Here is a 144,179-nt window from a genome sequence, read left to right on the forward strand (position 1 = left end):
TTTTCCTTTCCGAATTCAGACTTTTTAAAGTTAACTGTGACATTGTATTCATCAAATTTTTGAAAAACCTTTTCCAAAATACTTACATGTTCATCCCATGATTGAGTTGCAATTAATAGATCATCAACGTAGAGTGTAACCTAGATAAGCAGTTCCGGTCCAAGTACCCTGTCTAATGCTTCAATAAATACACCAGCGCTCACATTTAATCCGAAAGGCAGCACCCAAAATTGGTAGCTCCTCCCGGCATTTATGAAAGCTGTATACTTTCTACTCTCTTCATGTAATAAAATTTGCCAGTACGAAGCTTTCAAATCAAGGGATGTTAAATACTTAACGCCATGAAACTTTAATAACTGCTCGTCTACATTCTCTGGCCTTGTTCTTATAGGAACGATGATTTTGTTTATTTCCTTCGCGTCTAACACTAACGTCAGTTTTACCAACTGCGAGAATCGGACTGCAGTAAGATGAGTGCGATGTTTCAATAACCCTCCACCTAGTCATACGCTCTATTTCTTGCCTTACTGCCTATTTCTTAGCCCAAGGGGTGCCATATGACGTTCTACAATATGTTTCATGCGGGTACACTTCCATTTTATACTCATATCCCTTAATAACACTAGGTTGTTTCCGAAAAATGTTATGATATTTGAAGAGTAATTTTGTCAGTTCACCTCGCTGTTTATTGTTAAGACAAGTGGATTTACTTATTTTACTGTCCACTATTTGCTCATCGAGGATCTCCCTACCAGCGTCTTCAAGTTCTATCTCCTTTGCCATTAAGGATTGAGGGTACACAAGTTTAACATTCATGTCGGCTATCGACCTACTCTGATTTGTCATTGTAGTTCTTATTAAGTCCACAGTCAGTGTGCGCTCTCCTACATGAAACTGACATTCATCGCTGCCGAGATCTATTTTTATCCCATATCTTCTGAACACCTCCATACCAAGTATACAGTTCACTATAAGTTTGTCTACCAACAAGAAAGTACATTGCAAAATTACACCTCATATGCTAATGGGTATGCTGGCCTGTAATTTTATAACTTTAGATTTACTTCCCATCGCCCTTACGATCTTACAGTTCTCACAGGTAGCGTGGGTACATTTACTTCCATCGATATCTCTTTGAACAAACTAGTAGACATTAGGCTCGTCGACGCGCCAGTATCCAAAACAACTAGTACATCTATGTTTCCCACCTTCACCTTTATTATTGCTTGAATAATTTCACTTACCTTGCGTGTTGTTTCTTTCTCTTCAGTGAACAAGTCTTCTTTCATTTCTGCGTCCTTATCATACCTTCAAAATAGATTCCGGATATGCTGTATGTGTAAGGTTGTTTCAGTGTCTACTCCCTCCTTTCCGTTCCTGTTCGTGTTAGTGTTAAAGTCGTTCATATTAGTACTTTGGCACATTGATTGTTCATTACCTTCTTCCTCTAGTCACGCTCGATTACTATTTCCTGGGGGCGGTAAAGGTATGGATTCATTTTCTACCGTCACTTCTACTATGTTTACTGTTATGTTCGCGTGCTCGCCAGTTCGTGTCCCGGTTGTTTGGATTTGGCTGTACGGGCTGCCTTTTCCCTCTCGGATCCCTGTGTTGCAATTCAGATCCTGGTAATTTGCATTTCCTTGTCGCCTTTTGTCAAAGTTTTCCCTCGAATTTCTAATGTCTCGGCCATTGCCGTACCTATGGGGCTGATATTTATTTTCGTATCCTCTGTCACCCTGTGGCTGATGGGTAGACCGATTGTACGGATTTCCGTTGTGGCGCGGCGGTGCATACGGATGCCATTCATTCATACGCACACGACCGTTATAATTTCCAAAGCCGTTGCCGTTACCGTAGTTGTTCTTCCCGTTTGGGTTGTGTTCATTACCGTTACGATAACTAGGCGTGGCTTGCCCATCCTCATGAATCAGATCTATTGAGTCGAGCACTGAAAGAAAATATTCGAGATCATATTCGGGAACGGTTATTAATTTTTTCCTAACATTTGCAGGTAACTTGCTCTTTAAGATTTTCAGTACATCGACATGAGATATCGGATTATTCCAGTAACGGGTCTTGTTTAGGTATTTTTCAAAATAGCTTCTTAGCCCCCCCGAATTTTGAATGATATGGTACTGGGTTAAATACCTCTCGTCTTAACCTCTCCTGGATAGCTGTTGACCAGTATTTATCTAAAAATGCATTCTCAAACTGATCATATGTCTCGCAAAGTTCTGACATCTCCGTAGCCCACAAAAGGGCATCACCCTCGGTGTGTCCTACTACATATTTAATCTTTTGAACTTCTGTCCAAGTCCTGGGCAGTATATTTGTAAAGGCTCGGACAAACACTACCTGGTGCGTTCGCTTTTTCTCATTTGAGAATACGGGAAACTGTCGATGTTTTATTAAGCTCTCATCCATTAACAACGCTGTCCAGCACGGCGGAACAACATTTCCCTGCGGTGATGGTATATTTGTTTCAGCAAAGTTTTGCCCGTTGCTCGCTTCGTGCGTCGACATGCGGTCACGCGACGTGGGTTGGGCATTGTTGTCCGCGCCACTATTTTCCCCCACTAGCGGATGGCTGTTTATCGCTCCGCTTACCGCCCCCGGCGATGATATTACCGTACTTTGTTTATTTTTTTATTTGGCCTTTGAGTGTGTACTCAATTTAGCCATCGGCAACACATAGTGACAATGTACACATAATTGAATAAACAAATACAGAAATGCATATTTACAAGAATAAAAAGCTTAACTGTTACAGTTTTGTACATAGTGTTTTAAAAATTGAATTGAATTGAATTGGAAAATAATTAAAAGTGTCTTGGCTTACAATTCACACCAGTTCTGAAATATCTTCATCAGAAAGACATATTTATAATTTACGTACACCATTAAAACCTACAGATAGCAACCAGTACTCTTGATGAAGTTAACTATCACTTTATATAGACACAAAAGAGAAGAAGCTGATTGAGGAAGATGGTAGCCCATACTCAGCAATGTCTTCAGAAAGACCAACCGTTCACGGTCAAATTTGGAGCACATAAATAAGATGTGGTTGACATCAGCTTCCGACTCAGGATCACACTCACATGCTGATGAACTGTAAACGTTGATCCGATGTAGATGTGGGAAAGAGGCATGATTGAAGCGGAGTCTTATGATGGTAGAAATCATGGATCGGTCCAGATGTGTCCTCATGAACCACGGCTGTGAAGGAATCCTAGGTTGTAGCACTGCGTAATAGCCGCCTTTTGTCTGTTGAGAAACGTTCCACATTTCCTGCCATTGTTGTCTTGCGTGATCTTTGACTTCACGTAAGTAGTCTGTATAAGTAAGGTGCAGATCCAGGACGGTGCCTAAGGTTGCCGCTTGTTTGGCTAATGCATCAACTTCATCATTATAGATGATTCCAGAGTGGGAAGGTACCCACAACAAATGGATCGTCCGGCCTGTGCGTGTGCTGCAAATATATTCAGATATCACATCCAAGATATAACTGTTGGTTGTTTTGTTCCATCGACTGTACTGAATGTTTTTAAGACCGCTTTGCGAGTCAGATGCTATCAATATCTTGGGGAAGGAAGTGCTAGAAACAAACTTAAGTGCTTCCAAAACTGCCACTGTCTCCGCCGTAAAAATAGAAGTGCTCGTAGGCAGTTTGAAGGTTTTGTGGATTTGGATCTGAGGGCAGAAAAAAGCGCATCCTGTACACTCTTCTTGCGGAATTTTGGAGCCAAAACCCGGCCATTGTGCTTGAACGAGACGATTGAAGCCAACGTTGACATTAGTACTGTCCAGCCAGGTCGTACTTAAATAATGGACTGGGATCTGGGAGCAGAGCGTTTGAAGATTATATTCAAAAACAGTTAGATGCGCTGAACGCCGTATAGAATGTATGACAGGTGACTTAGTGTCAAAACTGGCACAAACGGCTGGCACTTTATTCCTTCCGTGGGATGCAATCCACAGTCGATAAATGCAGTCTCTACTTTGCAGACGGAACTGTCCATAATGGCCATGCCTTGAATGTAGAATTTGTCCGATAACATTTGGCGCCTAATGCTCAAGGGCATCTCCCCTGCTTCTATTAAAAGGGCGTTGGTGGGCGTCGATCGCATGGCTCCAAGACAGGTACGAATGGCTCTATATTGAAGAGTATCTAATTTGGAGAGATGAATCTTTGACGCAGTGGGGCAGAATTGACAGCCATAGTCTAATCGAGATCGAATTATCCCTCGGTACATGGTGAGTAAAACACTATGGTGCGCTCCCCACCAGACACGAGTGAGTGATCTGATTACATTTAAACCTTCTTCACACTTGGTAACGGTGGATCAGATGTCGGGCGCCCAGCTTAACCGAGAGTCAAAAATCATCCCCAGAAATCGAACGTGAGATTTTATTTGGAAGGTGTTCAAAAATGGTTCAAATGGCTCTGAGCACTATGGGACTCAACTGCTGAGGTCATTAGTCCCATAGAACTTAGAACTAGTTAAACCTAACTAACCTAAGGACATCACAAACATCCATGCCCGAGGCAGGATTCGAACCTGCGACCGTAGCGGTCTTGCGGTTCCAGACTGCAGCGCCTTGAACCGCACGGCCACGTCGGCCGGCATTTGGAAGGTGTACTTGCCACAGGTAATGTGATCTTCAGTGCGAGCTGTCGTCGACTTGGAGAAGGGAACGACTGCTGATTTCTCAGCCGAGATCTCCAGCCCATTGATAGAGAGCCACTCATCGATGTATGCGATGGTTTTGGCCTGAAGATATGAAGCAGCAGTAGAATAAACACATGTATCATCAGCATACTGTAGGATTTTTGTGGGGGGAGTAATTATGCGTTCTAGGTCGTGCGTATATAGAGTATACAGGAGAGGACTTAAAACTGCACCTTGCGGCAAGCCCTGGGAGACATAAAAAGGTCCGATCATGGTACCTTTGAAACGGACGTAGATCGTTCTTTGAGTAATCAGGGTACTGATACCGTAGATCGTCCGTGAAGGAATTCCGAATCCTGCCAGCTTGTCCAAGAGTATCGGTGTTTGTACGTGATCATATGCACCCTTAACGTCAAGAAAAGTTGCCACTACTGTCTCTTTCGTTTGAAAGGCTGACGTGATATCCACATTAAGCAATAACAGGTTATCCATGGTCCCTTCGCCTTTTCTGAAGCCGTATTGACTCCGAGGCGACAAATTACTTTTTTCAAGCCACCATTCTAGTCTCCTTTTTACCATTCGTTCCAGTGTTTTTGCAACACACGACGACAAGGCAATAGGTCTATAATTAGTACCGACATTTGGATCTTTACCACTTTTGAGAATTGAAATTATTACTTGCGTCTTACATGTTGATATGAGGTCTGTCTTCATCCAGTACTGATTAAAAATGTTCAAGAGAAAGTCTTTCGCTTCTATAGGCAGGTGTGCAAGCATAGAGTGGTGTATATGATCAATGCCAGGGCAACTGTCGCTCGATACTTTAATAGCATCGTTGAGTGCTTCTCTAGAGAAAGGACGAAGGAGAACATGATAGCGGTCTTCTTCAGCAGGGAACGGATGGTTTAAAAATGGCACCGTGGGAGGAGCGATTGTATCTATGAATTCCTCTAACCAGGCCATGGTAGCAGGAGGGGAGGAAGGCAGTCTTCTTGTTCTAAAAGCTTTTATTTTATGCCAGATGCTTGCAATACTGGTTTCATTATTTAGGGACAGGCAAAATTGTTTCCAACTGTCCTTCTTGGTTTTCTTCAGGAATTTGTTAACTCGCGCATTCACATTTTGCACGGCCAAGAAGTCGTCCAATGAAGGATTCTGACGCTAGGTTTTCAAGGCGAGCCGTCGCTTCGCAACTTCCCGAGAGCATTCAGAATTCCACCAAGGAGGAAAACGGTGCTTCATTACTGTAAACTCTTTTTTTCTTAGGGATGCTGATGCCAGCTGCGACGTTCATAGCATTGAGTAAAATGGGTAGGCATCTTCGTCCCGTAAGTCACGTCTCGTATTTACGATTGCCCGCCGAACAGTTTCCTTATAAGAGGCCCAATTGGCTTCCTTGATTTTCCACGTAGTATAGAGTAACAGATGTGCGTAGTATCGACGTTGATGTTAATGTGAAACTCTATTGGGAGATGATCGGATCCCACTGAATCCTTTTTAACGCACCAATTAGATATTTCAGTAAAGCAGGGGATGCAAAGAGTTACATTAACTGCGGAGTGTCTACGGAGAGGTGAAGTTATCATAGTAGGAGAGCCATCGTTGAGTATCACTAGATTATTATCTTCGATAACGCTTATCAAGGTCCTGCCGTTCCTGTCTGTCACGTCTCCTCCCCACGCTACATGGTGGGCATTCACGTCTCAAGCTACGATAAAGGGAGGACGAAGCTGACTTATTAATTGTCTCCAGTCATCTTCCACGATACTGTGGTGGGGAGTGTTCTACAACGACACAACTATAAAGGTTTTGTGGGCAGTTCGTATCTCCACAGCAACTAATTCAAGGTTGGTGACAGGTACGTGTAACGGGTGTGGTCGATGCGGCAGCGAAGTTTTTACCAGTATAGCTACGCCGCCCCACCCATCGAGACGGTCTTCCCTTACTATAGAATAATTTTGAAAGCGAACAGTTCGTTCGAATTTGAACCAAGTTTCACATAACAGAACGCTATCAGGCTGACTTACGAACAGTTCTCGTTGCAAGCTTTCTCTATTAGAATTAGCCGATCTCGCATTCCACTGCAATACTTTTAAAGGGAGAGAGAGATTGAAATATGCCCGTAACGAAGTGACGGATATCGGAATTGTTCATAGCACTATTTTGTCTCATGTTTTGCATGACAATATCAATCACATTTATTATCTTATCTATAAGTTCAGCATGACCTTGAGGCTGTCGTTGATTCGGCGCTTGTGGGGTTGCTAATCTGTGAGCAGCAGGCTGGTATGGATTTTGGCTGATAGGAGTGAATGAATGTTGCATGGGATATAACAGGCTGCTTTACTGAGACCACTCACGAACGTTACTTTGGTTGTTTACTTGCGCCTGCCGCCGGGGAGGCCGGTAAGCGACAGTTGCACATCGAGTTGCGTCCCCACTTCCGCGTTGTTGACTCTGTATGCTTGCGGCGGGCAGGGAAGAGTTGTGGGTTTTGAAAGTCCGGAGAGCTCAAATTTGTTGGAGCAGGAATGATCGGAGCCGGCAAGTGATGTTGTTGAACCCCGGTGACGGATGCATAGGTTGGCATACGAGCAATAGACAGCGCATCCCTGAAGTCAATGTTGTTGAACGTAGCTAATTCTTGAGCTCGTCGCCGTATATGGTATTCCGGGCAGGAACGGTCCGTGGATGCGTGTTGTCCCCCGCAATGAGCGGAAATAGTGATAGGTGAGACACAGGATTCAACATTAGTGGACCACTACATTTAATGCATCTCATCTGAGATCGACATTGTTTGCTGATGTGCCCGTAACGAAGACAATTAAACCACTGCCTGACAATTGGTACATAAAGGTCGACGGGACATCTTGTTCCGTGAATAGACACGGCTTCCAGTAAGGTTTGAGAGTCGAAGGTTAACAAACAGGTCTGCAATTGAACGATTTGGCCTTTACCATATCTCTTCGTAAACCTCCGAACGCCTAAAACAGGGAAGGGAGATTGTACGACTTCCAAAATCTCCGCTTCATCAAGGTTGGTGTCTACTTTCCTGATTACTCCCAGCTTATGGACAACAAAGGAAGGAATGTAAGCTTCTATATTTTTTGACTTTAATACCTCACTGGTAACTAGGAAATTAGCCTTATCTGGGGTTTTCAGTTCCACCTTAACTTTTGTTTTTGCTGCTGAAGAGATGTTAAGTATAGAATTCTTCACTTCTGGCAAAGAAATATGCAATAATTTCCCTAGTGCCATAGGGTGCAAGCGGCCTAAGTTTTTGTCCAAACATTCCATGTAAACTGCGAATGGTCCCCTATCTGTACGTTTGTAAAAGTTGAGAGACCTCGGAGTAGGTGCAGGTCTCACAGGAGGGGTGTTAGTTGCAGCATGTTGGTTAGGAGTGAGCCCAGAAGCAGTTGCTACAGGGGGGTCAGCTACATTTGAAACGCCAGTTACAGGTAAGAGTTGATTACTGTCTGCTATGAAGGGTTTGGAATTTCTTAAATCCAGACTGACCTCTCTTTGTCGCTTGTTTCTCGTGGCGGAGAAGCTGGAGGAATCCTGTTCCGATAAATCCATATGCTCTTCTGCCGGCTGTATCCCAGATTCTCCCCGAACAGCTGCTAACGAGTGATGATCACAGCCGTCGTGTTGTCCAATGTAGTACCTGGAGGAGCTGGTAAGGATGCTGCATCTGGATGTAGCAGCTGGGCAGGTGGTTGTTGCTGATGTTGTACCATAGGGCCGTCGAAGTCATCATCCCCTTCCCCATACACCCCACCATACACGGCGGGGCTTGCCGTCACCGATAGCAATGTCAGGTTTTGTGCTTGTCAGCACGCGGCCGGCCGCAGCGAGCACGTAAACAAGGCCCGTCCGCGCAGCTCGCCCACTGAAGCACGACTTGGCGCTGCTCAGGGATGCGTTGACACCGCAAAAACACACGGCAACACTAATTTGTAGGTGAACAGACACTAAATTATGTATATTTCTCAATATTTCTCGAGAACCACACGAAAACTGATGGTTGTTGACGTTGCTAACCAGAGATAATGACCCTACTTTGTTTGCTAACTATTTCGTCTCTTAACCTTTGTTCTAACTGTCTGATATCATGTCCTTCGCGTTTTAAGATTTCTTCTTCCTTGTCCCCCATTACTTCCTTTACCGCTTCCACATACGTACGCTGTTCACGTACGCATTTTTCTGCGAACGTTGTATTTTCGTCCTTTGCATTGCTCTTTACCGATTCATAAAGCTACACAATGTCTGAGTTGATTCTCTTGTGTTCTATCTTGAGTAATCCTATCTCCAATGTGATTTTTTCTACATTTTCTGGCAAGTCGTCACAGAAAGAATGTAATTTCGCTACTTCTGATTGTACATTGTCTAAGTTGACCTGCGTCTTCTTTTGCATTGCCTGTAAATTCTCTTGCGTTTCTCTAATTCCGGATAGCTCTTGTCGATATGTGTGTGTTAGGGTTTCAAATTTTTATCCGATTATGCCTTTTAATTTCTCACCCATATCGTGAACCGAAATTTGTACTTGTTCATTAATTTTCCTATCCACCTCCGTGGAGATTTGCGAAATCTGCTGTGTGAATTTCGTGTCAAGACTATTGAGTTTTGTGCGCAAATTTTTTACCTCGTCTGAAATGTGTGTCATGTTTGTATTAACCTTCCCGATCTCGGACTTTACTGTGGCCATGTCTGCTTTCATATTAGTCATATCTGTTTTCATATTAGTCATGTCTGCTTGTATCGTTTCTAAACTTGACATTTTAGTCTCTAAACCTGACATTTTTTAATTTATGTCTGCTTTCATTGCATTCATGCTTATTTGTAAGGTTTCTGTTAAGGCTCGAAATAAGGCTTGCATATCTTCCCTATTCACTTCCGGTCTACTCCTGTCGGCATCTGCGTCCGTACTACGCGTACTACTCTCATTTAAAATATTCTCTTGCCTCGAGGTGCCATTAGTTACGTATACTGTAATTAGCGTATTGCTTGTAATTAAATGTTCTGTATTCACGGGCGTCGAATGCAACAATGGCATGTCGCGCCCAGCATACAAATAATCACCGCTAAACGGTTCCAAACCACACATTGTTGCATTTTGCAAATGAACATCCACTACATTGGCATTCTGATTTTCGAATGACATTTCCTTATTGTTTTGACCCTCCATTATAGAAATCTTTATGCCACTGCAGTTATCAAAATCAAAATTTTCTCTTTTAAGATTTTACTTCCGCGCTACTTGTCACGTGAAAAATGCATATACAGTTGTATGTAATTGTAGTCTCAACTGTTGTTCAATCAATATATATTCCGTACTAATAAAGAAATGTCATTGTCCCTACTAGACTACAATAGCGTTAATCTTTGAAGCTTTAGGTTCTGGATTTTAGGAAGTAGGTGGTTGTATTTTCTAATAGGTCTACTGGAACGCATTCTCCATATGCATTGCGCGGTCCTACCTGATTGTTGTCTTGTAAATGGTACTTCCTCTATTGTGCTTTGTTCTGCGCTCTTGGTATTGTCGACTTCTTCCTTCTAATTTACTTATTATTTCCTTTTGATAGTATTTCTTCAGTATCACATCACCGTCTCCGTCACATCATCAGCATACATGGAACACAAAGAAATTGTTAACATACATGTATATTCATTTTCTTAACAATACTAGTACTCACAGTTTTGCCCACTACGTATCGTGCCTGTCACTTGTCGCCACTTTATAATATAATAAAATAATGGTTTAGATGATAATAAAATTTTGAAATGCGTGGCTTTTTAAAATGTACTGAAAATGAGATAATTTTTAGGCATGAATGACAAGCACAATAAGCTGAGCTATGCCTGGAAATAAGTTCGTATTATTTTGCAGGGCGAAGTAGTTTCTTTCTCCGCTGTAGATTTGTGCTTACCATTCTTTATAATGCAACGTTTGGTCGCCGTGTTCACCTTTGAAGTCTTGACCGTATTCCCATTGAGCTTATCGGATCTTCGTAATTTTCCAAAGTACACAGGTCGGCTTCAGTTCTTGTAATTATCGTACTATTTGAAATAACAACTCACACGACCTTTCTGTTAATAAAACAATACTGTATTTTTCCAAACGGTGCACATATGAAATACATACTCCTCACTTATTCATAGCGACCCCAAAATGGCGGTCTACAATTACTCGCTAAAAATGGCATGCTTCTCACTCGTTCACTAGCTGAACGCGAAAGCTCCGTTCCTCATACTGGTACAAGAAAATCTCCTCCGTTTTTTAACAACTGAAAATCAAAAATACCTGACGGTAGGCATAGGCTCTATGATGGGTTACCGCTTCATCTTTTCTCTTTCTCTTTGCCTTTAAAGAAGACGAAAACATAAAAGAAATGCAAAACGTTTATCACAATTCCTCGGACATAACGCGTATACCCAGTACGTGATGCTTCGCCTGCGGATGTCCTCTGTGATTTTATAGGTGTCGGGCGCATATTTTATATAGCAGTTTCAAGCAGAAAGATAAGTGATATCTATTATTTACCCTCATGAAGATCTAATCACAAGTTAAGGTTCGTAGTTCGCACTTGGTAGTTCATACTGGAAGCAATCTGATATAAACAGATGAGCTAAAACATTATGACCACCTGTTTATCAGCGCGTTGTTTCACTTTTCAAACACAGTACAACAGAGATTCTGTTTGGCATGGATTCCACAAGTCCTTGAAAGGACCAGATGTCTACGCACAGTTCAAGCAGTTCCCGCAAATTGCGGGGCACGCAGCTGGCGCCCGATACGTGTTCCAGTGGGTGTAGATCAGACACATTTGCTGGCCAACACATGAATGCGAGTTCACTGTAATGCCCGTCAAACCATTGTAACACGATTCTGACCTTGCAATACAGGCAGTTATCCTCGCCTTTGGAAGGGGGGGGGGGGGGGGGGACTTCAGGCATGAAGCAATTCAGGTGGTCCGCGGTAATGTTCAAGTAGTTCACTGCTGTCACGTAGCCTCCGATTACCTCCTCATGTCACATAGAAGCCCAACTCAATGTAACCCATAGCATCATAATTCTGCCCTCACCGCCCTGCATGTGTGGCGCGGTGCATGTTTCGTGTAGCCATTCGCCTAGATTACAGCGCGTACGGACTCAAGCATCGACTCGGTGTAACAAAAATGCGCTTCATTCGATAGGCGACACGTTTCTATTGATCTACGGTGAAAACTCGTGATGCTGTGCCCACTGCAGTCATAACTGACGATGTAGTTGGGGCAACACAGGAATACGTGGGGGTCGTGTGATGTAGAGCTCCATGTTCAACAATGGCCTCTGAACGGTGTACTCTGAAACACTTGTGCCTCCGCCAGCATTACACTCTGCCGTCAGATCTGCCACAGGTCACTGCCTATCCTGGGGGTCATCCGACCTGTAAGTTTTGTGATGAGACGTGGTCGTCCAATAACTTTTCCTGAAGTGGTCACGATAGCAGTGCGCCAACAGGTGACCAGATTCGCCGTTTCAGAGATTCTCGCTTCCAGCCGCAGGGCGATGACAATGTGCCCTATGTGAAAACCGCTGATATCAATGGATTTCCCCATTTGCGGCCCTTATCTTTGCTATAATGTCTGCCCATTCGTCTCTCTTCTGCTTACACTCTTTGCTTACTACTTCAAGTTCCCGCTACACCACCAGGTGGCATTCAGCCTCGCGGTGGCCAGTGGTCATAATGTTTTGGCTCATCAGTGTAATGAAACTGAGTTTAGTTCTGATTGTAAACTTTGTATCTTCTTCTCGACAAAACTGAGCTACGTTATTTGCCAACACTTTTCCATTTGAGCGTATGCTCCGATAACGAACATTTGAGCAAAATTTATCCATTTCAGCAAACGCTAAGAATATGCAGAAGTAGTAATGAACTACAACTATAACGTGACTTTACAATGCCGAACCGCTGGCGACAGTCGTGTGCGCCGACTACTGTCGGAGGGCTTTGGTCCTATCTGTACATAAACAAAGTTCAGTTCTGCGTTCTGCCGTCGGCAACTGTAAAATGGACAAGTTACAGTCAACTTGAAAACTACCAATTCAAAAACGAGATGAGGTAGCAACTAAACAAGTAAACACAGAGAAATCAACAGCGCGACTGGTGCTGAGTTATGCGCTTTATGTTCCCTGCAACTGGGGGTTCCAGACACACGCTCCTCGGTCCATCTCCGTGGGAAAGGCACCTCTTCTTACTTCTATGCTCTGTGCCGGCTGTCTCCCTATCGACACGGGTCTTCTGCTAGCCACCCCACAGATGCGAAAGCAGCGACTCGTTTCTGCAATGCCCCTGGCACTGTACCTGCACATAACTTCTGAACAGTATGCGTTTAGGACATTCAAACTGCACGGTTGGCTGCAGGGTAAGGTGGGAACTAGTATGCGGTTTCGCATGACTTGTTTTAGCGACGAAGCCCACTTTCATAAGCAAAATCGGCTCATTTGGGAGACAGAGAATCTGCATTTCGTGGTCGAAAAGTCTCTTCGCCCTCAACTGGTGACTGTTTGGCGTGGAATGTCCAGTCACGGAATGATTGGAGTGATATTCCTTGCTGGCACGGTGACTACCGAACGGTACGTGAAGGTTATGGAAATTGATTTCAACCTCATTATCCAAAGTGACCCTGATTTCGATAAGACGTGGTTCGTGCAAGACGGAGCTCCACCCTATCAAAGCAGGAGAGTGTTTGATCTTCTGAAGGAGCACTTTGGGGACCACATTCTGGCTCTGGCGTACCAAGAGGCCACTGGCATTGACCTAGATTGGCCGCCATATTCTCCGGATCTGAGCACATGCGATTTCTATTTGTGTGTTGATATTAAAGACAACGCGTACAGCAATAACCCCAAAACCGTTGCTGAGCTGAAAAGTCACTCAGGAGGTCATCGACAGCAACGATGTTCCTACACTTCAGCGGGTCATGCAGAATTTTGCTATTTGTCTGCGCATCATGGCCAATGACGGCAGGGATATTGAACACGACATACCCTAAATCCGAATATCTTTAGTGAAGCTTACGTGTTGAATAAGGTGTGTGCACGCCATAGTTTGCAACTAATCTACATTTTTTTCATATAGTTCAATAATTGTCACCCTGAAGATATTCGTACATTCAATGCGTACGAACTGTTGACAGAATTCCATAAAAAGGAAAGGAGGGAAGCCTTTATGACTTGCTGTATTTCAGCCTTCCCTGGTTTCGGCTGTTGAGGAAGAATGGGCTGCCATTCCTGCACAGACATTCAGACGCCACACTGAAAGTGATCCCAGCTGAGCTGAAGCCGTCATAAAGGCGTAGGGTGTTCACTAATAGGGGCATGGATACCTTTGATCTGATAGCATACATACAGGTTTCTGCAAGTTCCAAAGGTTATATCCGCCATAACTCGCTATGATGCTAAATGTATTGGTAGGTTTACAATTAAGGTACCTTACACATGCTGACCATTTATAAGTATTATCCAACAACACCACGCATACTGAAATTTTCACACTGCAGCGCTGTGTCTGCTGATATGAATCTTCCTGACAGATTAAAACTGGGTGCCGGATCGAGACTCGAACTCGGGACCTTTGCCCTTCGCGGGCAAGTGCTCTACCAGCTGAGCTACCCAAGCACGACTCACGCACCGTCCTCACAGCCTTACTTCCGCCAGTAGATTGTCTCCTGCCTTCCCTAGCCAAAGGCCAAGGTCCCGATTTCGATTCTGGGTCCGGCGCACAGTTTTAATTTGCCACGGAGTTTCACCACGCAGATTAATTACGCAATGCAGTCACTATTATCTTTCTCTTTCAACTTCGAACCTTCATACCACACACAGTCCTCTATAGGCACCGAGGGAGGTAGCGCAATGGTTAACACACTGGGTTCGCATTCGGGAGGACGACGTTTCAATACCGGGTCCGGCAATCCTGATATACACTCCTGGAAATGGAAAAAAGAACACATTGACACCGGTGTGTCAGACCCACCATACTTGCTCCGGACACTGCGAGAGGGCTGTACAAACAATGATCACACGCACGGCACTGCGGACACACCAGGAACCGCGGTGTTGGCCGTCGAATGGCGCTAGCTGCGCAGCATTTGTGCACCGCCGCCGTCAGTGTCAGCCAGTTTGCCGTAGCATACGGAGCTCCATCGCAGTCTTTAACACTGGTAGCATGCCGCGACAGCGTGGACGTGAACCGTATGTGCAGTTGACGGATTTTGAGTGAGGGCGTATAGTGGGCATGCGGGAGGCCGGGTGGACGTACCGCCGAATTGCTCAACACGTGGGGCGTGAGGTTCCACAGTACATCGATGTCGCCAGTGGTCGGCGGAAGGTGCACGTGCCCATCGACCTGGGACCGGACCGCAGCGACGCACGGATGCACGCCAAGACCGTAGGATCCTACGCAGTGCCGTAGGGGACCGCACCGCCACTTCCCAGCAAATTAGGGACACTGTTGCTCCTGGGGTATCGGCGAGGACCATTCGCAACCGTCTCCATGAAGCTGGGCTACGGTCCCGCACACCGTCAGGCCGTCTTCCGCTCACGCCCCAACATCGTGCAGCCCGCCTCCAGTGGTGTCGCGACAGGCGTGAATGGAGGGACGAATGGAGACGTGTCGTCTTCAGCGATGAGAGTCGCTTCTGCCTTGGTGCCAATGATGGTCGTATGCGTGTTTGGCGCCGTGCAGGTGAGCGCCACAATCAGGACTGCATACGACCGAGGCACACAGGGCCAACACCCGGCATCATGGTGTGGGGAGCGATCTCCTACACTGGCCGTACACCACTGGTGATCGTCGAGGGGACACTGAATAGTGCACGGTACATCCAAACCGTCATCGAAGCCATCGTTCTACCATTCCTAGACCGGCAAGGGAACTTGCTGTTCCAACAGGACAATGCACGTCCGCATGTATCTCGTGCCACCCAACGTGCTCTAGAAGGTGTAAGTCAACTACCCTGGCCAGCAAGATCTCCGGATCTGTCCCCCATTGAGCATGTTTGGTACTGGATGAAGCGTCGTCTCACGCGGTCTGCACGTCCAGCACGAACGCTGGTCCAACTGAGGCGCCAGGTGGAAATGGCATGGCAAGCCGTTCCACAGGACTACATCCAGCATCTCTACGATCGTCTCCATGGGAGAATAGCAGCCTGCATTGCTGCGAAAGGTGGATATACACTGTACTAGTGCCGACATTGTGCATGCTCTGTTGCCTGTGTCTATGTGCCTGTGGTTCTGTCAGTGTGATCATGTGATGTATCTGACCCCATGAATGTGTCAATAAAGTTTTCCCTTCCTGGGACAATGAATTCACGGTGTTCTTATTTCAATTTCCAGGAGTGTAGGTATCCCGTGATTTCACTAAGTCGCTTCAGGCAAATGGCGGGAAGGTTCTTTTGAAAGGGCATGGCCGACATCCTTCCCAATCCTTCACTAATCCGACGAGACCGATGACCTCGCTCTTTGGTCTCCTCCACAAACAACCCAACCCAACCACTCTAGATGCTTTCTGATGGCGGTAGCGTCCCCTCGCAATCTATATTTTGGAGCAAAAAAAAAAGAAAAAAAATGGCTACAGGGAAGGGATATGTGAAGAAATAAAATAGGTTGTTGTGACGATTTATTCAGTATGTTCAGCCGCTCGTGGTAGCCGCGCGGGCTGAGGCGCATTACCACGGTCCCCACGGCTCACCCCGTCTGAGGTTCGAGTCCCCCCTCGGACATGGATGTGTGTGTTGTCCTTCGTGTGAGTTAGTTTAAGTTAGATTAAGTAGTGTGTAAGCCTAGGGACCGACGATCTCAGCAGTTTGGTGCCACAGGAACTTACCACAAATTTCTAAATTTCCAGTATGTTGATTACCTGTGACAGATAATGATTACAGTCAGAATTTGAGACATTGTTGGTTAGATAAATTTAAAAATGTATTACAGTGAAAGTAAAAACGTAATTAAATGAATAAAGAAGCTCAGCTTGAAATTCTAGTAAATCACAACTGTTAAGCAAACTACATAACCCCATTTGACAATGAATTAATTTCATTTTGATATGATATTTAGCTTATGCCTAAATACGAAACAAGACAAGTGTGTGTAGTTCTGAGAAATAATACGACTGGAAAGCCTGTTACTATTTGGACAGTTTATTTTGGTAAATGATAGATGATACCCTTACACTCTCAACTTAAAAATTACTTTTGTTTTGTTGTTGTTGTGGTCTTCAGTCCTGAGACTGGTTTGATTTAGCTCTCCATGATACTCGATCCTGTGCAAGTTTCTTCATCTCCCAGTACCTACTGCAACCTACATCCTTCTGTATCTGTTTAGTGTATTCATCCCTTGGTTTCCCTCTACGATTTTTACCCTCCACGCTACCATCCAGTACTAAATTGGTGATCCCTTGATGCCTCAGAACATGTCCTACCAACCGATCCCTTCTTCTATTCACGTTTTGCCACAAACTTCTCTTCTCCCCAATTCTATTCAATACCTCCTCATTAGTTATGTGATCTACCCATCTAATCTTCAGAATTCTTCTGTAGCACCACATTTCGAAAGCTTCTATTCTCTTCTTGTGCAAACTAGTTATCGTCCTTGTTTCACTTCCATACAAGGCTACACTCCATACAAATACTTTCAGAAACGACTTCCTGATACTTAAATCTATACTCAATGTTAACAAATTTCTCTTCTTCAGAAACGCTTTCCTTGCCATTGCCAGTCTGCATTTTATATCCTCTCTACTTCGACCATCATCAGTTATTTTGCTCCCCAAATAGCAAAATTCCTTTACTACTTTAAGTGTCTCATTTCCTAATCTAATTCCCTCAGCAACACCCGACTTCATTCGACTACATTCCATTATCCTCGTTTTGCTTTTGTTGATATTCATCCTATATCCTTCTTTCAAGACACTGTCCATTCTGTTCAACTGCTCTTCCAAGTCCCTTGCTGTCTCTGACAGAATTACAATGTCATCAGCGAACCTCAAAGTTTTTATTTCTTCTCCATGGATTTTAATACCTACTCCGAATTTTTCTTTCGTTTCCTTTACTGCTTGTTCAATATACAAATTAAATAACATCAGGGAAAGGCTACAACCCTGTCTCACTCCCTTTCCAACCACTGCTTCCCTTTCATGTCCCTCGACTCTTATAACCGCCATCTGGTTTCTGTACAAATTGTAAATAGCCTTTCGCCCCCTGTATTTTACCCCTGCCACCTTTAGAATTTGAAAGAGAGTATTCCAGTCAACATTGTCAAAAGCTTTCTCTAGGTCTACAAATGCTAGAAACGTAGGTTTGCCTTTCCTTAATCTAGCTTCTAAGATAAGTCGTAGGGTCAGTATTGCCTCACGTGTTCCCATCTTTCTATGGAATCCAAACTGATCTTCCCCGAGGTCGGCTTCTACTAGTTTTTCCATTCGTCTGTAAAGAATTCGTGTTGCTACTTTGCATCCGTGACTTATTAAATTGATTGTTCGGTAATTTTCACATCTGTCAGCACCTGCTTTCTTTGGGATTGGAATTTTTATTATCTTCTTGAAGTCTGAGGGTATTTCGCCTGTCTGATACATCTTGCTCACCAGATGGTAGAGTTTTGTCAGGACTGGCTCTACCAAGGCCGTCAGTAGTTCTAATGGAATGTTGTCTACTCCCAGGGCCTTGTTTCGACTCAGGTCTTTCAGTGCTCTGTCAAACTCTTCACGCAGTATCATATCTCCCATTTCACCTTCATCTACATCCTCTTCCATGTCCGTAATATTGTCCTCAAGTATATCGCCCTTGTATAGACCCTCTATATACTCCTTCCACCTTTCTGCTTTCCCTTCTTTGCTTAGAACTGGGTTTCCATCTGAGCTCTTGATATTCATACAAGTCGTTCTCTTATCTCCAAAGGTCTCTTTAATTTTCCTGTAGGCGGTATCTATCTTACCCCTAGTGAGATAGGCCTCTACATCCTTACATTTGTCCTCTAGCCATCCCTGCTTAGCCATTTTGCACTTCCTGTTGATCTCATTTTTGATACATTTGTATCCCTTGTTGCCTGCTTCTTTACTGCATGTTTAATTTTTTTTTTCATCAATTAAATTCAATATTTCTTCTGTTACCCAAGGGTTTCTACTAGCCCTCGTCTTTTTACCTACTTGATCCTCTGCTGCCTTCAGTCCTTAATCCCTCAGAGCTACCCACTCTTCTTCTACTGTATTTCTTTCCCCCATTCCTGTCAATTGTTCCCTTGCCCTCTCCCTGAAACTCTGTACAACCTCTAGTTTAGTCAGTTTATCCAGGTCCGATTTCCTTAAATTCCCACCTTTTTGCAGTTTCTTCAGTTTTAATCTACACTTCATAACCAATAGATTGTGGTCAGAGTCCACATCTGCCGCTGGAAATGTCTTACAATTTAAAAGCTGGTTTCTAAATCTCTGTCTTACCATTATATAATGTGAAACCTATCAGCATCTCCAGGCTTCTTTCATGTATACAACCTTCTTTTATGATTCTTGAACCAAGTGTTTGCTATGATTAAGTTATACTCTGTGTAAAATCCTACCAGGCGGCTTCCTCTTTCATTTCTTAGCCCCAATAAATATTCACCTACTACGTTTCCTTCTCTCCCTTTTCCTACTACCAAATTCCAGCCACCCATGACTATTACATTTTCATATCCCTTCACTATCTGAATAATTTCTTTTGTTTTATAATATCTTTCACGCTCAGTAGCAAAAATGGCTTATGGTACCTATATCAGTTTCGTAGCACTAATGTTAACGTGTTGTTGTTGATGCACCATTTGTTCTCAACGACAGGTTATAATATGAAGAGATTTTTTTTTTAGTTGTAGGATTCCCCAAAGTAATATTTCCGCACATCAGTTGCGACTGTTCACTGCCACCGTACATTTTAACCAGTGACGAGCAGCTTGTACTTTCAATGATATTTCTAACACCATACCTAAGTTTATTGAGCTTTCCACCTGGATTGTTAAGCTGCATCTCCCACTGCAAATTGTGTTAAATTATATGCACTCACATATGAGGCAATTTCTTCCTCAACGATAACAGGATCTGCAGGATGGAGGTTTTGTGTGGTGCAGAAGTTAAGTGTCATAATTTTTTTCAAAATTTGTGCTGAGCCCGTTGGTTCTGAGCTAAACTATGCTTTACCGATGCTGAAATTTCTTGCAGATTTCCTTCACTGTTTGATCTAATTTGATAATTAATGTCATATGCAAATAGTACCTTGGTTCCGTCAGTTAGATTTTCGCACAACTATTTTACACATAGTAAAAATGGCAGACATCAGAAGTGACACTTATGGACCGCCACACTTTTTTTTCTCATTATTGTATATCTAGAAATTCTGTGTTTCACTGTCTTTGCATTTTACTATTGTGACCTGTTGGCGCCTCTCAAGGTATGACCGGGTCAACCCTTTTCGTTGGCCTCTATTCCATATTTATTTAACTTACGCAAGTAAACGTCATGATAAATAAGCCCGAAGGCTTTACTAACATCGGGAGTACATATACTGGTCCATCAATCCGTGCTGCTTGAAATCTGTGCTAGACAGTCAATGTCTCATGGTGACTGGCGAGTGGTGGCATGCCGCTCTGTCGGCGATGTACACTGAGGCGACAGAAGTCGTGGGATAGCGATACGCGCTTGTACAGATGGCGGCGGTATCGCGTACACAAGGTAGAAAAGGGCAGCATTGGTGGAGCTGTTATTTGTACACAGGTGATTCACGTGAAAAGGTTTCCGACGTGATTATACACGTACGACAGGAATTAACTGACTTTAACCGCGGAATGGTAGTTGGAGCTAGACGCATTTGGGAATTCAATATTCCGAGATCCACAACCTCAAGAGTGTGCCGAGAATACCAAATTTCAGACATTACCTCTCACCTCGGACAATCCAGTGGCCGACGGCCATCAATTAACGACCGAGAGCAGCGGTGTTTGCGTAGAGTTATCAGAGCTATCAGACAAGGAAAACGGTATGAAATAACCACAAAAATTAATGTTGCACGCAAGAGGAACCTATCCTTTAGGGCAGAGCGGCGAAATTTGCGATAATGGACTATGGCAGCAGACGACCGGCGCGAGGGCCTTTGCTAACAGCACGACATCGAATGCAGCGTATCTCTTGGGCTCGTCACGATATTGGTTTGACCCTACACCACTGGGAAACCGTGGTGTGATCAGATGAGTCCCAATTTCAATTGGTAAGAGTTGATGGTAGGGTATGAGTGTGGTGCAAACCCCTCAAAGCTATGGACCCAAGTTGTCAACAAGGAAATGTGCAAGCTGGTGGTGGTGGCTCCATAATCGTGTGGGCTGTGCTTGCGTGGAATGGAATGGGTCTTCTGGTCCAACCGAACCGATCATTGACTGGAAGAGATTATGTTTGACTACTTGGAAGCCATTTGCAGCCAAACAACGATGGAATATTTATGAATGACAATACGCCATGTCACCGGGTCACAATTGTTCGCCGTTTGTTTGAAGAACATTCTGGGTAGTTCTAGTGAATGATCTGGTCACCTGGATCGACCGACATGTCTCCCATCGAACATTCACGGGACATAATTGAGAGGTCAGTTTGTGCCGAAAACCATGCACTGGCGACACATATGCAATTGTGGAAGGATACAGAGTCAGCATGGCTCATTATTTCCGTAGGGGACTTGTCGAGTCCACGCCACGTCGATTTGTTGCACTACGCCAGCAAAAGAAGGTCCGACACGATACTGCGAGGTATCCCACGACTTTCATCACCTCAGTGTATGACATGATGTTTCCAATCGATGAGAGGTGTTGCAGCCTCCCTTCGCCTATGGATTTTACTCTTGCTTCATTTCAGCAGTTGTTTGTGGCGATCGGACATGAGTAATGGATTATGGGGAAGTGCGTCATAACTAAATGATCATTACTTCATTATGTTGTAATGAAAAGATTGTGTAAGCTTTCCACCAAACTTCGCCATCTACAAGAGCCTTAGACTATTTTTGCTGCAGCTAGAAAGCGATGGAGAACATACTGAAAATAATTTCCACTCTTGTATTCCACTTCATTCTGTGTGCTCAACGAAAGAAAATGTTCCTAGTAGCTATTTGCTATGCAGGATCAAGAATCATGACTATAAATAAAAGTTTAGATTTAACTTATTAATGTATATAATCTGCAAAAGTTCACACGCACAAAAAATATGTCGCAGTATTATAACTAATATCCCTATCAGAAACAGTATTATTAACAATTCAGAGGTGACCTCTCCAGATAAAATGGTCTATCGCAATAACTTCTAATCGCCAAAAGTTTAACGCTCGCCGTACAAACGAAAAACAATCTCGCCACTTGCCACTCGGTTTTTTCAACATTACGGACGGCACACTGACAATTACTTCCGTGAAATCTAAGCGATCCAGGACGGTGTACAGTCCTCATGAGTTCACTTCCGGCTTTTTTACACAAAACACATTCAAATCTACCCAGCTCTGACGTCATCTGACGCAACTTTCACACAGGCGTTCGATTGATTCGGACAGCTTGATATATTTTAGTGCCAACTGTGTCTTTCTACTGCCTCTCTGGCTTGTTTACATAGGGGTGCAGCGGACCGCCAAATGGAACATCTGCTGTTAACCACCCTAGACACAGGCAGCATTATCTAAATGGCCCCTTTCTCGGACTCATTAGTTAATAGCTCTATCATTTAACAATTTACAATCTTCTTAATTTTTATGTAAATAGAGCTACGTTTGCCCTAGTTACTGAAAAAGTTTTTGCTCGACAGCATTGCCGGCTAGAATTTTTAGGATGGAAACTGTTCTGTCCTAGCCAGTAATGCCACCCGAGCCCGCTGCCAAAAGGTTGGCAGCATCAAAGTCCGGACGCCGTCCGCATAAGCAGCGCCAGCGAGACAGGAAATCGCCGCAAGTCTGCGCGCGCCACCGCTGGCTTCTGGGTTCTTAAGCGCTGGAGTCGCGAGCGCTAGGACAGTTCTGTATTCGCCGCTCAGTTGTATACTCGCCACCGAATTGTGTGCTTGCTAGTCAGTTGTGTGTTCATCGCAGCAGGGTTGTTGTTTGTCGTCAGCCGACGCTGACCTAGCCTCTCCGACTCGAACTAGACAGATTTCTGTAGACACGGAGTTCACTACTGTGTTGCTGTATCTTCGTTAATAAAGATAAGTACCGACTTTTATTTAATCAGAGTGTTTGGGTTTTCATCTTTCTGTTCACTGTTCCAGCGGACCGGTCGGCCCGCTATTAAAAGTGTGGCGGTGACTTCGTAAGCCGTTTCTACAGCGAATTGTTTGTCGCTACGAACGCCGCCACAAAACTGGCGACGAGGACTGCCGAACTCGTGTGCAGGGCTGGTTCAACTTGTTTCTGGTTATACTAATTATAGCGATAAAATTTTGGGGGCTGGTTTAATTTGTGTTCACTATGTCTGCCGACTTACAACAGTTGATCTTGTTACAGAGTCAGCAAATACAAAATCTGGTGGAAGCAATCGTCAAACAAGCGGCTAATCCTCCAACACAAAAGGAACAAGCACAGGCAGCATCACCTTTCCGTGCTTTTGATGCATCACAAGAAGAATGGCGAGAATATTTCGCGCAGTTGCAGGCGCACGTGACAGTCTACGAAATCACAGGTACTGAGCGGCAGCTTTATTTAATTTCCACTGCAGGCGTGGAAGTCTATCGACTACTTTGTAAGTTGTTCCCGGAATCCCAGCCAGAAGCTTTAGACTATGACGTTGTTGTTAACAAGCTTGCTGAGTATTTCGAGTCGCGAGTTCATGTGGCAGCAGCCAGATTCAAGTTCTTCAGATTAAAGAAACTGCCACATCAATCTAATAAACAGTGGTTAACAGATTTACGGGGCCTCACCCGTCAGTGCCGATTTAATTGTGTGTGTGGAGCTTCCTACAGTGATGTCATGTTACGAGACGCTATTACTCAAAACATTGCAGATTCTCGTATTCGTGCTGCTATCTTAAAGTTGCCTGACCCGTCATTAGAGACTGTGATGAACATCATTGAAGCCCAAGATACTTTTGACTATGCTGAGTGTGAGTTAGATCAGCCATGTATTTCTCAAATTGCCTGTGCTAAGCAAGTTATGTCACGCCCGCGGCCCCACCGGCAGAGTCAGACTGTAAACACTAGCCGGCCGCGTCATGTTAAACACATTCGTCAGCCGCGTGTGCAAAATGATAGAGTTAAGTCTTGCCCTAAGTGTGTTCTTGCTCATCCTCGTGAACGTTGCCCGTTGAGAAACGCGGTTTGTCACTTTTGTCAAAGGAAAGGACACATCCAGACTGTTTGTTTGCGTAAACGCAAGAACAATTCTAGTGCTGCCCAGCCCATGGATATTCATGTTCTTCAAAGCCAGCCCGCCCAGAAGGTCGCGTTTAAAGACTCTTCCACGGTTCGTGTGGGTAATAAACTTGTTCGCAATAAGCCACCCACCCAGCCCTCTGCTATGCGACCCAGGCGTAATTCAAACGCTGTAAAAAGTAATGTACAGACTGCAAGTGAAGCGGGAGTTGTTGTTCCACCCGCCCAACCCACGAGTTGTCGTAAGCAGCGAACACGCGCTAAACGCGCTGATTTTGTGTCTTCCGCCTCCACTGCACCGATCCAGAGACAGTGTAATGAACTATTTGTGAAGCTACGCATCCAGGATAAGACCTTCAATTTTCAATTAGACACTGGTGCGTCTGTGACTCTCATAAATAGTGCTACGTATGCGGCTATCGGCCGCCCTAAACTTTCAGCGGCAAAACATTCTTTGGCTACTTATAGTGGAGAACAAATTCCTGTGTTAGGTGTATGTAGCGTGCCAGCCACATTCCGTGGCAATACAAAAACAGTTTCATTCACAGTGCTCCGCGCTACAGACAATGTAAACATTTTCGGATTAGACTGTTTTGACTTGTTTGGCCTGTCTATCCAAGACAATGTGTTGCAAATTAATTCTGTTGTTGTTCCTCAAGACAGCATAACCGATTTGTGTAAACGATACAGTGACATATTTAAAGACGAACTAGGTTGTGCTGCGAACTTTGCCGCTCATATTACGTTAAAAGATAATGCTCAGCCTCGATTTTGTCGTGCTCGTCCAGTGCCTCACGCCCTCCGGGCACCTGTAGAAGATGAACTTCGTCGTTGGCAAAACAACGGTGTTATTCAACCCGTTTCAGCGAGCCAGTGGCCTTCTCCCTTAGTTATTATAAAGAAACCGTCTGGCAAGTTACGTTTGTGTGCTGATTTTAAGTCGACAGTTAATCCTTGATTCTTTTCCTTTGCCTAGACCGGACGAGCTGATGGATAAGTTAGGGGAAGCTCGTTTCTTTTCCAAAATTGATCTCCGTGAAGCATATTTGCAATTGCCCCTCGACGGGCAATCACAACAGTATTTTGTCATAAACACGTCGTTGGGGTTGTTCCGTTTTCTGCGTTTGCCTTTTGGTTGTGCGTCAGCTCCAGCTGTTTTTCAGCGTTTTTTTGTCACAACTTCTGGCTAATGTGCCATCGTGTTGCAACTATTTAGACGATATTGTTGTGTCCGGTCGGACGCCTGCTGAACATTTCCGTAATTTGGAGTGTTTGTTTAAAGTGTTGTCTCAGGCAGGCCTACGTTGCAACATCGATAAATGTTCATTTTTCCTTACGGAGATGGAGTATCTGGGACATGTTATTAATGCTCAAGGCATTCATCCCTCCCAGTCACATTTAGCAGCTATTCGTGATTTGCCCGCCCCTCGCAATCTGCATGAATTGCAAGCAGTTCTTGGCAAATTGACATATTATATTAGGTTTATACCTAATGCATCACAGATTGCTGCACCGTTGCATCGTCTCCGCCGTAAGAATGTCCCGTTTGTGTGGTCAGCTGATTGCCAATCAGCCTTTCAGCAGCTTAAAGAGGCTTTATTGAATGATCGTTGTCTGGTCGATTACGACCCTAACAAGCCTCTGGTGTTAGCTTGTGATGCCTCTTCTTTCGGCCTCGGTGCTGTGTTGTCTCACCGAGTCGGTAACACCGAACGTCCTATTGCGTTCGCATCTAAATTGCTAAACAAAGCTCAGTGTAATTATAGCCAATTGGACAAGGAAGCTTTGGCTATTGTGTTCGGTGTCACAAAATTCCATCACTACCTCTATGGTAGACCATTCTATTTAGTAACAGATCACAAGCCCCTGACGTCACTGTTTCATCCGTCTAAACCAGTTCCTCAGCGGACAGCTCAGAGACTACAACGTTGGGCTCTTTTGTTATCACAATACCAGTATGAGATACTGTATTGCCCTACAGCTCAGCATGCAAACGCTGACGCGCTTTCTAGATTGCCGATTGCTGCGGATGATGTCTTCGATTCCTCTGACGACGCTTGCCATCAGATTGACGCCGATGAGCATCAATCCCTCCGGGATTTTCCGGTTGATTATCGTCAGGTGGCACGTGAGACAGCTACGGATCCTCATCTGAGTTTACTATTACGTTTTGTTCAACGTGGTTGGCCGTCCAAGGCAAAGGACATATCGGATCCTGTGGTTCGTCGCTATTATCCGCAACGTCATCTGTTGTCTGTTTCGCACGGAGTTTTGCTGTTACGCACCGAGAATGACCAGCTTCGTGTAGTGGTTCCCCAAGTGCTCCAATCCAAGGTCCTCGACTTGTTGCATCAAGGTCATTGGGGAGTGGTCCGCACCAAGCAGCTTGCCCGCCGTCATTGTACGTGGATCGGCATTGATAAGCACATTACGCAGATGTCTACAGATTGTTCGACGTGTGCCGAACACCAAGCTGCTCCGTCTCAACGCTATTTTGAGTGGGCACGCCCTGCCGGTCCCTGGCAACGAGTACATATTGATTTCGCTGGTCCATATTGGCATTCTCGTTGGCTCATCGTGATAGATGCATTTAGTAATTTTCCGTTTGTTGTGCCCATGCAGTCTACAACGTCTGCACAAACTATACAGGCGTTGACTTCAATTTTTTGTATTGAGGGTCTTCCAGAAGTTTTCGTGTCTGACAATGGTCCACAATCTACCTCTGCTGAATTTGAAAGTTTTTGTTCTGCCAATGGCATTCGCCATGTTCTTACTCCGCCGTTCCACCCTCAATCGAATGGTGCAGCGGAACGTTTTGTACGCACATTCAAGGATCATATGGACCGCCTTCGTGCTACGCACTCTCGTCAGCAGGCCCTCATCACGTTCCTGTCGTCGTACCGGACCACGCCACGCGACGGCCCTTCGCCGGCGGAGGTTCTCCACGGCCGTCGTCATCGCACCCTACTACGGTTGTTGCACCCCCCGGATCGACCAGCCGCTTCTGAGCATCGCACGCGTTTTCAGCGCAACGACGCCGTTTTTTTCAGAGTTTATCACGGACGCCGTCGTTGGGAACGTGGTACCGTGATAAGTGTCCAGGGTCGCGGTTTTTATACTGTTCAAGGTGCTACTGGGGTGCACAGGAGGCATCAGAATCAGTTGCGCCGCGCTGGCCGCCCGGATTCTGCCGCTCGTTCTTTGTCCACAGATTTGGTCCGCGGCGGGTTCCAGCCGCGCCTTCCGACTTCGCTGCCGCCCCCAGGGCAGCAGCAGCAGCCGTCGCCGCTACCACGCCGACAGCCCGTCCCGTTGATGCCTCCCGCGCAGCTTCATTCGGGAGCGCCCCAGGTGGTCGCCCCGGCGCCTGCGGTCCCTCTTCAGTGGCCACCGCCTTCGGAGCTGATGGACGTCGACCCCTCAGCCGGGCCGCCTTCCCAAGCGGTGGCTGTGCAGCCTGTCCTGCAGCCGCTTTCCTTGGGCACCCCCAAGGAGTCTGACACCGCAGCGCCTTGTCCGGCGCCCACTCAGCAGCCGTCGACGCAGCGTCAGGAGACGCTGCCTCTCTTCGTAGGTCCCGACGCCCCGTCGCGTCCAGTACCAGAAGCTGCGCCCGTGGTCAGAGGCGTGCACCCTGACCTCGGTTTTCAGTCGGTGTTTCCCGAGGCCCCGCGCAGCCAATGCTGGGGTGCGGACAGGGGACTGCCACCGACAACAGTCTCCGCCCCGGTCTCTTCTGCTACGCCTGCGGTCAGACCCCTCCCCCGCCGTCGACGCTCGCCACGTCATTATTCAACGACGGTGCGGCGATTTGGGGGGAGGAGTGTTCTATCCTAGCCAGTAATCCCACCCGAGCCCGCTGCCAAAAGGTTGGCAGCATCAAAGTCCGGACGCCGTCCGCATAAGCAGCGCCAGCGAGACAGGAAATCGCCGCAAGTCTGCGCGCGCCACCGCTGGCTTCTGGGTTCTTAAGCGCTGGAGTCGCGAGCGCTAGGACAGTTCTGTATTCGCCGCTCAGTTGTATACTCGCCACCGAATTGTGTGCTTGCTAGTCAGTTGTGTGTTCGTCGCAGCAGAGTTGTTGTTTGTCGTCAGCCGACGCTGACCTAGCCGCTCCGACTCGAACTAGACAGATTTCTGTAGACACGGAGTTCACTACTGTGTTGCTGTATCTTCGTTAATAAAGATAAGTACCGACTTTTATTTAATCAGAGTGTTTGGGTTTTCATCTTTCTGTTCACTGTTCCAGCGGACCGGTCGGCCCGCTATTAAAAGTGTGGCGGTGACTTCGTAAGCCGTTTCTACAGCGAATTGTTTGTCGCTACGAACGCCGCCACAAAAGAAACGGCAATAGAACATGACCTCTGAACTGCCCGTTTAACGTTTCTTGTAACCATTGTTATTTACAATACAGTCTTCAACCTTGGTACGGCTGTATTATTGCATCAAAGTAATCGACTGCTGTACTTAGAACTTTCTATTACAAATGCAAATGGTAACTAATCTACCCATCACCAACCCCTTTTTCATTCCAAATTTGGTTTTTAGTAAATAACTTGAAAATTTTAATGTCTTTACATGAAACTGATGCTACAAACCAATTTTCAGCTTTACAAGTCTATTATACAGGTTGATTTTTTCTACAAACTCTAGGGGTTGATCGATGAAAGGTTACGGAACAAAAAACGTCTAATGAACTTATGACTGGGAACGCATAGTTTCCATGCTAGAGACCATTTATTCAATCATACTTTGTTACACAGACTGCGGTCTTCTACACGCTGTGCCATGCACCCGCAGTTATAGTATGCAGCAGGCAGCAAGATTGTATCAGGAGATCTATCCCCGCCGACAACAACGAAAGCCTTCCTGTTCGCACTAGTGTTTCGCCGTTCGTCTGAGATAGGGTCGTTTCAGGAAGCAGGAAATCATGAAGGACGTACCCCAAAAGTTCGGCCACCAGACTTCTAGGAAAATGGATTAACATTGTGGACGTGCGACCGCCTTGTCAATACCAGGCAGTTGGTCCACCTGTACAGGGCAATCCAGACGACCGTGTGGAACACTGTTCGTGATAGTTGTTACTACCCTTATCAGTTACAGCGTGTACAGAGTTTACTAGCGACAGAATTTCCACATGGGAAGCAGTTTCGTCACTGGTTTCTTCACTAGGCAACAACGATTCCTGGATTGGTGTCATCCAACCTAGTCACACATGAGGCCTCCTTTACGCGGAGAGGTATCTTCAACTTTCATAACAGTCATGGGTGGGATAGTATGCAGAACTCTCATGGTATGGTGATAGTGAATCATCAGCTTCGGTGCAGCCGGAATGTGTGGACCGGGATGACTGGCGATCGTATTTTGGGACCAGACTTTCTTCCAAGTCTCCTAACAGGCCGGAACTATCGGTGTTCCTAGCGGGTGACTTTGCCTCTCCTGCTGAAAGAAGTGCCATTCATGATTCGAAGGGATGTGGAACTGCTGCATGGTGGTGTTCCAACCCACTTCGCCGTTAACGCCTGGACGCATCTCAGTCATGTCTTCCCTGGCCGATGAATAGGGCGAGGGGGTCCAGGCATGGCCTGCTCATCCACCGTATCACAACCCATGCGATTTCTGGTTATCGGGCCATCTCAAAAGTATTCTGTATGCAGAGCCCATTTCAGATGTGGATACAATGGAGTAGCGTATTCATGCTGCCTGTGACACTGTTCAGATGCAGCCTGGCCGATGTGAACCTGTCAGACAGAACGTGCTACGGCACGTACACGCATCCGTTGAGGCACATGGAAACCATTTTCAGCACAAAGAAATGGTTCAAATGGCTCTGAACACTATGGGACTTAACTTCTGAGGTCATCAGTCCCCTAGAACTTAGAACTACTTAAACCTAACTAACCTAAGGACATCACGCGCATCCATGCCCGAGGCAGGATTCGAACCTGCGACCGTAGCGGTCGCGCGGTTCCAGACTGTAGCGCCTAGAACCGCTCGGCCACCCCGGGCGGCTTTTCAGCACATACTGTAACTGTGGCTGCGCATGTTAGACCGCAGTCTCTGTAACAATGTATGGTTGAATAAATTGTCTCCAGCTTGGAAACTATGCATTTCCAGTCATAAGTTCGTTAGACCTTTTTTTTGTTCCGTATACTTTCATCGATCAATCCCTAGAGTTTGTACAAGGTGGAAAAAATCACACTGTGTAGCGGCTTCAATTATTCGTAAATACGCCGATTTTAACCAAAATATTGCTCAAATCAAGTTGAGATTTGTAAGTTTTAATTGTAACATACATTTGCATATTTCGAAGAGTTTTTAGCTTTGCTATTCTGTTGTTCAGCACCATTCATTATTTTTCAGATAGTGCATTTTGCCAAACATATTCGTTTTATTATTCTGCGACTTTACAATGTTAACTTCCATAGATCGATCAACCAGAACATTATGACCACCTACCTAATAGCCGGTACGTCCAGCATTGGCACGGATAACAGCGGCGGCGCGTCGTGACAAGTAAACGGTGTTGCCTTAGTGGTCACCATGTCCGCCCACGTGAGACACACAATTGCCTAAACTCTGGAAAGGGGAGCATTGAGTCCCGACGCCACGTTCAATCACTTCCCAGATGTGTTCGATCGTATTCAGACCTGGCCTTGTGACAGTAGGCATTATCTCGAAAAATGCCACTGCCGCCGGGATACACGATTATCGTTAAGGGGTGTACGTGGTCCGCAACCAGCGCACGATGCTCCTTGGTCGTCATGGTGACCTTCACGAAATCTACTGGAACAGTGGGTGCCCACATTAATGTTCTCCAGAGCCTAATGGACCCGCCGCCAGCTGGTCTCCGTCCCGCCGTGCAGGTGTGAAGGAGCTGTTGCCTCGGCAGGCGACGGATTCGAGCCCTCCGACAGGCACGGTGAAGAGGTTCTCGGGAATCATCAGACTTTGCAACGCTCTGCCACTGCGCCAACGTGCTGTGCCGGTGGTCACGTACGCATGTTCTGGTTGATCAGTGTATACAATGACGAAGTTTGGAAAAGTTCTTTAATCTTTAATTTCACTTTTAAATTATGGTGCAATTATTTGCGTGTTAAGCACGTGCGCGTTACGATGTGGAGCTGGTAGTAGTGAACTAGGATAAGTCCAGGCATACTCTCTCGTCTGTACCTTTTACAATGATGCAGCGCTTTTTTCGTCTCGGGATGGTTAACACAGACAACACGTTTCGTTGAGAAATCTGTGCCGCCTAAACGAAAATGTGTTTCTTTACTTTTACTTTATTCAAAGTAAAGTGCAAGAATAATGCTTTCAGAGGATAACAGTACATACCATTTTCCTTCATTTATTGGTTTCGCAAATAACACATTTCCTAAGTTTGTGTGAAGGCAACGAAGTTCGAATTAATATTTGAAGTTAGTGCACGTTCGCAATGAGTTTTGTCACCGCTGGATTGCTTTTGCAGATTTATGTTCGCACTCTATGACAGTCCACGATAACGTTTCTAACCATATAAATACAGGGTGTCCTTAAAAGTGTAACCTGATTTTAACTTGTATTAATATTGTGGCAAATGCCACAAGTTAACTGAAATAGCACTAGATGTAATCGGCATGCTCTATAGTTTAAGAAAAAATCCGGTGGATGTCGCTACGAGCACTGACCTAGAGCGTGCAGCCAGTCTCGCGCAAAGTAAATGTTTTTTGCCCTGTTTCGCAAAGCAAGGTTTATGGACCCTACTTTTTTGAGGAAGAAATCGTAACAGGACTATCATATCTTGCAATGCTACGGAACTGGTTGTTCCCACAACTTGACTCTGACAATTTCATCCATCAGCAAGATGGAGCACCACCGCAGTGGGACAATAACGTGCGTAGTCTCCTCAAAGTTTTTTTTTTTATGTGTGGTGGTGGTACTGAAGTCTGATCAACTTCGTTGATTTTTACTTCTGTAGGGAGTGGAAAGGGTAAAAATTTTCTCTTTATTTATTTATTCTTCTTTCAGCTTTAGTTTGGGCACACAGAAGGGTCCTTTGACTCGCTGCTTTTGGTGTGTGTTTGAAAACATGTGTGTAGAAGTGCTAAAGGACTTTATGTCCTAAAATTATGGAGAATTACGTAGGGATATCATTTGCGGAGGCTCAAATACTACCGCCTTCGGTACTTTATATTTGTGGTTGCGTAAGGGTTCTACCGTACCTACTGTGGTGAGTTGTGGTGTACTGTCGCGTATCATGTCCAACTTCCGAAATAAGGTTCGTGCCTTCTCCTTGACCTTGTATGAGAGGTGAGATTCGCTTAAGGCTCGATGAATATCATTATTCCGGATCCACCATTGGGCTCCAGTGATCCATCGTAGGCATCTGCTTTGTACAACCTGTAACTTTTTGTAGTTAGTGGCACACGTAGTACCCCAAGAGGTCGATCCATACAAAATAGATGGTTCGCCTGTGGCGTGGTACAACTGGAGTTTCGTGCGTTGGCTGAGGTACGAACTCTTCAGAAATGGGAGGAGAGCTCCCAACATTTTGAGGCCAGACGTCTTCTTCTCCATAATGTGATGACTACACAGCAGTTTGGCGTCCAGATAGACTCCAAGGTATTTTACAGTTGTTGTCCAGGGGAGTGGCTGCTCTGATATCCGTAGGCGTTCATTGACGATGGGTCTCCGACGTGTGAAGACAATAACTTTAGTTTTCTCTGCATTGACCGTTATTTTGTTCCTGTGGGTCCAGTGGTCCACTAAATCTAGTTGGCGCTGCATCCGTGTGACGAGGTGGTCCATTCTGGAGCCTGCAGTCAGGAGCGCTGTGTCGTCGGCATAGAAACTGGCAGTAACATGTGGCACCGTCGGGAGGTCGTTAATGTATAAATTAAACAGCAGTGGAGATATGACCGATCCATGTGGAAGTCCTTCAAGGACAGGCCGTGTTGTTGAATTCTTGTCATCAATGCGAACATATAATCCGCGATCCTGAAGAAAACTGTCGAGAAGTTTTCAATAGCAGTCTCGTAGGGGAGTGGTACGTCGGAGCTTGACGATCAAGTTGCGTCGCCATACTTTATCGTAAGCCTTCTCTATATCGAGAAAGACTCCAAGGGTATGTTTTTTCTTGTTGAAATTGTCTTGGATAGATTCCGTGATGCGCAGTAGTTGTAACTCAGCCGATAGCTTCGCCTGGAAGCCAAACTGCTCCGGTCGGATGATGTTGTGTGCCACAAGGATGTCCAGCATGCGTTTCAGTAGGACACGTTCCAGTACCTTTCCCAGCGTCGGCAGTAAACTTATGGGTCTGTAGCTGTCAGGGTGTGAGAGATCCTTGCTCGGTTTTGGTATTGGCACTATTCTGGCAATCTTCCATGCCTCTGGGAAGTATCCAGTCCTGATGCAGCTGTTCACTATCTGGGTGAGAAGCACGATAGGCTTTCTAGGTAGGTGTTTCAATTCCGTATTACTGATTCTAATTGTTCCAGGTGAGGTGTGTTTTCTATACTTGATAATCCTCTGAATTTCCTCCGGCGTTGTCAGCCAGGGCATAGTGTTAGTCGGGGCGTCCCGAATAGCTTCCCATTCCGCCGCTGTGTCCTCCTCTGCACGGTGGAATGCATCATCTCCATCCTCCGTGGGGGGCGCAGTCATCTGTTGTTGGTATGTATCCGCATACAGCTCCGCCTGCGCCAGTGAGTCGTACAAGAGGCCATGGGGTCCTCGAATTGCCCTTTTGGGGGCTGTTGCTGTCTGAGACTTTTAACTATGCGCCATTCATCTTTGGTGCGTAATAGAAAGTTGTCCATTCGGAGTTCCCACGTGTGTTGCTTCCAGTCCTAAACCTTCCGCCGGAGTTCTAGGGTAAGTCTGTGAGTCTCCCGTCTATCATCCGGATGGCGGTAAGGGACCCATCGTTTCCGAAATACGATTGCGCCTTGTCTTAAGTTCCTGCAGTGGTGGTGAAAACTCGTCATAATTGACATCTGGTTGCAGGCGCTCCGTGAGTGCTCGCTGTTTCGCACTGTTAACCTTCTTCGTGAGTACTGCGACTGCCACATCAATCGCTTCTCTGGTAGTAACAACCTGGGTTGGTCGCACATTGTTGTTGAGGTACGTTTGGAACTGCTGCCAGTCGTAAGTTCTTGTCGTCGGCAGTGGGAGTTGCAAAGTAGCCCTCTCTATGAGTCCTGACACCGGTCTGTTTTCTGACGAAAGATCATCCAGCGTCTGCAGATGGAGATTCGGGTTGATGTTCTTGATTATGGCGATGTCTAGAACATCAGGGTCTTGTGTCTGGACGTAAAGTATCCTCGTCGGTTCCCGTGGGCCATGGACGGAAACATGTAAACTCTCAGCCAGTGCAAACAACATATGTCCTTTTGGGTTAGTCTTACTGGAATTCCAGGGAACATGTTTACTATTAAGATCCCCTCCAAGGAGGATCTTGTCGTAACCCTCTGTAACGGCGTAAAGATCTTCTGCGTGGAGAGGCTTCTTTGGGCTAAGGTAAGCCGCAATACAGGTAACGTTTCCGAGCGTCGTGTGGATTGTTGCTGCCGTGGCCTCTAAAGTCTGGAGTTGGGGTAAACGTTCTTGGTGGTGACGAATGCTTTTTTTGATCAGAACTGCGGTCCCTCCACCCCGTTGGTCCCGTCTGTCGGTCCGGTAGATGTGCATGTTCCTCAAGCGGAGGTCGGTTGACTCGCGGTGACGTGTTTCGGAGACAAATGCTATGTCTATCATGTGGCGATGTAAGAAGTCCGTGAATTCTATTTTCTTCAGTTTCAGACCGTTGGCATTCCAAATGCAGAAGTTAAGATTCCTCGTGTGATGCCGTCTATCCATTTAGGGTGTTTAAAAAGCTGTCAGTACGCTTTCTACAAGCGAGAGGATATACGTCTGCTTCTGCTGGAGGGCGGTGAGTAGTTGAGGAATATCTGTTAACGCTGGTGTAAAGGTGGTCGACCAGGCAGATGATGTCTCCGCTGGTGTTGGCGTCGGTGAATGGGCATGTATTGCTTCGGAGTAAGAGCGCTGTTGTCTTGTCTGTCGTAGAGTCACTCTGGGTGCCGGTTGTGGTCGAGAGGCGATTGTTTCCACAGGGAGAGGTGCCGCTTGTTGTTGGGTGGCCCGAATTGCTGCCATGGCCGAGTTCCTCACAATTATAGGCCGTTGTGGGATCGACTTCTTTGGTGTCTTTCTAGTATATTTCCGTAGGAGTTCTTGAAATTTGGGGCAGCCACAGAAGGTCGCTGGATGTTCTTGTTCACAATTGGCGCACTTTGGGGGCAACGTCCTAGGATGGGTACAATTCGATGATTTATGGGAGCCACCGCAGCGGACGCAGCGGGCTGGCATGCTGCAGTAGTTCGCTGTATGCTCGAAACGTTGGCAATGTCGGCACTGGACTGGTCCTTCTTTACTATTGTAGGTTTCTATTATCACTCGTGTGTAGAGCAGGTATTTGACATCATACAGGGTGTTTCAAAAATGACCGGTATATTTGAAACGGCAATAAAAACTAAACGAGCAGCGATATGCTTGGGACAACAGTACATTTTCAGGCAGACAAACTTTCGAAATTACAGTAGTTACAATTTTCAACAACAGATGGCGCTGCGGTCTGGGAAACACTATAGTACGATATTTTCCACATATCCACCAAGCGTAGCAATAATATGGCGTAGTCTCTGAATGAAATTACCCGAAACCTTTGACAACGTGTCTGGCGGAATGGCTTCACATGCAAATGAGATGTACTGCTTCAGCTGTTCAATTGTCTCTGGATTCTGGCGGTACACCTGGTCTTTCAAGTGCCCCCACAGAAAGAAGTCACAGGGGTTCATGTCTGGCGAATAGGGAGGCCAATCCACGCCGCCTCCTGTATGTTTCGGATAGCCCAAAGCATTCACACGATCATCGAAATATTCATTCAGGAAATTAAAGACGTCGGCCGTGCGATGTGGCCGGGCACCATCTTGCATAAACCACGAGGTGTTCGCAGTGTCGTCTAAGGCAGTTTGTACCGCCACAAATTCACGAAGAATGTCCAGATAGCGTAATGCAGTAATCGTTTCGGATCTGAAAAATGGGCCAATGATTCCTTTGGAAGAAATGGCGGCCCAGACCAGTACTTTTTGAGGATGCAGGGACGATGGGACTGCTACATGGGGCTTTTCGGTTCCTCATATGTGCCAGTTCTGTTTATTGACGAAGCCGTCCAGGTAAAAATAAGCTTCGTCAGTAAACCAAATGCTGCCCACATGCATATCGCCGTCATCAATCCTGTGCACTATATCGTTAGCGAATGTCTCTCATGCAGCAATGGTAGCGGCGCTGAGGGGTTTGAATTTTGTATGGATAGAGGTGTAAACTCTGGCGCATGAGACGATACATGGACGTTGGCGTCATTTGGACCGCAGCTGCAACATGGCGAACGGAAACCCGAGGCCGCTGTTGGATCACCTGCTGCACTAGCTGCGCGTTGCCCTCTGTGGTTGCCGTACGCGGTCGCCCTACCTTTCCAACACGTTCATCCGTCACGTTCCCAGTCCGTTGAAATTTTTCAAACAGATCCTTTATTGTATCGCTTTTCGGTCCTTTGGTTACATTAAACCTCCGTTGAAAACTTCATCTTGTTGCAACAACACTGTGTTCTAGGCGGTGGAATTCCAACACCTGAAAAATCCTCTGTTGTAAGGAATAAACCATGTTGTCTACAGCACACTTGCACGTTGTGAACAGCACACGCTTACAGCAGAAAGACGACGTGCAGAATGGCGCACCCACAGACTGCGTTGCCTTCTATATCTTTCACATCACTTGCAGCGCCATCTGTTGTTGAAAATTGTAACTACTGTAATTTCGAAAGTTTGTCCGCTTGAAAATGTACTGTTGTCCCAAGCATATTGCAACAAACGGTGTATTTCTATCGCTGCTCGTTTAGTTTTTATTGCCGTTTCAAATTTACCGGTCATTTTTTAAACACCCTGTATATCTTGTCACTGTCTTTTCCGGATGGGAGGGTGACTCGGTACACAGGTTGCGGTATCAGTTGTTTCGTCTTCTCGTCGCGTTCCTTAAATTGGTAGACTTGTAGCACTTTAAAGCCATTTTCCTTGAGGGCATTGTAAAGTTGTTCTTCGGTAACTTCCGCCGGAAGGCGTTTGACAACTACTTTCACTTCCCTGTCGTCTGGTGCTTGATGCGTAAAATAGGAGAAGCTGTGGTTCGTGAAGAATTTTATTGCACGTCTTTCGTCTTCGAAAGACTCAAAGTGGTATTTGATGCGGTCCTTTTGGTATACGGCTTTAAGGTTGCCCACTAGAAGTCCGTTGAGCGTTTCATTGAGGTGAACGTAATCATTTGTGTAGTAAATAGTGACTGGGGGCACTTTGCGAAGCACATTCTTGTCTCTGTCCACGGCTTCTGCGGCATTAGAAGTTTGTGCCTGTGACTTGTTGGTGGGTGATGGAGGCGCAGCGTGAGGCGTCAGTGGGGCGAATCGGTTCGTCGTGGGGATGGTCTCTGTTCGTCTTTTAGCCGGGTTGGCTAGGTCCTTGGCTAATGCGTTGCTTCTGCACCGTTTGTTGTGTACGAGCGTAAAGTCCCCCTCTGCGTGTGGGGAGTCGTTGTCGTTTTCTGCCCGCATCTCGTGGTCGTGCGGTAGCGTTCTCGCTTCCCACGCCCGGGTTCCCGGGTTCGATTCCCGGCGGGGTCAGGGATTTTCTCTGCCTCGTGATGGCTGGGTGTTGTGTGCTGTCCTTAGGTTAGTTAGGCTTAAGTAGTTCTAAGTTCTAAGGGACTGATGACCATAGATGTTAAGTCCCATAGTGCTCAGAGCCATTTTTTTTGTCGTTTTCTGCTGGAAAGGCCGCTGCCATCTCCGCGTCGTCGACCGTTTGGTGGGAGTGCTGTGATTCGATATCTGAGTCCATAGATGGAGATGCCAGACAGGTGTCGTTATCCTGCTCTTGCGTTTCCCGTGAATAGCGGATTAGGCGTTGTATGTCCTTCAGCGTTTCTTTGTCCTCCTCCCGACATATATCGAGTCTTCTGGCGTAGTCCTGGCGGTCGTCTTCATTGCTGCGTCCGTCGTGATATGACGTATGGCCGACGTCCGAATACGGTTTCGTCGTGTGGTGTGTAGTCTTCTGCTGTCGAATAGCGCCTGTCGATCGTCGTTCTTGACGTTCTATCCTGTCATGAACCGGTGCCGTAGCCTAGGTCGTCAACCTGGGATCCGTCCTGTGTGGAGTGGCCGCTGGGGCGTCCGGCGGGCCAGGCCCTACCGACCAACCAGCGGCCGTCTCCGGCTGCCCCGGCCGCGCGCGCATCGTCCTCGGTCGTCGGCATCGCGAACTCCCGTCTCCTCAATGCCAGTGTGCAACATTGGATAGGGCTTACAGGACCGCGTGGCTAGGCTTTACACTCTTCGCCTCCTAGGTCCCATGGCTTAACACCATGTGATTTCTTCTTGTGGGGATATGTTAAACAATGTGTTTACGTTCCTCCCCTACCTCGTGACATTGATGAACTAAAAACCAGAATATCAGCTGCTATAGCATCAGTGACAGAAGACACCTTCGGCTATCGACTAGCTGCCAATGGAGGACATATTGAACATTTTTGATGGATTTTTATTAACTTCTGTCTTTTATGAGTATTTTAGTATGCAATTTGTTGGTGTTAAGCCCATCTTCCCAATAAATAATTTTATTTAAAATTGAGTCATTCTTTTTGGGGTACCCTGTAGTAATGTTTCTCACGAACGGATACTTCTGATAGAATTACGATACTGATTTGTCCGCTGATTTCATATCTAATTAATTATGCACACGAATAAACGGAATAATTACTCATTACTGATCTATTAATCGACGAAAACACTTGCAAACTCATATATCATAACATCTGCAAACCAGTTCTCCTGCCACTCAGCTGCACGCAACCTTTCCTACCGAAACCCGAATAGCGACACTTAGTTCGTTTCCTGGCGCTCGATCGGTAGCATTTAGGCATTGTTGAACGAAGACAGCAAGCCATTATCCAAAATCTCCATCTACATATATATCAACACTCTGCAAACCAATGTGAAGTTCATGGGAGAGGGCAAGTTTCATTGTAACATTTATTAGGGTTCTTTCCATTCCGTTCAAGTATGGAGTGCGGGAAGGATGATTGTTTAAATGCCTCCTTGCGTGCTGTATTAATCTAATCTTGTCCTCATGATCCCTATGTGAGCGATACAAAGGGGTTTATAATATATTCTTAGACCCATCATTCAAAAATCGTACCTGAAAATTTGTGAGCAGGCATTCTAGGGAAAATTTACATTTGTCTTAAAGCGTCTACTTGTCCAATTTCTTCAGCATTTCCGTGACACTCTCCCACGCGCCAAACAGACCTGTAACCATTCGTGCTGCCCTTCTCTGTACACGTTCGACATTCCCTGTTAGTCGTATTTAGTATGGGTGTGACTCACCTGTGCAGTGTACTAGAATGGGTCGGACGAGTGATCTTTAAGCAATTATGTTTGTAGATTGATTGCTTTTCCTGAGTATTCTATCAATAAAACGAAGTCTACCACCTACTTTATCCACGGCTGAGCCTATGTGATCGCTCCATTTCACATCCCTACAAAGTGTTACAACCAGGTATTTGTATGAGTTGACTGATTCCAAAAGTGACTCCTTGAAGTTTTTCTCGTTTTTTGAAGTCTGCAGCTACTCATTTCAGAACGTTACAGCAAGTTGCCAATCTTTGCACAACTTTTAAATCTTATGAATATGCGATTGAATATCTACGCAGACTCTGTGGTATAGTACTTCATTACAGATAGCTGCATCATCTCCAAAAACTCTGACGTTACCATTAATATTGTGCGCACGGTCATTATTATATAACATGAACATCAAGGACACCAACACACTTCGCCGGGCCACACGAAGTTACTTCTGCATCTGATGATGACTCTCGACTGAAGGTAATCTCCTGCGTCATCCCTACCAAAAAATCTTCATGTCAGCCATAAATTTTGCTTGATCCACCGAATGATCGTACTTTTGACAAAAACATAAATGTGCTACTGAGTCAACTTGTTTTCGGAATTCAAGAAATACTGTATTTACCGGAGTGCCTGAGTCAACTTGTTTTCGGAAATCAAGAAATACTGCATTTACCGGACTACCTGATCCAAAGCTTTCATTGTGTGAAGTGAGAAAAGGTTTGGATTTCACATGATCGATGTTTTCGGAATCCACGCTACCCGTTGGCATGGAGGAGGTCATTCTGTTCAAGATACCTCATTATGTTTGAGCTCAGAACATATTCTAAGATTTTACAACATACGGATATGAAGGACACTGGGTGATAATTTAGTGGATCACTTCTACTACCCTTCTTGTAAACGGGAATCATGTGTGCATTATTCGTACTACTGGGCGCGCTTTTTTGTTTGAGAGATCTGCGATAGATTATAGTGAGAAGAGGAGCTAACTCAGCGTCAGTGTAGAATCTACTAGGGATTTTGAAAACATTCCTGCAACCACATTTATAGCTTTACATAATGCTAGAACAAGTTTAACCTTTAACCCTAAACAATGACCTCTAAGACTCATAATTCATTTGAACATTGAGTGTGGCAGCACTGCAAAAAACCACCCTCTCTCTTTTTCAGTGTCATTGCTTAAATGCTTGCTGCGTCTAAAGCAAAATTCAGCAATCAGCTTAAGTTTGTCAGTGTAACGATAAAGTATATTTCTTAGAACCGAGTGCGGAATAGGTTGCCTGTCTGACCGCACGTTTCGCATCACTTGTAATAATTAGATAAGTCTAATAGTGCACATGTTTCTAATTAATGCTTATTTTCATTTCAATTGATTTTTCAGAATTTTTGTTTCACAGCTTTTTATTTTATGTGTGAATTAATTAATTTTTAGCTATAGCATGGAGCGATTTTCGAAGAGCTGATGCTGATATCTTTTTGTGGTAGCTGGTGGTCACCATGAAACAGTGTGTGATACTAGTGAAGAAAATGCTTCACTGGAAGCGGAGCCAGTTGTGCCCTGTACCACAGAAATTATTCACAGCAAACACAGTCTTTTCATCACAAAGACAAACTCAAGTGGGTACGTTAAAAGTCCATTAGAGCAACAACAACGCCTCAAGACAACATTTTTAAAGGAGGAATGCTTGGACTAAAAGCAAAAATCGAATTTTGGTGCAAGCGCCTACCAAATTTCGAATACAGGAGAATTATTTGATGACGACATGTTAGAGGTACACCAACTGACGGAATGGAAAAGAGCAAGACGTGTATGAAGTGTCCTGCGTCAGAAAGAATGGAAAGGGGTATAAGCAGTGGCGTAAGTGCAGCAAATGTGGTCAGCCAATTTGCCTGAAACGTGGTAGGGATATGTGCGTCGAGCGTGCAAACATTCTACGAACTAATATTCTCAGTTCATTTTATTACTGCGTTTGTTTACTTTTCTACAACCTTTTTAATTTATACTCAGACACTCATAAGCATCGTGAGTGGTGTTCATTTTAAATATCGTAATCAACGAAGTCTGCAGAAGCGCTGAATAGTATTTCATATGCTTATAGTATGAAATAGTTCACTATTCACTTCACTTTTATCAGCTGATGTCGAATCATGTGCTAAAAAATATTAAGAGGTTTACAAGACCTCACGTTTCTAGTTACACATACACTATGTGATCAAAAGTATCCAGACACTCTCCAAAACATACGTTTTTCATATTAGGTGCATTGTACTGCCACCTACTGCCAGGTAATCCATATCAGCGACTTCGGTAGTCATTAGACATCGTGAGAGAGAGCAGAGTGGGGCGCTCCGCGGAACTCAGGAACTTCGAACGTGGTCAGGTGACTGGGTGTCACTTGTGTCATAGGGCTGTACGTGAAATTTCCACACTCCTAAACATCCCTAAGGCCACTGTTTCCGACTGTTTATTTAACCAATATGCTTACGTAAAAACACAGGGTATTTTAATAAAAGCATTTTGGATATTTATGCTTTCAAATTTTGATTTTTAATTTTACATAGAATATTTATTCTGTTTGTTTCTTGTGTTGGCCGGCCGCGGTGGTCTAGCGGTTCAGGCGCTCAGTCCGGAACCGCGGGACTGCTACGGTCGCAGGTTCGAATCCTGCCTCGGGCATGGATGTGTGTGGTGTCTTTAGGTTAGTTAGGTTTAAGTAGTTCTAAGTTCTAGGGGACTGATGACCACAGATGTTAAGTCCCATAGTGCTCAGAGCTATTTGAACCATTTTTTTCTTGTGTTGACTGTAAGACAAGCACTGCGACGTCAGACACTGAAGCGCTCTACACTGCACTGTATAGAACTCCATAGGATAACATATTTAGCACACAGTCTTAAGTTTTCCAATCAATTTTGGTAAAAGTTATTTGCAATACAATTATACAGTTTCAGACGGATTTGACGACTCCTTTTATCAAAAAGCGTTTACATAAACATTGTTCAGGTTTACCTTAAAACAAAGACACACACGAAAGTTAAGGAACAGGGAAACAGTTTACATATACAACAGCAACCAACAAAACAATTACACAGTACGTACATCATTTGCGAAACTAGCAGGGAAGTATTCCATCGAGTTGCTTCTGCCTGTTTCCAAGATTAGCTGTGTGTGATTAGTAATGACGAATAGCGTAAGGACTTTTTTTGGCGTAATTTGCGGCTTCAAAACAGCATGGCTGCCTTCTTAAGTGCCGTTGTCTATATGTTTCGTACATGGAACTGAAATTATGGAACTCATAAAGAAGTTTCCAGATGAACTGTGTGTGTAATTGACGCATTCATACTCTGGCTAATTAACGAGCAATAAATTAATAAATAAGACACTTCATATACTGAATTATTTATTTGGGGCTCTGTATTGTTCACAGTTTCTTCTCTCGAGGAATCTGGAAATAGCCGGTGATGAATGTGCTGCCTTTACGGAATGGTGATGCCGGCTGTACTTGCGATCCAGTCGAGGACGTAGGTGACCCTGGTGAAGCCGGATGGGTCTCCGCTCGCACAGCCATTGCCCGAACTCCAGCTGACGATCCCGATCTGCGTGTAGCTTCCCTGTGAGCCGACCACCAGCGCGCCGCCGCTGTCGCCCTGAAACGTGACCACAGTATTATCTCTGGCTGGTGGGAGCCCCAATCAGGTATTCCCCAACACAGTAAAGTGTCACTCACTCAAGATGTAGCGCTGAAGGTAAACACATACATTCTAAAGTAGCACCTCCATAAGTTCTTGAAATAGTTTCCCTGGAATGCAACTGCCATTGTGGCGGATATTCACTATCTGTCCAAACGTACCCGTGCGTGTCCGCCATGTGCCTTTACTGTGCTGGGTCACTTTCAGTCAGGTGTCTGACCGTATGTGGAGGAATGCTAGCCCAAAACTAGAGGAGGTTGTGCTGTATGACGCTGCAGTTTGAAGTAATGGAAGTCGACCAAAAAGTGTTCCATTGTGTTCAGGTCGGGACTCTGCAGGCTAATCCATTTCAGGAATGTTATTGTGCACAATCTATTGCCCTACTGCAGCACCTGTATTATAAGGTGCATTGTCGTGCTGAGACATTCATCGTCTGCTAACTGTTCTTCTACTCTATGAAGTACACGATGCTATAAAATACACTGACGAAAAAATACTGCAACACCAAGGCGTCCTGCGACATGCACGAAAACTGGTAGTCGTGTTTCTACATCGGAAAAACGATGTCTACTCAAATTTCGAGCTATTCGCATAAGAGTGCCGCTAGTAGCGTCACTGTGAGCATGCAATTCAGTTTTGCTTTAATTACACGCTGTAAAGGTCGTGAGACTTAGTTACCTTTGAGATTGAATGTGAGTTGATTGCAGTCAGGGATGCCTTTAAGGCGATAAAGACGCCAATATCATCACCTCACTGAAATTGAACGGGGTCGTGTAATAGGGCTGCGATAAGCTGAATGTTGCTTCTGCGATACTGTAGAAAGACTTGGTAAGAGTGTAGCCACTGTGCATGATTACTGCCAGCGGTGATCAGGAGAATGTACAGTCGCGAGAAGAGCGGACTTGGGACGGCCACGTGGCACTACCGGGAGGGAAGACCATCGTCTTCGGGGTATGGCTCTGGCGCATCGTACTGCACCTACTGCAGCAAACTGAGCAGCAGTTGGCACCACAGTGACACATTAATTACTTCAATAACATTCGTCTGTCATTGCTTCTCTACTGACAAAACACAGAAGAGGATATTTAAGAATATTCGCTTCTTTGTACAACAAAATGACGTGTGCACAGAATCTGGGAGAGCCCAAATTTTTATTATCGTCAGCAGACCATGATTGGCAAAATGAAATTTGGCATTTATACTTACGCCTTTTTCGTTACTTGTTTCCGTACCAAAGTCCAATACCTGAAATTAATACATTTCCCTTTCTGTACCACGGCTAACAGTATGCATCCTCATCACAGAAATACCCTGTAGAGAACCTTCCCTATCGTCAACCCTAGATGAACTTATTTTCGTGGTTCGTTCACATTATGGAAGATCTGCAGTACGTTTAGCTTCACACACAGTGTAGCCCATAAGGCAGGGTAAACTCCTACTGGGAGTAACATCAGCTCGGCATCGTGCGAACAAAGGTATATCAGATTCGGAAATGTTTTTCATATCTTTGGACACCGAGGTTGCAGCATCAGCTTTTCATGATCGATGAATGTTGTGAAGTATTTCGAGGATCTTTAGTAATTCGGTATTGTGAATCATTCGGTGGAGAGGAACGATCTTCATGATTTCAGACCATGAATATAATACAGATACGCAGTGCACTGTCTCCACTACTGTTCATCACTTTTATGGGCGATGGAATAAAAAACAACCAGAAAAGTTTTATTGAAATTAATGCAATTGGATTTGCATATGATATGATCTGAGGCAAATCAGAGGAAGGAGTTCAGAACAGATTCAACGTGTGGAAATCAGCTCCTAGAATACCTTCATATCAGCGATACCAAGGCAGAGGCGACGGCATTCAATATAGACGAGCATCACGCAATTGTGAGACTAGGACATCATCAGCTACAGTTCTACAGTTTGTGGACTGTTTTTCGCACCTCTATAGCATAATCTCCAGGGATAATTCGATGGATGGAAGACAACGAACAAAGTTAAAAACGGTGCTGAGTTTTACCAACAATAAATATTTTGACATTGAAGCATGCGCCCTCACAAAGAGAGGCATCGAGGTTCCTGGCATCACAAATGAAACTCCTGAAATCCACCAACCTGAAGACCAAGATGGACAAGAAATGAGACGAAGAAAGGCAAGGTCAAGATATCCCTTTTAGACCGTATCAGCACATCGAGACTACGGTTGTACAGGATGTAATGAGAGTGGAGCCAGCACGAATAGCTGGAATAAATTCGGGCAGACAAGTGGACGGGGAACATCCTGTAGGAAGAAGCAGAACTCATTGGTTGACCATGATCAAGCATGACAGGTGTCAGAGGAAGGTCAGAGGATGATATTCTCCGCTACAGGTCTTATAGGGACAGAAGGAAGCAGAAGTGGCTCATTAACAGCACTCGATAAACGGGTATTGAGCTTTGATGATGACGATGACGACGACGACGATGATATAGCAGAACAAACTGAGAAGTACTAAGAGTCCACGATGATGGATAAGTGTCAACTGGCGAGACGCAGTTGAGCTTTTCCTAATGCGGCTGTCTCGTGTGTTTCCAAATCGACAATTAAAACCAGTGACCTCAAAGGTTCATCGAAAAAAGAGACAGCAGTGTGGGCATGCGAGACACCTCAGCGTCACTGAATAATGACAGGGTATCTTACCAGACTAATATCGAGCTGTGCTGCAACGAGCCGACCGGTGGTATCTAATGAGCAGCACAGCTTGCAACTTCACCAGACTTAAACAAGGTTTAAAGGAACACTGGCACTATTACAGTATGGCGGCGACTGATGCCAATATAAAAGCATCAGCCTTCATTTTGGATACTCAGCGATCCCGACATCTAACAATTTTCTCAAATTTTTTTCTAACTATAGTGGCGTACTATGGAAATTAAAATTACTACAGGGTACCCATAAAAATAAGTGGAAGACAGCAAGAATGTTATCGAAAGGCTGAAGATCAGCAAATGATAGGTTTGTACAAGAAGTGGCAACCGTCAATGAGCCTTGTTACTATGGTATCACAGCCAGCTGACACTACACAAGGGGCAATCACGCTGTGTTCAAGGACTGGCACCAGAGATCGCGCTGTTGCCCGACTGCGACAGCGACGCAACCTTCGCCGCCCAGCCACCGGACGCACGAGTGCCACGCACCCTGAGCTTAGGCGCCACCGTCGCCAAAGATCACCTTGGTAATAGACTGCCCGACCGTAGCTCTCATGGAGGTATAAGGAGGGGAGATGCCATGACGTCACAAACTTGAAGCCGACAGACACCGAGCTCCGCCATTGCAGTTTGGTCAGAGGACTCGTTTCCGATTGTGCTACTGTGTAGAGCTGCGGAAGTTTTTTCATTTTATAATGCCGGTTTGTGTTGTTTACGGGTGTACTAACCGTTGGAATAGTGATACCAAGTTAAAAGGAATCACGTTCCATGCGTAAGTGGCCCCGTTCGTAAAATATTTGTCGTTTATATTCGTAAGATGTGCGGCCTTTTTACGTTTCGTGAAACTGTTTCCTTCTTATTTTATTTCAGATTTCCGATCAATGAAGCTCGTAGAGCTCTGTGGGTTCATATGGTAAGAAGGAAAGACTGGATACCTAACAAATGGAGCAAAATATGTTCCCAGCATTTTCGAGAAGAAGATATTGACCGAACTTCAGTTTCTAGTGTTCGGATCAGGGAAAATGCTGTACCATCAATTTTTCCTGCCTTTCCACCTCACTTACAAAAGGTAGTCTACGTGAAACCAGCATATTGATTCTGAATTCCTGTAAAACTAGGAAATAAACGTACAATGCCAGAAAGTATGAATGTTTTAATTAGGCCTCTAATTTCAGTTGTGTTTTTGCCTATAACCAGTAACATGTGCGGATTACAGTGGAGTTAATCCATGTAACAAATTTTCATAGTTTTATCACATTTTCGGGCGTAAATTTCAATTTTTTCATGAGAGTTTGTGTGTTTTGTGTAATTTTATTTCTGTGTAATAAGACTTCAGGCATTAAGTCAAATTATAATTGTCATAATCTGCTCTTCCTCTTTGTCATATTTAATTTTACTTCTTTCGGTCGTTAATTACTTAGTCATCCATTTTGGAAAATTCAACAAGTTGAATCAGTATTCTTTGATAATAGTTTCACACCTGTAAGCACTGGTGTCTGTAGTGGAAGAACACTACTTAAATACCCCAGTAACAGCATTGCATTTACTCTTGCTATGTGCAGTGACAAATTATCATATTGGAAAAAAGTGCTGAATTGTGTAAGATAATTTGTCTACTATATCATATGTTCAAGTGTATATTGTTACAATTTCAAAACATACAGTGGACCCAAAACCACCTAATTGGCACTTTCTTACTGCACTGAGAATACATCAACCCCCCCCCCCCCATGCAGCTTTTCATAAAGACAGGTTTCTTACCCCCTCACATCCACAGGTGTTTCTGTACTGTCATTGTAGTGCAAATAAATGGTAACAAGTCCAATCAGAATCTACAAATATTGTAAATGCATTATGGAATGCAAATAATTATAAGTAGGCTGTAAGATGTAATTGAACAGTTTTGTTTTCAATCTTTGTTTTCTGTAGGAACAGAAGAAGAGACGACCACCAACACAAAGGCAGCAGACATCAAAATTTACAGTTAATTTAACTTCTACATGCAGAACTCAAGATGAAGCCACTACCAGTGGCTTTCAGGCTGAAGCTTCTCATCCTGCTAATCCCACCACACCATTGGATGTAAATCCTGAAGAAACACCAATAGTGAGGAACCTTAAGATGGATGTGTCTGTGCTGCTGACAAAAAATGAAAATTATAGGAAGAAAGTCAAAGTTCTTCAGCAATCCAAGCGCCGTTTAATAAAAAAGTGGCATGTTTGAGTACAGTGATGGAAGAACTGAGAAAAAAACATTTTGTGGATGAAGACAGTCTAAGTGTTTTTGCAAGCATACCTGGAATGCACAAGCAGCTGTTGCAACGACAGGCAGCAAAGACAAACTGTAAGAGTGTTCCTACAACTTACAGCCCTGAGCTACGTTCGTTTGCTCTTACATTAAACTTTTATTGCCCACAAGCATATAAATATGTTAGACGCTGCTACGACACGTGTCTGCCACATCCAAGAACATTAGCAAGGTGGTACCAGGGTGTGGATGGTGCTCCTGGCTTTACCACGGAGGCATTTGCCATTATTAAAGCAAAAGCTTCTCATCAGGACCAGACTAATAAAATTCTATGCAGTTTGTTAATGGGTGAAATTGCAGTCAGGCAACACATAGAATTTGATGGAACATAGTATTATGGGTACATAGATATGGGGGCCCTGTTGCTATGGATAGTTTACCTGTAGCTAAAGAGGCCTTTGTATTAATGTTAGTCGCAATTAATGGGTCATGGAAGTTACCAGTAGGGTATTTTTTGACATGTGGATTGACTGGGGAGCAGAAAGCTCATTTAGTTAAACAATGCATTAGCCTTGCCAGTGCCAGTGGCATTCAAGTAGTGTCTCTCTCGTGTGACGGTTGTGCCTCCAATATGTCTATGGCCAAATGCTTGGGGTGCAATACTGACGTTGACGGATTAAAGACCACCTTTTTTGTTCAGGGTAACAATTTTGAAGTTGCATTTCTGTTAGATCCACCCCATATGCTAAAACTTGTAAGAAATGCATTAGGGGAGAGAAAACATTTTTGGGATGGACAAGGTAATGTAATTTCATGGTACCTATTTGAACTACTGCATAAGTTACAAGTGAAAGAAGGTCTCCACTTAGGCAACATCATTATGAGTAGCCACATCAATTTTGTGAATAACAAAATGAAAGTTAGGTTAGCAGCCCAGCTGCTCAGCACTTCCGTGGCAGACGCAATGCAGTACTGCTGCGATATGAAGATACCAGGCTTTGAAGATGCTTCTGCTACAATAAAATTTATGAGGATATTCAAGTGCCTGTTTGATATATTAAATTCCAGAAGCCTTCTGCAGAATAAGTGGAAGCAGCCTTTGAACGTTCATAATTTCAAGGTTGTTGAAGAATTTTTAATGGAGGCTCAGACATACTTCAAAACACTTACTGTGTGCCAGGGACAAAGAGTTGTGGACAGGAAAACCGGTTTCATTGGCTTCCTAGTGTGTATTTCTAGTGTCTTGCACCTCTATACAAAGCTTGGACCACAATCCTCTGCACCTTCGTTGAAGTTCCTCCCCATTTATAAGTGCTCCCAAGATCATTTGGAGATGTTTTTTAGTGCAATCCGTAGTCGTGGTGGGTGGAATAACAATCCAACAGCTCGACAGTTCATATCTGCCTATAAGAGATTCCTGATTCACAATGAAATTCGTGAATCAGACAGAGGCAATTGTATAGCCGTGGAAGAGATCCCTATTTTGACGTACAGTGGTCAGACTATAGAACAACAAATCAGTTTCACCACTGAACGTAGGCAATTATTAGATATGGAAACCCATTTGGTGAGCCATGATCATGATTACGTTGAAGCTGAAATGATTCTCTCTGAACTGGCAACCCATATTGTTGTTTATATTTCAGGATTTGTGGTTCGTCACTTAGAGAGAACTTTACAGTGTGAAACATGCTTGTCAGTGTTGCGAGGGGAAGGGAGTCATACTGCCTATTCTCTTATACACAGAAAGAGTAGAGGTGGTTTGATTTCACCATCTGACGATGTTGTGGACATTTGTATGTGTTCTGAAAAAGTATTTAGAAAATACAGTGCTGGAAATAGGAGGGTTCCTTTGAAGAATCTTAATACTAAATGTGTGTCAGAGGTACTTGGCACTTTTCTGTTCAAGCCTGTGTTTGAGGAATTGGGAGAGCACATGAAGGATTAGCACCCATTAGATAATCACTTGGTACTGCTGATCAAAGCTATTGCGAAAAGGTACCTGCTGACATGTCAGAAACATGCTGCAAAATGTGTAACAGATTCACTCCATGAAAAAAAATTGAGAACAGCATACACCAAATTAGTTCTTTTTAAAGGTCAATGAATTTGTGAACTTTGCTTTCCACACATCTTTCCTATGTTATTTAATTTTCCCTTTTAAAGCTGTGTTTGAGGGTACATATGAAAGCTTTACCCCCTTTTGGAAACGTTTATGAAGTATTTTAATGAGGTAGTGTGTGCTTCTGGTGGCAGTGCATTAAACAGCTTCTTCTCCAGGGTATATATAGCCATTGTGAATTTTGTAAAGGGCTGGCCAATTTTTATTCGTGTTTTTTTTATGATGAAATGATTACCTTAATTTGTAGCTACATGTAGTTTAAAGAGTACTGCATTTAGTAACGGAGTTCATTGTAATGAGAGTTTACTGGTTTCAGAAGGAAAATTGTGTTTCTTGACTTACACCACTAAGGCTTTCAAGGGCTCATTTGTAGATTGATCCAGGAAATTGGACCACTCCTATGATACACAGCTGTGATCTGAAAGTGTTTTTTTCACATTGTTCTGTGGGATTTTTTATCACCAATTCTAGCCATACTACTTCATGTTCTGATAGATACATAATATTAAAAAGCCCATTCCATACTTACTTATTTTTACATTTGTTATAACACTGTCCAGATATAATTGTCTTGTTGGCTTGTTATTGGCACAAAACATATTGTGTAACCTGAGGACATTGAACACATGTAAGTGCTTTGTTGTAACCCAAATGTCAATATTAATATTGTACTATATCGCAAGAGATTAAAATGTTTCTCAAAACTACATTGTTTATAACTTTCCCTAAAATTTTGTTAGTCCCACACTTCACATATGATTATATGGAATGTTAGTGGATAAGCTATAATGAGATTGAAACACTGACGATTCGATAATGCAAGAACAGAGCTTGATAATTTGTACTTTAAAATGTGTTTTAGTGAGATGAAATGTACAAAACATCATAGTATGCCATGGAAGTCTGTGGTATGTTACAGTAATTGTAAACAGTAAGTGATAAAACATTATTGTGTAAATGTAATGCTAGTTTAAATGCTATGTGCAAGAAATGGTTCCAAGTGTAGCACTGGTTTAAGATATTTTGCTTGATCCAACATTGAAGCAAATAGAAAAAGAGGTAGGTTAAAACAGTCAAGGTGCCTCACTCTTTTCCATTATGTTTTATACATTGCAGTGAAATTTCAGACTATTGCACATAAGTACCTATCATCAGCAAGTGTTTAGCTTGACTTGCAGGTTGAAATTTAAGCAAGCATGTTTGCAGGGCATCATAATTTAACTATTGGTGATTTTAATAGCAGTGTTGTCCTTTACACAAATTTGTGTAATTGAGATTTGTTTAACAGTTCATGATTAGCATCAAAACTGCTACTTAATGACATGTATTGACTTATACACTAAAGGAAGGTTTCCTAATTATCATCTGACATGTAGGCCTATTGTGCTGTTAATAATCACACAGAGGAACAGTTGTGATTTCATAGTGTTCAGATGTTTAAACTACAATGGTACTGAAAATCCCATTGTGTGTACTTGTACAAGTTTGCTGTGTTAAATTCACAAAAGCACTATCATATGCTTATTTTTCTTGCCAAAACACAAACGATGTTTGTATTTACAAATGAAATTTTCTATAAGTGTGTAAAAGAGTAAGAAATATCATCCGGTATGTAAACTAGCGTAGCTTTCGGGTTCTGCTTTCAGTTTACATCGACACAAATACCGTGAAAGGTGATCTGAGTTTGAAAAGAGCTTTGTACACTATTATTTTTCATCATTCGAAGTTCGTATCCAAAATAAATACTTAAGTTAACGAGACCAAATCAGTTGTATTGCTGGGGCAAAAACGCATTAAAAACAAAACGAAAACGCCTGGAAAAGCTATTCTGACGTTGTGTTACGCATGTAAACATTGTAACACTCAACATCATCTGAAATTATTTCGCAGAAATAACGTTAAATATGAAGAACACGCAATTCTAACAAGAGCCCTGTCACTGTTTTGACCAATCAAACATGGCGGCCGACCACGCCCACCGCCTTCAAACAGACGTACAGCACACGGCCGTAGTGTCATCTCCCCTCCTTATACCTCCATGGTAGCTCTAGCCAGTTCCTGCTGAGTTGTAGTCCAGTTCTGGCATAGTTGTTACCCAGTTGTCGAATAGCTCGGGTTAGCAGCAGTCGAGGATAGTTACAGTGCAGTCGTAACTTGCTCCACGAAAGTAGTCCATCAAACTGGCATCAAGACTTTAAGTACGTATATTTCTATGTAGTCAACTATTAACGTGATAACTTGTCCCTGTTTTGCTAAAGACTTTTATATGGATTTCAACAAGGAAACTTTGTACCAAAGTGTCATACGATATTACGCTGAGTGATGGTGTTCACCAGTTCTTTTGACTTCTATCCCAGAATCCACGTACCGTCCCGACTGGACATGGTACTCTTGGTGGTCAGACTACTCCGGCACTTCAGTTACCGTGTGGAATCAATATCCGTTGCAGTGAAAATGACGGTAGGTACTTACGCCGCAGATGCTCTGTCCGCTGGAACCGACGGCGCAGAGTGTGAAGTCGTAGATGGGACCGCCGAAGTGTTGGCTGCACTGCGTGTTGGACATGACGTTCAGTGTCGTGTACTGCAGCGTGTCTGGGATGACACCGTCTGAAAGCAAACAACACGGCCTCGTGTACTCCTAAATGCTTCCATGAGTGACAGCTTCACTAGATGTGCTGATGTTCAGTTTCCAAGAATGTTCTTTATCATGTAACGTTACGGAATTACACAGATAATGTGTAATGGAACTAGTAGGCCAAACATTAAACATATTCTATGTATTTTGTATTACATGTTTCTCTTCACATACATAACTTCATTGTAAACTTTTATTAGGGTAACAAGTGCCACATTATATGTGCTTTTATTGAGGCATGTACAGGGTGACAATTATTGAACTATGTGAGAAGAAACCATGAAACATTGACCTTCCCATTGGTAGGGTGGCTTGCGTGCCTCAGTGATATAGATACCTGTACAGTAGGTGCAACCACAACGGAGGGTTATTCGTTGAGAGTCCATACAAACGTGTGGTTCCTGAAGAGGGGCAGCAACTTTTTCAGTAGTTGCGCGGGCAAGAGTCCGGAAGATTGACTGATCTGGCCTTGTAACACTAACCAAAACGGCCTTGCTGTACTGGTACTGCGAACGGATGAAAGCAAGGAGAAAGTACAGCCGTAATTTTTCCCGAGGGCATGCAGCTTTACTGCGTGGTTAAATGATGATGGCGTCCTCTTAGGTAAAATATTCCGGAGTTAAAATAGTCCCCTATACGGAACTCCGGGCGGGGACGACTCGGGAGGACGTTGTTATCAGGAAAAGGAAAGTGGCGTTCTACGGATCGGAGCGTGGAATGTCAGATCCCTTAATCGGGCAGGTAGGTTAGAAAATTAAAAAAGGGAAATGGATAGGTTAAAGTTAGATATAGTGGGAATTAGTGAAGATCGGTGGCAGGAGGAACAAGACTTCTGGTCAGGTGAACACAGGGTTATAAACAGAAAATGAAATATGGGAAATGCAGGAGTATGTTTAATAATGAATAGGAAAATAGGTATGCGGGTAAACTACTACTGACAGCAAGGTGAATGCACTAATTGTGCCCAAGATAGATACGAAGCCCACGCCTGCCACAGTAGTACAAGTTTATACGCCACCTAGTTCCGCAAATGACGAAGAGATTGATGAAATGTATGATGAAATAAAGGAACTTATTCAGATAGTGAAGGAAAACGAAAGTTTAATAGTCATGGGTGACTGGAACTAGATAGTAGGAAATGGAAGAGAAGGAAACGTAGTAGGTGAATATGGAATGGGATTAAGGAATGAAAAAGAAATCCGCCTGGTAGAATTTTGCACAGAGCGTAACTTAATCATAGCTAACACTTGGTTCAAGAATCATATAGAAGGTTGTATACAAGGAAGAAGCCTGCATATGCTAGAAGGTGTCAGATAGATTATACAGGGTGAGTCACTTAAAATTACCGCTGGATATATTTCGTAAACCACATCAAATACTGACGAATCGATTCCAGGAGAGGGGCTAGTGTAATTGGTTAATACAAACCATAAAATGCACGGAAGTGTGTTTTTTAACACAAACCTACATTTTTTTAAAAATGGAACCCCGTTAGTTTTGTTAGGACATCTGAACTTATAAACAAATACGTAATCAGTGCCGTTTGTTGCATTGTAAAATGTTAATTACTTCCGGAGATATTGTAATCTAAAGTTGACGCTTGAGTACCACTCCTCCGCTGTTCGATCGTGTGTGTCGGAGAGCACCGAATTACGTAGGGACCCACAGGAAACGGTGATGGACCTTAGGTACGGAAGAGACTGGAACAGCACATTACGTCCACGTGCTAACACCTATTTATTGGACTTTTTCACTGACGCACATGTACATTACCATGAGGGGTGAGGTACACGTACACACGGGGTTTCCGTTTTCAATTACGGAGTGGAATATAGTGTGTCCCGACATGTCAGGCCAATAGATGTTCAATGTGGTGGCCATCATTTGCTGCACACAATTGCAATCTCTGGCGTAATCGATGTCGTACACGCCGCAGTACATCTGGTGTAATGTCGCCGCAGGCTGCCACAATACGTTGTTTCATATCCTCTGGGGTTGTAGGCACATCACGGTACACATTCTCCTTTAACGTACCCCACAGAAAGAAGTCCAGAGGTGTAAGATCAGGAGAACGGGCTGGCCAACATCCGTCGAACATCCTGTCAAGGGTCAGCCTAGTGTTAATTTCGGAATGTGCAGGTGCATCATCATGCTGATACCACATGCGTCGACGCCTTTCCAGTGGTGGTGGTGGTGGTGGTGGTGGTGGTGGGTAGTGTTTAACGTCCCGTCGACAACGAGGTCATTAGAGACGGAGCGGAAGCTCGGGTTAGGGAAGGATTTTGAAGGAAATCGGCCGTGCCCTTTCAAAGGAACCATCCCGGCATTTGCCTGAAACGATTTAGGGAAATCACGGAAAACCTAAATCAGGATGGCCGGAGACGGGATTGAACCGTCGTCCTCCCGAATGCGAGTCCAGTGTGCTAACCACTGCGCCACCTCGCTCGGTCGTTTCCAGTGGGACATTTTTGAGCAACGTTGGCAGATCATTCTTTAGAAACGCGACGTATGTTGCAGCTGTTTGGGCCCCTGCATTGAAGTGAGGACCAATGAGGTGGTCGCCAATGATTCCGCACCGTACATTTACAGTCCACGGTCGCTGCCGCTCTACCTGTCTGAGCCAGCGAGGATTGTCCACGGACCAGTAATGCATGTTCCGTTGATTCACTGCCCCGTGGTTTGTGAAACCCGCTTCATCGGTAAACAGATAGAACTGCAACGCATTCTCTGTTAATGCCCATTGGCAGAATTGCACTTGATGATTAAAGTCATCACCATGTAATTGCTGACGTAGCGACACATGAAACGGGTGAAAGCGGTGACGATGCAGTAAGCGCATGACACTACTTTGACTCAGTCCACCGGCTCTCGCAATGTCCCGTGTACTCATGTGTGGATTCATGGCAACAGCAGCTAACACACCAATTGCACCCGCTTCTCCTGTGACGGGCCTGTTACGGACCCGTTCGCGTGCTACGACCATACCTGTTGCATACAGTTGGCGGTAGATGTTTTGCAATATGCGGCACGTTGGATGCTCTCTGTCCGGGTACCGTTCTGCATACACCCTGCAGGCTTCAGCTGCATTTCGTCGACACTCGCCATAGACGAGTATCATCTCCGCCTTTTCAGAGTTCGAATACACCATGATCACAGTTCCTACAGCACTACACTATCACAGACGTCTGGTAACACGGTGTACTACAGTTGGTCTGCGTGCGGAGACGAATGCAGAATAACAACAGCAGCAAGCGCTACATGCGGACACTACGACAGCTAGACCAAACCACAACAGTGCACTACAGCCATACTCGTAAACACGGTCGTCATCGTAAACATGTCCCTGCAGATGCTGCTCGCCGACCGTGGTCCGTGTTTGTTACAACACGCAACTGAACGTCGGAGGTTTCAAGCGTCAACTTTAGGTTACAATATCTCCGGATGTAATTAACATTTTACAATTCAACAACCGCACTGATTACGTATTTGTTTATATGTTCAGATGTGCTAACAAAACTAACGTGGTTCCATTTAAAAAAACGTAGGTTTGTGTTAAGAAACATACTTCCGTGCATTTTTGTATGGTTTGTATTAAACAATTACACTAGCCCCTCTCCTCACGTTCGGTCTGTGGAATCGATTCGTCAGTATTTGATGTGGTTTACGAAATATATCCAGCGGTAACGTTAGGTGACTCACCCTGTATAATGGTAAGACAGAGATTCAGGAACGAGATAAAAATTGTAAGACATTTCCAGGGGCAGATGTGGACTCTGACCACAATCTACTGGTTGTGAACTGTAGATTAAATTGAAGAAACTGCAAAGCGGTGGTAAGTTAAGGTTATGGGACCTGGATAAACTGAAAGAACCAGAGGTTGCAGAGAGCTTCAGGGAGAGCATAAGGGAACGATTGACAGGAATGGGGGCAAAAAATACAGCAGAAGAAGAATGGGTAGCTTTGAGACATGAAATAGTGAAGGTAGCAGAGGACCAAGTTGGTAAAAAGACGAGGGCTAATAGAAATCCTTGGGTAACAGATAAGATAATGAATTTAATTGATGAAAGGAAAAAATATAAAAATGCAGTAAATGAAGCAGGCAAAAAGGAATACAAACGTCTAAAAAATGAGATCGACAGGAAGTGCAAAATGGCTAAGCAGGGATGGCTAGATGACAAATGTAAGGATGTAGAGGGGCATATCACTTGGGTAAGATAGATACTGCCTGCAGGAAAATTAAAGAGACCTTTGGAGAAAACCACTTGCATGAATATCAGGAGCTCAGGTGGAAGACCAGTTGTAAGCAAACAAAGGAAAGCAGAGAGGTGGAAGGAGTATGTAGTGGGTCTATACAACGGCGATGTTCTTGAGGACAATATTATAGAAATTGAAGAGAATGTGGATGAAGATGAAATAGGAGATATGATACTGCATGTAGAGTTTGACAGAACACTGAAAGACCTAAATCGAAACAAGGCCCCGGGAGTAGACAACATTCCATGAGAACTAATGACAGCCTTGGGAGAGCCAGGCCTAACAAAACTCTACCATCTAATGAACAAAATGTATGAGACATGCGAAATACCCTCAGATTTCAAGAAGAATATAATAATTCCAATACCAAAGAAAGCAGGTGTTGACAGATGTGAAAATTACCGAACTATCAGTTTAGTAAGCCACAACTGCAAAATACTAGCAGGAATTCTTTACAGACGAATGTAAAACTGGTAGAAGCCGACCTCGGGGTAGATCAGTTTGGATTCCGTAGAAATGTTGGGACACGTGAGGCAATACTGACCCTACGACTTATCTTAGAAAACAGATTAAGGAAAGGTAAACCTACGTTTTTAGCTTATGCAGACTTCGAGGAAGCTTTTGACAATGTTGACTGGAATACTCTCTTTCAAATTCAGAAGGTGTCAGGGGTAAAATACATGGAGCGAAAGGCTATTTACAATTTCAACAGAAACCAGTTAGCAGTTATAAAAATCGAGGGGCATGAAACGGAAGCGGTGATTGGGAAGGGAGTGAGACAGGTTTGTAGTCTATCCCCGATGTTATTCAATCTGTATATTGAGCAAGCGGTAAAGGAAACAAGAGAAAAATTCGGACTTGGGATTAAAATCCAGGGAGAAGAAATAAAAACTTTGAGGTTCGCCGATAGCATTGAAATTCTGTCAGACAGCAAGGGACTTAGAAGAGCAGTTGAACGGAATGGACAGTGTCTTGAAAGGAGGATAATGGAAACGCGGATAATGGAATGTAGTCGAATTAAATCTGGTGATGCTGCGGGAATTAGATTAGGAAATGAGGCTTAAAGTAGTAAATGAGTTTTTCAATTTGGTTAGCAAAATAATTGATGATGGTCGAAGCAGAGAGGATATAAAATGTAGACTGGCAATGGCAAGGAAAGCGTTTCTGAAGAAGAGCAATTTGTTAACATCGAGCATAGATTTGAGAGCCAGAAAGTCGTTTCTGGAAGTATTTGTGTGGAGTGTAGCCATGTATGGCAGTGAAACATGGACAATAAATAGTGTAGACAAGAAGAGAATAGAAGCTTTCGAAATGTGGTCCTACAGAAGAATGTTTGAGATTAGATGGGTAGAGGAGCTACTGAGCAGGATAGGGAAGAAGAGGAATTTGTGGAAAACTTGACTAGAAAAAGGAATCGGTTGATAGGACATGTTGTGAGGCATCACGGGATCACCAATTTAGACCTGGAAGGAAATGTGGAGGATGAGAATCGTAGAAAGTCGTCAAGAGATGAATACAGTAACCAGATGAAGAAAGATGTAGCTTGCGGTAGTCATTCGGAGATGAAAAGGCTTTCAAAGAATAGAGTAGCATGGAGAGCTGCATCAAACCAGTCTCTGGATGGAAGACCACAATAACAACAACAGACTGCAGCTCCGCTTCTGACAGACACTCAACTCTACATCCAAACGTGCGAACAGAAGGTACAGATTGCTCAGTGATCACGCACTGGTAAACGAAGAGAACCAAAGAAACCCTTAAAGCGTGGATTTGCTTTGGAACCAGCTAGAGGGTGAAATACAAGGGACCTCAACTCGCAGTTTTAGTTTCAACACGCAAACTGGGAAGGAACGACAGTTTCGGAATATGACTGGCTACTATCCTGTTCACAATAGAACAAATTTAAATGTCAGAAAACTTACTGACGGTTGTGATGCGTTTGGCCTTATACTTGTGTCTACTGTTTTCAAAAGACATTCCCAAAAAAAGGAAAATTTGGCGCTCTCCACAAAAATATTTTGGTGAATTTCAACTGGACTACGTCGCAATATCTAAATGCGATGTTAAGGAAATAGAGAATGTAGAAGTGAGGAAATGTGGCATTTTTAACCTATCACTTTCTGCCGCGCGGTGTAGCCGGGTGGTCTAAAGCACCTTGCCAGTGTTTGCGCGCCTCCCCCCAATGGAGGTTCGAGTTCTCCCTCGGGCATGAGTGTGTGTGTTGTTCTTAGCGTAAGTTACTCGAAGTTAGATTAAGTAGTGTGTATGCCTAGGGACCGATGACCTTAGTTTGGTCCCAAAGGAACTTCAAATTTAGAATTTAGCACTTCCTGACCCGTGTAAGGTTAGACTTCTATCATTAAATAAGAAAACACTGCCTGAGAATAAAGTTATAAGAAACGACGCTGAAAATCTCAGGCATAGCTAATTTTGAAAAGCTGCTACAGCAAAGGAAAACAGGGATCTAGCATGATACGTGAAAAAAATACGTACCTACAGAAAAGGAAATAACAGCATTACAAAGCAGATGTAAACATGCTTGGTGGACTGAAGACAGTGATAAGGCAGTCTGCCGAATAAAAGTAGCTTGTAAAACGATGTACATTGACAAAACAAGAGATAAGCTCTCAGAATATGAAGAAGTGCTGAAGCAGACAGCAAAAATCCTCCGTAAAGCCCAAAGTTCAAGAGGGCAATGTTAATGTGGCAGTGAAGAATTAAGAAAAGTGAAAGACGTTGGCTGTGGAGTGATCTTGTGGATGTTGCAGTTCTTATTTGGGTGCTGGAAGAAAAACTCGAGACGAATTCCGCGTTATTCAAGACACTGCTTTATAGTTTTCTTACCCAAAAATGTTTCAGCACTTTTGTGCTATCTTCAGTGGATTATTGTTTATTTTCTTTCTGAAAAACTGTTGTTTCATATTAACCTCTCAGGTGGATTATTTGAACTTCTGGTACAAATGTATTTGGATTTGTAAAAGGAACGATTGTTAAGTGTCAATTGTTTTTCATTAGTTTACATACAGCACAGAGTTGAGACATACACACATCAAAATAAGTTTTTCATCGACCCGGTTCCTAGATCTCCTGAAGACAGACGTTAACTGTGGATGTTGTATCACAGACACAGTCCCTTGAACTATTCAGAGACGTCTCTAAACCCGCCCAAATATGTAAACAACCATGCATGAGCAGCACCTATTAGACGGAGGAGGTTCGACAGCCGATAAGTTCCAGTCATTCCAACAGGAAGGAGGTACACGGCTCGTATTGTCTGTAGTTCAACCACGCCTAGACAGTCAATACCGTGCGTGGTTCGATCACGTCCGCATAGTTGCTTTGTGCTAGGAAGGGGTCTCAATAAGCGAAGTGTCCAGGCGTCTCGGGGCGAACCAAAGCGATGTTGTTCGGACATGGAGGAGATACAGAGAGACAGGAACTGTTGATGACATGCCTCGCTCAGGTCGCCCAAGGCCTACTACTGCAGTGGATGACCGCTACCTACGGATTATGGCTTTCAGAAACCCTGACAGCAACGCCACCTAGTTGAATTATGCTTTTTGTGCAGCCACAGGACGTAATGTTAGACTCAAACTTTGCGCAATAGGCTGCATGATGCACACCTTCACTTCCGACGTCCATGGTGAGGTCCATCTTTGTAACCACGACACCATACAGCGCGGTACAGATGGGCTCAGCAACATGCCGAATGGACCGCTCAGGATGGGCATCACGTTCTCTTCATCGATGACTGTCGCATATGCCTTCAGCCAGACAATCGTTGGAGACGCGTTTGGAGACAACGCGGTCAGGCTGAATGCCTTAGACACACTGTCTAGCGAGTGCAGCAAGGTGGAATTTCGCTGCTGTTTTGGGGTGGCTTTATGTGGGGTGGACGTACGCCGCTGGTGGCCATGGAAGGTGCTGTAACGGTTTGTACGTTACGTGAATGCCATCCTCAAAGAGTGCAACCACATCGGCAGCATACTGGCAAGGCATTTGTCTTCATGGACGACAACTGGCGCCCGCATCACGCACATCTTGTGAATAACTTCCTTCGCGATAACGACATCGCTCGAGTAGAGTGACCAGCATGTTCTCCAGGTATGAAACCTATCGAACGTGCCAGGTATAGATTGAAAATGGCTTTTTATGGACGACGTGACCACCAACCGCTCTAAGGGATCTACGCCGAATCGCCGTTGAGGAGTGGGACAATCTGGACCAACAGTGCCTTGATGAACATGTCGATAGTATGCCATAACGAATACAGGCACGCATCAACGCAAGTGGTCGTGATACTGGGTATTGTAGGTGCTAGTGTGTACAGGAATCTGGACCACCACTTCTGGAGGTCGCGCTGCACGGTGGTACAACATGCACTGTGTGGTTTTCATGAGCAAAAACAAGAGCGGAAATGTTGTTTATGTTGAGCTCTATTCCAATTTTCCGTACAGGTTCTGGAACTCTCGGAACCGAGGTGGTGCAAAACTTTTTTTGATGTGTGTATATCACAGAGTTGAGACTTTAGGAGTAGTTCATTTACCGTATGCCTAAAGATTTTAGTTTTATAGTAAATTTGGAAATGACATAAATATGTACATGTGTTCACATACCTCACGCGAAGCTGTTAATTGCGTATGGTGGTAGCTTCAAATCTACTATACAATCTACAACTTTCATCTGCAAACATGTGAGCACGCGCATGCGAAACAGAGAGCGAGCGAGTGGGACAGAGACAGACAGATAGAGAGAGATAGAGAAGGGAGAGAGAGAGAGAGATGGAGGAGGGGGGAGAGACAGATAGAGGAGGGGGGGGGGAGGGAGAGATAGAGGAGGGGAGAGAGATAGATTAGGGGAGAGAGAGAGATAGAGGAGGGTGGAGAGGAAGAGATAGAGGAGGGGGAGAGGGAGAGATAGGGGAGGGGGGAGAGGGAGAGATAGAGGAGGGGGAAGGGGAGAGATAGAGGAGGGGGAAGGGAGAGATAGAAGAGGAGGGGAGAGGGAGAGGGAGAGATAGAGAAGGGGGAGAGGCAAAGATAGAGAGGGAGAAATAGAGGGGGAGAGGGAGAGATAGAGGGGGAGAGGGAGAGATAGAGGAGGAGAGGGAGAGATAGAGGGGGAGAGGGAGAGATAGAGAGAGAGAAAGAGAGAGAGAGAGGTGGAAGTGAAAGAGTTATGGGTAGCTAGTAGAGTGAATGGTGTTGAGTATAGGGAAGAGAATTTATTTTTACAGGGTGAGCGTATATATATGATATAATTTGCCTAAAAGATGGGTCACACTTTCGTATGAAAGAACTTTAGAATAACTTAAACACTACCCACCCACAAATACGAATCACCATTGAAAGATAAACAAATCAAATGCTTAATGTCTTAAACCTCTCCATACACAAGAGAAACAGTAAGGCTGAGGTCGAAATTTATATGATATCTATAAGCAGCAGCGCAAGCCTTCAAAACCAATCCAATCACTCCATAAGTTACAAAGAAGCCAGTTTCAAATATTTATTACACAGACTGAACAGTACATCTATGAACAAACGTGACTACACAGATGAACTGAACGTGATAAAATGAACTGCACAGGAGAGTCGGTACGATGCAAAGCCAGCAGACAAAATAAACAAGAAAATACAAAAACGGCGAACACGTAACACAATAGACAGAAACATACACACACACACACACACACACACACACACACACACACACACAGGAAGAGATGGAGAGAGAGAGAGTGAGAGAGAGAGAGAGAGAGAGATGGTGTGGGGGGAGGGAGTGAAGGAGATAGGCGACATTACTCACATACTGTCAGCAGATAGTAAGTAACAAAAGGCACTTAATGACTTGCAGTAACTGAGTAGGCAATATGCTAAAGATACCGAAAAAACAACACAATACAGAGGAGACTTGGAAGGCATAATACCGACGCTGATAAATATAGTCGGTCTGGTATGTATCGATTAACATGCAATTACAATCAATCTGCACATGTTGGTCAAACGTGCAGGAAGTTTGGAACCAGATATACAGAACATGATTGCATTTGCAATTGTAGTGATGTTTTGGTGCCCTTTGGTTATTGATTACACCTTCTCTCCCATCGCCCACAAGCGCAATGACCATTTGGCATCCGTGCACGGCTTGTGCTGCAGTCAATAAGTATGGAGCATGTACAACCAAAAATCCAGGGTTTAATGCGATTGCCACCACGTTTACTGCAGAGGCCCACAACAATATTAGATTTAGTGCCATACAGGACCGTTTGCATTACTGCGTATGTTTTTAACCACATTATTTTATGACATTGCAACTGGGCAACACAACTCTACAGCTGTCTTTGCGGATTCGTCGAAACAGGACTCCGTTGGTTGCCCTGTTGATCGAGTTCTCTAGGTCCGGCAGCCTCGGGACTTAACTGCCTTCGACGGGGAATTTCATACGTTCTTGCGGGCACTGGAGCAGATAAGATGCTGCTTCAAGTGCAAAATTCCTTGTCTATTCAGTTTCTCTGAGCGACCGTCATTCTATATAATGCTTGTACCCAGAAGTGAAAGTGGGACAGAATATACAAGACACCTCCATTAAGTACAATGGCTGTGGAGGGAGGTCTTTTCTCTTGGTACCAAGGCACATGAATATTGCGGGGAACGAAAGCGCAGATGTAGCAGCGAAGGAGGCATGTCGTGATCCTCAGTTATTTCACTGCGCCGTCCCCTTGCACACTGTCGCCTCGCTGTTGAGGTACAGAGCAATGCCGCGATGGGAGTAACTGGATGTGACAGCTAATATGATTCATCTAGTAAAGCGCACTACGCGGCGGTGTTTCAGCTACGAAGATGGGGTGAGCTTCCCCTTGTTCGTCTTCGCGTAGGCCACAGTCCTTTCGCGCCTGGCTTCTTGCCCCAGCACGGCGACCCTCCAGTGTGTGGTACTTACGGTGCACAGATCACTGTACGCCACATTCTGTTAGACTGTGTTTTATCTTTGGGCCAGAGGGCGACGGAAAATTTACCAGCAGTTCTGCCCTCCGTTTTAAGTGACAATGAAACGAATGTGGTTAGAGTTGTAACGTTTTCTGATCTGTTCACCTTGTGTCCCAAATTTTAGAGAGATGTTCTTAATGTGTTAACAGTTTGGTACTTTATTGTGGCGCTGTTCGTATTGAGAAGTTTTCATTTACGTTCGTGCACTAGAGACACACTTGTGTTCCTGGCCAGTGTAGGCAAGCAGACTGCAGAGTCTCGTAAACGTCTGCGATAACTGAGTATCTTCAATCATAGGAGTTTTCCGACTCAATAATACGCCTATAGTGTAGCCGTATCTATTTTCTGGACATCACACTGAATCTCCACGGCGCCGCCAGTCTTCTACGACGGGGAAGATCGACACTTTTCTGATCACTTGGGTGATATATGCTAATCGAAGAAATATAGGGAAGAGTAAATTCACATAAGTGCAGTCTCACTAATTTGTATCTGAGTTTTTCGTTGTCTACTCCAGCTTAGGTGGTGGTCAGAGCTTACAAAAGGGTTACAACATCAACCTTTGCAGTGTTCTTAACGAACTTAAGAGGGGAAGCATTTTGACCGCTAGGTGTTGTGCCAGTCTTGGATAGGGTGTATACTAGGATTTATGATTGTATATTTGTTAGGATTCCATGTTGTGTGTTTTGCACTTTCATTCTTCTTTTATAGTTAAATATTCATTAATAGAATTCTCTTTTCTCGTTTAACTATGTTTTGTCCCTATTCTCACTCTGAATACATTAGATAAGGATTAGAAATAGAAGGAAGGATCAGAGCAAGGAATGTCAGAGCGCTGAATCGGACAGGTATGTTAGATAATTTACAAAGGAAAATGGATTGGTTGAAGTTAGATATACCGGGAATGAGTGAAGTACGGTGACAGGAGGCACAAGAATTCTGGTGCATTGAATACGGGGCTATAAATAAAAAAGTGAAATAAGGGTAATGCAGGAGTGTGTGTCACAGTGAATAAGATAGTATTAATTCGGGTAAGTTACTATGAGCAGCATAGTGGACGCATTATTGTATCCAAGATACAATGGTTCAAATGGCTCTGAGCGCTGTGGGACTTAACGTCTGAGGTCATCAGTCCTCTAGAACTTACAATTACTTAAGCCTAACTAACCTAAGGACATCACACACATCCATGCCCGAGGCAGGATTCGAACCTGCGACTGTAGCGGTCGCGCGGTTCCAGACTGTAGGGCCTAGAAACGCTCGGCGGGTATACAAAATAGACACGAAGTCCACACCCACCATTGTAGAACTTGTTTACATATCAACTAGCTCAGCAGAAGATGGAGAAATTGAAGAAGTGTATGACGACATAAAAGAAGTTATTCAGACGAACATTTAATACTGATGGGGTACTTGAATTCGTAAGCAGGAAGAGTAGGAAAAACATCAGGTGACTATGGACTGGGGAAAAGGAATGAAAGAGGAAGCCGTTTGGTAGAGTTTTGTACAGACCATAATTTAATCGTCGCTAACACTTGGTTTAAGAATCACAAACGAAGATTATTTACGTTGAAGAGACCTGGAGACACCGGAAGTTTTCAGATTGAGTATGTAATGACAAGACAGAGTTAGGAATCAGGTTTTAATCTGTAAAGCATTTCCAGGTGCAGACGCAGACTCTTACCACAATTTATTGGCTACGAACTGTAGATTAAAACTGAAGGTATTGGAAAAAGGTAGGAAATTAAGGAGATGGGACCTGTAGAAGTTGAAAAAACCAAAGGTTGCTGAGAGTTTCAGAGGGAGTATTAGGCGAGGGGTAACTAGATCATGGGGAAAGGAATACAGTAGAAGACGAATGGATAACTTTAAGACGTGAAATAGCAGCAGAGAATCAAATACGTAAAAAAACAATCCCTAGTGAAATCCATGAATAACACAAGAGATATTGAATATAATTGATGAAGAAGAAAATATAAAAATTCAGCAAATGAAGAAGGCGCAAGGGAATACAAAACACTAAAATATCAGATTGTCAGGAAGTGCAACAAGGCTAAGCAGGAATGGCTAGAGGACAGATGTAAGTATTTAGAAGCGTATTTTATTACGGGAAAAATAGATACCGTCTACAGGAAAGTTAAAGAGGCCAATACAGATAAAAAGAAGCAGCTGTTCGAATATCAAGAGCTTCGATGGGAAACCAGTGGTAAGCATAAAAGGGAAAGCTGGAAGATTGGTGGGGTACATAGAAGGTCTGTACAAGGGAGATAAACGTGAAGGCAATGTTACAGAAATGGAAGTGGACGTAGTTGAAGATGAGATGTGAGATATGATACTGCGAGAACTTGACACAGCTCTGAAAGCCCTAAAACGAAACAAGACCCCGGGAGTAGACGATATTCCGTCAGAACTTCTGATAGCCTTGGGATAGTCATTCATTAAAAAACTCTTCCATCTAGTGTTAAAGACGCATGAGACAGATGAAATACCTTCAGACTTCAAGAAGAATGTAATAATTAGAGAGAAAGCAGCTACTGACAGGTGTGAAAATAACCGACCTATCAGTTTCATGTCATGGATGCAAAATACTAACACAAATTCTTTACACAATAATGGAAAAACTAGTAGAAGCCGACCTTGGGAAAGATCAGTTTGGATCCCGGAGAATGTAGGACCACGCGAGGCAATACTGACCCCATGACTTACAAGAAAGATTAAGGAAAGACGTACCTACGATTATAGTATTTGTAGACTGAGACAAAGCTTTTGACAACACTGACTGTAATACTCTCTTTGAAATTCTGAAGGTAGCAGGGATAAAATACTGGGAGCGAAAGGCTATTTACAAAAGAAAACAGAAGGCAGTAATAAGAGTCGAGGGGCATGAAAGGGTAGCAGTGGTTGAGAAGGAAGTGAGACAGTTTTTTAGCCTATTCCCGACGGTATTCAATCAGTATACTGAGAAAGCAGTAAAGGAAATAAAAGAAAAATTTGGAGTAGTAATTAATATCCAGGCAGATGAAATACAAACCTTAAAGATTGCCAGTAACATTGTAATTCTATCAGAGACAGCAAATTACTTGACCAGTTGAACGGAGTGGACATTGTCTTGAAAGGAGAATATGAAATGTACATCAAGAAAAGCAAAACAAGGTTAATGAAATGTTGTCGAATTAAACCATTTGATGCTAAGGAAATTAGACTAGTAGATGAGTTTTGCTATTTGGGAAGCAAAATAACTGAGGAATGCGGAAGTAGAGAGGATACAAAATATAGACTGGAAATTCCAAGGACAGGATTTCTGAAGAAGAGAAGTTTATTAACATCGAGTATAGATTTAAACATCAGGAAGCCTTTTCTGAAAGTATTTGCCTTGAGTGTTACCATGTGTGGAAGTGGATCATGGACGATAAGCAGTTTAGACAAAGAAAGAATAGAAGTTTTCTAAATGTGGCGCTACAGAAAATTATTGGATATTGGATGGGTAGATAACGTAACTAATGAGTGGGTACTGAATATAATTGGGGAGACAAGAAATATTTGACTTAACTTGACCAAAAGACGAGATCGGTTGAGAGTACAGGTTCTGAGACATCAAGGGATCACCAGTTTAGTATTGCAGGGGAGTGTGGAGGATAAAAATCGTAGAGGGAGACCAAATGATAAATAGAGTAAGTAGATTCAGAAGGATGTAGGTTGCAGTAGTTATTCGGAGAAGAAGATTCTTGCAGAGTATGGAGCAGCATGGAGAGCTGCATCAAAGCAGTGTTGCCACTGAAGATTACAACAACAATAAGTGGAATTTTCTCGAAGCGTTTCGAAGTTAAGCATTACATGTCAATTTTGCCTAGTGCCACCCCTAGCTCTAGGAGTCAACTGTCACTGGAAGTGTCACCATTCGGAAATCCCGGAAACTATGGACGAGATACTAATATAGATCATTTTCGGGCTTTTTTAATGTCCTTCGCTTAACCACCTACGGCTCTGCCCTAGATTAGATTAGATTAGATTAGATTAATACTAGTTCCATGGATCATGAATACGATATTTCGTAATGATGTGGAACGAGTCGAATTTTCCAATACATGACATAATTAGGTTAATTTAACAACATACTTAAGTTAATAAAACAATTTTTTTGTGTTTTTTGTTTTTATTTATTTTTTGTTTTTATTTTTTTTATTTTTTTTATTTTTTTTAATATTTTGTTTTTTTATTTTTTTCTTAATTTATATCTAAAAATTCCTCTATGGAGTAGAAGGAGTTGTCATTCAGAAATTCTTTTCATTTCTTCTTAAATACTTGTTGGTTATCTGTCAGACTTTTGATACTATTTGGTAAGTGACCAAAGACTTTAGTGCCAGTATAATTCACCCCTTTCTGTGCCAAAGTTAGATTTAATCTTGAATAGTGAAGATCGTCCTTTCTCCTAGTATTGTAGTTATGCACACTGCTATTACTTTTGAATTGGGTTTGGTTGTTAATAACAAATTTCATAAGGGAGTATATATACTGAGAAGCTACTGTGAATATCCCTAGATCCTTAAATAAATGTCTGCAGGATGATCTTGGGTGGACTCCAGCTATTATTCTGATTACACGCTTTTGTGCAATAAATACTTTATTCCTCAGTGATGAATTACCCCAAAATATGATGCCATATGAAAGCAATGAGTGAAAATAGGCGTAGTAAGCTATTTTACTAAGATGTTTATCACCAAAATTTGCAATTACCCTTATTGCATAAGTAGCTGAACTCAAACGTTTCAGCAGATCATCAATGTGTTTCTTCCAATTTAATCTCTCATCAATGGACATACCTAAAAATTTGGAATATTCTACCTTAGCTATATGCTTCTGATTAAGGTCTATATTTATTAATGGCGTCATACCATTCACTGTACGGAACTGTATGTACTGTGTCTTATCAAAATTCAGTGAGAGTCCGTTTACAAGGAACCACTTAGTAACTTTCTGAAAGACAGTATTGACAATTTCATCAGTTAATTCTTGTTTCTCAGGTGTGATTACTATACTTGTATCATCAGTGAAGAGAACTAACTTTGCCTCTTCATGAATATAGAATGGCAAGTCATTAATATATAATAAGAACAACAAAGGACCCAAGACTGACCCTTGTGGAACCCCATTCTTGATAGTTCCCCAATTTGAGGAATGTGCTGATCTTTGCATGTTACGAGAACTACTTATTTCAACTTTCTGCACTCTTCCAGTTAGGTACGAATTAAACCATTTGTGCACTGTCCCACTCATGCCACAATACTTGAGCTTGTCTAGCAGAATTTCATGAATTACACAATCAAAAGCCTTTGAGAGATCACAAAAAATCCCAATGGGTGGTGTTCGGTTATTCAGATCATTCAAAATTTGACTGGTGAAAGCATATATGGCATTTTCTGTTGAAAAACCTTTCTGGAAACCAAACTGACATTTTGTTAGTACTTCATTTTTACAGATATGTGAAGCTACTCTTGAATACATTACTTTCTCAAAAATTTTGGATAAAGCTGTTAGAAGGGAGACTGGACGGTAATTGTTGACATCAGATCTATCCCCCTTTTTACGCAAAGGTATAACAATAGCATATTTCAGTCTATCAGGGAAAAATGCACTGTTCCAGAGAGCTACTACACAGGTGGCTGAGAATCTTACTTATCTGTTGAGAACAAGCTTTTAGTATTTTGCTGGAAATGCCATCAATTCCATGTGAGTTTTTGCTTTTAAGCAAGTTTATTATTTTCCTAATTTCAGAGGGAGAAGTGGGTGAGATTTCAATTGTATCAAATTGCATAGGTATGGCCTCTTCCATTAACAGCCTAGCATCTTCTAATGAACACCTGGATCCTACTATATCCACAACATTTAGAAAATGATTATTAAAAATATTTTCAACTTCTAACTTTTTGTTCGTAAAGTTTTCATTCAATTTGATGGTAATACTGTCTTCCTCTGCTCTTGGTTGACCTGTTTCTCTTTTAATAATATTCCAAATTGTTTTAATTTTATTATCAGAGTTGCTGATTTCAGACATGATACACATACTCCTGGATTTTTTAATAACTTTTCTTAATATAACACAGTAGTTTTTATAATTTTTGATAGTTTCTGGGTCACCACTCTTTCTTGCTGTCAGATACATTTCCCTTTTCCGGTTACAAGATATTTTTATACCCTTAGTAAGCCATGGTTTGTTACAAGGTTTCTTACGAGTATATTTAACTTTTTTCTTGGGGAAGCAGTTTTCAAATGCATTTACAAAAATATCATGAAATAAATTATATTTTAAATTGGTATCAGGTTCACGGTACACCTCATCCCAGTCTAACTGCTGTAGGCTTTCCCTGAAATTTGCAATTGTTAAATCGTTGACTGAACATACTACTTTGGAGGACTGTTTAGTATTGCTGAATGGAGCTATGTCATATATTGTAACTAGCTGTGCACCATGATCAGAAAGACCATTTTCAACAGGCTGAGCATTTATCTGGTTAAACTTATCTTGGTCTATAAAGAAGTTATCTATCAGTGAGCTGCTATCCTTTACCACCCGAGTAGGAAAATCAATAACGAGTGTCAAATTGAAAGAACCGAGTAATACTTCAAGGTCATTTTCCTATTACCCTCTTTCAGAGAATCTACATTGAAGTCCCCACAAATAATAATTTGCTTCCCCCTGTCTGACAGATAGCACAACAAGGAGTCCAAATTTTTCAGAAATAGATGAAAATTTCCTGATGGGGACCTATATACAGTTACAATTATAAATGTGCCTTTATTTAATTTAAGCTCACAGGCACATGCTTCTATATGTTTCTCTACACAAAACTTTTTTGTTTCTATACTTTTTGCACAATGATAACTTTTGACATATATGGCAACTCCTCCTTTCTCCATATTTTCTCTCATTTCATGTGCAGAGAGCTTATAACCACTTACATTTACCTTATTCATATCAGTAAAAATGTGATGCTCAGACAGGCATAGTATATCTATTTCATTCTCAGCTTCTAAATCTTCTAAACAAACCAGAAGCTCATCTACTTTATTCTTTAAACTCCCAATATTTTGATGAAATATACTTACATTATTTTTAATTATACTTTTATGAGAACCTTTCCTTATTCTAACATTTGCAGCACTCTCCTGTCTGAGTTTCTTATTGTGCTTAGGCCTAGTTCCTATACCAGTGGTCACATGGTGTTCAGAGAGGCAGATTATGTCAATTGGGTTGGGTGACTTTAATTCATCAATGCAATTACCTAGGACTGAGATACAACTTGGTGGAAAAAATTTCTCGTGATTGGTGAAAATTTATGATTGATAGCTGTGATTGGTGATCCAATGTGCTAGAATTGTGCTGTTTAATTTCTTTCCTAAACTGAAGATTTGTTTCAATCCTGACCTCTCGTAGAACTTGACATCTTTCTGTCTTACCTGTCCTAAAAAAGGTGCTGCTCCAACACCTGTAACCACTGGTATTTTACCATTCATGGCAGTGCCTCCACTCCTTAAATTTCCTGCTATTACCCCAGCCAGTTTCCCCTTCCCTTTCCTGTTGAGATGTAGGCCGTGCCTGATATAGTCCCACCTACTGAGATAATCAACAGGAACCACACCAATATGAGCCCCCGCACCCGACCCAAGCAGCCGTTCCAACTCCAAATTAACTCTCCCAACAGAAGAGTTCAAATGAGGCCGGTCATGGCGTCTCAGGACAGATACAAATTCAACATTGGTGTGTCTTACCCCACAGCAAACTCTTCTAAATGATAAATCACATTTAGCCAATCTGGTTCGAACTTTTTGCAGACGATCCAGTGCTAAGCATGTGTATTCATATTCAGACGGTAGTTGTCACGTTGTACTAACTCATATGTATCATGTGTTTATAAAGCACTGCAGGCCTTCCAGAGCTATGCTCGAACAGGACACATACGCAGTACGTAAAATATCTCGTAGGACAAGACTGTCATCCACGAACCTCATAAATGACACCTATATATTCTTAATTGGAACTTGCATTGAGGTTCGTCTTTCCCTTATCCACAAAAAATTTATGCTGCAATGTTAATGAGCTGTAGCACTCTTTTACAAACTAACTTCAGTTAGCTTTATGCGATTTCGATAGATATTACACTAAAGCGTCTCTCCTGTATTACATTTGGTTATCTACATTATTCTGAATATCTTATTCAAGCTGACACATATGACGATTTTTTAAAGATAGATATTCAAATGTAAATTTCGAATAGCTCGTGATTTTCTATCAGTACCTGATAGATATTCTTTTCTATTCTTCTCTGGATGCATCCAGTCAGCAACTTATGAAATTGCCATGCCTTGTTGATCATGTGGTAGGTATTAGCGTTATCTGCTTTTAATTTCTGCCGCAGTATGAGTACATTGCTTTGCTGGAGGCCTGACGGCGCGTTTAATATCGCATACGCCACTGATTTTAGTGATCCAGAAGATACTTCCATGAAACTTGTTGCGTTGAGAACATTACTCAGTTTGCATTAAATTTACTCAGATCGTGCAAAATTTGACGTATTGTATGACATGAGACAACCTATACAATAAATGCAGACTCACATTTTCAAACGTATTACCACTAACAACATTCGATTCCCTTACACCAACTTTCAGGATGAGACGGAATCAATAAAAAGCATAAAAAGTAGTCACCACCTACGTAGAACGCGTGTACTTACTGTCGGTATTGAGGCCCCAGCCGCTGACTGTAGCGGTCTGGCCCTCGAAGCTGTTGCTCGCCTGTGAGCGAGAAGGCAGGTTCACCAGTCCGATGTAAGCTGTAAAAATAGAAACATATTTTTATATTTCTCGTTATACCCCTGGAACAATCAAGACGTAGGACTCTCGAAGAATGAAGTCACAGAAGCAATGAAAATACTCTCTGAACTACGATTCTAGTAATCAAGATACATACGGACGCATTTAGTACGTAAATGAACGGACGTCTCTATAACGTGGTTGATCGGGATAATTACGATGACTTCGAAAATATGAGCACTCGACCTACGGTTTCTGAGAAACCAAGTGTACTTGGCGATAAAATTAAGACAGTTATGTGCGAACCACCGTGTGCGGTCCCTATCTTATTGTGGAGAACTGCTTTTGCCGAAAATTTACCATGGCATTTACTCAGATATCAGTGAATCACAGAATATTATCAACATAGACAAAAGAATGCCCCCAACAGACATTCGTTTTGGTATTCCTTGTGACCGATCTTACTGCTCAAAAAAGATCGTGAATATTCTGTTCTAACAAGTAGCTTCATGTTTAGAGATATTTTGTATAATTGACTTGGCTCAGTCAAATAATTCAGAAATCTATGCATAGAAAAGCATTCCAATAAGCAAGATATTATGCTAAAAATGGCCGTGGAAGAAGTTCTCAAGTGCGGAAGTCGAATCTAATCGTACTGTTAAATTATACTAAAACGAGCCATTAGAATCGACTGAAATGTACATTATGATCTCTGTAACTGTAGGTAATAATTATCAGAATACGATGAATGAGAAATCCACGACATTGGTGTAATATTCCACAAGATTGTACTGAAATCTATTTTCGGCTGTTACTCTATCGCCAGGAACACGCGTAAATACATGTGGTTGTGGAATTACTGCGCGGTCAAATATGTGAAGCTTGGTGTATCTAGCGAGTATCTAAGTTTGTTTTCAAAGCTGCCAGTTGGTAGTATGTGCTTTAGCACTAAAAAAAGAGGAGTTTTTCAGTAAAATGCGATGTAAAACTATTTAACTTAGGTAAAATATGTGACAAATGAAATGACAAAGTACATAACAAATTATAACAATTGTTTTAAGAAAAAAATTAGTTGCAGAAAATATATTTTCCGTAATTGCTTTATACTTCATAATACGACCGACCGACGACCAACCAAAGTCGTCCCCACTCCAATCATGTGTGTTGGCAAATGTCGGTCGAGTCCTGGCGGTCCGGACCTCGCTGCTGCCGCGCCCCGACTGAACTTGTGCCGCGTGCCAACTCAAACACTGCCATGTCCGAACTAACTCCAAACACACGACGACCGGGAAGTAATAGCAGTCCAGCAAAGATAATACGGCAGGGCCTATATCGATAAGTGCTGCTGATGCCGCACACGGGCAAGCAAGACAGCACCTCGTTGACACCAGTAATTGGAAATTAACATAACGAGGTGGCTGTACGGAAAAAACAAGATGTAAAATAAGAAACGGCACGAACACCAGCTACGCACGGCTCAGTGCCTTTTCGTGGCGATCTGCTACAGTGGCGCCTTACGGCAGCGTCTAGGTCGTGGATGAAGTTACCTCTTAATTCTCTGAAGTGAAACTTCTCACCTGAAACGGTTGCAATTTGCCATAGTGTTACTATTTATCTTCGAAACCTAAATGCTACCACTTTTGCTTGCTCTCCACTTTGTGTCTCTGATTTCCTATCTTAGAATGCTCTTGATTGCTCCAAATAGCCTTAAGCTTAACAGCGTAGATGTCATTATGTCGTCAATATATGACAAAATAGTCTACCAAGAACAATGAACGGCCAGTTAATGCAATTTCTCAGAAACTATAAATGTATTTCAAGTCAATGCATTATCAGACCATCAAAAATAAAAGGATTATACCTCAAACGTTGCATTTCACTGGTTATACAGAACGACGGGAACAGAGATGCCAGAATTTTTCTTCAAAAAAGTGCTTTTGGAATTTTTACACAGTAAAAACACAATAACCTCTGTCTTTAACAATCTTCACGTTTTAAACACTGGGAAATTATAGACGAAAGTTATATGTCCTGTTGCTACTTACAAAACGGAAATGGGAGTACGCTGAAGTTTCATCCAACTATGCACCCTGCCAGTTGTGTTAACGTTCGAGAAAGGGAGACGTGGATGTGTAAATCATATGTGCTCCGGTACAGGCAAACGATGAGCTCCGAAAAGCGCGAATCGAGAAGTGAGCGCCGATGTGACTGCCTGACTGCTGTAAAAATTCAAAATAGCCTTTTCTTCTCTTTGCTGCTCACTTAGTAGCCATTTTCTGTAAGATGTCACGCTTTTAGTCATCTTGAGATATATATCTGTTTGCAGTCAATCGAGCACCAATTACTTTTGTGATTATCTTTCAGACATGAGCCACTTTTTGTTCATGAAATCGTTGTTTTGTCAGAGTTTGCATTATCCAGCAACAGTCTCACAATAATAAAATTTGTCGCTATAGACTTGACACATCGCCATTAAAAGCACACTGCGTCGCTGGTAGTGTTGTGACTATGAAAAATTATTTGGAAGACTGCAAATACGATCAGCTGCATTTCGCAATAGTGTGACTGTATTTGAAGAGTTCAGATACAATGATGCGAAAATGCTTAAACCGGAAAATCAGCTTAGTTAGCACAATTTGATACTGAGTTGGCGTCAAAGTGCGAAATAATTTCATACATTCTCTTAACTAGAAAAGTTAAATTTTTATGATATGCTGACAGACTGTCTTCCTGCAATCATGAGACCCAAATTAATTGACTCTTAAAATAAAGATGGGGCTGCTTAAGGCAGTTGATGAAGAACGGAATTCGAAAATGTCTTGTTAAGGCAGTTATCAGCTTGTAAAAACTTAATAAAATGCATGACACACAAATGTTGGCTTTATTTATATTTTACTCCAACGGCTTCGGACATAAATTACGTTCACAGTCGTCGAAAAATTAATCTGCAGTTTTTATATGTAATATTGAGTACAGATTAATTTTTCGACGACCATGAACTTGGTTTTTTTCCGGTTGAGCGCACAATTTCGAGTCAGAGACATGTATGAAGTGTAGACTTCGTTGCTTGTTGGTTCAAATAAGCTAGGTCGCAAGAATGCTCCTGTACCAGGAGCTTTTTGCGTGGAAAAACTGTTGAACTGGCGAAAAACAAATCGATATCGAATTTTCCGCCTATAAAGGCTGATTATAACGTTCATGAAAACGAACAGCATAGAGTTGAAAATTTCTGGAGTGATGCTAACCAAGGTTTATCGACTACGACTACAGATATGACGTGGCAGATGTTTTCAACGCCAACGAAACTACGTCAATTTGCGCCTGCATACCCAATAAAACTGTATCGCTTAGGGGCAAATCGTTTTCAGGGAGGCTAACCTCTAAGGAAAGATTTACGTCATTGGTAACATACATGTCAGATGGATCTCACAAACGACCCTTATTTGTGATCCGGACAAGTTTAAAGCCATTATGTTTCAAAAATATACGGCCACGAAATAAACGTGGGTGCTGACTGATATGTTTACCGACTGGATTCTCAAATTCGGTTTACGAGAAAAGCATTATGCGTAGTTGTTCTTGATAATTTTCTGCAACCCCGCAATACTAAATTAAAATCTATAAAGCATACAAATTTCCCTACGAACACCACAAATGTATTGCAGTCGTGAGATTAACGTATCGTACAGACCTTGAAATTTCACTATCAAAAGAACTTACTTGCAATCGAAGCAAATAGATGCACACAGGGATTTCTCCCCAGTCTTTTAGATGCATTACATATGTTGAGATTACGGACGTTGCGATCTGTACGGAAGTCAGTGACGCCAGTGCCATTTAATGAAATGTTTGGGAAAGTTTTTACATTATTGGGTGGTTTTAAGCCATCACTATTACACTCACCTACACTCTATAAATACACGACACATCTCCCACATTTCCGCAAGAGAAGGGGGCAAAGTGCGCCAAAGAACAACACCCTTTCCGACAGCCAAAAATGCCACACGATACTTATTTTACCGGGCGAATTTGTTGCAGTTCATGAGGACCTTGTTTTCCTACTTTTAGTCGCGGAAATACGACGCTAGTCATGCATACATCCCCAGCCCTCTCACTCCTAATACTAACCAGCGTTACATTAGAACCGACATAATGTAAGAAACTTGACCTCGGCAGTCTCATGACATCTTCATAAATTTCAACACATTGAAATACCCACCGCTCAGCTAAATCATTCTACGCCCTAAGAAAGAACGCTACCATGCCACCAAAACAATTCTTATTTTAGTATTCTTTAAGTATTTTATAATACAACGCGGCAGTACAACAAAATGGATTTTAAATGGACGACGACGAATATGACCATTGAATAAACACTGCAGTTTCTGTCCCTAGTACATAAAGATGCGGAACACCACTCAAAACACTCGCAGCTATTGAAATGCTCATTCGAGTTGTGACGTGAATAAAATGATGGACGATATCGAGCAGTTTGTCGAAAATTATTTATATAGAGAGACATTTTAAATTACAACAACAGATTTTTTCCGAAAAAAAGGAAACATATTGCTTACGGACTTCCGGTCTTCAGTTTTTGCGTGCAAGGGTAAATGTCGGCAGGAGATCGAATTCTCTAACAAAATTTGACGAGATCGAAACTACAGCATTATTGGACTCTTCAGCGTACACCATTAACACGGAATTCTACTAACACAAAAACAATTTCGGTCCCCTCAGTTTCGTGGTATGAATTTTTCATCATACTCTTCTTAGAAAATGTCCTTGTCCTTTCTAAAATGCACAGAACTAGCTACATTTATCATACGTTGCCTGGCACAAGTAAATAATTTTACTTTACCGACACTCATTCAGCGCATAATGTGTATTGTGTGAATGCATTTTTGGTTTGAAGTTTAATTTTTTGTTTTATTCGTAAAAGTTCAATTTATCAGTTACTTTCTGTTTTCAGCACTTGGTCACAACTCTATTTTCGCACCATTTAAAACATTAGCTCACTGGGAAAATAATTTTTGTGTGTATTATTGAGGGCGCAAGCTTGCATTGTGATGGCAAGTGCGAAAATAAAACTTTTTTTTCTTTTTTCTCAGTCATCAGTCTTCTGTTTGGTAGCATGTAAGATCTGACTATTCTCAATTAGTTTCAGCGTACATCACACGAACTGAACAGTTGCTTCTATTTGCCAGACCATAACAAAACATTGTGTCTGCCATTCCCTGTGTGTAGTAATTAGCTTACATTGTGATGGCAAGTGCGGAAATAATACTTTTTTTTCTTTTTTCTTAGTCATCAGTGTTTTAACTGGTTTGATGCTGCCCGCAACGAATTCCTCTCCTGTCCCAAACTATTCATCTCAGCGTAGCACCTGCAACCTACGTTCTCAATGATTTGCTGCGTGTTTCCAATCTCTGTCTTCCTCTGCAGTTTTTGCCCTCTGTAGCTTCCTCTAGTACCATGGAAGTCATTCCCAGATGTCTTAACAGATGTCCTATCATCCTACCCCTTCTCCTTGCCAGTATTTTCCACATATTCCTTTCCTCTCCGATTCTGCGCAGAATCTCTTCATTCCTCATTTCATCGGTCCACCTAATTACCAACATTCGTCGGTAGCATCACATCTCAAATGCTTCGATTTTCTTCTGTTCCAGTTTTCCTATAGCCCATGTTTCACTACCACACAATGCTGTGCTCCAAATGTACATTCTCACAAATTTCTTCCTAAAAGTAAGGCTAATGTTAGATACTAGCAGACTTCTGTTGGCCAGGAATGCTCTTTTCGTCATTGTAACTCTGCTTTGATGTTCTCCTTGCTCCGTCCGTCATGGGCTGTTTTGCTGCCTAGGTAGCAGAATTCCTTTACCTCATCTACTTCGTGACCATCAATCCTAATGTTTAGTTTCTTGCAGTTCTTATTTTTGCTACTTACTTCGATTTACTCACAATCCATATTCTGTACTCATTAGACTGTCATTCCATTCAGCAGATCATGTAATTCTTCTTCACTTTCATATAGGATTACAATGTCATCAGCGAATCGTATCATCATATCCTTTCACCTTGAATTTCGATTCCACTCTTGAAACTATCTTTTCTTTCCATCACTGCTTCTTCGATGTATAGATTGAACAGTAGGGGGAAAGACTAGATCCCTAGGATACACCCTTTTTAATCCGAGCACTTAGTTCTTGGTCCTCAATTCTAATTATACTTTCTTGGATGTTGTACAAGTTGTATATTACTCGTTTTTCTCTATAGCTTATCCCTATATTTTTCATAATTTCGAACATCTTGCACCATCTGATATTGTCGAAAGCTTTTTAGAGATCAACAAATCCTATGAACGTTTATTGATTTTTCTTTAGTCTTGCTTTCATGATCAACCGCAACGACAGAACTGCTTCTCTCATGCCTTTATCTTTCCTATAGCCAAACTGATCGTCATCCAACACATCCTCGCCGGCCGCGGTGGTCTCGCGGTTCTAGGTGCGCAGTCCGGAACCGTGCGACTGCTACGGTCGCAGGTTCGAATCCTGCCTCGGTCATGGATGTGTGTGATGTCCTTAGGTTAGTTAGGTTTAAGTAGTTCTAAGTCCTAGGGGACTAATGACCACAGCAGTTGAGTCCCATAGTGCTCAGAGCCATTTGAACCATTTTTAACACATCTTCAGGTTTCATCACTGACACGTAAGTCGTCCCATATGATAATATTCAGAACGATTGAAAAGAAAATTAAAGGTAAAACTGCAATGTAATAAAAATATTTGACAGTCTAATCACAACACAGCCTGGTTCCAGCAGAACTAATGTATGCTCTGCACTTACCCAGAACTGTGAATACTGTTTACAGTAACAATACTAACAAATCTCCTTATTTGCTCACTGCATTCCATACGTTATTCGTAGTAACAAAGAGCTTGTAGAGAAGTGTTTCACACTAGCGAAGATAAACAAACATTCATAGCTCTGAAGGTACGTATTTTGGAGCCTGTATTTAGTGGACGTTTTGTCTTGTTTTTGGTTCTTATACCTCCTCTCATTTATACTATATTCCAATGACACACAATTAGCGCACAATGCGTTATTTTGGCAATGTCATACAGTCCAGGGTGTAAAGTTACGTTCTGATGTGTTAATTTGTAAATATTCCCTATTCAAACCCCCCAACCCCTAACCCCCCCACAATTCCTCCTCGTATGATGACGTTAGTCGGAACACAAGCTCCGATATGTCAGAAAACCTGCAATGGCTTTGTCAATGATTCATAACATTCCCAAGTTAGCGTTTAATGATTTAAGGATTATGCTTTGATCCTCGCTCCTCTCGAATCCCAGACCATTGCCTTCATAGGAGGAACTTGCTCGTCCATTGCCTCCATAAGAGAAACTTCCTCGCTGAAAGATGTGTGCACAAATCAACATTCTTTGATTCCATTAGTGAAGTAAAAGAACCGCCAATAGCTTCTTCACATCAGTAACCGTAAGTTTTTTGACTGGAATGCGTTAAAGTTTTTCGAATGTTATATTTATTGTAGCTTTTCTGGTCCTCAGTCCAAAGATTACAATCAAGAACAGCTGCCAAGATGAGAAACATAGAAGAAAATATCCTCGGTGTAGAAAAACAGCTTAAATCACTTAATAAAGGCACGGCCTCCGGTCCAAATTGTATACCAGTCAGGTTCCTTTCAGAGTATGCTGATGCAATAGCTCCATATTTAGGAATTATGTACAACCGCTGGCTCACGGAAGAATCCGTATCTAAAGACTGGAAAATTTCTCAAGTCACACCAATACGAAAAAAGGACCATATCACTAACGTCGATTCGCAGTAGGGTTTTAGAACATATACTGTGTTCGAACGTCATGAAGTATCTCGAAGAAAACGATTTATTGACACAATGCACGGATTCAGAAAATGTCGTTCTTGTGAAACACAACTAGCTCTTCATACTCATGAGGTAATGAGTGCTATCGACAGGGGATGTCAAATTGATTATATATTTTTAGATTTCCATAAGGCTTTAGACACCGTTCCTCACAAGCGTCTTCTAACCAAACTGCGTGCCTATGGAATAATGCCTCTTGTGCGACTGGATTCGTGGTTTCCTGTCAGGAAGGTCACAGTTCGTAGTAATAGACGAAAAGTCATCAAGTAAAAGAGACGTAATATCCGGCTTTCATCACGGAAGTGTTATAGGCGCTCTGTTGTTCCTGATCTATGTTAACGACATAGGAAACAACCAGAGTAGCTGTCTTATATTGTTTACACATGTTGCTGTCATTTACCGTCTTGTAAAGTCATCAGATGAACAAAACGATTTAGATAAGATATTTTTATGGTGCGAAGAGTACCAAAAGAAATCAGCTAATTTCGATTACGCGATAAGCCACACAAATCTGAAGGCTGTAAATTCAGTTAAAGCCTTAGGGATTACAATTACAAATAACCTAAATTGGAACGATCACATAGATAATGTTGTGGGTAGAGCAAACCAAAGACTGCGATTCAATGCCAGAACACTTAGAAGGTGCAACAGGTCTACTAAAGAGACTGTTTACACCATGCTTGTTCGCCTTATTCTGGAGTATGCTGTACGGTGTGGGATCCGCATCAGGTGGGACTGACGGATGACATCGAAAAACCTCAAAGAACGGCAGCTCGTTTTGTATTATCGCGAAATAGGGGAGGCACAGACATGATTCGTGAATTTGAGTGGCAGTCACTATTTTTATCGTCCATCTTCCATACATGGATGCACTCCATACAAGTACTTGCACAAAAGACCTCCTCACACTTAAATCTCTACTCGATGTTTACAAATTTCTCTTCTTCAGAAACGCTTAACTTGCCATCACCAGTCTACGTTTTGTACCCTCTCTACTTCGACCATCATTAATTATTTTGCTGCCCAAATAGCAACACTCATCTACTATTTTAAATGTGTCTCATTTCTTAATCTAATTCCCTCAGCATCACCTGATTTAATTCGACCACTTTCCATTATCCTCGTCTTGCTTTTGTTGATCTTCATCTTGTATCCTACTTTCAAGACACTGTCCATTCTGTTCAACTGCTCTTCCAGGTCCTTTGCTGTCTCTGACAGAATTACAGTGTCGTCAGCAAATCTCAAAATTTTTATTTATTCTGCCTGGATTTTAATTCCCACTTTGTTTCCTTTACTGCTTGCTCAGTATGTAACGCCGGAAATGCATATCCTCCTATTTCCATCTATTGTACTATAAATTTTTTCCTTATTTTGTTACCTGAAGATTTGACATTTCTGCGTCTTTACATATTGTAATTGTTTTACAATTTGTATATATATATATATATATATATATATATATATATATATATATATATATATATATATATACACTAAATTAACTTTCAATTTATTAATTCTTTTGCTAAATTAAGTCAGAGTGTAGCGAAATTTATTACTTCTGAGAAACATTCAGTTTTCACACAACACGTGTCAACCTTCAGTTGCCACACTTTTAGTGCTAATTATGTGTGCCGTAACCTTTCTTTTTCAGTTATTATAGTAGTTGTCCATAGGACTGGCGACAGTAATTTTCCCCAAATCTCAAATATCTCATTAACGACAGTTAATTGTTAACGTAACGACCTCAAATTTACTTTCTTTATTAACTTTACCCTTTTTCAAAATTAATTTCCACCAATTTCATTCGCATTTTTCCTTTCATTTAGATGTAACCCTTCCTTCCTCTTTACCGACAGATTAACTTTGGTGACGATTGCTTTTCCCAAATTTCCTTAAGGTACACACAGTTTAATTTTTCACTGTCGTTAAGGTCGATAAGTGACGTGGGAGGTTACAAGTATACAGACTGAGTAACATCAGGGATAGGCTACAACCCTGTCTCACTCCCTTCTCAGCCACTGCTTCCCTTTCGTGCCCCTCAACTCTTATAACAGCCATAAGGTTCCTGTACAAATAGTAAATAGCCTTTCACACCCTATATTTTACCCCAGTCACCTTCAGAATTTGAAAGGGAGTATTCTGGGCAACATTGTCAAAAATGTTCCGTAAGTCTACAAATGCTAGAAACGTAGGTTACCTTTCCTTAATCTATCTTCTAAGATAAGTCGTAGGGTAAGTATTGTCTCACATGTTTCAGCATTTCTACAGAATCCAAACTGATTTTCCCTTCTACCAATTTTACCATTGTTCTGTAAAGAATTCGTGTTAGTATTTTGCAACCGTGACTTATTAAACTAATACTTCGGTAATTTCACATCCGTCAGCACCTCCTTTCTTTGGAATTGGAATTATTATATTTTTGTTGACTTATGATGGTATTTTGCCTGTCTCATACATCTTGCTCACCATATGGAAGAGTTTTCTCTTGCTCTCCTGACGCTTTCAGTAGTTCTAACAGAATGTTGTCTGCTCCCATGGCTTTCTTTTGACTCAGGTTTTTCAGTGCTATATCAAATTCTTCGTGGAGTGTCATATGTCCCATCTCATCAATATCTACATCCTCTTCTATTTCTATATTATTGCCATCACTTACAGGGAGCCGGTACAATGCATCTCCTCCATGTTAAATTTAGCAAATAGAAGGAACATTTTTTCTAAAACCATTAAACATATTGCTCTGAAATTTGGACTACATGTTCAGTGACTATTTCTCTACAAAGTTATAATGCCATGTTAAGAAATATTTATTGGTTTTTGTTTTACAATTTTTTAAGCAGATGCTTATTTTTTTCTGTAAAATTTTACACTTTCTCTTCTATAACTCTTGAATTATACAATATTCTTTTACAATTTGATATAAAAATGAAGGAAAGGAAGCAAACAGTATTGTTACAAATTTCATTGATATACTGTTTGCATTTTTTGAGAAAATGTTCCTCAAAGATGAAAATTTTAAAGTTACAGGAAATGGCTTCCAAAGTTTTTTTAATACATTCCAGGCCCATAGAATGGATTATTAGTATCCTCGTCTTTTTCCAGTGTTAATTTCCTTTCACTGGTCTTTTCTTCCCTTTTGCTTCATGTTGTAGGCTTTTGTCTCTTCTTCCTGCACCTCTTAGCCTTTCTTCATCAATTAGGCGCATTGTGGAAATGGTGTTGTGTCCTGGTTGGAAATCTTAACGTTTCAGCACATCACATTTGACAATGTTTCCTTCATTGTATGTTGCCACTGCATCATACACTCCAAAAGGCAATGATTTTATCTGAACAAACATTTTTTTGGGAGTCCAAATAGAAATTAAATTACTTACACTTTCATTTGGATTTTGTGTTTTCCCTTGCAAACACTTTTCCAATAAACTTTGCTGTGATAAATTGCTGAATATCGGCTTAATTACATCAATTACAGCATTTGTCAAACTGTTTTTATTGGCATATTCCTTTCCTGATTGGTACTTACACCATGAGTCATCACCTGTGGGGCACAGGGCATGTTGTGGATGCTCATTTGTTGATGCAATATGAAAAAACAGTGCCCATACTGTTCTCCTCATATGCTCAACGCTTCTTGTATTTTGCCTAATAGCACACTCATACTACCTCTGCAATCTATTAATTGCTTCATCTGTCAATCTTCCTCTTCCTCCAAGGGTCTTACTATCACTATGCTTTTGGGATCCTAATGTCTGCTTTAGTTAGCACAAGCAAACCCGCATGCGCTTCTGCACATGTCCAGTGCACTCCTGTTTTTTAATGCGAATTTCATTGCCATAATGTTTGAGTTCCTCTACAGCTTTATATCCCTTAGAATCACCATCTCCTAGATAGTTAAGTGTATCATACATTATACCACTCCTGTGATCTGGAAAAAATCGCTTTCACTCTCTCTACTTCCATTGCACCACTTGTGCCGTGAAAATTTGCTTCACAACTTTCACTCTGTTCGGCCTTGGTATTGCCCTTACATCTACAATGTTTTGAGAGAACAGCAACATCTATTAGTTTGCAACTGTCTCCACTGGTAGCTGTCACAACTCCATTTAGAAATTTATGACCTCTACGTTGCCATGAACGATCTAAACAGTTAAATCTCTACAATTCCCATTATATGTCACAGCTTCTTCAACTGCTTTCTTCATTGTTGCTTGAGAAATATCTTCAGCAGAAGATCCCATCAGTTCATTATAAAATCCAAACTTGGTTGGTGATTTTGGCAAGTTCATAACTCCACATAACATTGTACCTGCAGCTCTGCCCTTGCCAATGCAACGCAAGGCATGCACTAGCTTAACATTTATATCATACACCTTCTTTCCACTGTGAAATTATTTTCAATTCCAGTCCTCTTTCTTTGCAAACTTGTCATAATATGTTATGTTTAAAAAAATTAGAGAGCAAGAAACTGTAAATTATTTCATTTACATCATTACTGTCACTTTCATAGTTTTCCAATTTTTCTTTGCAGTCACAATGTTTCTTGCTGGAAGAAGTTATATCACATTCATTTGGAGTAGTCGGTGAAGCAGTCTGAGCAGCATCTCCCTTCGAAACAACAAAATATTTCTTCTTCCACTCATTTTCTTAAACACTCGATTGCTCAAACGGGGCATATTGATATCCACAAACCAAATACGTAAAACAGGTAAGAGCAAAATTCGTCCAATACGCAAAATTGATCAGCTAAATAGCTCGAAGCAAACTCCACAAGTCAACGCACACTGTATAGCGTTTATGCTTAGCGATATGAACAGTCACTTGTCACAGAGATAAAGCCATACAACGTTGGAAAACGAAACACTGTCCAATTCCGCAAAGACACCCAGATTGCAGCCAGCGGGCGGCGCTGTCAGAGGTGACCCACCAAGTCGCTACATCAGTTTACGCGGCGGGTGAAACTTGATTGTTTTATTCAGAAAACTCCAAATCATTTTTAATGAAAAAACCAAGAAGCGTCGATTTTGTCATTTTCATCGTTCCGGCTCCACTTACGTCTCTCTTGTGTAGGCCTTCTACATACTCCTTCCACCTTTCTGCTTTCCCTTCTTTACTTAGGACTTGTTTTCCATCTGATCTCTAGATATTCATATAGGTGGTTCTCTTTTCTCGAAAGGTCTCTTTAATTTCCCCGTATGCAGTATCTACCTTATCCCTATGATATATGCTCCTATATTCTTAAATTTGTCCTCTAAGCATTGCTGCATATCCATTTTGCACTTCATGTCGATCTCATTTTTTAGGCGTTTGTGTTTCTTTTCGCCTGTTCATTTACTGAATTTTTATATTTTCTCCTTTCGTCAATTAAATTCAATACCTCTTCTGTTACCGAAGGTTTTCTACTAGCTTTCGTCTTTTTACCTACTTCATCCTGTGTTGTCTTCACTATTTAATCTCTCAGAGCTACCCATTCTTCTTTTACTGTATTTCTTTCCCCTGTTCTTGTCGACCATTCCCTCATGCTTCCTCTGAACCTCCTTACAACCTCTGCTTCTTTCAGTTTATCTAGGTCCGATCTCCTTGAATTCCTACCTTTTTGCAGTTTCTTCATTTTTAATCAACAGTTGATGACCAATAAATTGTGGTCAGAATGCACATCTGTCCCTGGGAATGTCTTACAATTGAAAACCTGCTTCCTAAATCTCTGTCTTACCATTATATTTCTATCTGAAACCTTCCGTTGTCTACAGGTCTCTTCCACGTATACAGCCTTCTTTCATGATTATCAAACCAATTGTTAGCTATGATTCAGTTATGCTCTGCGCAAAATTCTACCAGGTGGCTTCCTGTTTCATTCCTTACCTCCAGTCCATATACACCTACTATTTTTCCTTGTCTTCCTATTCCCAATGACGAATTCAAGTCCGCCACGACTATTCTATTTATACAGTGTATACAGTGGTAAATTTTTAAGTAGTGTTGGAAACTGTTTGTCTATATGATAATGTATCCACATATGTGTTGGACTTACTGTTTAGCGGGACGTTGGTACCCAGGAAGAGGACGGCGACGTCGTTTTCAGGGTGCACCGTCGCCGACGTGGTGTAGATGGTCACACGGCTAGGCTCAATAATGCTGAGACTGGTAAGTCCAAGCCTCACCTCCCACGTGCTATACCTGTCGCAGCAAAAGAAGGTTACAGCACAGGTTAGCGTGACGAAGTAAGAATATGCTGACTTAATAGTATTCAGGAGAATTTTCTTCCTTCTTCTTCTTTTAGACAGCGTTAATCTATGCTATTATAGGCTCTGCTGTACTCAAACTTCGGCAACTTTATGTCTGTTTTACTTTTGTGGCCAGATACTCTTCCTGTCGCCGAAGTTGTTTATTACATCAGGGAGGGAAGACGTGTGCCCAACTTGTCTGTGTATCATGTATTTTGTATCTGCACAGGGCGTAAAAACGCAGCGAACCGTCACTGTCGGCACAAATGTAGACTGTGCTAGCTGGCGGTGGCTCGACTACATATCCGGGGAGCTGAACCTCGGAAGAGGGAAAGGAAACTCGACATTCGAGTCGATCTATCGGGGATGCAAAGAGTCTGAACAATACGTAGAGATAAGCGTAGAGAAAAACACAAAACGTGACCAGTGCAAGGAACTGAACAACCAAGCACCAGAAATAAAGCACGGTGCAAGGTGAACGCCCCAGCCGAGGAAGTGTAATTCAGCTTAAAAACGCAGCACCCGTCTATCGCTGCCGACAGGTAAACTCCTGGGTCAGTGACTCTCCCTACAAAATGCTTTGAGCGCGCCTTCAGTGGCAGCGTGGTCCACTATTCTGCAGTGAAACCTATGCCGTATCTGCGTCCACATCGATGTCCACAGGCGGGAACGCTAATTCTGTCACCCCTAAAAAGGCCACGGAGCGGCAGGGGAAGGTGCAGGTTGGAGTAACGGATGGTCCGTCTGCATCAGTGGGGATGAGAACAAGTCCACGGGCGAGCGGGAAAAGGAAGGAGCTGGTTCCAATTCCATGTAGTCCGAAGTGGGAGTCGCGGGATCAACACCACACTACCCTATTCTGTGGGTGAAAGGATACACACTGTATCAATTTAGTCCACGGGTAGAAATATGCCATGACCGACACCGTCGCCCTGCTGACACGTAAACCCATTTATGCGAAGCAAGAGCTGTTGAGGGCTCTGTGGAAGGGGCGGGCACGGGTGGAGTGGAGGCTTCTCTCTAGGCACTTGGCCCACCTTCAGAGCAGAGTGTGAGAGCATAGTTACTCCGCATTCTGTTTGGGCAGTTTCTGCATCTGCTCGTGCTGCAGCTTTTGCTGCCGTTCCTGGAGGCGCAACTGTTCCTACTAGCACTGCAAAAATGCCATCTCCGTGATGGTCACCAATTAAAACTACAAAAGAAAGAAAAGGAAAAGCGTCACACGCATAACAATATCCTACCTCGCTACTTTTCCACCAGCACAGAGGTGACACCTCCGCAAAACCGCCACACTCGGCACAAATTGTTGCAAACTTTACTAGCCGACTACTAATCCCGTGACCCGAACCCTCAGAAGAAGGAATGAAAATTCGATATTTGAGCTGATCTATCGGGGGAACAGAGTCTGAACTCTGCGTATAGACAAGCGTGGAGGAAAACACAAAACGCGCGATGTAAATAGCACTGAACATACAAGTAAACGGAAATAATGGAGGACACGTCCGAGGTAGTTTAAATCACTGTAAGAACTGACGGACGTGACTTATCGCCACCGACAGGAAAACACATAGGTCAGTGGATCTGTAAAATTGTGAACTTTGGATGATGTGTATCGCTGAAGCGCAATTTCATCTTACAGGCGGCAGGGGTAGTGAACATGAGACATTTCGATACCAGGACATAAAGTCTTTGTGAATTTCAGTCCGTGTACTCAATTGGACCGTAAAGACGACTCGCACACAGACACGAGAACATCATATCCACATGTCAGCATTTGAGAAAGGGCGTGTAGATGGGCTCAAAGAAGACGGTTGGAGTAATCGAAGCATTCATCAGGTTGCCCTCCATGGGGTGGGTGCACGCAACGACTGTGGTTATATTGGGTTAGATAGAGCAGCAATCAGTCGTGGAATTAGGTTGTTTTAATATGACATTTATAGTCACAACGCAGATCAGATTTCGACCTGTGTCAGGTCACTATCAATGCAGTGCGGAATTGCAGCAATTGTTCGTGCTCAAGTGAATGCTTACGCAGTTCAACCATGTGTTCAACTGTGTAAGAATTCACTTGAGCACGAACAACTGCAACAATTCCGCGCTGCATAGATAATGACCTGACATAGGTCGAAATCTGATCTGCGTTCTGACTATAAATGTCATATTAAAACAACTTAATTCCACGACTGGTTACTGCTCTATCTAACCCAATCGAAGCATTGTTCGACATTTGAGTAGGAGCGATGCTATTATTCGATTATGGTAACAGGAATTGGTGAACCAAGGTTGAACTGCATGCTGGGTGGGTAACCTTAAGTCTGTAAGTTGTCTTAGTGTCATGTGGTTAAGTACAGAAACTATAAAACTATAGTGCCGTGTATTGTAATTATTATTGTGTCTCCCAGATTAATTTATGTTTGTTTGTGTCGAAATCATTTAATTGTTAATTTCTTGTTTGAGCTCTGCTTGTAGAACTAAATTGGGGTAAAAACTAAGTTCTGTTTAACTGTTCTTGACCTATTGCAAGAAATTTTATGTATATTTGTTAAGCTGAACTCACGAATGCACAACCCCCAGTCCTAATCCAATGACACTGAAATGCTATGTATCCATATATAAATAGTGGCAACTAGAATAGCAACACCGGGAAGGATAGAAAATAATGAAACTTCCGACAGGTTTTTGAGTATAAGATAGTAGGGGACTGGATGTAGAGCTGTGGGCTGGTAGTCCAAGAAGCCTGCTGCCATCGCCGCTCTGTCGAGGCAGTTCTTGCCGAATGACTGTGGGAAACCTGGATGAAAACTGTTGTCTCGCTTGACAAGAGCATTCTAGTTGTTGTGGTCTTCAGTCCTGAGACTGGTTTGATGCAGCTCTCCATGCTACTCTATCCTGTGAAAGCTTCTTCATCTCCCAGTACCTACTGCAACCTACATCCTTCTGAATCTGCTTAGTGTATTCATGTCTTGGTCTGCCTCTAAAATTTTTACCCCCTACGCTGCCCTCCAATACTAAATTCGTGATTATCTGTCGTTATTTCCACCGCCTCTTTGATCACAGACTCTCAGATCCCTTTGGCACTGTACTGCACTATGACCTGTTCAAAGTTTTCGTCAGGTGTGTCCGTAATTGTTTCTCTGTTGTGCAAATTTCATTTAAAGGAACTCTTTTTGTACGTTGCACCCAGTGCCGCATGATAATGCAGAGTGTCTGGTCTATCTACAACTAACACTGCAACGCCTAGTCGGTTTTAATGGACGGCACCGTAATTTTAATTCTGCTATTATTCGGAAAAACACGGTTCATTTACCCCTCTAGATAGCCTTTTTTTCCGGAGGTATCGAGCAGGAGCTATAGTTCGGTAGTTCAATAGATAGGCTGTTTCTCTCAGATACTCGACATGTACATCAGGATGGGTAGCACGAAGCTTTAATTTGGCAAAGTCCTACAGCTCCAGAATTACTCTGTGGTGTGATAATTTGGAAATAAACGTTATATACGTTACCTCAAGTTCCACCCCTCCCAAAAAGCGAGATACATAGAAACAAATACGAAGTAGGTAGACTAGACATCTCGTCTATGGCGATGTCGTCAGAGTCTGAACACAAGCTTTGATGAGACAGTAAATGTGTAATGGCATTGTCAAGGAACGATTTAGTTCCAGAATTCACATGTAATGACTTAAGGATAAAGACCAGACCCTTACTACCGCCAAATTGCTGTCTACTCTCTCCGTTTGAGGTACTTTCTCGTTCAGGGATGTGTGTAGCGCACAACATTCCTCGACTTCAGCAGTGGAGTAAAACATCTACCAGAAGCTTGTTCAGAATAGTAATGTGTTGATTTCATTGGAGAGTTCTAGGAATTTGGTACAGTTTCTCGCACGTTCTTATACGGTGTCGAAAACGATTTGTTTTTATAAATGAACTAGCGACACATCCCGGCTTCATACGGTTATTTACGACGGACGAGTTGTCGGGGTTAGCGCTAATGCCGCCACCGCGCGTGACAATGAATAAAAATCAGAGAACAACTTTGACAATTTAAGCAGTGCACGCCAGGGAAGTTCTGAGGAGGCCTGAATGTTGTCTGTTCCGTAGTTAATGGCGTTTGGAGTGATTTCTCAGGGAAATGAAGGGAGAACATCATGGTTTGTTTGAAATGTTTATAACCAATGTAATAGGATCTACCTCAAAGAGAGAGAGAGAGAGAGATCGTCAGAGACTTACATCTCTTTTTCTTTCTCTTATTGCGTTAATTCACATCCACATTAAGCATTCTGCGCTAATCTCTCCGCATGGTGGTACATCAAAGAGAGGGGAACGCATGCACTCTGTTTGAGTGCAGTGCTTCGCACTTTGCAGAACTGTGCTTCCAAAGAGTTCTTCCGTTCACCACTAGATGTCAATGACATTCAACATGCTTTTCACAGCAGCGGCGGTATTTCATTCATCGTAGTTGAATGAAGTATTTAAAAATTATATACGCATTCCTTCCTCATAAGTCAGTCTATCTATCAGTGAAAACCATATCAATATCCCCCCTCCCCTACAGTAGATCCTGATAGAACAGCGACTAAGCACTTCATTCTGTATGTCGATAGATAGATGATAGAAGAGAGAGAGAAGATAGAACGCAGAAGACGGATAAATGATAAGTAGGCTAATACAGTAGATCGTGTTGCGCTGTGTCAGATGAGGACAACTGCCGGTCCCTCAAGGCAGGAAGAGTGCAATTAATAGTATATTGAAGATGACTTCATACAGGATACCAGTCCCTGTCCTGAAGTTGATAAGTAGGAAGCTTGTCGAAACATTGCTTCAAGGCAGTATTGTTTTTTAGATAATAACACAGGAATATTTCGTCAGTGCAATTCGACTTCAAGTCTTACAATAGCAAATAAACGTAGTCTTTTTTCGAATAAGCATGAGACCACTTTCTGGATCTTGGCGTTGGTACTTTGGTTTTACTCACCCGGAGGCGCAGTGCCCTGCTGTTAGGACGACAGAGGTGGAGATCAGCGACCCACCACACATGGCGCCGTAGTTAATGATCAAGGACGCCTGGTGTGGGAACTGGCCGAGTGAGGCTGGGGCGCCATTTACAATGCGGCCAGCAGCCTTTTCAGCCTTTGGGTGTCCAGCTGAAACAGGCGGAAACTGGTCATGGGTTGGCAGTTTAGTTACACACTGAAGGAGGGGTTTGGGAATATGACAAGTTTTTGTTCTGGTTGTATCTATATAATCAGATAAAACTTGCACAAGTCACACAAAATGTACACTGCCCAACTTACAAAATGAAATATGACGAAGAGGTGCTGGGATGACAATATAGCTTCATACACATAGAAACTATCGGCATGTATGTAAATGACAAGTGGAATGGCCACCAAAGTGAATTAGTGTTCTTCGTGTTTGGTATTGTTGGTAGGGTATACAAGAATCGGGATCAGCATCAGATGCTGAGTGATCACTAAGAAGAACACTGAGATGCTGTGTACTCGCATGAGACACCGTTATGAACAACTGAAAGAGTTTGAAAGGGGCCTCATTGTTGGTCTCCATTTGGCCGGCTGGTCTAATCGTGTAATGTCTAAATTTGTGGGGCATTGAGGTATGACAGTGACCCGAAAATGGCCTGCAAAGGAAATTTAAGGGTAGGCATACTTGTCTTCAATCCTCTGGTCGACGACTTCTGACCATCTCAAGCGAGGACCAACTTGTGAACCGAGCTGATTGTAACGCCTTCGCCCGCCTCTCGTGGTCGTGCGGTAGCGTTCTCGCTTCCCACGCCCGGGTTCCCGGGTTCGATTCCCGGCGGGGTCAGGGATTTTCTCTGCCTCGTGATGGCTGGGTGTTGTGTGCTGTCCTTAGGTTAGTTAGGTTTACGTAGTTCTAAGTTCTAGGGGACTGATGACCGTAGCTGTTAAGTCCCATAGTGCTCAGATCCATTTCCATTTGTAGCGCCTTCATATCAGCGCCTGCCATCCGAGCACAGGTAATAGACCCCCTCCAACATTCTGTGTCATCCCAGAGGTTTGGTCAGTGACCAGCGATGACCACAACATAGTCATTTGCGCCTGGAGGGGAACCATGCCCAGGAACACCACATCGTTCAAAATGGTTCAAATGGCTCTGAGCACTATGGGACTTAAATTCTGAGGTTATCAGTCCCCTAGAACTTAGAACTACTTAAACCTAACTAACCTAAGGACATCACACACATCCATGCCCGAGGCAGGATTCGAACCTGCGAGCGTAGTGGTCGCGCGGTTCAAGACTGTAGCGCCTAGAACCGCTCGGCCACTCCGGCCACACCACTTCGTCGTCATGGGTTATCCCTTAGGCGACAGTTGCTTGGTGCCAGCTTTCAACAAGACAATGCTCGTTTACATATGTCATGTGTCACTGTGAACTGTCAGCCTGATGTTGACGTACTACCGTGGCCAGCAGGACCCCCGGATCTGCCCCTGACAGGACATTTGTGGGATTTGCGTGGATGTGCGGACCAGCTTGTCTCTCGGAGGGGATGCAATGGCTTTATGACAACCTTCCTAACAGACTCACTGCTTGCATGCAGGCGAGAGGGGGTGCAACCTCACACTGATACGCGGGCCATACTGACAAGTTCTTTATAAATCGCTCCAACAACATCACAGACCCTCTCAACACATGAAGTTTGAGCTTCTGTCATTTTTTCACGCAGTGTAATTCACTGTTACCGACTTTAGGATCAATGTTTTTCGTGGGTCCAGGACTTATGTGCGGTACATTTTTGTTTGATGTTTTCCCACCGTGCCTAATTGGTTGTAATTTCCAGTGTTAACCTGTTTTTCCAATGAATAATTTATTCTCAGTCTGTAAAACAGAAATAGAGACAGTTCGTTATTCATTATAAAATGTAGCAAAAGTAAAAGGTACTTATTCCTTTTTTATTGGTACCTGCAGAAGAATCTCTCTTCCTTTATTTTGTTCTCATTTTCCGTCTCTTATATTCTATGTAATGGATTTTCATCTTCATCGTCTTCTTCCTCATTTGGGGAAAAATAGGGATCCTCATGACTGTAATCGGAATCCCAATGTTTTACAACCCCGTCTTGCTTTTCTTCTTGTACTTCCCTCATTCTCAAATACTCTAACACGAATTCATTGACAATCTGACGCATACTGTCTTCTTCATCATTGGATGGTCCTTTCCATCATTCTGAAAATACGATAACGCTTAGGCCACTGGTACTCAAGGCTTACAAAAATAGTTTGCCACGTTCATAGAGCAAACGTATACAGTGAAATGTTTCGCATATATTTTCAGTGCATGAAACTGCTAAAGCACCTAAGCAATGCATATAATCTCTAACACCCGTTGATACTGATGATGCATATTCTTTGCGTAGACAGATTTCTTTAAACTCTAACCATATGCTTATTTGGAGCAGTTCCCTTGCTTTCAACTGCGTTGTTGACACTCCAACGAGTATCCACGTCCGTTCCCTCTGGATTCCACTTCCTTGCTGCAATCTTGAAGCTCTTTGTGCGACCCTAACATTCAGTGCCGCCGGATATGGAACAATAATTTGCAACTTACCACTACAGTATATATTACATATCATTAGTGTTCTAGTTACCAGCCATCAATGTTTTTGTTAATCATCCTTTCGCTACGTAGCTTTTATTTAAGAAAACGTCTACGGTCGCCGTGCACCTAAACGCCACTTCGATTGTCGAGCTGTTAACACGTACTGTGGAAATGGCTGACGCCGCTTCCCGCTCCCTAACGAGAAACTAGTTGTTCTCCCCATTTTTCACAACATTACAGAAAAAAAATCGGCTATTAAGTTTCTGGAGAACTTGTATTTACTGACATTAATGGCTTGAGATAAGTGAGATGTTTGGTTTAATCGGTGGCGCGGGGCAACGGTAACTGGATATTGTGTAGACCTTTGGTTCCAGTTGCGGTGGAGTCTCCTTTTCTTTTTCTTTCTTTTTTGTTTAGTTCGAATATCTACATCTGTTAAATATAAAATGCGTCAAATGTATACTACCTACAACATATCTAATCATCATTTTTTATAAGTAATGCAAGTATTCTTCTTTCTAATTACCTATCACACGCAAAATTCCAGTTTTCATTGCAAATGTAATTTCTTAACCATCGACATTTTATAAAGAATTGTTAAAAAATAAATTTTTGCGAAAACCGTAAATACACTCTTTATCTAGACTACCTTCATTGTTTTATATCACAAATGTGGTCTCACATGAGCCATTAGCTCTAGTACGCCTAGCAGCTTAACTGCATTGTTATTTCTCGCAACAAATCCCTTAATTAGGTTTCAGATCCATTCTATCTGGCTTAAACTGCAGTTGTACGACAGAAACTGTAAAAAAGCAGCATTTGTACGGTGTGCTCGATGCCACGAAAAATATTTTCCATGTTTCTGGTGGAAACTAGAACGATATATCATAAAAGACCAGGAGAAAATGTGGCACTTGGGTGGCTTTGAGGATTTTGTTGTTGTTCGCCTCGTGATCAACGTAGCAGATGTCCGTTCCAGCACTGAAATGTATACGACCGATCATAAATAATACCGTCTGCGGCTTCAATATTCAACGTTTCTGTGAAATCCCTGCGATTTGCTTTTACGTCACAGATCACTCAGTAAGACTGCTCGTAGTTTAGATTAGCAATTTTCATCACTCTTGTTTTTAATTACAGTACTATGCCAGTTCAAAACGAGGTCATGTTATGTTTTCAGTCTGCAACTGTTCAAATCACATTAGGTTTGTGGGACCAACTGGCTAGCCAGTGCTGTAGAAGTTAAATGTACAGGCTAAACTTTCGTCCCCTATTATCGCTGAGTCGATGTGCGCATAATGTACAGCATAAAACGTACATATCCTTATTATCGTGTCTGACTGCAGACAGCTTGGCTTCCCCTCCACGTGAAATGAAATCTAATGAGGTGCCAGCAAACTCGGAAGAATACATATTGTAATGTTTGCATCGGGTTCAATCAAGGTGAACGCATTATAGGCGTGAGCACAACAGACATTACTGTCGGTTACAAATGTCCTATTTATTGGCTTCGCGAGGGGAATCTTTCCAAGGCGGGAGACATTACTGGACGATAAATAACAACCAGCTAGTGCTAAAATTAGGTAAAGTGCATGAGCGGCAAAGAGAGTGGGACAGTACCACAACACGTCCCAGATTATATGATGTATTTTCAGAAATAGAGGAATGGATGCTCGTAACTCATACATAATCTTTTTTTAAGTTCCGTCTATTGACCCGCCTTTTAAATTAGTTTATAGTGGCGTACGCCATAATTTTTAAAATACAGTAAAATTTAAAATATCCTCCAGCATCTTGTTGTAATTATAAATATTGTCATTGCCATATTTTGTATTACTTGTATTCAGCCGCTTTTGGTAAACATCCGACGTTCTTTTTATCCGAGGTTGTCACTTCCCGGATTATTTCACGGTTTCTTTATATTCAGGACTTCACCTGATGATGTAACTAACGTTACGAAACCTGTCGTGCATTTGAAATAAGGCAACCATGCAACTGCAGATGTGCTTTTATTCGTCAAACAAATCCAATACAGACATGATTCTCTATCCGACACAACTAACAAATGGTTCAAATTGCTCTGAGCACTATGGGACTTAACTTCTAAGGTCATCAGTCCACTATAACTTAGAACTACTTAAACCTAACTAACCTAAGGACATCACACACATCCATGCCCGAGGCAGGATTCGAACCTGCGACCGTAGCGGCCACGACGCAACTAACAGGCATTCGTACATTAAGTGACATTGTTAGAGAAAAACACAAATGGAACCTGGTGAATTAAGTAGCGATTAAAGTATCCTGGAGGGAACTTAGGTAATATTTAGGTAGTGCAAAAATTCAAATGGCTCCAAGCACTATGGGACTTAACATCTGAGGTCATCAGTCCCCTAGACTTAGAACTACTTAAACCTAACTAACCTAAGGACAACACACACATCCATGCCAGAGGCAGGATTCGAACCCGCGACCGTAGCAGCAGCGCGGTTCTGCATTGAAGCGCTTACAACCGCTCGGCCATTAGGAAGTGCAGCGAGGTGATACAAGTCATGCGACAGCGATGTGCACATATATACAGATGGTGGTAGTACAGCGTGCAGAAGGTATTGGGGGAGATGTCATTTACACTCAAGCGATTCATGCGAAAAGGCTTCCGACGTGATTATGGCCGCATGACAGAAGTAACAAACTTCGAAAGAGGAATGTTAGTTGCAGCTAGACGCATCGGACTTTCCATTCCTGAAATCGTCAGGGAAGTAAATATTCCGAGATCCACAGTGTTAAAGTGTGACGAGAATACCAAACTTCAGGCATTGGCTCTCACCATGGACAGCGCAGTGGCTGACGGCCTTCACTTAAGGACCGACAGCAGTAGTATTTGCATAGAGTGGTCAGTGTTAGCAGACAAGCAACAATGTGTGAAATAAGCGCAGAAATCAATGTGGGACGTACGACGAACGTGTCTGTTAGTACAGTGCGGCGAAATATGGCGTTATTGGGTTATGGCAGCAGTCGACCGATTCGAGTGCCTTCTCCAACAGTGTGACATCGCCTGCAGCGCCTCTCCTGGGCTCGTCATCATATAGGTTGGTGCGGTTCGAGTATGGTAGAGACTGGACGAAACCATGGACACAGGTTGTCAATAAGGCAGAGTGGAAGCGATGGTGGTTCCACAGTGGTATAGGCTGTGTTTGCATGGAGTGGATTGCGTCCTCTGCCGCAACTCAATCTATCATTGACTATAAATGGTTATATTCCCCTACTTGGAGACCACTTGCAGCCATACATATACTTCACGTTCCGAAAGAACGATGGAATTTTCATGGATGACAATGCCCTACGTCACCGGGCCACAGTTGTTTGCGACTGGTGTGAAGAACATTCTGGACAACTCGGGCGAATGATTTGGCCACTTAGAATTCCCGACATGAACCCCATAGAATATTTATAGCATAATAGAGAGATCAGTACGTGGACAAAATCCTGCACTGTCAACTCTTTCGCAGTTGTGAATGGCTATGGAGGCAGTATAGCTCAATATTTATTCATTGGACTTACAACGACTTGTTGCTTCACTACGCTGGGCAACACGATATTAGGAGGCAGCGAATGAGTCACCTCACTTTAGAGACACATTAAGAGAATGTCCAAGTGTTGTACGTGCAAGTGCTGATTCATCGACGCAATAATTAATTCCTGCTCAGAAGACAACCAGAAACCGTCGATATGTAGTAACAACGTGGCATCTATGGCAGAACCAGCAGAATGAATGATAGCTTTGAGAACAATGCGAGTCTCCCACCGAGAGCAAGCTGTGGGACTGGGCTGGCGGATCCGTTAAATCCCACTGGTTAATCTCAGAGGGGCTGCTGATGATGGCGCTAGCTCGCCCGTCATCCATTCTAATGGCTGACGCATGTGGATGCGGAATAGTTAGGGGCTACTATGGGTTGCCTAGAACTCCGGTCCTAGAGAAGTGGCGGTGTCGCAGTTCACTACCGTAGGTCATAGACATATAATTCTGCGACAGGGCCAGCCAGGAGTACATAACTTCCTTAACCCTGAGCTGCCCTAGTGGTAAAGATCAAAAACTGCCAGTAAGTCATCTGTTGCGAGACTAGTGTAGATGATCAACAAATGAAGGACCATCCTGTAAGAGTTTTGAGTGTTTTTCTTTCTTATATGACATTTAATTTAAGCAGTTATTGAAAATACTTGAAATGCCTTACATATCTTGAGGCCAATACTTAGTTCCAGTTGAATACAGCTTCCTGTTGCTTTGTGGAAATACGACCCGCAGAGCATTCCAAGTGACAGAAACTCCTTCTCAATCCTATGTGATATTGGTCCGACACACATGATTGATATCGCAGGTTGGGTTGCATTACGAGTGTTCTGCAAGTACTATACTTCGTGGGCTAATTGCAGTTTCCCTATATTCTATCAATGAAGTGAAGTCTGATACCTGTTTTACTTACAACTGAGCCCATACGATGATTCTGTTTAGCAACTCGCAAACTGTTACGCCCACATATTTGTATGAGTTTATTGGTTCCGATCATGAGTCATTGATATTGCACAGGATCTGGTAAAAACTCCTCCCGTGTTTCAAAAGGTGGATACAAACAAAGATAGAAAGATACGGAGTTTTATTTGTGAACAACAAATACAATGCCATTTTAAGTTAGTACGTGTCGTCTTCCATTGCTGACACATTAAGGAAGCCTTAAGGAGCTGTCCATTTTCGTGTCATTTCCTGTGTAATGGCAGCTACTTCCTGGGTGATTGCCTCCTTCCGTGCTTGCAGAGTTGTGGGTATATGTTTGTGCACTTCAGCCTCCAAGTGTCCACAAAGGAAAAAAAGAATCAGAAAATAATAAATCAGGTGACGTAGGGGGCAGGCGATTTCTCCTCAAGAGGAGAGAAGGCGCCTGCTGAAAATGGCATGTACGCTACTGATCGATACCTCGTCCACATCAGTAACCCCATGACAACTCACACAGTGGCCTCTGCAAAAACAGGAGGTCTTTTTGCCGGACCCAATATTTATACTACCTGTTCCCATTTTGTAAAATTCCCAATTTCAACGTTCTGAACATTTAAGGTTCCGATTTTAGCACAGCTTTGAAGTCTTATTAATATCTGACATGATTCTGTGTGGCATTTTACACACTATACTTCATTAAAGGTAGTATATCATCTACATAAATCTGAGATAACTATTAAATTTGACTGCCAGGTAATTAACATAACAATATTAACAGTAATGGTTTCCAAGCACTTCCCTGCGGCATGCTTGGAGTTCTACGTCTATAGATGACTGTCCTGTTAAGGTAACATGATGTGCCCTCCATACTAACAAATTCTCAAAAAATGTTCAAATGTGTGTGAAATCTTATGGGACTTAACTGATAACGTCATTAGTCCCTACGCTTACACACTACTTAACCTACATTATCCTAAGGACAAACACACACACCCATGCCCCAGGGAGGACTCGAACCTCCGCCGTGACCAGCCGCACAGTCCATGACTGCCGCGCCTGAGACCAACAAATTCTCAAACAAGATACGAGTTTCACTTTATATCCTATACAATCGCAATTTCGTGATTAAATGTTTGTGTAATAATGAGAAATAAGGATTTCTGAAGTCAAGAAACACTACATTTGCCTCCATACATGGCTATCAGTATGTTGCGTAAGAAGGGCGCATTCCGAGTTGACGAAGATGCCACCTGTATTAATCGGTAACTAAAAGAAACATTTAACCTAACAGCCAAATAAGCACAGAGTTTTCACTTGATGGTGGACAAGAGATCAATCGTCTCGGAGGGATCTTACGATGTAGTTCCTGAAGGAGATGAATTTTTTTCCGTTCTCAATGACCGAACTCGCTTACCACGTCATACCGCAGCGTCAAGTACGTAGCAAAACAATAGTACGATTTATCCATTCCCCACACTTCTTATATTATCATTTTGTTAGCGTTGTCCAGAGTTTGTTTGTTTTTTGTCAGTTTCTTCTTACATATGTCGCAGAAAATCCTTGCTCCACATTGAGTTCACTGTTGTACTTTTGTTTCTATCAAGGGCATGTCATCATAGCACATGTCTCTACTTGTGAGGATAGAGCCCCCAGCTTTTACTTATGGTACTATAGGCACCAGGATACTACACACGTACCGCAGAGGCATGACACACTGTGTTTTCCGCTCAGAGGACCTGGCGGAAATAACAACTGATCGATAATGTAGGGAGGCAGGTAGCAGCGTGCGAAGATTCTACAGTTATTTTATGGGTACTTTGTATAAGACCTTGGACATGAATAACACGTATGCAAAGAACGTTTGCTAGAATGACCAGGCAGAAAAGACTTAAAGGAGATTTTATGTACTGAACTAGTGTATGTGCAGATAATTTTAAAATTTATGTTAGTTTCAACAAATATGATTTAGAACATCGTATCATTTCAGAACAGATAGATGTACAACAGCTAAATAGTGATAGGTACAATATGGTGTTAAGCAATGACGCACAATTTGCGACGTATGACTCTGCTGCTACGAGAAATACGTATTCTATAATACGCGGATTTAAAGGCCGCCAATAAGTAAGCAACCAGTTATAAAATGTCACGGATTCGAGGATTAAGTAAGAGTGAATTAAATACTGCTGTGAAACATAATTTTTCTCTGGTACTCGTACATTATAGAAATACTTACGCACAAGTGGCTTTGTCTTCACCATTGGTGTAAGATTGCGCTGTAGCGTCGCATACTGGGGCAGCGCCTGTCAACAAAGGAATGTTATACATTTTTGTTGATATCGTGTTCAGCAAAACCATACGTCGAAAATACGTCGTCTTCTATATCTGTATCTATACTAATAATGATGCTGTAAAAAAAGTTATGGCTGTCTCTCTATTTTAAAGACGAATTTTAGTGGGGTTTTCACAGGTAACTTGAGCGTAGACTGCGACAACATATAGGCTATGATCTGTCAAATCGGGTCAATAAAAAATATCGTAATTTAATATCTGTAACTATACTAATAATGATGCTGTAAAACTGTTGTGGCTGTCTCTCTATTTTAAAGACGAATTTTAGTGGGGTTTTCACGGGTAACTTGAGCGTGGACTGCGGCTACATACAGAAAAAATATCGTAATTTAAGGTTCTGTAAATGCGAAAGGGTGTGTGTCTGTTACTTTTCCACGACTTAATCGCTGATTCGATTTTGATTATATTTGGTACAGAGATAGCTTGAACGCTATGGAAGAACGCAGGATACTATAAAAAAGTGTGTAATTTAAGAAATTTATTGATTTGAGGAATATTAAGTGAATTAGGAGAAAATATTTGCTCTTTGAGAAAGCTGTTTAATCTTTGACTTGTGAACTTTATCGTACTTGAGAAAATGCATTTTTTGCTTGGTATGTTTTACGAAATACGATTCAATGTAACGTAGCCAATGCTTGCACAATCCTCAATGTTTTTAATTCATGCTGTACCATAATATGCGCGAAAGTATCTGAGTTATGGTTTCACGACTAAACTGCTGAACCATAAAATGTGATATAGAGACAGCTTTAATCTCGAGGAAGAACACAGGATATTTTAGAAAATAAAAAAAGCCTGCACCTAAAATGATGAAATAACGGATGGAACACGCCTGCACCGCTCAGCAACAACGCTGTTTGCGTGCAGCCTTGTTGTGAACTGGAGTAGGGGATGTGATGGAGGGAGGGGGAGGGTGTGCGGCGTGTATGGTACACATCCTGAGCTAAACTTACCCAAACAAGCAGACACGTGAGGGCAGCTGAGGTTATTTCATGTACAGTAGCTTACTCACCATCACTCATCCTAACAAAACTACTGACCTGCAAGCACAGGTAGAGGAAACAGCTAGTTTTAAAGTAATCAACTAAGGCAGCAAATTCTTTCATGTATTAATACTGAACTAGAATCGAGCAAGATCGCGTCTGTGGTGACAAATTATTTTACAATTTGTTGGGAGTTACATGCATTACCAATGTACATGCCCATAAACAACCAGAATTAATGAAGTTAAAACAGTAATCAATATGAGTAAATTGTCCACACAAAATCATTAAAATTGATGTGGTTGGTTCTTCACTTTGTATTACCAGATAAATCTTCAAAGGATGTGAAGCTCCACACAAACATGAGGGAGCCTAAAGTAACTGAAATTAATACGGTACTGAAGCTGTCATGATGTAATAATAGCAGATCTAATGTACAAAACGTATTAACAAGTGCGCAATGGCAGTGATTGTGGATACCCAGTCGAAACTTTGTCTTACTAGGGGGGCAAAGGGCCTGCAATGCTCAGAACATTTCCTTCAGGCTTTTGATTGATGGCGGTCGTGAAATGTAACTAAACAGAATTACTCAGTTATAAAATGGGAGAGCGGGGATTGCACCTTTGCCTGCATGAAGGATGCAATATGATTAGTTAGGACATATGCTTAAAAACATTCAATAGAAACAAAGCATTCATTAAATAGGTGTTATGTTGTGAAAATTATGACAACATATGAAATGGTTTACATTACAAATGTTGTTAGTGTGCATATAAAGTCTGTAAGCTTTCATTCAGTTCTCTTAGCAGTGATGTGCTACTAAAGTTATTCAACTACCTGAATCACTACATTCTAACAAATTATTTGCGATAGAATACATAGTTTATTCACACAATTTGCTGCTAAGAAACAGTGAAATTTATTGGAGAAGTTTGAAAAATTAAAATAATAATAGCAATAAAATTTTCGGAAATTATTGAACATGTTAAAAATTGTACCACGTTCAGAAATACTCGATAATTACATACTACATTGTTGCTGTAGATTCACGCATGTTTCCATTCTTTATCATAGACATTGATTCTGGACTTTGTACACAACAAAGTCTGCTCTCTTCATATGATGTGGTATTTTAATATTTAGAATGTGAATTACTTCAGGAACTTGGAGAAAAAAGATAAAAAAATTACATTATATGTGACCTAACCAGAAAAAGGATAATACTTCCGTAAGCTAAGCTACATTTTCTCTTACTTAAGACTTTTAAATTAAATTCGTAAAGTATAGATCAGCATTTGTAGTTCTGGCTTAGATGAACAAAATTCTATAGTCATAGATGTTTCCTAGCAAGCACATTAGCTCTTTGAGAAATTTATATCATTTGATGCACTGTGTATCTTTGAACTCTGTGTTTTTATGGAACTGCGTATTTTGCATATTTTGACAGATTCTTATTATTATGATTATCACGTAAGTATGATTTATGTGACATTAACCAATGAATCTCAATGTAGTTCATTTAAAATTCCTCGAATCTTATTGCGAAGTTACATTGATTATGAGATTATCAGTTAGGATAGCTACTAAATAACTTGGGAGTATAAATCAAACCCTGTTATAAAAAATATACCAGGTATAACCTTAATCATTGTCAAATCGACGTATTTCAGCACAGCTGATCAGTACACAACTGGCTTTCCGACTGCAGTGTAATGTTCTATTGTCTAAATGTTTGAACCAGTCTACATAAGCTCTGATGTAAGTTTGGTGGTAAGATTGCCTAAAAGCAGTAAATACATTGACGGTAGCCTCAGAATAATCTACACAATGTTCAAAATCTCCATTGAATGACTCAGTCTGTTTGCTGCACTTATAGTATATGTGCTAAAGTGACTGCAACACATTTTACCTGAACAGCAGCGGCCACGGCAAAAAGCAATATAGCCAACACGTTCATTGTGGTCTTCCACCCGCACATATGGGTATCAGACGCATCGCTCCGTTTTATACTCGATATTGTGCAGACTTGTCGACAAATGAGTTATCAAATTCAGATTCAGATTTCAAGATAAAGCTAACAAAACGGACTTTGAAACTCTCAGAGGACTCTGATATCTGTAAAACTGGAAAGATAACAGTGATTTCCAAATAACAGGTCGTGGTACAGGATCGAAAGAACGAGAAGTGATTTACTGGCTTAGCACACAGTCGACAGCATTGTTATTTAATATGCATTTGCTATGATTGAGAGAAACCGTGGAGCATCCTGATTGGGGCAGCCCAACGGGGATTTGAAACCGGCTCCTCCCTAATAAGAAAACAATGCATTAAGCAGCCTAATGTAGGTGTAGAAACAATTTATATTAGCTAACAAAAAAGTGAAGCAACCAGAGTGGCAGGAGCATTGGAATAAGGGCATGTGACAGAGTGTGTGATGTTATGTTGTAAGAAGTGTGTATTTCTATTGTCTATTGTCAAACCACAATTAATGAAAGATGTTTATATTTTTATTAATAGGATTAAGTAGGAATAATTAATATTTGTCATGTTGGAAATAATTGTGGTTGCAGGGAATGTCTGCACCAAAGTATTGACATAGGACGGAGAAACCGCGTATGGATACATTTTAAGAAAAGAGCGGGAAAGACCGCGCATTGATACATTTTGCAATGGTAGCAGGGATTGTCTGCACCAGAAAGCATTGTTGGCAGGTGACACCGCACTTTAGCGTTCGTAGGAAGTCAGTAGTAAGCGAGAAGTGAAGCGAGTTGGTAGCAGGTCTGAAGCGAGAGGTTGAGAGGAGCAGTGTGGCTGCCAGCCACTAGCTATGATTTACAAGAGGTTGTAAACGGATGTACAGAGACATCAGCTAACTATTATAATAAGAGGAACTAATATTATTGAATTAATTTTTTGAGAAACTCAAGACTACTGAAGGTATGTTTGCGCATTGCTAGTTGTAAGATTATTGTAAAAAGTAAGTCCCATTTGAACGTTTGTAAAATCATTTCATGCGGAATATAATTAACTTTTGCTAGCAATATGGCATTTCTAATTATAATCCATCCCAAAAACCATCAACGTAGGACTTTGCAAAATTTTATTGTTGTCAAGAAAAAGTTTAACTATGAATTATGTAACTTCAGTCAAATTAATTAAAGAATAACGTCAGCTTTGCTATTAAAGAATAACATCAGCTTTGGTGGTAAATATAGCCACTTCTTATGAAAGCCCACCAGCAGCTAATGGAGTATAGTAAGACGGAGTAAGTATATTCATGTCGCAGTTCGATGTAGCGATCAGATGGCGGTCCAGTAACAGTAAAAAAGGTAAGGAACAGTTTTGGGTTATTGCAGATAACGACTGAAGGCCACACGACGACGACACATTCTATGTTTTGTCGAAATAATCCGAAAACCACTTTTAAAAAGCAGCAATTAAATTTGTATGCGAAGATTGAGAAAGAGAATAAATTTCAAAGGGAAGATTTAATTTGTTATTATTAAGCAAGAGATAGAAATCCTAAGGAAAGGTTTCATAGTATATTGTAAAAGGGAAGGTAATCAATAACAAAAGAGATATAGAGGAGGCTAGAAGGTTTCACTTAGCGACATCCGATCGGTAAGACTCTTTAATTCACAGCCCATCAGCAATTCTGATTGTTCTATTGATTCTTCGTTGAAAAGTGTTTGTTCAGTGTTGAATCCGCTTTAAACAGTGATATATTTTGTTGCGTGTGCTAATTATAGACCACGTCTCACAGAATAATTACTCGTTCTCCAAATGATAAAAGTGTAGAAATTACTGACGAGAATTTCTTTTCAGGAATAGACAGAAATAATACGTGTGAAAAACCCGATAGTGAAACGTTAGGTGACCAGACATTCGAGAGTAGTAATAATATGGAATCTTTTGATGAACAATCAACTTCAGATATGCCAACTGATAATGAGACATTAGTGCAAAAAATTTCTTTTTAAATACAACAGACGCTACACAGCCACAAATTACGCGTAGCAGACATAATAGTTTCAGTAACGAAACCACTATAATGCAGTCAGTGTGACTCCATTACGTGCCGAAACAGATTCAAACGGTACACAGCTACACAATCTGCGTAACAGATACCACAGTTTTATCGACAAAAATTCCGAAACCACAGAAGAGGTGACACGATTACAATCGTCTGAGGATGTTCAAATGAACACAGATGTACAACCTTTAACAACGAATACAAATACACACAGAAGTCAATCCGAAACGGATCCAATAATGGCATTTTTGCTACAAATGAGACAAGACATGAATTAAAACTTTAACGGAATGGCACAAGAATCAGCAGACCTAAAAAACGAAATCAAGGCAGAACGCACACACACAAATCAGAAATTAGACAAAATGTACCAAAATCTAAAACACGAAATCAAAGCAGAATTTCAAGCAGTCGCTGAAACATCAAACCAAGAATTACACGTCAAGATTCAAGAAATACCAGATAAACAAGAAGCATTCGCGGTAAGCATACGAGAAACAATGACAGAGAACTTTTATAAACAAAACGCTCACATTGATGAACGTTTTAACAATCACACAGAAAACTGTTTGACACGTCACCGCAAACTGGTGCGATCGCAGAATAAAGAACGAAAAGAACTATCACAAACAATTAATAAACAGCGACAGGATGACAAAAAGAAAGTGTTTGCTCAGGGAAAGACTTACGTGGACAATCACAAACACTCGATTTCGGAAGAAATCTAAAAGGTTAAAGAGACAAATATTCAAATACAAGAGAGGCTGACGGAAATCCAATCGCATACAATTGAGGCGAAAATTTCTACACACACTGAAATCCAGAATATTAGGGATAAATTAACAGAAGAAGTTCCTACACTAACTGACAAAATGGAACACATAGAAATCAATCAAGACTCAGAAAATTTGAAAGCAGATTTTAAGAAAGTAACCAAAAGTAATCGTAAATTACGAAACGAATTGACAGAAATGATCAACGAACTCAGTACAAGAATAGACCTGTTAGATACTACCAATGACAGTAAATCAGATGACACTACACCAGTCTCAGGTCAACAGATTTCTGATAGTAAAGATACGCAAATTATAAATGTGCAACAAACAATCGCAAACCTAGAATCACGTAATAGTTTGTTACATCCGAAAATCAATTCATTACAGCAAAGGATAGCTGACACACAAGAAACAACTGCAAACAATCAATTCCAACAGAACACACACCATTACGACATGCCTCAGATGCGCAATACATATGATGTCGGTAGACTTCAGAGAGTAAGAGATCTTAACCAGGCAGAAAGACACACAAATTCATATTCACAACATTATGAAAATAATTACACACGAAGACATGACGGTTTCGACCACAAGCATTTCCTTTCAGTGAGAAAGTTTAAAACATTTAAAAACGACAGGACGCAAATACATCCACTGGACTGGATCCAACAATTCAATACGGCACTCTCACCATCATGGCCAGTTCAACATAAGCTAGAATTTATTATTAGTTTTCTTGAAGGGGCATCAGCGAGAAGAATGCGACCAATTGCTAGACTGGGCTTTTCAGTAGAAGCATTTCAGGAAGCATTTCTAGCAGCATATTGGTCAGATATCACACAGAGTAGCATTAAAGATCTACTAATTAGTCTGCCAAATTTCGAGAATTCTACTTTCCCAAGAATCACACAATTTTTCGAGTGTATGGTTTAACAAAACCAATACCTCAATGAGCCATATAGTCAAGCCACATTAATACAGCTGTGTATTTCAAAACTCCCCAGAGCATTAAAAGTGTCATTATTAACAGGCCAGCAAAAGGACAGCGTGTACATATTTAGAGACATCCTGCAATTGCTAGAGGTACACCAGACAGATTATGCGTTTGTTTATAAGAACTTTTCATGACATAACGCAAACCAGACAAACAATACTAATTTTGAGCAAACACGATTTGGCAATAACAATCTTAATAAACGCCTTCGCAGTGAAAATGAAAACCTTAATCTAGAATACACACAGGGATTCAATGAACAGCAGTATAATAACAATGTACATTACAATTCAAGACAACAACAAATCCATCCAAATAACACGACACATATACGACAGGAAATGCCGAACCGGTCAAACTTTCACATGACTCACCTCCAAGAAAATGCGACAGGTGCAAACAATTACATGGGTCAGCCGCAAAATACACAAAACGAACGAAGACAGCCTTTTCAGAGAAACACTCGTGCCTTACCGTATAATCACAGTTATGACGACAGAAGGAGAGAAAACGAACACTGACCGCAAAGGGCATTCTACAATGATAATTTTCATAGAAATTAAAAAAGTGCACAACAACCATATTATCGTATGAATGTACCAGACACAAGATTTCATCCGCCACCTACCGCTAATAATCAAAACGGTAGAACAGTACAGAGATAGCCTGTGATGAATCTCTAAATGACGACACTATGGATAAGGATAGAAAAAAGATAACGATAGAGAACGCCATTACATTCGATGATGTGCGAGACACATTGTTACACGAAAAACCGATCATGCAGAAAACTATATGCCACCCAATAAGCCAGATAAATTTAAAGTCACAAAATATTTTAGCAATAATGGATTCAGGTTCACCAATGTGCGTAATTAACGAAGACACATTTAACAGATGCAATAGCAATAAGGATATTACCCAGTATTCTCATTACACAAAACTTAAGTTAAGGGAGCATTTCCAGGAAAAATCATTGAAGTCAAAACACAGACACAACTAACGTTTGTTTTTGCAGGGCAAACTTTCCACAGCAATTGTTGGATGGTTCCACATTTAACAACTGATATAATATTAGGAATGAATTTTCTCGTACAGTACGACGCTGAGATTGACTTTAAATTGTCATGCCTAACATTGCAGAAGGAAGACAGTGAAGTGGTAGTGAGATTTCAAAACTCAGAAGAACAAAATTTGCACAGGATCTAAATTATTGCAGATTCTAAGGATAACGATTGTTATCTCACACTATACACGAATACACATAATAAGGACGTGGCAGAGGAACAGGAGTATAATGTATTAGAGACAGTTACACGCAAGTTTGGAGACAGTACAGCAAAAGACGACACAGAGCGCACGGAATTAGAAAATATTCTTGTGCAACATAAAACAGTTTTTAACAATGTTCCAGGAACGATGACAGGATTTATGTACGAATTTCAGGTGAAACCACACTATACTTTCAAAGCAAAACACTATCCAATCCCGCATATATACACAGAAGCAGTTAAGAAAGAGTTACGAGCAATGACTAATCAGGGTATAATTGAACCAGCAGCAAGCCAATATATAAATCCATTACACATCGTTGAAAAGAAGGATGGATCACTCCGTTTAGTTTTAGATTCACGTGAGGTTAATAAAATAATCATTACAGAAACTGACCGACCACAGAAGTTAGAAGAGTTACTGCAAAAGTTTCATGGCACCTCTATATATACCACCCTCGATTTCAAATCAGTATTATGGCAAATCCAGTTGCATCCAAATTGCCGAAAGTATACGGCATTCCTTTGCTTTGGTGAATGTTACCAATTTTGTAAACTTCCGTTTGGACTAACTATTTCGTCGGCAGCCCTTATCCGAGGCATGAATACAATTCTCCCACAGGATCTTAAAAGCAAAATTACTGCATATGTAGATGACATTTTAATTGCAGCAGAAAACTGGGGACAGCACGACCACACCCTTCAACAATTACTGAATACATTCGAGCAGAACGGTGTAACTATAAACCTCCATAAATCTGAATTTGGAAAAGCCTCAATAAAATTTCTAGGTCATATCATTTCACAAACAGGTATTGCACCAGACTCCGACAAATTGCAAGCATTGAAAGATATCAACGTGCCAACAAATAAGAAGGAACTTCGGAGCTTTTCAGGCCTTATTAATTATTTTATAAAATTCATTCATTATAAAGCATTAGACACACCCTTGCTATACCAGCTCACAAGTAAAAACACAATTTGGTCATGGAATGAAGACGCTGAAGCTGAACTCGAGAATTTGAAAGAAGCGTTACTAAGGGCACATTTGTTATTGCATCCTGACCCAACACATAACTTTTCCATTGCAACAGATAGTTCAACTACAGCACTAGGAGTACATATTTTCCGGGAAGTAGAGGAGGACGGTAAGACAATCGTTAAACATATATTGTTTGCAAGCAGGATACTTTCTCCAGCAGAGCGCAATTACTCTTTAACAGAATTAGAGACGCTATGTGTAGTATGGGCATTTAAGAGATTACGTCATTATCTATATGGAAGACACACCACAGTATATACCGATCACCGAGCAATCCAGTTTTTATTATCAGTAAAACTTACGCATGATAGATTAAGCCGTTGGAAATTATATCTACAAGAGTTCGACTTTACTGTTGTACACATTCCAGGCACGCAGAATATTGTTGCCGACGCACTATCGAGACCTATTCAGCATAAACGACTAGAGAAAGAAAATACCTTCTGCCACAACAACCATAGTATTATGCATATCAAACAAGTAGCTTTGAAAAACTTTATATCATCAGCATTACAGGACATAGAGAGAGAACAGCAGAGTTGAAACACTAAAAGAGATTGTAACGCTTTGGCGAGACAAGAGCAACGCAAAATCAGACATAATTACGGTATACATCAATATATTCTGTTTATTCGCTCGTACCCAGACGGCAACAATTGGCTTTTATGCATTCCAGAAGAGATCAGAAACAAACTGATATGGTATACTCACCTAAGCTATGCACATTACGGAGCTAGGAAATGCTTTCTAATTCTTCGACAAAATTGTCACTTCAACAATATGGAAAAACACATTCGCAAAGTTATAGCATCCTGCAAGATATGTCAGAGAGCTAAATCATCTACAGTATCACATATTGCACCACTGTATCCCATGATACCGGTTAACTTAAGACACATGGCAGCAGTAGATCTTTTTGGTCAAATCCCCAGAACAAGTAAAGGTTATAGTTATATTCTAGTAACCGTAGAACTGACATCCAAATTTGTAACATTTTCTCCACTAAGGAAAGCAACAGCTAGATCAGTATCAAGAGCATTTGTAAGAGATTTTCTATCAATAGTAGGACATGTACAGAAGGTTATTTCAGATAATGGACCACAGTTTTGGTCAGACATATGGAAACAAATGTTAGAGAGTAAGAACATAACACCAATTTACATATCAAGATATCACAGTTCTTCTAACCCGTCAGAAAGAATAATGAAAGAGATCGGGAAACTTTGTAGAATTTATTGCCACAGAAAGCATACAATATGGGACGAATACATTTCACAGTTTCAGGAAGTAATAAATGCAATACCTAATGAGTCAACGACGCTCTCACCAACTGTAATACTGACGAATAAGGACCCACCGAATAAATTTACTGAAATGATTACTTTTCCAAAGAAGCGTAGACTTCGTCATTGTGAGATAGTAGAAATGGCATTAGCGAACATTAAACGAGCTGCAGATCGTCGGAAGAGACAGCAGAAGCAGGTAAGTAGATTACGCAAGTACGAGATTGGCGATAAGGTACTAGTTCGTACCCAATATCTGTCACATAAAGGGAAGAAACGATGCAAAAAATTTGAACTTCTATACGCAGGACCATACAGAATTCGAAATATTCAGCACGCTAATGTAGTACACATTGAGACATTCAGAACAAAAAAATCGAGAGGAAACCATCATATGTCAAACATAAAGAAATTCTTAAAATAGAAAAACCTTCTTACAGGGATACATATTAACAGAGTATAACAATGAGCTTTTTGACACATTCCAGCAAGCCCGAATACAGTGAGCTACTAATGGGTTATTTACGTGCACAACAGGTCACCTCGATTCGACAGCAGGTAAATACACTGAACACTAATAGCAGTCTTAGAAGCGTTCTTGCAGGACATTTATTTCACATTATGTAAGGTAAGAGAAGCAATTAACAGGACTACTTTAAATGAAAATGTATAACACGTACAAATAATATTCATACAGTAGTAGCAATTAGATGCATTCTTTAACCTGTGCATGCAGCGTTGTTGTCATAGTTCACCAAAATAAACGTAGTTTTAATTATAATATAAGTATTGAATATGGAGAAATGTGGATAAATGCTATACAGGTCATGCCGAGAGCTGATGAGATATTCCAGATGCAGAGAGATTATTAACCATGAATATTTTGTTATAGGTAATACAGAGAGATATTGAAGTCATGCTGTGCGCTGATGATCATTAACAATGAATATTTTATTATAGGCTATGCAGAGAGATGACACGAGGTACAAAGGAGAGAGGAGAATGAAGATGTTAGTATGTAAGAAATATAATTTAGTAATGGTTTATTTTGATAACAGGTGACACAGCACTACGGTTGGAGAAACCACATTAAATTGCCTTCTATATGTACTTCGCTATTCGAAAATTTTTTCAGCATTGAACATGATATCTTTTACATCAGATACATACATAGGAAAAACAGATCACACCAAATGTCAGCATACCGATTCGCACTCTACGTAAAATACTAATGTTTTCTCTTAAATAACAATGACAATGTGTGCTACACAACTCAAACATAATATATAGTCGACTGACAATATGACTCGTAACTGACGAACACATTACCGAACATACTGAAGTCACAGAAAGTGACATATTTTGTCAAAATGTACTTTCATATTTCAAAAACTGTGAATTCACAACCTGTGAAGTAATATAACAGTATCTTTATGTAATTATTTATATGAGCACCAGATTATGATTATTTAGAGTCACCGAAAGTGACATAGTTTGTATAAAGGTACATGTCTATTTTATTTAAAATATTGATGCCTAAATGTACTACTAAATTCCACTTACAGAAATATTTGTTTATGTTACTGACTGTCACGTAATATGTATTGTAGGCTGAATTCACTACAGATGGAGTATGTGTTTTATATGTAATTGTTTAAAACTATAAACGTTTTCTACAGTCACACAAGGTGACATATTTTGTCCTTTTTAACGTAAAATAAATAATTTTTATGAGCACAGAGGAATGAGATGATGTAAAATTTGGTAATAACGGTATCAACCATATCCATGAACCTTTTGACAAAACGATTATACCTGTACCTTAATTCCTGTGCATCCCCATGGTTATGGAGCACAAACAAAGTGAATAGTGACCCACGTTACTTCAATCTACAATGTTTTCTAAGAGGTGTCGGCATACCAAGATGCACACCACAGTCATGATGTACGTCAATAGGTGCTTGCATACCAAGATGCACACCATCACTACTAATGGACAATTGGAGTTGGAACTTGTACCTCGTGTAGCTGCGGCAACTCAGGCAATTCGATGGTTAACTTAGTGCTTGGTTACACTAAAACTATGGATCAAAAAGACGACAGAATCACATGGCGAAACCTGGTGTTATGCTATGTGAGGAAAAGAAACGGACTTTTGAGTGCATTCACAGTCAGTTGCCAGTGCTTTGACCATGCTACCCAATTCCTTTTTTTCCCTTCCTTGAATATGGTACTAATAGATGCCAATTTTACAAAAAAAATTATAATGAAACATAAACTATGTTCTAATTTTTGCCATGAATTACTATTAGAGATATAAATAACTTTTACTACCTGATGTACACTTCCAACTTACTGACTCATATTATTTGTATATGTTGATGTATACTCTTTTGAACATTCTCTTTGTTAGACTTAGGAAAACAAATTCTTATGGCAGTATTTGTATGTGCTTTGTTGAAAGAAATATTCTATCAATAACTTACTTATTTCTATAATCAATTATTCTCCTTACGTCCAGTAACAGGGAAAAAAGGTAAGGAACAGTTTTAGGTTATTGCAGATAATGACTGAGGGCCACACGACGACGACACATTCTATATTTCGTCGAAATAATCCGAAAATCACTTTTAAAAAGCAGCAATTAAATTTATATGCGAAGATTGAGAAAGAGAATAAATTTCAAAGGGAAGATTTCATTTGTTATTACTAAGGAAGAGATAGAAATCCTAAGGAAAGGTTTCATAGTATATTGTAAAAGGGAAGGTTATCGTCAACAAAAGAGGTATAGAGGAAACGGGAAGGTTTCAATGTTAGTGATTTTTATTGCTAGTGAAGTTTACAAAACATGTGGGAGTGTGAGACTAATAATCAGCATGACACTGGACCTCTCTCTTGCCTGGATGTAAGCAAAAGATTCGTTTAGGGAAGGTGTCGTAAAGCTTTTCTATCCTTTCCTGAAGCAAGTTGGCCCACAACTGTTGTAACTTCTTCTTGATATGGAGGTTACTGGCACTAGGACAATGTTGATTTGCGAGCCGGTCTCACACATGTTCTATCGGGGACGGATTTTGGGAACTCGCTGGCCGTGGTAGTATCTCAGCAGCACACAGATAGTTCAAAGAGATACATGACACTGTAAGCGTATTGCCATATTGCTGGCTTAGTTGCGGAGTATCTTTGCGGGCAGCGCGATTGCAGAGTCGAGCACGGGACACGGAACTGTTATGTTGTGTTGTGGGTAGCTCTTCATGTGAGAAGCATAGCTATTATGGAAGTTCAAGTGTTCCTACAAGTGCTATTACAGTAAGGTGATGAAATATGGAAGTGATTCAGAGGAAAGTGCGTAATGACGTAATAAAAAATAAGCAGTGCCGCCGATAACGTATTTGTGTATCCTCCCGTTGCGTGTCGCTCAGCATCAATCAACCGCGCCGTGTTCTGGCTCTCAGAATGAACTAATGTGAATCAGCAAAAATTAGTTACCATAAAAAAGTGCAATCAAGTGCCAGTGTCTTGTAGCGTTGTGTGAGAATGTGCGTTCGGTCATCGCGTTCCCGCATCATCAACAATCAGCCGCGCCGCGACGGTTACGCTCACGCTCGTACGATTGTGAACTGTGAAGTGTAGTTTAACTTTATGAGCAGTGTTATATCATTACTAGTGTCAAGGAGGACGGGTACCGAAAGTGCGTGACGAGCGTAAGAACTATCGTTCGATCATTAGGCTTCCGCATCATTAACAGTCACCCGCTTCGCGTTGGTTTCGCGTACGCTCGTCCAAGTGATATTGTGGACAGATAATCATCAAGAATGTTAATTGGGATAAGCAGTTATGACTTAGAATGTAAACAGTGCAACCTGTGATTTTCATATCGTCTCAGAATATACACTACTGGCCATTAAAATTGCAACACGAAGAAGAAATGCATATGATAAACGGGTATTCATTGGACAAAAATATTATTCTAAAACTGACAGGTGACTACATTTTCACGCAATTTGGGTGCATAGATACTGAGAAATCAGTACCCAGAACAACCACCTCTGGCCGTAATAACTGCCTTGATACGCCTGGGCATTGAGTCAAACAGAGCTTGGATGGCGTGTACAGATACAGCTGCCCATGCAGCTTCAACACGATACCACAGTTCATCAAGACTAGTGAGTGGCGGATTGTGACGAGACGCCGGCCAAGGTGGCCGAGCAGTTCTAGGCGCTTCAGTCTGGAACCACGGGACTGCTACGGTCGCAGGTTCGAATCCTGCCTCGGGCAGGGATGTGTGTGATGTCCTTAAGTTAGTTAGGTTTAAGTAGTTCTAAGTTCTAGGGGCTGATGACCACAGCAGTTAAGTGCCATAGTGCTCAGAGCCATTTGAACCATTTTGTGACGAGCCAGTTGCTCGGGCGCCATTGACCAGACGTTTTCAATTGGTGAGAGATCTGGAGAATGTGCTGACCAGGGCAGCGGTCGAGCATTTTCTGTATCCAGAAAGGCCCGTCCAGAACCTGCAACATGCGGTCGTGCATTATCCTGCTGAAATGTAGGGTTTCGCAGGGATCTAATGAAGGGTAGAGCCACGGGTCGTAACACATCTGAAATGTAACGTCCACTGTTCAATGTACCGTCAATGGGAACAAGAGGTGACCGAGACGCGTAACCAATGGCACTCCATACCATCACGCCTGGTGATACACCAGCATGGCGATGACGAATACACGCTTCCAATGTGCGTTCACCGCGATGTCGCACAAACACGGATGCGACCATCACGATGCTGTAAACAGAACCTGGATTCATCCGAAAAAATAACGTTTTGCCATTCGTGCACCCAGGTTCGTCGTTGAGTACACCATCGCAGGCGCTCCTGTCTGTGATGTAGCGTCAAGGGTAACCGCAGCCATGGTCTCCGAGCTGTTAGTCGATACTGCTACAAACGCCTTCGAACTGTTCGTGCAGATGGTTGTTGTCTTGCAAACGTCCTTATCTGTTGACTCAGGGATCGAGATGTGGTTGCACGATCCGTTACAGCCATGCGGATAAATGACTGTCATCTCGACTGTTAGTGATAAGAGGCCGATGGGATCCAGCACGGAGTTCCGTATTACCCTACTGAACCCGACGATTCCATATTCTGCTGACAGTCATTGGATCTCGATCAACGCGATCAGCAATGTCGCGATATGATAAACCGCATTCGCGATAGGCTACAATCCGACCTTAATGAAAGTCGGAAACGTGATGGTACGCAATTCTTACACGAGGCATGACAACAACGTTTCACCAGGCAACGCCGGTCAACTGCTGTTTTGTGCATGAGAAATCGGTTGGAAGCTTTCCTCTTGTCAGCACATTGTAGGTGTCGCCACCGGCGCCAACCTTGTGTGAATGCTCTGAAACGCAAATCATTTGCATATCACAGCATCTTCTTCCTGTCGGTTACATTTCACGTCTGTAGCACGTCATCTTCATGGTGTAGAAATTTTAATGGCCAGCAGTGTAGATGTTCATACCAGACGTAGGACAGTGTTGTGCTTAACGTTGAGTGGCTCTCCTAAATCCGCTTGCATATTTAAATACATAATTTCAGGCAAGCCAGCGGCAGTGTGGAGCAGAACAATACGACCGTCGCGGGATTATCAGGTACGTGGTGAGGACAGGGCGCGCGGTCACAAAACGAAAAACGACTACCAGGTAAGGAGACCCCTCCGCCATTTGTACCCACGGGCGTGTTATAACATGTGTGGACGAGCATTGTCGAGTTAAAAAATTGTGTGGCAGTACTATTGCGTGGGAGGTAACACCTGAGGGCGCAGTATGTCCGTGTGACATACTATTTTGTCTTCAGAGTTCTCTCAATCAATACCAGCTGCAACGTGAAGTCATGCCTCTCCACACCGTGACACCAGGTGTAACACCGCTGTGCTTTTCCAAAGCATTGCAAGAATGGGACCTCCTCGAATGTTCGTCCACGGAAGTGCAGAACCGTGATTCGTCGCCGAACGCTTTGGAGCCGCGCAATGCAGTTGCGCCAGTCATTAGCAGTCCATTCTTCCCGATCGCGGCACTGCAATCAGGTCCCTTTCAGACTCTGTCAGGTGCTGTTAACTTTGTCTCAAATGAGCACGCTGCACCTCCACGTTCTTCGCAGTTGTCAACCAACGTCTGACTCTGTTCACGCCCCTTACGTGCGCTACCAGGCCTGGCTACAACGCTAAACTCAAACAACACTCCTTCTGGCAGCAGTTCTCCTGTACGAAAAGTTGCAGCTCTAATTATTTACATATCAGCAGATGGTGTGCAAATGTAAAAAGTTACACTCCTTGACCTTGTCTTCGAAGTGCGTCATTGTTTTTCTCATGTAATGTATTCAGCAAGTAATTAAATAGCTGTCAGTCGCTTCACTGCTTTTCTTTACAACAAATTTATTTCGTTCTCACAGATAAACTGAACAACCTAAGTAACCTTGTTAGTTTGCAAATGTAATCTAATCTAAAGTGGACGACACCTATAGCTAAAGGCGTTATATGTCTTGCTGCTGGCTCCCACCGTGGGATAAGCAAGCCGTTTAAGTGATTCACACTGACGCCGGCGGCTCTCCTCCATCACCAGACTCTAATCTCTTGTGATAAACTGTTGTTTACTACTTGCCACAAATGAACGCTCAGCTAAGTGAGTGGCTGTGTGATGATTTCTCGATCTTCATGTTCAGTCGTCTCTCTAAGTCGATTGCTTCCTTCTTGCCACTGTGTTCGGCCATGGTTTACCAACTGCTTCCAACATCATCGAATAGTGGCATCGCTCCCATTGAAATGTCGTGCGATTCGCTGATTACCCCACCTGGCTTCTAAGAGACCAACTACAAGTCCTCTCTCAAACTGAAATCAGACCTTCTACGAGGCATAGTTACTGACCAACCGAGTACGAGGAAGGATGTTTACCGAGACTTTATGCCCTGGTATCGACATGTCCGCTGTTTACTATCTTTGCTATCTGCGAGGTGAAATTGAGCTGCAGCGTCACACATTCATCCATCGACCACCAAAGTTTACAACATATGTGCATGAACATCAGTTTATGAGCAATTTTCATAACTACTTTGTAGTGCCTGTATTCTTTTCGTCTTGGATTGTATTTATGAGTGCTTTTCACGCTCAAACTAACAGATCCTTCTGTCTCAGTTCCAAAGAACCCTGCGTTCCGCGAGCAACGTTGCAGCTCAATATTGGATTAGATCAGGTGAAAGAGACCCTGATTCCGATATTGAGAAAATTTGTGGGTTCTTTATTAGCTCTCTAGATCAATCTCATTTAGATTAGAAAACGGGGCGGCAAATGAAACAGAAAGAATTGCGTTGCTGTAGTCCTGAGGGATACCGAGAGAGATATGTGGAACTGGGGTCACAGCGACAGCATGTTTAATTCAACCTTGAACTCTACTTGTGCGCTATATTGTGCATGAGAGAGTTCGAGCAGCGTCGTTATGATCAGGCAGGATTTGTAATAGAGTCTCCACCCTTTCTGTGAATGTTATCTGTGTTTCTTGGGCTGTGAACCTAGTGACGAGAGGCACTCACTCTGGCCAGCAACGTCTGCCTACAAACATAGACCTGAAGTGCATGCTTTTACTTCTCTCCTGTTACAGACATAAGTAGACCACATTCTTGAAACAAGACACAGGAACATTCCTGAGGCACATTGGAATGGAGAATGGACATATTCACCTGAGATAGCTGAAATTACAGGAGCCCACTAGGGAGACAAAAATATTATAGAAAATAAAGATTTGAGATTCTATAAAGAAACGAAGTGACAGATTTTTGTACGTAGAAAAGAATGTGACTCACGGGGTCAATCAAGCAACTTCATTCCTATTTAGGTTATGGCCCCCACTATACTGTTTACCCACCTGCGAGACCAAGAGAGTGATCACCAACTTTGGTAGGACTCGACCGTTTAGCAAACTTAATTTACAGTTATTTCTTTACTCCTATGAAATCACATTGCACCAGCCTCGAAGCAGTTCTGTTGTGAATGCTATTCTCAGTCAAGGGATGAGTTAGAGTTTGTAGATAGCTGAATATCGTTCTGATTGCTGTCAACCGATCAGCATACACAGTGACAGGGCTTGATGGGACAGCTAGCGACATACGTGTACCAAAGATACACCAAGTACTATCCTCTCCCGAGGGTACTGTATTCTCTACATGAAGTGCAACATCTGTCAGCACTCGTCCGTTAGACTGTGAGTAGAGTATCAGTGGGGTAGGTCTAAGGAATTTGTAAGGGAACTCGACATGGAAAGGGGTACTAACTGTTTAAAGTTTTTGTAAATAAGGGGACGCAAGAAAACACTACTTTAAGGTATAAAAAACACCTTGTAGTATAACCCAGCGTACCTTACACGACATATACGTAAAACTCTACGTTTTATAATTTTAACATGTTTTCCAAAGAATGCTTACACATTTCCCGTTCTTCCTATAACCACTCGCTATTTATCCGGTCTTATTTTAGACTAAAATTTATTCGAACTGACATGAACAATTCCCAAATTACATACAAAATCGTGAATTCCAGTTTTAACATAGAGAAAATTAAACAAACGAATAATAAGAGCCAATTGAATAGAGTATTATACGCAAAGTTGCATGGAGCTTCATTCAAAGTGTTTCTTATGAACGTCCCTTTGGTTTTACAACTACTATATAAAAATGGCTCTGAGCACTATGGGACTTAACATCTATGGTCATCAGTCTACTATATAAACCCAGCGCACGTATCGTTAACGTCTTTAGCGTCTGGGAGTCTTAAGCGTCTGAGGATCTCTAGCGTTTGGGGGTCTTCAGAATCTGAGATCTCTTTGTATTCGAGATTTTAGTGTCCTAGCTTCTAGCATTTGAGTCCTGAGTATTCGTGTCTCTCATGTTCGTGCGCCACTGTGTGAGATAGCTAACTTTATTGAAGGACGGGCTAATTAAAAGTAAATATCTGTTCGTTTAATTTATTGTCAAAGATTGGAAAACTGACAGAAATGAGATAAAGCTAACATACAGCGATCATCTCAGTCGATAAAAGATCGATATCATTAATTTCAATTTAAGAACATCAGTTGTGGCCGAAGCTAATATTCAAACAGCGCGTCGAAGCTTGACTTTCGACTATCCACCCTGTTTGGACATTTATTATCGATCTAAAGTGTGACCATTCATAGTAGCGAATCATATCGAAGGAATTATGTTAATAAAAGCCAAGTTAAGGAAAAACTACAGTTTGCTATGATTTCGAACAGAGTATCCAGAGAATTGGTCCATGTATTGGATTATCTCTGGACGGTAATAATAATAATAATAATAATAACAATAGTTTACTCCACATTCATATAAAACGGAATAACTTTCAACGGATAAAACATTGTGCTTTGTTAAATTAAACTTCTGTCTTTCGAAGGAATTAATTCGGTGTACATCTGCTACGCTAATCGAAGATATCATTTTATCCGGAAACGTGAATCGGGCGCTTAGTAACTGTTAATGAGAATATGTGGTGGCAACCGCTAGAAAACATAGCTAGGCGACAGTAATTAATTAGAATCTAAGTTCATCAGCCAAAGAGACATTAAAAGATTTTGTGAAACTCCAGTTAGCGCAAAGATCGGACATTATCAACAAATATTGATAGCAGTAACAGATAGTGTTGTATCACCTGGTTTTCACGTATATCGACGAGCTGAAGAATACTGGCTGGGCGTAGAAGAAGGACGTTATACTTCCGATGGTCGTGGAAGCGCCAGTAGGCAGCAATAGGAGATGTCACAAATGGCGCGCAACGTGGGTTTCGAAGGTAATAAATTAACAATATATACTTCATACATGCTAATTTGTGAATTATTTACTGACTGTATACGAACGAAATAACCCCTCTTGTTAACTTGCTCGTGTTACACGTTCACTGTCTTCGACAAACTGCGCCCGGAGTGACAGGAAGGAAGTACTACAACAAACTGAAAGCGATAGACGTTGTGCATGAGGGAGGCGCACATACAGGTGTTATAAAAAACAAAAAACCGAAGTACGTGTCGAAATAATTGATACGACGATATTTAAAGTTTGAGTCATAGCTCATTGTGCTTCAGTTAAATATATTGTAGCTGGCCAACCACTACGGCAAGTTCGCGCGTTGTTGAATTGATATTATAGCTTAGACAGTATTTGTGTGTTGTGTGTAGTTGTGTTAGTGTTGGTTGATTGTAATCTGTATTATTTGACAATGTCATAGAAGTCCTAAGGTTGAGATCTAATGTAGAGGATGTGAACGAAGGAAGACATGACTAGGGAGCAGGGAACAGAAATGGATGATAGTAGGGCAGGAGAATTAGAATCATCGTATGTGACCGGAATGGACAGATTGCTTGCGACGGAAACGACTGAAAGTAATAATGCCGGAATGTCGATACCCAATAGTGATAAAACTGTAGGACCTCGTAGAATGGTTAAACCTACAAATGAAATGATTTTGGATGTTTTGTTTGAGTTTTTAATTAAATTATAGGAGGAAATATTAGAAGCTAATCGTCGACGGCATCAAAAAGACGGAGATTACAGGGAAGAAAGGAATCAGAAAGAGCTAGAATTTAAGGAGAAAATCAAACAAGCGATTGAATCGTTGGAGGCTCAAACTAAGGAAATAGAAGATAGACTGGCTAAGGAGATCTAGAAACTGAGGCTGGACTTAAATTCAGCAAGTAGTAAATTTTCTACTTTACAAGGATCGATACGTACTTTACAGAAGGATGTGTAATAGGTAAGTTAAAAGCGGTCTACCGTGTCGGATGAATAGATGATCTGTCAATCAAAGTAAGAAGCCTACATTTAAGAAGTTAATAGTATATTGACGATTATTTAATGCGTCAGACGAAAACGATTGAGGCAGGAGGACATATTCCAGTAACAGACATAGAGTAAATGTTTAACTTGTGTCTAGTATCTAAAATGCAATTTGTAGCTACCTTTGAACTGACGTATTCAGTATGGACATTAAATGAATGTTGAAATATTTAATTAATGTAAGGAAAAATAGAAATATCTGAGATTGAGATAATACTTTGAAATACTTTAGTCCGTAATAAAGAACCTAGTATTTGTGACGTCTCCCGTTGCTACCTGCTAGCCCTTCCACTATCAGCGGAAGTGAATGTCCATTTTCTCTGCCAGGTGACATAATACTATCTGTTATTGCAGTTAATATTTGTTGGTAACGTCCGCTTTTTGTACTAGCTGGAATCTATATTCGGGGTTGCACAAATCTTTTAAAGTCTCTTTCGTTGATAAACTTAGATTCTAATTGTTACTGTCGTCTAGCTACGTTGTTTAGCGGTTGCCACCAAAGATGCACATTAACAGTTATTAGGCGGCCGATTCGCGTTTCCAGATGAACTGATATCTTTGATTAGCTTAGCAGATGTACGCCGAACTAATTCCTACGAAAGACACAGATTTCGTTTAACAAAGCACGATGTTTTATCCGTCGAAAATTATTTCCTTTAATATTAATGTGGAATAAAGTATTATTATTATTGTCCAGAGATAATCCAATACAGGAATCAATTCTGTTGAAACTATGTTCGAAATCGTAGCAGACAGTAGTTTTTCCTTAACTTGGCTTTTATTAACATAGTTCCTTCGATGTGACAAACAGACGTTTACTTTTAATTAACCTGGGTTCCAATAATGTTAGCTATCTCACACAGTGGCGCATGAACATAAGATACACGAATACTCATGACTCAAATGCTATAAGATCGGACACTAAAATCTCGAACACAAAGACTCTCAGATTCTAAAGGCCCCAAAATTCTAAAGATCCTCAGACGCTTAAGACTCCCAGATGCTGCAGACGTTAACAGTAAGTGCGTGGGGTTTATGTAGTAGTTGTGAAACAAAAGGGACGTTCGTTAGAAACTCTGTGAATAGAGCCCCTTGCTACTCTGCGTGTAATACTCTGTTCAGTTGGCTCTTATTGTTCTTTTCTTTAATTTTTCCTACGTTAATACTGGAATTCATTATTTTGAATGAAATTTGGGAATTTTTCATGCCAGTTCGGATAAAGTTTAATTTAAAAAAAGACCAGATATGTAACGATGGGCTACATGCTCCACTTACAGGACAGAGCGGGATAAGGAAATTGTTTGTTAAATTGTATCGCAAACATCGAAAATACTGCATAAACGTCGAAATTACGAGCTTTAACTGTCTCAAAGGTTTTTTCTCGTCTGACTTCCCTGTCCTGGTATTTTTGACCTCTTTTCGCCTTCTTTATTTCTTTTTCGTGCTTTATTCTCGTGACGAGAATGTGTTAATACGTCATTTAGTCTGCACTATACACATTTTTGTGTTTAGCTTGATCATTAAGCTCTAATTTTCTCAAACAGTTCTTTGTAGGTGATTTCTCAGTATTGGAATTTTTGACCTTTTATGCATATTCTTTCTTTCTTTTCTGTGTTTGCAACAGCACTCTGTAGTTCATTCTTATAACGAGAATCTGTGCATAAGACATTTCTTCTGCAGTGAACTAAAAGCTAAATACCGTATGAACAGGATTCGGGAGGCTCAACAGTTCCGACCGACTGCCGAGTCGTAGGCATCACAGGATGCAGATTTGGAGCGCCATGTGGTCGCATACCGTTCTGCTGGCCGTTGCCAGCTTTTGTGACCAGTTCTGCAGTCTACAGTGAACACATTTTTCAATTTACCATCTGATTAGTTAGGTCTGTAGTCAGGATTATTCTTAACTTTAAGAACAAATCTTTCCACCACAGATTTGGTTATGTCAACAAACTCCTTAGATCGTTCTAAAAATTCCATTTCAGAAGATGAAATTGCTGAATCTGACATTTCCATTAATCTGACATCTCATTGCTGTATATAGGTTTTTCTAATGTAAGTTCGCATCTTCTGGAAAAACAAGAAGAAGAAAAAGAAATATATAGTTTGAAATCTATTTGGATGCAAGAGCTAAGGGGCGGAACAGGACAGTTTACAGTTGGTACTGTTTCAGTGGTTTATCGAGAACAACGTTATGGTACAGTAACTACACACACGCAAACATAGGTGACACTCGGCGCGGTGCCTTATGGGAGCGACCGTAAGGTCATTTCCCATTTACAGTTGCTCCCATCAGCCACTGCGCCAAGTGTCTACTTCGTTTGCGAGATTGTCCTCTTTGCGCGCAACACGTTACTTTTATTTACGTCTACGATTGACGGCCAGTCTGTGCACCGGTCGTCGGTCCCCCGAAAGTCTTTATGAAATCTGCTACCGTTTTGCGGCATTTTAGTATTCACGTGAGCTATTGCGTCACCTGCGAATAGCCACATGCAACTTCCAACGTTACACACGAGATTGTATGAGCAGGGTGTCTCTCCTAAGAGCCGTCAGGAGCACTTTCACTGGTGTTTCGGCAGATATTTGCCATTTTGTTTCTTCAAGGTGCAGCTGGAGTCAGCCCAAACAAGTGCTGCCCATCACGCATTTCATGTAACGTCCAGCGTTGACGGAAAGCGTCTGTTTGTTTCCAGTGACAAACAAAGCGATTTTTAAACTGGAATTTTACGTGCTCATTCGATAGTGCGCTATTGCATTAGTCTAGCGCTATATTTGTTTTACCGGTAAGTATTAACAAGAACAGTTCTACACAAAGAACAACCAGAACTCTAGCAGCAACTGCACCGCAGTCCGGAACCGCGCGACTGCTGCGGTCGCAGGTTCGAATCCTGCCTGGGGCATGGATGTGTGTGATGTCTTTAGGTTAGTTAGGGGACTGATGACCTCAGAAGTTAAGTCCCGTAGTGCTCAGAGCCATTTGAACCATTTGAACTGCACCGCCCTGGGCGGCGCTGATTACTACGACCATGCAGAAGCGCGCTGCTCAGTTGCTGCTAGAGTACTGATTATCCTTCGTGTAGAACTGTTCCTGTTAATACTTAACCGGTAAAACGAATATTGCACTAGACTAATCTAGTAGCGCACTATCGAATGAGCACGTACAATTCCAGTTTAAAAAAGCCGACGCATTCCGTCGAAGCTGGGCGTCGTATGAGAGACGGGATGAGCAGCATCTGTTGGGCTGACTCCAGTTAGACGTTGTAAAAAACGAAACTGCAGATATCTGGCGAAACACGAGAGTAAGCAAGCAAATCTTAAGACAGATACCATGTATATACAGTGTGGTTCATTGATAGTGACCGGGCCAAATATCTCACGAAATAAGCATCAAATGAAAAAACTACAAAGAACGAAACTCGTCTAGCTTGAAGGGGAAAATCTGATGGTGATATGGTTGGCCCACTAGATGGCGCTGCCATATATCAAACGGATATCAAGTGGGTTTTTTTTTTAAAATAGGAACCCCCATTTTTTATTACATATTCGTGTAGTAAGTAAAGAAATATGAATGTTTTAGTTGTACCACTTTTTTCGCTTTGTGGCAGATGGCGCTGTAATCGTCACAAACGTAGAAGTGCGTCCTCTCACGCAACATTCCGCCAGTGCAGACGGTATTTGCTTCGTGATACATTACCCGTGTTAAAATGGACCCTTTACCAATTGCGGAAAAGGTCGATATCGTGTTGATCTATGGCTATTGTGATCAAAATGCCCAACGGGCGTGTGCTATGTATGCTGCTCGGTATCCTGCACATCATCCAAGTGTCCGGCCCTTTCGCCGGATAGTTACGTTATTTCACCAACAGCGGTAACGTAAACGGGCATCATATGCACTATTGGGCAACGGAAAATTCACGATGGCTTCGACAAGTGGAACATCGGCGACCTTGGCGGGTGAATGTATGGTTCGGCATTATGGGAGGAAGGATAATTGGCTCCCATTTTATCGATGGCATTCTAAATGGTGCAATGTATGCTGATTTCCTACGTAATATTCTACCGATGTTACTACAAGATGTTTCACTGCATGACAGAATGGAGATGTACTTCCAACATGATGAATGACCGGCACATAGCTCGCGTGCGGTTGAAGCGGTATTGAACAGCATACTTCATGACAGGTGGATTGGTTGTCGAAGCACCATACCATGGCCCGCACGTTCACCGTATCTGACATCCCCGGATTTCTTTCTGTGGGGAAAGTTGAAGGATATTTACTATCGTGATCCACCGACAACGCCTGACAACATGCGTCAGGGCATTGTCAATGCGTGTGCGAACATAACAGAAGGTGAACTACTCGCTGTTGAGAGGAATGTCGTTACACGTACTGCCAAATGCACTGAGGTTGACGGACATCATTTTGAGAATTTATTGCATTAATGTGGTATTTACAGGTAATCACGCTGTAACAGCATGAGTTCTCAGAAATGATAAATTCACAAAGATACGTGTATCACATTGGAACAACCGTAATAAAATGTTCAAACGTACCTGCGTTCTGTATTGTTATTTAAAAAAACGTACGTTTTACCAACTGTTCGTCTAAAATTGTGAGCCATATGTTTGTGACTATTACAGCGCCGTCTATCACAAAGCGAAAAAAGTGGTCCAACTGAAACATTCATATTTCTTTACGTACTACATGAATATGTAATGAAAAGTAGGGGTTCCTATTTTAAAAAAACGCAGTTGATATCCGTTTGACCTATGGAAGCGCCATCTAGCGGGCCAACCATAGCGCCATCTGGTTTCCCTCTTCAAGCTAGACAAGTTTTGTTCTTTGTAGTTTTTTCGTTTAACGCTTATTTGGTGAGATATTTGGCCCGGTCACGATCAATGGTCACCCTCACTTGGCTCCTGGCCGTTTGCCTCGTGGTCTATCCTTACCACCGCTTGTGGCGTTTTATTTGTGTCGGCTCGATGGTGATGGTTGTCCCAGTTTGGTTGACATAGAACAGTGTCCATAGATCGCGAAGACTCCGATCTTTAACTGTTAAAAACAAACTCCTCGCTTGGTTGATTAGTTTCAGACACTATCTCCCTTAGACTGATATCAGCGTATCGATGTAGCGGCATGCCGGAATGTGCAAGCAGCCCTTGTTTAAAATTGAGGCTCTGGTGTTCGAAGTCTGTCGGTCTTCTTTACTTCGAACCCACAGCGACTGCAGCACTCGGTACAGCAACAACTCCCTTGATCTGAAACAATTAACCAAATATGCTTCGCGTGTTCGCGACAGGCTGATAAGCTTACGCGAACTTGATAACTGTAGTTGTTACGCCCGGTTTGCGAATGAGCTTCAAACGCAGATATTAGGATATTCTGAATTATAAAGCCCATCACTCAAGCCGATTACACATCAGAGTTTTGCGAGGATGTTGATTAATTAATTAATATAGTGTAGTCAGGCGTCGCTACGGTTTAATTCAACAACTAATACGACGTAATTGCAGAGATATAATACTCTTCTGCCATCGCACGGAAAGCATCGTATTTCGGTGTGAACTTGCTGTTCACTGTTAATAAAATCACTAAATCACCTTTATCTTCTGCGTTCTCTCAGGAAATAGTTAATTTCACAATTACACAGTAAATTTCCATTAAATGACGTAGCCGACAAGAAGCATTAAGGTTATGTTGGAGTTTACTGAACATCGTAGTTATTTAAACCTGCACTGAAAACACACCGATATATCATTCAGGGTCTTGAATCTGTTTGCATCAGCGATTCTGACATTGACTACAGCTTCCGAAAACACAGTGCAACTGTAAATTCTTCGTGATCGCGTGTAGGTGTTTCCTACTCAAGACTAATAATAGATTTAATGTCGGCGGTTGATGTATTGCTGTGTCCTTTGATGTTCCAGACAATCACGAAGGGTAAGTCCAAGCATTAATCAGGTTTCACAGGTATCACATATAATGACTGCTCCATTGTCTGACTAAACCGTAAATGTTATTTTACTTCAGTTCGAATTTCTGGCTAGTACGTCAAGTCGATACTGGAAAACTTTTAAAACTTCAGATTGGTTTGAAACAATCTAGTATCGTTCAATAGGCTTACTACTATTGCGACGTCTACACGAGAGACTGAATTAACATCTGCATTACAATGTTACAGTGTAGTCGCAGCGAACTTACAGCTCTATGCGGCTCCAACTCTCTTCTCGGATAAATGTTATCTCTGATCTATTTATGGTCTGGGCTTTAACCATTGTAAAGAATATATTTTGAATTATTTATAAGTTTCAGCCTTCGTATCATCTGATAGTCTTTCATTTAGTCCTTTCATTATAATAAACGTTATTAGTTACATAGTATTCTTGTTAGTCAAACTTGCAATTGTGTTAATTTTGTTGTCAGTAGCTCCCGTCAATGTAGGGTAACTAATTTTGTTATTTCTTTTACTACCAAAGGGCTTTCATTAAGGGTTGGATATTTGGGGTGTTACACGCTCCATGTCCAATTTTTGGTCCGATCTCTTGATCGATTGTAGGAAACCAAAAGACCACATTTGACGACACAGTCTCTGGCGCACCGCTTGAAATTTCATGCGCAACATAATGATTGGTCAGTTTCGATGCTAATCAAATCGGAAACAGCACAATGCATCAGATTTCTTCTTAACTATTATTTCTCAGCAAAACCTACCCTTTAACACTCTTACAAGCTTTCCAGGTTGGTTCTAACCACCCTTTATGTAGGTCATCTGTGGGCTTCGGTGAGAGAGTTTGCAAGTATCAAAATAATATGTGACATAAATGCCCGTATCTGTTGGTTGCATTGACATGGAAGCATAAACTTTTTACACTGCCAAGGAACCTAAGACTTTAGTACCCTACATAAATTTCAGCTAGTTACATTCACCTTTTCCTGAGAAGAAGGAGTTTTAACAGTCAGACAAACACAAAACATAGTTCGTATTTTGCTTAAGCGTATTGCTCTAATGACCGGCTAGTCCGTTTTTGTCTTGTAAAACTGTATTCTACGTTAGGGTATAGGCTCTATCTGGTTTAAAGTGTCTGTCCTTCAGTTTCTGTTTTTTATGCTAGTACACTGGTTACTATTTTCGTTCACGGTTGGCAACCTATTTTAAACTCTTTGTACAATTGATACGTATGATTTTACATTGTAACATAGCATGGTGAGTGCAAGGACGGTGTTCTTTTTCACAATTTTCTTAATTTTATTGCCCTTTAAGATGGCAACTCCGCTTTATGTTGTTTTATAAGACGTGGTTCCATGCTGAAAACATATCTGCCTTTTTGAAGCTCTCGATCTTTCTCCGATATTTTGTAATCAGTTTGATTCTATATTTTACTTTTTACCTCCTTGCACAAATGTAGTGTATTAGTTAACGCGTAAATATAACTGCTTATGACACTGTCAATGTGTAAAGATATATTAAACTGTCAGTTATATCGGCAATGGCGTATTTGGGTTCTGTAAAGATGTTCCCCTACCTTCATGTGCCGTACTGTAGTTAATTTCTCGGCTGGAGTTGGTTTTACAATTGCCTCGCGTGTTTGCGGCTACCGGGATGCTACGCCGGTCTTTCAGTTCCGCGCATGCTCGCATCGGACATGACGCGTGTATCCAGTACGTGATGCTTTGCCTGCGGACGTAATCTGTATTTTATGGGCAATGGGTGCGTATTTAATATAGCAGTTTCAAGCAGAAAGATAAGTGATTCGTCTCTCTTCCGCTTACATTCTTTGCTTACTACTTCAAGTTCCCGCAACACCACCAGGTGGCTCTCAGACTCGCGGTGGCCACTGGTCATAATGTTTTGGCTCATCAGTGTAATCAAACTGAGTTCTGAAGGTAAACTTTGTATCTTCTTTTCGACAAAACTGAGCTAAATTATTTGTCAACTCTTTTCTATCTATAACGAATATTTGCGCAATGCTTATCCATTTCAGCAAACGCTAAGAATACGCAGAAGTAGTTACGAACTACGACTATAACGTGACTTTACAATGCCGAACCGCTGGCGACAGTCGTGTACACCGACTATTGTCGGAAGCCTTTGGTCCCATCTGTACGTAAACAAAGCTTAGTTCTGCGTTCTGCCGCCGGCAACTGTAAAATGGACAAGTTACAGTCAACTTGAAAACTAAACAAGTTAACACAGAGAAATCAACAGCGCGACTGGTGCTAGTTTAGGCGCTTTATGTTCCCTGCAACTGGGGATTCCAGACACACGCTTCTCGGTCCATCGCCGTGGGAAAGGCACCTCTTCTTACTTCTATGCTCTGTGCCGGCTGTCTCCCTATCGACACGGGTCTTCTGCTAGCCACCCCAGAGATGCGAAAGCAGCGACTGGTTTCCGCAATGCCCCTGGCACTGTACCTGCACATAACTTCTGAACAGTATGCGTTTACGACGTTCAAACTGCACGGTTGGCTGCGGGGTGTGGTGGGAATTAGTATGCGTATCCGCATGGGTTGGTTCAGCAACGAAACCCACTTTCATAAGCAAAATCGGCTCATTTGCGACACTGAGAATCTGCATTCCATGGTCAAGAAGTCTCTTCGCCCTCAACTGGTGACTGTGTGGCGTGGAATGTCCAGTCACGGAATGATATTCCTTGCTTGCACGGTGACTACCGAAGGTACGTGAATGTTATAGAAATTCATTTCATCCTCATTATCCAAAGTGACCCTGATTTCGATAAGACGTGGTTCATACAAGACGGAGCTCGACCCCATCGAAGCAGGAGAGCGTTTGATGTTCTGGAGGAGCATTTTGGGGACCACATTCTGGCTATGGCGTACCCAGAGGCCACTGGCATTGACCTCGATTGGCCGCCATATTCTCCAGATCTGAGCACATGCGATTTCTATTTGTGTGTTGATATTAAAGACAACGCGTACAGCAATAACCCCAAAACCGTTGCTGAGCTGAAAAGCCACTCAGGAGGTCATCGACAGCAGCGATGTTCCTACACTTCAGCGGGTCATGCAAAATTTTGCTATTTGTCTGCGCATCATCGTCAATGATGGCAGGCATATTGAACACGGCATACCCTAAATCCGAATATCTTTAGTGAAGTTTGGGTGTTGAATAAAGTTTGTGCATGCCATAGTTTGCAACTAATTTACATTTTTTTTCATATAGTTCAGTAATTGTCACCCTGAAGATATTCGTACATTCAATGCGTACGAACTAATGACAGAATTCCATAAAAAGGAAAGGAGGGAAGCCTTTATGACTTGCTGTATTTCAGCCTTCCCTGGTTTCGGCTGTTGAGGAAGAATGGGCTGCCATTCCTGCACAGACATTCAGCCGCCACTCTGAAAGTGCTCCCAGCTGAGCTGAAGCTGTCATAAAGGCGTAGGGTGTTCACTAGTAGGGGCATGGATACCTTTGATCTGATAGCATACATACAGGTTTCTGCAAGTTCCAAAGATTATATCCGCCATAACTCGCTATGATGCTAAATGTATTGGTAGGTTTACAATTAAGGTACCTTACACATGCTGACCATTTATAAGTATTATCCAACACCACGCATACTGAAATTTTCACACTGCAGCGCCGTGTCTGCGGATATGAAACTTCCTGGCAGACTAAAACTGTGTGCCAGACCGAGACTCTAACTTGGGAACTTTGCCTTTCGCAGGCAAGTGCTCTACCATCTGAACTACCCAAGCACGACTCACGCACCGTCCTCACAGCCTTACTTCCACCAATAGCTTGTCTCCTACCTTCCAAAGCCAAAGCCAAAGTTCCCGATTTCGATTCTGGACAGTTTTAATCTGCCACGAAGTTTCACCACGCAGATTAATTACGCAATGCAGTCACTATTATCTTTCTCTTTCAACTTCGAACCTTCATACCACACACAGTCCTCTATAGGCACCGAGGGAGGTGGCGAAATGGTTAGCACACTGGATTCGCATTCGGGAGGACGACGGTTCAATACCGGGTCGGGCCATCCTGATTTAGGTATCCCGTGATTTCCTTAAGTCGCTCCAGGCAAATGGCGGGATGGTTCTTTTGAAAGGGCACGGCCGACATCCTTCCCAATCCTTCCCTAATCCGACGAGACCGAAGACCTCGCTCTCTGGTCTCCTCCACAAACAACCCAACCACTCTATAGGCTTTCTGATGGTGGTAGCGTCCCCTCGCAATCTATAATTTGGAGCAAAAAAAAAAAAAAAAAAATGGCCACAGGGAAGGGATATGCGAAGAAATAAAATAGGTTGTTGTGACGCTTTATCCAGTATGTTGAGCCGCGCGTGGTAGCCGCGCAGACTGAGGCGCATTACCACGGTCCCCACAGCTCACCCCGGCTGAGGTTCGAGTCCTCCCTCAGGCATGGATGTTTGTGTTGTCCTTCGTGTGAGTTAGTTTAAGTTAGATTAAGTAGTGAGTATGCCTAGGGACCGACGATCTCAGCAGTTTGATCCCACAGGAGCTTACCGCAATTTTCCAAATTTCCAGTATGTTGATTAACTGTGACAGATAATGTTTACACTCAGATTTTAAGACATTGTTGGTTAGATAAATTTAAAATGTCTTACAGGGAAAGTAAAAACGCAATTAAATTAATAAAGCAGCTCAGCTTGAAATTGTAGTAACTCACAGCTGCTCAGCAAACCACATAACCCCTTTTGACAATAAATTAATTTCATTTTGATGTGACATTTAGCTCGTGCCTAAATACGAAACAAGGCAAGTGTGTGAAGTTCTGAGAAATAATACGACTGGAAAGCCTGTGACTATTTGGACGGTTTATTTCGATAAATGATAGATGTTACCCTTACACTCTTAACTTAAAAATTACTTTTGTTGTATATTAATGTAATATCTTTCATGCTTAGAAGCAATAATAGCTTATGGTACCTGTATCAGTTTCGTAGCACTAATGTTAACGTGTTGTTGTTGATGTGCCATTTGTTCTCAACGACAGGTTATAATATGCAGAGATTTTTTTTTAATTGTAGTATTCCCCAATGCAATATTTCCGCGCATCACTTGCGACTGTGTATTTTATAATATGCAGAGATTTTTTTTTAATTGTAGTATTCCCCAAAGTAATATTTCCGTATATTCTCACCAGTGACGACCAGCTTGTACTTTGAATGATATTACTAACACCGTGCCTAAGTTTATTGAGCTTTCCACCTGGATTGGTAAGCTGCATCTCCCACCGCAAATCGTGTTAAATTATATGCACTCACATTTTAGGCAATTTCTTCCTCAACGATAACAGGATCTGCAGGATGGAGGTTTTGTGTGGTGCGGAAGTTAGGTGTCGTAATATTTTTTCAAAAATGGCTCTGAGCACTATGGGTCTTAACTTCTAAGGTCATCAGTCCCCTACAACTTAGAACTACTTAAACCTAACTAACCTAAGGATATCACACACATCCATGCCCGAAGCAACATTCGAACCTGCAACCGTAGCGGTCACGCGGTTCCAGACTGTAGCACCTAGATCCGCTCGGCTACCCCGGCCGGCTTTTTCAGAATTTGTGAACAGCCCGTTGGGTCTGCGCTAAACTATGCTTTACCGATGCTGAAATTTCCTGCATATTTCCTTCACTATTTGATCTAATTTGATAATTAGTGTCATCTGCAAATAGTACCTTGGTTCCGTCAGTTATTTTTTCGCGCAACTCCTTTACACATAGTAAAAATGGCAGGCATCAGAAGTGACACTTCGGGACCTCCCTACTTTTTTTCTCATTATTGTAAATCTAGAAATTCTGTGTTTCACTGTCTTTGCATTTTACTTCTGTGACCTGTTGGCGCCTCTCAAGGTATGACCGGGTCAACCCTTTTCGTTGGCCTCTATTCCATATTTATTTAACTTACGCAAGTAAACGTCATGATAAATAAGCCCGAAGGCCTTACTAACATCGGGAGTACATATACTGGTCCATAAATCCTTGCTGCTTCGGATCTGTGCTAGAGAGTCCATGTCTCATGGTGACTGGCGGGTGGTGGCATGCCGCTCTGTCGGCGATGTACACTGAGGCGAGAGAAGTCGTGGGATAGCGATACGCGCTTGTACAGATGGCGGCGGTATCGCGTACACAAGGTATAAAAGGGCAGCATTGGTGGAGCTGTTATTTGTACACAGGTGATTCATGTGAATAGGTTTCCGACGTGATTATACACGTACGACAGGAATTAACTGACTTTAACCGCGGAATGGTAGTTGGAGTTAGACGCATTAGGGAATTCAATATTCGGAAATCCACAGCCTCAAGAGTGTGCCGAAAAATACCAAACTTCAGACATTACTTCTCACCACGGACAATCGCGTGGCCGACGGCCATCAATTAACAACCGAGAGCAGCGGTGTTTGCGTAGAGCTATCAGACAAGGAAAACTGTGTCAATTAACCACAAAAATTAATGTTGCACGTAAGAGGAACGTATCCTTTAGGGCAGAGCGGCGAAATTTGCGATAATGGGCTATGGCAGCAGACGACCGGCGCAGGGGCCTTTGCTAACAGCACGACATCGCATGCAGCGTATCTCTTGGGCTCGTCACGATATTGGTTTGACCCTACACCACTTGGAAACCGTGGTGTGATCAGATGAGTCCCAATTTCAATTGGTAAGAGTTGATGGTAGGGTATGAGTGTGGTGCAAACCCCTCAAAGCTATGGACCCAAGTTGTCAACAAGGCAATGTGCAAGCTGGTGGTGGTGGCTCCATAATGGTGTGGGCTGTGCTTGCGTGGAAGGGAACGGGTCTTCTGGTCCAACCGAACCGATAATTGACTGGAAGAGATTATGTTTGACTACTTGGAAACCATCTGCAGCCAAACAACGATGGAATTTTTATGGATGACAATACACCATGTCACCGTGCCACAATTACTTGTCGTTGGTTTGAAGAACGTTCTGGGTAGTTCGAGCGAATGATGTGGCCACTCGGATCGACCGACATGTCTCCCATAGAACATTTACGGGACATAATTGAGAGGTCAGTTCGTGCCCAAAACCCTGCACTGGCAACACATATGCAATTGTGGAAGGATACAGAGACGGCATGGCTCAGTATTTCCGTAGGGGACTTGTCGAGTCCACGCCACGTCGATTTGTTGTACTACGCCAGCAAAAGGTGGTCCGACACGATACTGCGAAGTATCCCACGACTTTCATCACCTCGTTGTATGACATGATGTTTCCAATCGATGAGAGATGTTGCAGCCTCCCTTCGCCTATGGATTTTACTCTTGCTTCATTTTAGCAGTCGTTTGTGGCGATCGGACGTGAGTAATGAATTATGGGGAAGTGCGTCATAACTAAATGATCATTACTTCATTATGTTATAATGAAAAGACTGTGTCAGCTTTCCACCAAACTTCGCCATCTACAAGAGCCTTAGACTATTTTTGCTGCAGCTAGAAAGCGATGGAGAACATACTGACCATAATTTCCACTCTGGAATTTCACATTACTCTTTGTGCTCACCGAAAGAAAATGTTCCTACTAGCTATTTACTATGCAGGATCAAGAATGATGAATATAAATAAAAGTTTAGATTTCACATATTAATGTATACAATCTGCAAAAGTTCACATGCACAAAAAATGTCTTAGTATTATAACTTATATCCCTATCAGAAACAGCATTATTAACAATTCAGAGGTGACCTCTCCAGGTAAAATGGTCTATCGCAATAACTTCTAATCGCCAAAAGTTTAACGCTCTGTACAAACGAACAACAATCTCGCCACTTCCCACTCAGTTTTGTCAATATTACGGACGGCACACAGACAATTACTGCCGTGAAATCTAAGCGATCCAGGACGGTGTACAGTCCTCATGAGTGTTTTACACAAAACACATTCAAATCTACCCAGCTCTGACGTCATCTGACGCACAATGCACATAGGCATTCAATTGATTCGGACAGTCTGATATATCAGTGCGAATTGTGTCTCTCTACTGCATCTGTGGCTTGTTTACATAGGGGTGGAGCGGACTGCCAAATGGAACATCTGCTATTAACCACCCTATACACAGGCAGCATTATTTAAATGGCCCCTTTCTCGGACACATTAGTTAATAGCTCTGTCATTTAACAATTTACAGTCTTCTTAATTTTTGTGTAAATAGAGCTAAGTTTGCCCTAGTTACTAAAAAAGTTTTTGCTCGACAGCATTTCCGGCTAGAATTTTTAGGATGGAAACGGTAATAGAACATGACCTCTGAACTGCCCGTTTAACGTTCCTTGTAACCATTGTTATTTACAATACAGTCTTGAACCTTGGTGCAGCTGTATTATTGCATGAATGTAATCGACTGCTGTACTTAGAACGTTCTATTACAAATGCAAATGGTAACTAATCTACCCATGACCAACCTCTTTTTCATTCCAAGTTTGGTTTTTAGTAAATAACTTGAAAACTAATAGAGATAGCTCATTGGTGTCACATATTTAATATCTTTATATGAAACTGAGGCTACATACCAATTTTCAGCTTTCCAAGTTTAATATACAGGGTGATTTTTTCCACAAACTCTAGGGGTTGATTGATGAGAGGTTACGGAACAAAAAAGGTCTAATGAACTTATGACTGGAAATGCACAGTTTCCATGCTAGAGACCATTTATTCAGTCATACTTTGTTACACAGACTGCGGTCTAATATGCACTGTGCCATGCATCCGCAGTTATAGTATGCACGGTTTCCTTCTAGAGAGCTGTACTGTTCTTCATTCGTCATGCCATAGCGCCCTCTCATGCTTAGTAATTAGCAATGTTTTACATCTACATATATACTCCGCTAGCCACCAAGCGGTGTGTCCCGCTCACTTCTCTTGCTGATTCACCTTGTGGATGTGATACAGCGTTAGACACAATGGCTCCGTATTCTAATCGAGAGCCTGCCGACTTGGAGTATACTTACGGAAAGGCAAATGGCAGCGGGCGGCGGGCAGCAAGATTGTATCAGGAGATCTATCCCCGCCGACAACAACGAAAGCATTCATGTTCGCACTAGTGTTTCGCCGTTCGTCTGAGATAGGGTCGTTTCAGGAAGCAGGAAATCATGAAGGACATACCCGAAAAGTTCGGACACCAGACTTCTAGGAAAATGGATTAACATTGTGGACGGGCGACCGCCTTGTCAGTACCAGGCATTTGGTCCACCAGTACAAGGCAATCCAGACGACCGTGTGGAACACTGTTCGCGATAATTGTTACTACTCTTATCACTTACAGCGTGTACAGAGTTTACTAGCGACAGAATTTCCACATGGGAAGCAGTTTCGTCACTGGATTCTTCATCAGGCAACAACGATTCCTGGATTGGTGTCATCCAACTCCCATGGAATGGCGACAGTGAATCATCAGCATCAGTGCAGCCGGAATGTATGGACCGGGATGACTGGCGATCGTATTTTGGGACCAGACTTCCTTCCAAGTCTCCTAACAGGCCGGAACTATCGGTGTTCCTGGCGGGTGACTTTGCCTCTCCTGCTGAAAGATGTGCTACTGATGATTCGAAGGGATGTGGAACTGCTGCATGATGGTGGTCCAACCTACATCGCCGTTAACACCTGGACACATCTCAGTCATGTCTTCCCTGGCCGATGGATCGGACGAGGGTGTCCAGACATGGCGTGCTCATTCACCGTATCACAACCCATGGGATTTCTTGTTATCGGGCCATCTCAAAAATATCGTTTATGCAGAGCCCATTTCACGTGTGGATACAATGGAGTAGCGTATTCATGCTGCCTGTGACACTGTCAGGCAGAACATGCTACAGCACGTACACGCAGGAGTTGAGGCACATAGAAACCATTTTCAGCACAAAAAAATGGTTCAAATGCCTCTGAGCACTATGGGACTCAATATCTGAGGTCATCAGTCCCCTAGAACTACTTAAACCTAACTAACCTAAGGACATCACACATATCCATGCCCGAGGCAGGATTCGAACCTGCGACTGTAGCGGTCACGCGGTTCCAGACTGTAGCGCCTAGAACCGCTCGGCCTCCACGGCCGGCTCTTCAGCACATACTGTAACTGTGTCTGCATAGTAAAGCGCAAAAATGATGCTTTCAGAGGATAACGGTACATATTTAGTTTTTCTTTATTGTTATTTTGAAACATGTGTACAGGCAGGCCAGCAGCAGCATACTACGCCGCTCTTGGGCCTCAGAGAAACACAAAAGATACATATGAAGACATTTAGAGAACAAAATACGGTGGACATATAAACGGAGACAAGCACTTCTTAAAATACATGGAGCCATTCACGGGCATAGAGCCCAAGATAAAATTTGTTCAGACACTTCGACACATACATAGACGAAAATTGTCACACGTGAACATAGGTGCACAAAACGAATAACACTGAACCACTTAAGCACAAAACGACGGCACACACAGGACACGAGGCGTTGATCTCAGGCGCGCGAATGTTCACTAACTGTGTACGAGTCTGGGGACCTGCCAAGAGAGAAGGAAGGGGGGTTGATGAAGGAGAAGGGAGAGCAGATGCCACGGGCAGGGGAGATAGGGGGAAGGGAGAAAGGGGGAGGGGAAGCCCGGGGGAAGAGGGTGGAGGGAGGGGACAGGGGAAAAGGAAAGAGAAGGGAGGGAGGGTGCCTAAAGAAAAGGACACAGGAAGTGGAGGGGGAGGATCAAAGTTGATATTAGGGGTAGATGGAGGGGAGGAGGACATCATCAGGGAGGGGGAGCTGGCGGAAGCCACCTTGGGAGAGGGTAAGGAGGGTGGAGAGATGGTGACCGGGTGGGACGTGGGAATACAGGCGCGGCAGCGAGCGGGGGTGGGAGAGGATGGGTGAGATAAGTGGATGAGGAGGATCGAGTTTGCAGGAGGTGTACAGGATCCGTATCCTTTCAAGGAAACGGAGGAGGTGGGGGAAGGGGAGGAGATCGTACAGGATCCGTGTGGGGGAGGGGAGACATATGCGATAGGCGAGGTTGAGAAGACGGTACATACCATTTTCCGTCATTTATTGGTTTCGCAAGTAACACATTTGTGTGAAGCCAACCAAGTTCGAATTAACATTTGAAGTTAGTGCACGTTCACAATGAGTATTGCCACCGCTGGATTGCTTTTGCAGATTAATATTCGCATTCTATGACAGTCCACGATAACGTTTCTAACCATATAAATACAGGGTGTCCATAAAAGTATAACCTGATTTTAACTTGTAATAATATTATGACAAATGCCACAAGTTAACTGAAACAGCGCTAGATGTATTCGGCATGCTCTAGAGTTTAAGAAAAAATCCGCTAGATGTCGCTACGAGCACTGACCTAGAGCGTGCAGCCAGTCTCACGCAAAGTAAATTTTTTTGTCCTGTTTCGCAAAGCAAGGTGTATGGACCCTACTTTTTTGAGGAAGAAATCGTAACAGGACCATTATATCTTGCAATGCTACGGAACTGGTTATTCCCACAACTTGACTCTGACAATTTCATCTATCAGCAAGATGGAGCACCACCGCACTGGGACAAAAACGTGCGTAGTTTCCTCAATGCCAATTTGCCTCATCATTTGATGGGGCTTACAGGACCGAGTGACCAGGCTTTTACACTCTTGGCCTCCTAGGTCCCCTGGCTTAACACCATGTGATTTCTTCTTGTGGGGATATGTTAAACAATGTGTTTACGTTCCTCCCCTACCTCGTGACAGTGATGAACTAAAAACCAGAATATCAGCTGCTGTAGCTTCAGTGACAGCTGGTCCAACTGAGGCGCCAGGTGGAAATGGCATGGCAAGCCGTTCCACAGGACTACATCTACGACCGTCTCCATGGGAGAATAGCAGCCTGCATTGCTGCGAAAGGTGGATATACACTGTACTAGTGCCGACATTGTGCATGCTCTGTTGCCTGTGTCTATGTGCCTGTGGTTCTGTCAGTGTGATCATGTGATGTATCTGACCCCAGGAATGTGTCAATAAAGTTTCCCCTTCCTGGGACAATGAATTCACGGTGTTCTTATTTCAATTTCCAGGAGTGTATATCAGTACTCTGCAAACCAATGTCAAGTTCATGGGAGAGGGCAAGTTTCATTGTAACTTGTATTAGGGTTCTGTCCATTCCGTTTAAGTATGGAGTGCGGGAAGAATGATTATTTAAATGCCTCCTTGCGTACTGTAATAATCTAATCTTGTCCTCATGATCCCTATGTGAGTGATACAAAGGGGTTTGTAATATATTCTTAGACTCATCATTCAAAAATGGTTCCTGAAAATTTGTAAGCAGGCATTCTAGGAAAAGTTTATGTTTGTCTTGTTTGTCTTAAAGATTCTCTTTGTCCATTTTCTTCAGCATTTCTGTGACACTCTCCCACGCGCCAAACAAACCTGTAACCATTTGTGCTGCCCTCCTCTGTACACGTTCGACATCCCCTGTTAGTCCTATTTGGTATGGGTGTGACTCACCTGTGCAGTATACTAGAATGGGTCGGACGAGTGATCTTTAAGCAATTATGTTTGTAGACTGATTGCTTTTCCTGAGTATTCTATCAATAAAACGAAGTCTACCACCTACTTTATCCACGACTGAGCCTATGAGATCGCTCCATTTCGCATCCCTGCAAAGTGTTACAACCAGGTATTTGTATGAGTTGACTGATTCCAACAGTGACTCCTTGAAGTTTTTCTCGTTTTTGGAAGTCTGCAGCTACTCATTTCAGAACGTTACAGCAAGTTGCCAATCTTTGCACAACTTTTAAATCTTATAAATATGCGATTAAATATCCATGCAGTCTCTGTGGTATAGTACTTCATTACAAATAGCTGCATCATCCGCAAAAACTCTGACGTTACTATTAAAATTGTCCGCAAGGTCATTATTATACAACATGAACATCAAGGAGCCCAACACACTTCGTCAAAACGAATTTTTTATCCAATAATTGTTAACTGTTGTCGAGATACCATGGTTTAATGTCGAGTTAAGTGTGGCAGGGAAAATTCGTTGTTAAGTGAACTGAATGCGCGGAGACGCTTGAAAGTGAATCAAATAAATAAAAAATGAATTCTTACGATGAAATTGGAAACTCGCTTTCAAAAATCAAGCTTCATTCGGGTTCTGCGTGTTTAGAACACGCTTTTGTGAGGTTTCACACACGCGACTTCCGTGTTTCAAACAGCGCGAATCGGTTCAAATTTTGCAAGAAGGTAGACAAATGCTTGTAATTAATGGTCTTCCTGTTGTTTTGTGAAAGCTTTATCCGTTGCCACGATATAAGCAACATGGTTCGAAAGACAATAAAATGACCTATACAGTACCAGTCGTTGCTCGAATGAGCAAAAATCTATGTAGTTCCCCAAGTTATGGCGTTCTGATGTCAAAACAATGGTAGAGTAAACGTTGGGAACAAGAATGAAAAATGGTCCTATGGTAGCACAAAAAAGGCGAATGTGTTCTGGGCAGAGTCAGGGATGTAGAAGAAGGGAAATAGCTTTTTGACTTACCTAGTAGTTTCAAAGGCATTTCAATCAAGACGTCTTGACGTATTCACGCTTTTTTGCGAGTTAACCATACTTCCCACCACAGAGAGCTTACGTAGACGCACCCTCTGTTACATATATAGTGGGGGGTTAAGTCCAAATAGAGAGAAACTTGTATGCTTCTAAAGAGTGGGATGCATCTAGAACAGGAAGTATTGCAGAGTTGGGATGCATGCACCCTAAACTTTAACGACACATAGTGTCATACTATGCTTCATGACAGATGCCATGTTGATTGACGTAATAGCATGTACCATGTTGTACGGCATGAGATCGTGTATCATGTTTCTTTACTTGGAGAAATGTATTATATTACAGGACATGTGTACTAATACTAACAAGTAAAAAAGCGCGATTGCGTCAAGATGTTTTAATTTAAATGTCTTTGTAGCCTCCAGAAAAGTCGAAAGGATTGATACCTTCCTTTACATCCCTAACTCTGCCCAGGACATACTCGCCTATTTTTGTGCTACGATAGGAACATTTTTCATTCTGGTTACAATTGTGCAGTTGTGTGGAAAGATATGCATCATAGGAGGCAACAAATAGTGCTGAATCGTAGCTTGAAACTTGGTGACCCTACTTGAAACATTGCTTAGTCTGCTCATAACGGTACCGCAGAATTTGAAATTTATTTGCAATCTAAATCTTACGAACCATGTCACATCAGAAAATGTTCAATGTTAACACTCGTTTGCGACTATTCAGTGTACATAAAGATACATCATTATCTCTTTTCCTTGCTGCAGTCGACTTATCTCTAGTTGCACCGTTGTAGGGACGGCTGGTAACTGCCAGATCTGTGACAGAAATTCTTTGCACCATTGTGGGTCGGATGACGTGATGTCAGAGAACTTCCATCCTTGTTAGAGGATTGAACAGAATCGGTTGTATGAGTTACTTTTGGGCTGAACTTGCGTTGATGCCACATTCTGTTCCTTGTTGCGAAAGGTATTTCTTCCAATAACAGACCTAATATTTCTTGCAGGAATGTGGTGTACTTCCTACCATTAAGATTTCTTTCGATGGAATAGGGGCCTATAATTCCGTCCTCCGCCGGCCGGTGTGGCCGTGCGGTTAAAGGCGCTTCAGTCTGGAACCGCGTGACCGCTACTGTCGCAGGTTCGAATGCTGCCTCGGGCATGGATGTGTGTGATGTCCTTAGGTTAGTTAGGTTTAATTAGTTCTAAGTTCTAGGCGGCTGATGACCTCAGAAGTTAAGTCGCGTAGTGCTCAGAGCCAATTCCGTCCTCCAGAATCCCACACTATACATTCAACAACCACGGTTTCTGGTGTGCAACTTGCCGCAGTTGCCCAGTAATGCATGTTATGCAAATTAACATTTCCTTGGTGCGTGAATGTAGCCTCGCCAGTAAATAAAATCAAATTATTAAATGTGTCATCTCTCTGAATCTGAAGTTGAGCTCATTGGCAGAATTCAATGCTACGCATACAATCCGTACCAGTTAATTTTTGGTGGACACTGATATGGTAAGGATTATATTTATGTCGGTGCAGAACACGAATAACACTACTCTGGCTCATGCCAGATTCCCTTGACATTTGACGTGAACTAACACAAGGATCTCGAACCACAGTGGCAAGAGTACCAATTTCCTTTTCCTCGGTAGTAACTTTTCTTTGCCGGACATGTTTCCGGTGCGTTAAAGGTCCAGTTGTTCTCAATTTATCTGACACATATTTAAATGTACGACGTGTAGGGTGAGTACGTTGAGGATATCTTTCAGAGTAGAAGTCTCTAGCTCTCACTGCATTTCGTTGGCATTCTCCGTAAATGAGAAGCATATTGACTTGTTCTTCGAAGGAATACAT

The 144,179-nt window shown here is 42.2% G+C and overlaps 2 protein-coding genes across 2 annotated transcripts; one reads left to right on the forward strand and one right to left on the reverse strand.

Annotated features, from left to right (window-relative positions):
- The first annotated feature begins 24,100 nt into the window (after positions 1-24,100).
- Positions 24,101-41,648, forward strand: LOC124594212 (proline-rich protein 2-like). The gene is made up of 3 exons (XM_047132572.1): positions 24,101-24,173; positions 27,284-27,690; positions 41,580-41,648. The coding sequence occupies exons 1-3, from the start codon at positions 24,101-24,103 to the stop codon at positions 41,646-41,648; spliced, it is 549 nt and encodes a 182-aa protein (XP_046988528.1).
- A 1,309-nt stretch (positions 41,649-42,957) lies between these two features.
- LOC124595834 (brachyurin-like) lies at positions 42,958-104,491 on the reverse strand. The gene is made up of 7 exons (XM_047134732.1): positions 104,437-104,491; positions 101,429-101,495; positions 92,103-92,271; positions 86,939-87,084; positions 72,932-73,030; positions 52,792-52,928; positions 42,958-43,217 (listed from the first exon to the last, which is right to left on the reverse strand). Exons 1-7 carry the CDS (start codon positions 104,482-104,484, stop codon positions 43,047-43,049), a joined length of 837 nt encoding a protein of 278 aa, XP_046990688.1. The 5' UTR covers positions 104,485-104,491; the 3' UTR covers positions 42,958-43,046.
- Positions 104,492-144,179: the final 39,688 nt, after the last annotated feature.

This window comes from Schistocerca americana, chromosome 2 (assembly GCF_021461395.2).
Source record: "Schistocerca americana isolate TAMUIC-IGC-003095 chromosome 2, iqSchAmer2.1, whole genome shotgun sequence".
Taxonomy (NCBI): Eukaryota; Metazoa; Arthropoda; class Insecta; order Orthoptera; family Acrididae; genus Schistocerca; species Schistocerca americana.

What these genes read in the sequence shown, in the direction of transcription:
- LOC124595834 (XM_047134732.1), bottom strand. Translation starts at nt 104,484, where the DNA reads ATGAACGTGTTGGCTATATTGCTTTTTGCCGTGGCCGCTGCTGTTCAG. An exon ending in GAAGACAAAGCCACTTGTGC is followed by an intron (nt 92,272 to 101,428) that starts GTAAGTATTTCT and finishes CGCCTGTTTCAG; the next exon opens with CTGGACACCCAAAGGCTGAA. An exon ending in TACCAACGTCCCGCTAAACA is followed by an intron (nt 73,031 to 86,938) that starts GTAAGTCCAACA and finishes CTATTTTTACAG; the next exon opens with CTTACATCGGACTGGTGAAC.
- LOC124594212 (XM_047132572.1), top strand. Translation starts at nt 24,101, where the DNA reads ATGGATATTCATGTTCTTCAAAGCCAGCCCGCCCAGAAGGTCGCGTTT. An exon ending in CTCTTCCACGGTTCGTGTGG is followed by an intron (nt 24,174 to 27,283) that starts GTAATAAACTTG and finishes CTTTGTCCACAG; the next exon opens with ATTTGGTCCGCGGCGGGTTC. An exon ending in TACCAGAAGCTGCGCCCGTG is followed by an intron (nt 27,691 to 41,579) that starts GTCAGAGGCGTG and finishes ATTTATACTCAG; the next exon opens with ACACTCATAAGCATCGTGAG.